Source organism: Cetorhinus maximus, chromosome 5, assembly GCF_964194155.1.
Source record: "Cetorhinus maximus chromosome 5, sCetMax3.hap1.1, whole genome shotgun sequence".
Classification (NCBI taxonomy): Eukaryota; Metazoa; Chordata; class Chondrichthyes; order Lamniformes; family Cetorhinidae; genus Cetorhinus; species Cetorhinus maximus.
In genome coordinates, this window is record NC_135883.1 from 105,755,192 (window position 1) to 105,899,370 (window position 144,179).

Genomic DNA, 144,179 nt, shown 5'->3' on the forward strand with positions numbered 1-144,179 from the left:
CTGCATTGCTCACCCCATTATATTAAATAGGAATTCACTGATGCCTAAGGTGGTGCGTGATAAAAGGTTACTTGGAAACATATTTACATTACTCAAACATTTTGAGTCACTGAAGGTTGAGGTTTAACTTTCAAAGCTTTAGATTTAAAAAACTCAAATGGCTGGATGCTGATAGATAGGAACATAGTTTCTTATTCAGTAAATGTGCCTTAAAATAAAACACTCTTTGCTTGCCTAAATAAATAGGAACTAGGGTGTTATTTTAGTTGAGCCATATCCAGTTCTTTGAATTAAGTTGCGGTTTTGAATGTTTGCAGTGTTGCTCAACTTGGCTTTAATAAAAGTAAAAGCTCGTCATACTTGATATTCCATTTCAACTTATATAAATATTTATTTCTGGCATGCAATTTTAAAGTTGTGCAAATATCATAGGAAAGCTTTCATTATCCTATAAAAGCTTCATTTTGTTACAACTCTGTTTAAAAGATATTTAATTGAAGTTTGCATGGCTCCACCTCACCAGTAGGACCTCACACACTGTGTGTGGTTGATCAGAAAACCACTGTGTGTGAGGCCCTGCTGGTGGTCTGGCAACTTAGAACATTCCTTCCAGTATCTGCTTTTCCTGCTGACATTAGGGTGAAAATCAAGACAGCCCCTGTGGGGATTGTAGGCATAAGCTGCAGAGACAGTTTGCTGTAGCTAGAAGACGTTTAGATCTTTTGCCAATCAGTCTTTAATATGGAAAGTTGCCCAGTGTTATGGCACAGCCGATGGTAAATGCTGAGTTGTTCAAATCCCAGAGGGAAACTGAAACAACTGCCACAACTTGTTTTGCAATTTGTATAAATTTTGAGATGTGTGCCTTGAATTCAATAGTAATATGACCACCAAGTCTTATAGGTTTCTTACAAAACTAAATTTAAACCTTAATTAATAGAAGAAATGATTTTGAATACATACATAGATCCAAAAATTACTACAATGATAACGCCTAAATCCTTAGTTAATCTAACTCCCAGTTACACTTCCATTAAGGCACAGGCAAAGAAACATGATACCCTGAACAATCCAATTCAAAGTGAGTTTTCTTAACTTCGGTACTTTGTAGACAGCAGCTTGAGGCATAGATGCTGAAGGCTTTTCACACTTGTTAGGTCTGAAACTGCCTACCCTTACACAGCCTTCGCTCCTTTATACATATTTTCCCTTTGAATGCAAATTCCCATTGTTTCACTATATCTTTGGACTTTACCTTTCTAATAATAAAAATCTCTCATAGTATTAATTTTACCAGTAATCTTTGGAAAAAATAAACACATTGTTTCTGAACTTCACCTGGATAGGTGACATATTTCACCCCTGCTTTGAAAACAATCTAGTGTGGTTTATTTAAAAATGCAAATGTCCTTTTACACTTTATATTCTAACCTTCCCCCATGTTTACTATGTTTACATCAAAGCCTTCAAAGCAGCTGCCTTTAATCCAATTAAGTCTTTCCCTCACACACACACACACACACAAACACACACACGCACACGCATATACCGCTATTTTACAATAAATTCCAATAACATTATTATACCTTCCTGACACCAGTATCTTATTTGGTGAGGAAGAATGAGGTTAGTATCTGTGCTCCCAGATGGGAACAAACAGTTCGATCCAGTACTCTTATTTCCCATTTTTACTGATGTTCATTTTAAGGTATCGGAGACCAGTTCGGACCAGTTTTCTTGTTTCCCAGTTTTTACTGTTTTTTTCCTTTGGGCTGGGCTCTCTTTCATTTTCTCCAAGTGTGCTTGCAATTTTAACAGTTTTTCCTGCCTTGGCATTTGACCAAATACTTGCTGGGCTGGTGGCATTACTGTTGGAATTCCCCAGGCCAGATTCATTCAAAGTAGTGTGGCATGCTAAATGAGCCTACATTTTAGTTATGAGCTTCCCCTTTTTGTTCAACAATCTGTCACTCAATCACAAATATTAGAATATTAGGCAGAACATAAAAGATAATGATCTTGAATGGGTGAATGGGATTTTGAGCAAGTAAGGACATGGACAGCAGAGTTTTGGATGAGCTCAAGTTTAGGGAGGGTGCAAGGTGGGAGACTAGCCAGGAGAATATTGGAATAGTCAAGCTTAGAGTAATAAAGGCATGAATGAGGGTTTCTAAAAGAATCAACAACAACTTGTGTCCAAGTCCATATGTGTGTGTGTATTATATATGTGTGTATATTTTATATATATGTATATATATGTGTGTGTGTGTGTGTGTGTGTATGTGCATGTGTGTTAAAGTAACAAAGTATTCCAAGCTGCTTCACAGGAGAGACATTGAGCCACACAATGAGACATTAGGACAAGTAATCAAGAGTGTGGATAAGAACTTAAGTTTTAAAAAGCATCTTAAAAGAGGAGAGAGGCAGAGAGTTTTAGAGTGGGAATTTCAGAATTTAGCACTTATGCAGCTGAAGGAATTGCAGGCAATGATGGAGAAATGAAAATCAGGAATATGCAGAATTGGAGAAGCACAGAGATCTTGGAATGTTATAGGGGTGGACGAGATTATAGAGATAGGGAGAGGTGTGAGCATGGAAGGATATGAAACCATGACAAAAATTTTAATAATCAAGGTATCCAATGTATGCCAGCGAGCAAACAGGTGATGGGTGAATGGGATTTTGAGTAAGTAAGGATATAAGCAGCAGAGATTTGGATGAGCTGAAGTTTAGTGAAAGTGCAAAGCAGGAGACTAGCCAGGAGAACATTGCAATAGTTGAGTCTAGCGGTAACAAAGGCATGAATGAGGGTTTCAGCAATGGCAGGAGGTAGAATTAAGCAGTCAAGGTGATGGAAAGATATGAAGTCAGAAATGTATCTCCTGACCAAACAAGTTGCTGAGTTTGTAAATGGCGTGGTTCAGCCTTGGGCTGCAGTCATGAAGAAGGGTAAAGATTTCTAATCTCCTGCCATAACTTTGGCCAGAATCCACCAGGAACCCTGGAAAAATGTGGCCATTTTTAATAATTTATGCCATCTCTCTAGGGTTCCACCAATCTTCTACCAGAGTAGCCTGCAGCAATCCCTTGTGAGTTTCTTCCATCTGCTTTAATCAGATCACATTCTATTTTCTTCAAAGGCCTTTCAGTATTTTGTGACTAAAGGTAGATCTTTTTGCTGTATATATTTAATGGTATAAATTGCACCCTTGATATATTTGTCTCATAATGTGTGCTTCAGTCTAAATTGCCTGAGAACTAATAATGCATTTAAATACTGGGTTAAATTGAATGATTTTCACCTTTAGGGCTCAGGTCTGTGACTTCAGATTTATGGAATAAGCCCTTCAGTGCTAAGATATCAGACACCTCAAATTAATTCTGTTAAACACTGGTTCAGCCTTAACTGGAATATTGCATCCAGTACTGGATGCCACGCTTTACGAAGGATGTGAAGGCATGAGAGAAAAGATTCATGAGAATGGTTCCAGGGATGAGGAACTTCAGTTACGTAGCAATGTTGGAGAACTTGGGACTGTTTTTTATTTATTTATTCTTTCATGGGATGTGGGCTTCACTGCCCACATTTATTGCCCATACCTGATAGCCCTTGAGAAGGTGGTAGTGCGCTGCTTTCTGAGTGCAACTTCACAGAGTGAGCAGCTGGGAGTTTGGTGAGTGAGTGAGGAAATTTTAAGGGTTAATCTCTTTTTAAAACCTAGTTTTGTTTGCATTTAGCATTTAACTTAAAATTACTGTTTAAGTTAAGTTTAAATTTCTTCCAGTCTTCAGCAGGGATAAACAAGCTCTCTACTAGAGAGCAGCTGTAAAAGTATTTAGTTAGTTAGGTAACTAGTATAATCTGGTTTCTGTAGAGTCCCGTCCAGGAGACAGGAAGAAAAATATACGTATCTACATCAGCCTGGCTACTTTGTAAAATTATTCTTTCTGATTTTCAAAATGGACAATTACTGGGTTGATAAAAATGGCTGGAGCTGACCACGTGCTGTTTTCTGGAAGATTCTAAGATGTTCCAATGGACAAAGGCTATCTCATCATCCTGGAATGTGACTTGTATGGCACAAACATTCTAGCCAAGCCAACACAAAGGATTCATAGACAATAAGTCTGCACCAACCAGCTATGGACAAAGGTAGGGCTATTTGTGACTCCTAATCTCCAATATTGCGCTAATGGCCCCATTACCTGATCCAGTTTCAACCAGGCACCTTGTTTGCTGAATAGTTTGACCCAAAATCCTCCTGTCACATGACTGAGGTTTGAGCTGTTTGAATCCCTTAATTGTACAGCTCTTGAATTTTATCTTCAGTCCCTGTTTGACCTCAGAAAAGAAGCAGGACTCCAGGCAAGCAGCCTGCCTCTGACTACCATTTTGTTATCCAGCAGGTGGTAGCAGAAACAGCTCTGTCCAGGCCCTCATCTACACTGTAAACTATTGGAATCTCAGAACGTCTATATTTGTGTCTTCAAGGCTAATTCATCACTACGTGCCTTCTTCCATCATGGAAGTCCTTGCTTCTGGAAAGTCGGAGCACCCTGCAACAGCTTCGACCTGCTAACCTCATAAAGAATGTATCACTGAACATTTGATTCTGGACTCTGGACTCATTTGAAACCACAACTCTTATTTTTATCATGGCCTTGGCCCTTATCCCTCTTTTATTGTATGAGTAAAAAAAGGGACAGACATTGCGAAACCCCTTTCTTGCATTGTGTGTGTGTATGTAAAATAAACTAACCCTCTTATTTTACCTTATCTCAAGTTTGTTGTGGGGCTATTAATAGAGGATTGGATAACTCCAAAATTGAAGGGTTGGTGAAAATACACCACCACTTATAAAAGGGGCAATCAAAAATCAAAAACACCTTCTGTTTACGGATGGGTAGTGAATGAAGAAATCAGGGTTGCTTAAGTTAATTCCTCTCCGGTTCTTAACAGTAGCAAAGCAGAGGTGACTCATCTGAGTCTCAACTAGCATAATTACAGGAGTCCCCATTGCGGCTTCCACTGAGTATGACTTCAGAGTGAGCAACTGGGAGTTTAGTGAGTGGGGGAGTTCAGTGAAGAGGGGAAGGAGGCACTCCTTTATTTTCTACCTTTTTCAGTCTCTAGTATTTGATTCTTACATTGGTGCAGCAGGTGAAACTGATTAATGAGTAACTGGTAAGTTATTCTACTTATTAGAGTCATAGAGTTATACAGCACAGAAACAGACCCTTCGGCCCATCATGTTTGCACCATCCATCAAGCACCTATCTATTCTAATCCCATTTTCCAGCACTTGGCCCGTAGCCCTGTATGCTATGGCATTTCAAGTGCTCATCTAAATACTTCCTAAATGTTGTGAGGGTTCTTGCCTCTATGACCCCCTCAGGCTGTATGTTCCACATTCATCACACTCTGGATGAAAAAATCTTTCCTCAAATCCCCTCTAAATCTCCTGCCCCTTACCTTAAATCTATTCCCCATGGTTTTGGCACCTTCACTAGGGGGAAAAGTTTTTTTCTATCTACCCTATCTATGCCCCTATAATTTTGTATACCTCTATCAGGTCCCTCCTCAGCCTTCTCTGCCCTAAGGAAAACAATCTTAGCCTATCCAGTCTCTCTTCATAGCTGAAATGCTCCAGCCCTGAAATAAATAGTTTGTAAATGTTAACGTAAATGGCAGGGCAGCTTGACCAAGTGGAATATGCATTTTGTATCATGTGGCAAGTCATGGGAACACCATGTGTCCTAGACAAACACATCTGCAGGAAGTGTCACCGGCTGCAGAAGCTTGAGCTCCAAGTTTCGGAACTAAAGAGGCAGCTGGAGTCACTGTGGTGCATCTGCAAGGCAGAGAACTACATGGATAGCCCATGTGAGATGGTCACACCGCAGGTTAGGGGCAAACTGGAAGAGAGGAAATGGGCGTCCCCAGGCACTCTTAGAGAACCAGGCAGGTAGTGCAGGAGCCCACTGAGTCTCCCTCACTCACTAACCAGTTTTTCACTTTGGAAACTGTTAAGCGTGATGGTTTCTCGGTGGAGTGCAGCAAGAGCTTTGGCATCATGGGTGACTCATCTGCAGAGGAAGGGAGAAAGAAGACTGGAAAGGCAATAGTGATAGGGGATTCATTAGTTAGGGGAACAGACAGGTGTTTCTGCAGATATAGACCTGACTCCAGGATGGCATGTTGCTGCCCTGGTGCCAGGGACAAGAATGCCACAAAGCAGCTGCAGGCCATTCTTCTGGGGATGGGTGAACAGCCAGAAGTCGTGATCCACATTGGCACCAACAACATAAATAGGAAGAGCGATAAGGTTCTGAAAGCAGCTTTTAAGGAGTTAGGAAAGAAATTAAAAAGCAGGACCTGAAGAGCAGTAACATCAGGATCGCTCCTAGTGCCACATGCTGGTGAGCATAGGAATAGGAGGATTGAGCAATCGAACATGTGGCTGGATAATTTGTATAGGAGGGAGGGTATCAGATTTTTAAGACACTGGGACCAATTCTGGGGCAGGTGGGATCTGTACAAGGTGGATGGGTTGCACCTTAGCAGGACTGGGGCTAACATTCTCGCAGAGAGATTTGCTAGAGCTGTTGGGGAGGGTTTAATCTAGATTGATAGGGGGAATGGGAACTTGAGAGGGAGCTTGGATTGGAGGGAAGAAAAACAGGTATCAGGAAGTAGAAAAGTAGTATGCAAAATTAGAAGGCAGACGAAGTGAAGGCAAGAATCAAATAGAATCAGAATGCGGAATAATGTTAAGAAGACAAAGTTAAAGGCACTCTATCTGAATGTATGCAGCATTTGCAACAAGGTAGATGATTTGAAGGCACAAATAGAGGTAAATGGGTATGATTTAATTGACATTACGGACACTGGTTACAGAGTGACCAAAAACGGGAAGTGAATATTTAGGGATATTTGTCATTTCGGAAGGACAGGCAAAATGGAAATGGAAGTGGGGTGGCACTGTTAATAAGATACGAAATCAGTACATTAGTGAGACAAGATAATAGATCATAGGATCAAAATGTAGAATCAGTTTGGGTGGAGCTAAGAAACAGCAAGGGGCAGTAAACATTGGTCGGAGTTGTTAATAGGTCAGCAAATATAGTGGTATCATTGGGCACGGTATAAATCAGAAATTAGAGATGCATGTAACATGGGTAATACAGCAATGGTGGGCGACTTCAATTTGGCATATAGGTTGGGTAAATCTAATTCAAACTAATGCTGTGGAGGATGGACTCCTGGCGTGTATAGAAGATAGCTTTCTGGAGTAGTACACTGAAGAACTAATTACGAATGAGGCTATTTTAGATTTAGCATTATGTAATGAGAAACGGCTAGTTAATAAGCTAGCTGTTAGGGAACATTTAAGAAATAGTGACCATAATATGATAAAGTTTTACACTAAGTTTGCTTATAAGTTTGGTCCAAACTAAGCCTAAGGATTGGAAAAAATTTAGAATCCAGCAAAGGAGAACCAAGAAACTGATATACAAAGGGAAAAGATAATATGAATGCAAGCTAGTGAGAAGCATAAAGGTGGACTGTAAAAGCTTCTTTAGGTAAATGAAAAGGAAAAGATCAGCAAGGACAAATGTGGATCCATTACAGACGGAGACAGGAGAATTTATAACAGAGAATAGGGGAATGGTGGAGAAACTAAACCATTATTTAGTGTCTGTCTTCACGGAGGAAAATACAGAAACTTTTCCAGAAATACTAGGGAACCAAGGGACTAGTGAAAATGAGGAACTGAAAGCAATTAGTATTAAGAGGTAGTAATCTAAAAATGAATTGGATTGAAGGTTGGTAAATCCGCGAGGCCTGACGAGATACATCCCAGAGTGAAGGACGTGACTACAGAGATGATGGATGCATTGATGGATATCTTTCAAAATTCTATAAAGTCAGGAAAGGTTCCTGCAGACTGGAAAGCAGCAAATGTAACCCCATTATTTAAGAAGGGAGGGAGAAAGAAAATGGAGGACAACAGACCTGTTAGTTTCAAATCAATAGTAGAGAAAATGTAAGAATTGAGACACTGGGGGGAAGTGGTGTCATAGTGGTATCATTGCTCAGCTAGTAATCCAGAGACCTGGGGCTAATTCTCTGGAGATCAGGGTTCAAATCCCACAATAACAGATAATGAAATTTGAATTGAGTAAATATCTGGATTTGAAAGTCTAATGATGACCATGAATTAATTGCCATTAGAAAACCAAGCAACAGCCTGACATGGTCATGCTCATGGAGTCATACCTAATGGACAATGCCTCAGACATCACCATTCCTGGGTACTTCCTTGTTATGTCATGGAAGATGATGTGTGCCAGGTGGATCAAATCCACACAGGAGAAATTTGATCACACAGTCACAATTGTTTTGCAATTTGTATTTTATTTTGAGATGCATGCCTTGAATTCAAAAGTATTGAAACTACCGCAGCTTCAGAGGTTTTTAGAAAATTAAATTAAATATTTATTAACAATAGAAAAGATTTCAAGCACATACATACGTCTACAAATTATTATTATAATAATAACTCCTAAAACCCCTAATTAATCTGACTGCCAGTTACACCTCCATTAAGGCAACAATAAAAAACAAATAGATTTAAACAGACCCAGGCAAAGCACACAATACCCTGGACAGTGAGTTTCAGAGTGAGTTTTCTCAGCGTTGGTTCCTGTAGGCAGCAACTTGATTCATAGAGGCTGGAGGCTTTTCACATTTGTTAGACCTTAGAATTCCTTCTCCTCTGATACATAGCCTCGTCTCCTTTATACATGTTTCCCATTTTGTAATGCAAATTCCATTGTTCCCATATCTTTTAGCAACTTTGCTTTTCAAATATTATAAATCTTTCACAGTAATAATTATATCAGTAATCATTGGGAAAAATAAATGCAATGTTTGGCTTAACTTCTTCTGGTTAAGTGTAACATCCTACCATCTCTTTGAAATTCAAACTAACTTAATTTACCTATAAATGCAAATGTTCCTTATGCCTCACATTCTAAAACTTCAGCCATGTTTACATACTCACCATTTCAAACCTAGCTGCTTGTTGTTAACTCAAAGCCTCCAGACCAGCTAACTCCAATTCAATTAAATCCCACACGCATGTACACACAGAGAATCCAAATCCCACTATTAACACACCTTTGCAATAAGTCACAATAATATTATGAAAACTATTATATTTTCATGGCACCCCCCTCTTTACGGGAAAATAAATCACTGTAATTTAAAAAGACTGCTTCATTTTCTTATAACCCATCTTACGTTACTTCCTATACTTATGTATAAACTCACACTATTTCATTACCAGTTGCATGAATTAACATAATATATATACAAATCCTTGGTATCAACTGAAATCATCCAATCCAGTGTCCAGGTTTTTAAGTGTCAAATTTTCCCTTTTGAGCTTCAAATTCTTGAGAATGCACCTGCAATTAAATTTTCTCGTCCAGCCATATGTATAATCTGTAGATTAAATGATTGCAGTAATAAACTCCATCTGAACAGCCTTGCACTTCTGTCTCAAAATTTGTCCAGAAACTTTAAAGGATTGTGGTTTCTTCATTTCAGTTTCATCTTCTTCTAACAGTACGGCCCCAATGTCTATATCATTTGCGTCAAGAGCCAACTTATGCCAACTTATGCTTGGCATAATTGGGTACTGCCAAAACTGGTGTAGTAATCAATACAGTTTTTAAAATGTCAAATGCCGTCTGACACTCCTGTATCCATTGAAACTTCTTGTTCTTTTTTAATAGTTCAGTCAGTGGAGCAACCACACTGCTAAAATTTGTTACAAATTTCAGGTGAAACCCACTCATGCCCATAAATCTCAAAGCTTTTCATTTTATTATAGGCACAGGGAAATCCATGACAGCTTTGACTTTCACATCTATCCGAACCACCTTACCATATCCAATGATATGGCCCAGATAAGTAACTTGCACTTTTGCAAATTCACTGTTAGCCAAGTTCATCACCAAATTAGCTACCTGAAATTGATAAAATGATTCTTCCAGATGTTGTAAATGCTCCTCCCACATTTGACTGAGAACTATCAAGTCATCAATATAAACAGCACAATTGCTCAGTCTTGCAATTACTTTGTTTGTCAGTCTTTGAAATGTTGCAGGTGCATTTTTCATAACAAACAACATGACTTTAAAATGATATAGTCCATCTGACATCACAAAAGCTGATAGCTCCTTTGCTCTCTCTGACAACGGTATTTGCCAATATCCTCTTAGCAAGTCAATCTTTGCAAGGTATATAATTTGATTGTCCCACTTTCTCGATGCAATCTTCCAACTGTGGCATAGGATATGAATCCGCTTTTGTCACTGCCTTCACTTTCGATAGTCCATACACCGCCTTTGGGTAGAATTTTTCTGTCAGCATGCACCCCAGGCCCAACATGCAAAATGACGTGCGGTGACGTTGGGCGTTGACATTAAGGTTAGCTGGCAGGCGAAAAGGCTAAGCAGCCTTCGTGTTTTTTGGGACGCCTCATCCACGAGCGGGATGAGGTTGCCTAAAGCTTTTATTGTAAATTTAAAAATTTTCATAAATATAAAAACATGTCCCATCTCATGTGACACAGTCACATGAGGGAACATGTTTAAATAAATTTTAAAACCTTTTATTTAATTTTTTGAATATCGATTCAATCTCCCTCAGGGAGATTGAAGCGCTCTTTCGCGCGCAAGCCAGTACTCTCTGTCTCTTTCCTTCATTCTCTCTTCCATTGCTAACTTTTCCCTCTGTAGATCAGGTTTTCGCATTTCCATTTCTTTTTGAAATAATCTCTCCTTTTCCCTTTTTTTTCTGCTGCTTCTAGTTCCAATTTTTTTCATTTCCAATTCTTTTTCCTTCTCGAGTTTTCCAATTCAAGTTTTTCCATTTCCTTTGCTTGTTCAAATTCAAGCCTCTTCATTTCTAACTGAAGTCTCACTACCTCGAGCTGTGACTCATTAGTGGCAGGTATCCCTTCCAACTTCAAATGCTGTGCTATCACTTCCACTATGTCTGCTTTCTTTGCCCCTACAGGTAGCTTCAACTGCAACTTGTCCGCCAACTCTGTTAACTTACCCTTAGATACGTTTTGTAACCAATCAGAGTTATACCTTCCAAAAAGGTTTTGGCCACAGGTTTTGCAGTCTTACCATTTAAAAAAAATTATCTCACACCAATTCCTGAATTCAAAGTGAGATTCACCAAATCCAAACCAATCAAGGAATTTCAAAAATATCCTGCAAAGAGCCCCCAATTTGTTATGACATGGCAGATGATGTGTGCCAGGTGGATCAAATCCACAAGGGAAACTTGATCACATGGTCACAACTGTTTTGCAGTTTGTATTTTATTTTGAGATGTGTGCCTTGAATTCAGAAGTAATAAGACTACCACAACTTCAGGGGTTTTTAGTCCCAGCAACAGTGGTGGCAAGGTGCTATACAGTAGGAAGAGAATTGCCCTGGGAATCCTCACCATAGATTCCGGATCCCATGAAGTCTCATGGCATCAGGTCAAACATGGGAAAGGAAACCTCCTGCTGGTTACCACATGCCACCCCACTTCAGCTGATGTATCAGCACTCCTCCATGTTGAAAACCACTTGGAGGAAGCACTGAGGGTGGCAAGGGCACAGAATGTGGGGAACTTCAATGTGCATCCCCAAGAGTGGTTCGGTAGCACCACTACTAACTGAACTGGCCAAGTCCTAAAGGACATAACTGCTAGACTGGGTCTGTGGCAGGTGGTGAGGGAACAAACAAAAGGGAAAAACATACTTGACCTCATCCTCACCAACCTGCCTGCTGCACATGTCCATGATAGTATCAGTAAGAGCAACCACTGTACAGTCATTGTGGAGACAAAGTTCCATCTTCATACTGAGGATACTTTCCATCATGTTGTGTGGCACTACCACCGTGCTAAACGGAATAGATTTCAAATGGATCTAGCACTCAAGACTGGGCATCCATGAAGTTCCGTGAGTCAACAGTAGCAGCAGAATTGTACTCAACCACAATCTGTAACTTCATGGCCCGGCATATCCCCCACTTAACCATTACTAACAAGCCAGGGGATCACTGGGGTTCAATAAAGAGTGCAGGAGGGCATGCTAGGAGCAGCATCAGGCATACCTAAAAATGAGGTGTCAACCTGGCGAAGATACAACACAGGGCTACTTGCATGCCAAACAGCATAAACAGCAAATGATAGACAGAGCTAAGCAATTCCACAATCAATCGATCTGATCTAAGCTCTGCAGTCCTGCCACATTCAGTCATGAATGGTGCCGGAAAATTAAACAACTCACTGGAGGAGGGGGTTCCACAAATATCCCCATCCTCAATGATGGAGGAGCCCAGCACATGAGTGCAAAAGTTAAGGCTGAAGCATTCGCAACGATCTTCAGCCGGAAGTGCCAAGTGGATGATCCATCTGAGCCTCCTTCTGAGGTCTCCAGCATCACAGATGCCAGTCTTTAGCCAATTCAATTCACTCCATGTGATATGAAGAAATGGCTGAAGGCAGTGGATATTGCAAAGGCTATGGGCCCTGACAACATTCCGGCAATAGTACTGAAGACTTTTGCTCCAGAACTTGCTGCGCCCCTAGACAATTTGCTTCAGTACAACTAAAACACTGGCATCTACCCAGAAATTAGGAAAATTGCCAGGTATGTCCTGTCCACAAAAAGCAGGACATATCCAACCTGGCCAATTACCTCCTCGATAGACCACTCTCAATCATTAGCAAATTGATGGAAGATGTCATTGATGTAGTGCAATCAAGCAGTACTTACTCAGCAATAACCTGTTCACTGATGCTCAGTTTGGGTTCCGCCAGGGCCACTCAGCTCCTGACCTCATTACAGCCTTGGTTCAAACATAGACAAAAGAGCTGAATGTTAGAGGTGAGGTGAAAGTGACTGCCCTTGACATCAAGGCAGCATTTGAACAAATGTGGCATCAAGGAGCCCGATCATGCGGGCTGCTTTGTTCTGGATGGTGTCAAGTTTCTTTATTGTTGTTGGAGCTGCACTCATCCAGGCAAATGGAGAGCATTCCATCACACTCCTGACTTGTGCCTTGTAGATGGTGGACAGGCTTTGGGGAGTCAGGGGGTGAGTTACTTGTCACAGAATTCCCAGCTCCTGACCTGGCCTTGTAGCCATAGTATTTATATGGCTAGTCCAGTTCAGCTTTTTGTCAATGGTAGCCCCCAAGATGTTAATAGTGGGGGATTCAACAATGGTAATGCCATTGAATGTCAAGGGGTGATTGTTAGATTCTCTCTTGCTGGAGATGGTCATTGCCTGACACTTGTGTGGTACGAATGTCCAGGCTCAGTCTCACAGATATCATGTGGAGGTTTCCTTCCCCATGTTTGACCTGATACCATGAGACTTCATGGGGTCTGAAGTAAATGTCGAGGACTCCCAGACCAACTCCCTCCCAACTGCATACCCTGTACCACAGCCTCTGCTGTGTCTACCTAGGGATGGTGATGCTGATGTCCATGAATATGACTAAGCCAGGCTGTTGCTTGACTAGTCTGTAACACAGCTCTCCCAATTTTGGCACAAGCCCCCAGATGTTAGTAAGGAGAAATTTGCAGGTTTGACAGGCTTGGTTGTGCCATTGTCATTTCTGGTGCCTGGGCCAATGCCAGGTTTTCTATGTGGAGAAGAGAAGGTTGAGAGGAGATTTGATAGAATTATTCAAAATTATGAGGGGTCTGGACATATAGCTGAGAGTAACTGTTCCCATTGGTGGAAGAATCAAGAACCAGATGCCACAGATTTAAGGTAATTGACAAAAGAAGCAATGGTGAAATGAGGAAAAACTTTTTAATGGAATGAGTGATTAGGGTCTGGAGCGCACTGTCTGAGAGTTGGTGGAGGCAGGGTCAACTAAGGCTTCCAAAAGGCAATTGGATCATTATCAGAAAGGGAAAAATTTGCAGGGCTACAGAGAAAACGCAGGGGAGGGGCACGAGGTGAACTGCTCCTTCTGAGGGCCAGCACAGGCATGACATAGCCTCCTTTTGTGCTGTAGTTATTCTATGATTCGATGCTAAATAACCAATCAGAATTGATTCCATGCTGGGCCATTCTGAGCTAAAATACATTTGCCAGAAATTTTCTTTGAAACCATATTTCTTTTCATGTCATATTAATTTTCCAAGTTCAAGATACTTAATTCTGTTCAGAAGCCTGACTCAGACAACCACCATCACTAAATATTGTATATTTATGTCTCGCTTACATTCCAGACATATCTCTACTCTTTGGCATTCTTTAAAGCCAGCTCATTGGTCTTTTGCCAAATACAGGAAGGTTATTCTTCCTGCTCTGCTCTGCCTTTCGCTGTAGATTTTTTTTTGGTCAACAGGGAATTGTTAATGCCAGAATACAAAGTTTATTTTTCTGAGATTTTCAGTCAGAACGAACCATTGGCTGATACAAACTGTGAATGGAATTAGAAAGCTTTCCTTTGACCTTCTGTAAATGGATACAGATGTAAATGTCACATTTTGTTGGCTCGCCGTTTCTAGTTCTTTCAGATTTACTAGAGAATCTGGTGGAGAGCTAACAAATTCGTGTTATTCATTTTGATTCCTGATCCAAAGGTAGAGCTCGTGAGTACAACACTAACGGTATTTATGATAACTTCACCTTTTCAAGGAACCTTTACCTTGTACTCTTTTTAAAGTTTGACAGTAACTTTTTGTGGGGAATGTTAGAAGTTTCTGAATCTCTCTGAAAAAAGTGGTTGATAGTCATGATGACTATTTTAAACTGCAGTATTCTCTGTTAGGTATTACAGGTCAGGTCCATAATGGTTTCTAACTTTCTACTTACTTCTCTTTGTCACAATGTCTTAACATATGTGTTGTATTAAATATATAAAGTCCGAGATGAAAATTAGATTTTGAGTGCACTCTAAAGAATATTGTACATCAGATCATAAAGAATGATTAAGAAAATATGTACAAATACTGACCACTGTGGTTAATTGCTCAAATCATTAGCTTAGAAACTACAATGTGATCAGTGGTGATTTTTTAATGCTAAAGCAGAAATATGTGGGCTTTACTACACACACAAGAATATTTTTGTAGCTAGAAAAGGAATGTAGCTAAGAAATTGTAGTCTTTGAAGTTACAAATAGACTCAAATGCAATCAAGTCAATAGCTTTACAGACAGCAATGGTGTTCATTGTGGCATCAAAGAGTAAAATACTTTGTGCTGTTGCACAGATCATAGGAAATAAGGTCTTTTGGATTCTAATTTTATCTTGGAAGAATCTATTATGGGATTAACCCGAATTAAATCAGTTGGTACTGTGATTCAAGAAGTATTATCATTGTTTTAACTGAATTCTATGACCAGAATTTTACGTCCCATTGGTGGGCGCGTGCCCAACCCTTCGGCCGCGAAGTAGCGCGAGATAACTTTGGGCCAGCGTCATCGCGTGCTTGTGCGATATCTCACTCAGGTGCGCATGGCAGTCAGGAGCGTGCTCGCTGACAATTCAGCGGGCAATTAAGGAGGCAATTGAAAGTGATTTTTCATGGCCCATCCATTTTTACAGTTGGCAGGCGTGGCAATCGGCCAAGTGGCCTTTACAATTTTATTCAAACCTCGATCCAGGGCGAGATGAAATCTCCGTGGGGAAATAAAATAAAAAGAGATAGCTGGGGACAGGTTTTTTATGAAGTATGCTTCCAGGTGCTTGATTGTGCTGCATGCATATATTGCAGCATTCTTGTTGTTTCGTTTATTCTGTGGAGGTCTGCAGCTCCCTGAGGCAGCTGTCTGGGGAGCTCAGCACCCGCGGTGACCCGGCAGTGCTGAGCCTTTCTCAGGGCGTGTTTCATGCTGGCTGGCCATTAATTGGCCAGCCAGTGTGAAATTGCGGTCGGGGGCTGATCGCTATCAGGGGCCCATTTCCCATCCACTCCTGGGCCCGCCGATTGTGCACACCCGACAAGCGAAAGACTCAGGCCCATATCTCAGAGCTAAACCTGCCAAGATGATTAGTTACAATTATTTACAGAATTACCACTAGCAATAATCAAAGCTTTTCAGATGAGAATTTTCTTCCAGCTGAGAAAGGTCTGTGTTAATAGGAAATTGAAAGTGCAGTTCTGTAGTTACTTAAATTTTAATATAATTATCATTGAAAGATACAACATGGAAGAAAAACATTCAGACCATTGCGCCTATGCCAGCTCTTTGGCAGAGCTGTCCAATTAAGTCCACTCTCCTCTTTCCCTGTAACTCTGTAAATGATTTCCCTTCAAATATTTATCAAATTTTCTTTTGGAAGTTCCTTTTGGATAGGCTTCCACCGTCCTATCAGGCACTGCATTCCAGGTCATAATAACCCTCTGTGTAAAGAATGTTTCCTCATGCCAGCCTTGGTTCATTCACTAATTATCTGAAATCTGTGCCCTCTGGCATTTGTCCCTTCTGCTACTAGAAACTGTTTTGCCTTATTTATCAGAACCATTCATGATTTTGGACACTGCTATGAAAACTCCTTTTAGCCTTTGTGGCCTAAGGACAACAACAGCAGCTCCTTCAGTCTCTCCATGGTACCATTCTAGTATACTAGCCAGGAATACAAAAACAGCCTGTAAGAGCTTTGTCAAGCATATAAAAGTAGAAAAATAGCTAAAGTAAGCAGTCATCCCTTTGAGGCAGAGGCAGGAGAAATTATCATGGGGAGTGAGGAAATAGTAGAGACATTTAATGAATATTTTGTGTTTGCCTTCACAGTAGAAGACACAAGTTACATATCATAAATAGAGGGCAACCTAGGGGCTAAAAGAGTGAGGAAATTAAGGTAATTAATATCAGCAGAGAAAAAGTACTGGAGAAACTCAAGGGACTAAAATCCGACATCCACAGGATCTAATGGCCTGCATTCTAGTCTTTTAAAAGAGATAGCTACAGAGAGAGCGGATGCACTGGTTATGATTTTCCAAAATTCCCTATATTCTAGAATGTAGATTCAAAGTTAGCAAATGTAACATTGCTATTCAAGAAAAGGGGAGGGAAATAGGGAACTACAGGCCAATTAGCCTGACATCAGTTGTTGGGAAAACACTGGAATCTCTTATTAAGCAAATCTTAATAATGCACTGAGAACATCATAGCATTATCAAAATCATCATGGTTTACAGAAGAGATATCATGTTTGACAAATTTAATGGAGTGTTTTGAGAATGCAACTAGCGGAGTAGATAAAGGGGAAATAGTAGATGTAGTGTACTTGGATTTCTAAAAGGATTCATTAAGGTGCCTCACAAAAGGTTAATATGCAAGATAAGGGATAGGGCTCATGGCGTTGAGGGTAATATGAAAGCATGGATAGACAATTGGTTAGCGGACAGGAAGCGAAGAATAGGGATAAATGGGGCATTTTCAAGTTGGCAGACTGTAACTAGTGTAGATGCCGCAAGGGTCCATGCTGGAATCTCAGCTATTTACAGTTAATGTTAATGACTTACGCAAAGAAACAGAGAGTATTGTATCTAAGTTTACTGATGATACAAAGCTAGATGGGAATGCCTGCTGTGAGGAGGACACAAAGAGGCTGCAAAGAGATATAGACAGGTTAAGTGAGCAGGCAACAAGGTGGCAGATGGAGTATAATGTGAAGCAATGTGAAGTTATTTGGTAGTAAGAATAGGAAAGCAGAATATTTTTAAAAGGCATGAAACTTGTAAATGTTGAAGTTTAGAGGGTCTTGGATGTACCTGTACAATGGATACAAAAAGTTAGAGATACAGCAAGCAATTAGGAAAGCAAATAGCATGTTGACCTTTATTGCAAAAGGATTGAGAACAAGAATAAAGAAGTATTGCTACAACTGTGCAGGGCATTGTTGAGACTACACCTAGGGTACAGTGTGCAGTTTTGGTCTCCATATGTAAAGAAGGATTTACTTGCTTTGGAGGCAGTATGGCAAAGGTTAACTAGATTGGTTCCTGGGATGAGAGATTTGTCCTATGATGAGAGGCTGAGTAAATTGGGTCTATATTCTCTGGAGTTCAGAAGAATGAAAAATGACCTCATTGAAACATACAAGATTGTGAAGGCGGTATGTTTATCTCTTTCCCCTTTTTTACACAGGCGTGTAACATGTGCAATCCTCCAGTCTTTTAGCAGTACCCCCAATAGCCAAGCAGAATTGGATAATTGTGGCCACAGCCTCCATGATTTTCTCCTTTACTTCTCTCGGTAATCTAGTTGTATCCCATTCGAACCAGGTGATATTGCTACTTTGAAAATTACCAAACTTTTAAGTATCTCACTTTTATTTTTCTTGAATCTAATTTCTCTACTGTCTCCTCCTCGACTGTTAAATAGGCAGCATCCTCTCCTCTAGTGAAGACAGGTGCAAAATACTCATTTAGTACCTCAGCCTCTGCTTTAATAAGAATATCTCCCTGGTCCCTGATCAGCTCCACCGTTCCTTTGGCTACATTTTGCGTTTATAAAGACTTTTGGGTTCCCCTTTATGTTAACCACTAATCAATTCTCATGTTTCCTCTTTGCTGCTCTTATTCTTTTTTTAGACCTGTATTTTCTACATTTAACTTGGTTTTCTACTTTATTATGAACCTTACAATTGCCTTAAACCTCCTTTTTCTGTTTCTTTTTAACTTCTATATCTTTAGTCATCAAGAGGCTCTAGCTTTGGGTTCCCTTCCTTTCTCCATCGTGGGGATGTATCTATTTATACCTCCTCCCTCTTGAAGGCCTCGATTGTTCAATTACTCTTTTGCCTATCACTTTTTGATTCCAATCTACCTGGGCCAGATCCCGTTTCAATTCACTGAAGTTAGCCCTCCTCCTCTTAAGTATTTTTGAGTTTAACTTTACCTTTTCTATAACACTTCTAAACCTGATGATATTATGTTCACTGTTCCTCAAGTGCTCTCTCACTGAAACATTCTCCACTTGCCTCACTTTGTTCTGCATTGGGCTGGAAACTAGTCTCTGTACCCCAGAAGTACCTCAGGAGATGCGCTAGGTGACCCCCGGAAGTCCCCATGTAAGGACTGCACAGTCATTGCCCAGATGTTCAAACTCCCGATGGGCAATTACCCTGTACTGGGAACCATCCGATTTAAATCGGAGACTTCAGACGGTTGCGATTGTACATATGAATTTAGGAAACAAGGAGCAGGAGTAGGCCATTCAGCTCCTCGAGCCTGTTCCTTCATTTAATAAGATCATGGCTGATCACATAGTAACCTGAAATTTATATCCCACCTACTGCTGATAAACACAAACAAATTTTTTTACCAGAATAGTTACCCAGGAAAGGTTAGAAGAATTAAAACCATTTCTAGTTCCTAGGTAACCATAGCTATACCACTGGACCCCCTGCAACTACCGCCCCACCCCCGACAATCCTCCCAAATACCCGACTACACCCCTCCACACACCCTAACTACCCTCACCCTCCAACTACACGCCGAAACCCCTAACCACCCCCCCAACCCTCTCCCGACTATAACCGAGGAGTGGCAATCTGACTGTTATTGCCACTCTTCGAAAGTTCTGATCCATTGTGATCAAAAAAGTTGTTATGGACAAAGAAATAGACAAGTTGCAAAATAATGTTTTGGATTGGAGGAGAGCGGATTTTAGTAAAATAAGGCAGGATCTGGCCAAGGTAGACTGGGAACAGTTATTTGTGGGGAAATCTACAGAGGAGCAGTGGGGGGCATTCAAAAAGGAAATGGGGAGGGTACAGGCTCAACATGTTCCCTCTAGGGTGATAGGAAGGAGTAACAAGCCCAGAGAACCATGGATGACCAGAGATATTCAGGATACGATGAGAAGGAAAAGAGAGGCTTTTAGCAGGTACAAGGGAAGCAAATCAGCAGAAGCATTAGTGGAGTACAGAAAGTGCAGGGTGGAGCTTAAGGAAGCAATTAGGAGAGCGAAGGGGGGATATGAGAAAGCTCTGGCTGGTAAAAGTAGGGAAAATCCCAAGATATTCTATGAGTATATCAATGGGAAGAGGATAACCAGGGAAAGAGTAGGGCCCATTAGGGACCAAGGGGGCAATCTATGGGTGGAGCCAGAGGACATCGGTAGAGAGTTGAATGAATACTTCACATCCGTCTTCACCCAAGAGAATGAGGATGAAGGTATCGAACTCGGGTAGAGAGACTGCGAGGTTCTTGAGCAAATTGATATAGGGAGCAACAAGGTATTGGAGGTGTTGACAGGCTTAAAAGTGGACAAATCTCCAGGTCCGGATGATTTGTGTCCCAGACTGCTGAGGGAGGCAAGGGGGAAGATCGCAGGGGCCCTGGCCCAAAGTTTTAATTCCTTTCTGGCCACGGGGGAGGTGCCAGAGGACTGGAGAACAGCTAATGTGGTTCCGCTATTTAAGAAGTGTTGTAGAGATAAGAACTACAGGCCAATGAGTCTCACGTCATTGGTAGGGAAACTATTGAAGAAAATTCTGAAGGAGAGAATCAGTCTCCACTTGCAGAGGCAAGGTTTGATCAGGGATAGTCAGCATGGCTTTGTCAGAGGGAGGTCATGCCTCACAAATTTGATTGAATTTTTTGAGGAGGTGACCAGGTGTGTAGATGAGAGTAGTGCAGTTGATGTAGTTTATATGGATTTCAGCAAAGCCTTTGACAAGGTCCCACATGGGAGATTTATAAAGAAGGCAAATGCACATGGGATACAGGGTAATTTGATAAGGTGGATTCAAAATTGGCTTAGTTGTAGGAGACAGAGGGTGAAGACAGAAGGCTGCTTTAGTGACCTGAAGCCAGTGCCCAGTGGCGTACCACAGGGATCTGTGCTGGGCCCCCTATTTTTGGTCATTTATATAAACAAAATAAATGACTATGTGGGGGGGTTAAGGTTAGTAAGTTTGCGGATGACACAAAGATAGGCCGGGTGGTTAACAGTGAGGTTGAGTGTCTTGGGCTACAGGAAGCTATAGACGGGATGGCCAAATGGGCAGATAATTGGCAGATGGAATTTAACCCTGAAAAGTGTGAGGTGATACACTTTGGAAGGAGTAATTTGATAAGCAAGTATTCAATGAACGGCATGACACTAGGAAGTTCTGAGGGACAAAGGGACCTTGGCGTGTGTGTCCATAGATCTCCGAAGGCAGAGGGGCATGTTAGTGGGGTGATGAAAAAGGCATATGGGACACTTGCCTTTCTCAATCGAGGCATAGATTACAAACGTAGGGAGGTCATGTTGGAGTTTTATAGAATCTTGGTGAGGCCACAGCTGGAGTACTGTGTGCAGTTCTGGTCGCCACATTATAGGAAGGATGTGATTGCACTGGAGGGGGTGCAGAGGAGATTCACCGGGATGTTGCCTGGGATGAAACATTTAAGTAATGAAGAGAGGCTGGATAGACTTGGGTTGCTTTCGTTGGAGCAGAGAAGTCTGAGGGGCGACCTGATTGAGGTGTACAAGTTTATGAGGGGCATGGACAGGGTGGATAGGGAGCAGCTGTTCCCCTTAGTTGCAGGGTCAGTCACGAGGGGACATAAGTTCAAGGTGAGGGGCAGGAGGTTTCGGGGGGATGTGAGGAAAATCATTTTTACCCAGAGGGTGGTGACGGTCTGGAATGCGCTGCCTGGGAGGGTGGTGGAGGTGGGTTGCCTCACATCCTTTAAAAAGTACCTGGATGAGCACTTGGCACATCATAACATTCAAGGCTATGGGCCAAGTGCTGGTAAACGGAATTAGGTAGGTCGGTCAGGTGTTTCTCACGTGTCGGTGCAGACTCGATGGGCCGAAGGGCCTCTTCTGCACTGTGTGATTCTGTGATTCTGAAAAGGTTATCTTGTACACATTTCAGGAATTCTTCCCCATCTTTGCTCTTTACAATGTTACTATTCTAATCCATATTAGAATAATTTAAGGCCCTTATTATCACTTTTCTATAGTTTTTGTATCTTTCTGTAATTTGCCTGTGACTTTGCTCCTGTATCTCCTTCCTACTATTTAGTGGTCTATAATATACACCCAGCAATGTAATAGCTCCTCTATTGTACCCAAATAGACTCTGATCAAGAAATTAGGATTGTTTTCTCCCATTTTCCTTTGCGTTGCAAGTGCCTGTAAAACTCCAAAACAGCATTTGCAGCGCCCACACGCAACTTTGGGGCAAATCAGGCTGGACACTATATTGATGAAAACTTCAGTAAGGGTGCAGTGAATGACTATCAGAAGTATGCAGAACTGGGAGATCCTGATGTCAAACAGTGTGCAATTCCGATTTGACACCATCCTAGCCATTTTGGAGTTTAAGCTCCAGTTATCAAAATCTCTCAACCACACATGCTGGATGTCTTCAGCAGCCAGAAGGACCCTCCACCAGTGTAAATTAAAGTGATCAACTACATACAGACTATTTGTTGATTGATTTCTTCTGGCTCTTGCTTCAAGAGGAAGCACTGAAGGCTTTGAGGGTGCAGAATGTGCTCTGGTTGGGGGACTTCAATGTCCATCACCAAGAGTGGCTTGGTAGCACCACTACTGACTGAGCTGACTGAGTCCTAAAGGACATAGCTGCTAGACTGGGTCTATGGCAGGTGGTGAGGGAACCAACAAGAGGGAAAAACATACTTGACCTCATCCTCACCAACCTGCCTGCCACAGATGCATCTGTCCATGACAGTATCAGTTGGAGTAACCACCGCACAGTTGCTGTGGAGATGAAGACCTGCCTTCACATTGAGGATACCCTCCATCGTGTTGTGTGGCATGACACCATGCTAAATGGGATAGATTTCAAACAGACCTAGCAACTCAAGACTGGGCATCCATGAGGCATCCATCAGCAGCAGCAGAATTGTACTCGAATACAATCTATAACCTCATGGCCCAGCACATTCCCTACACTACCATTGACATCAAGCCAGGGGATCACCGTCATTCAATGAAAAGTGCAGGAGGCCATGCCAGGAGCAGCACCAGGCATAGCTAAAAATGAGGTGTCAACCCGATGAAGCTATAACACAGGGCTTCTTGCATACCAAACAGCATAAGCAGCAAGTGATAGACAGAGCTAAGCGATTCCACAACCAACGGATCCGGTTTAAGCTCTGCAGTCCTGCCACATCCAGTTGTGAATGGTGGTGGACAATTAAACAACTCACTGGTGGAGGAGGCTCCACAAATATCCCCATCCACAGAGATGGGGGAGTCCAGCACATAAGTGCAAAAGGTAAGGCTGAAGCATCCGCAACAATCTTCAGCCAGAAGTACCAAGTGCCAAGATTCATCTCAGCCTCCTGAGGTCCCCAGCATCACGGATGCCAGTCTTTAGCCGATTCAATTCACTCAACATGATATCAAGAAACGGCTGAAGGCACTGGATACTGCAAAGGCTATGGGCCCTGACAATATTCCTGCAAAAGAACTGAAGACTTGTGCGCCAGAATTTGCTGCCAAGCTGTTCCACTACAGCTACAACACTGGCATCTACCCGGCTAAGCGGAAAATTGCCCAGGTATGTCCTGTACACAAAGAGCAGGACAAATCCAACCCAGCCAATTACCGCCCCATCAGTCTACTCTCAATCATCAGTAAAATAATGGAAGGGGCCATCAAGCAACACTTGCTTAGCAATAACTTGCTCACTGATACCCTGTTTGCATTCCACCATCAGCTCCTGACCTCATTACAACCATGGTTCAAACATGGATAAATGAGCTGAGCTCCAGAGGTGAGGTGAAAGTGACTGCCCTTGACATCAAGGCCACATTTAACCGAGTGTGGCTTCAAGGAGCCCAGCAAAACTGGAGTCAATGGGAGTCCGGGGGAAAACTCTCCACTGGCTGGAGTCATACCTAGCACAAAGAAAGATGGTTGTGGTTGTTGGAGGTCAATTATCTCAGCTCCAGGACATCAAGGAGTTCCTCAGGGTAGTATCCTAGGCCCATCCATCTTCAGCTGCTTCATCAATGACCTTCCTTCCATCATAAGGCCAGAAGTGAGGATATTGACTGATGATTGTACAATGTTCAACACTATTCACGACTCCTCAGATACTGAAGCAGTCCATGTCCAAATGCAGCAAGACCTGGACAATATCCAGGCTTGGGCTGACAAGTGGCAAGTAACATTCGCGCCACACAAGTGTCCGGCAATGACCATCTCCAACAAGAGAGAATCTAACCATCGCCCCTTAACGTTCAACGGCATTACCATCACTGAATCCCGCACTATCAACATCCTAGGGGTTACCATCGGCCAGAAACTGAACTGGACTAGCCGTATAAATGCTGTGGCTACAAGAGCAGGTCAGGAGCTAGGAATCCTGCAATGAGTAACTCACCTCCTGACTCCCTAAAGCCTGTCCACCATCTGCAAGGCACAAGTCAGGAGTATGATGGAATACTCCTTACTTGTCTGGATGAGTGCAACTCCAACAACACTCAGCAAGCTTGACACCATCCATGACAAAGCAGCTCACTTGATTGGCACCACTTCAACAAACATTCATTCCCTCGACCACCGACGCACGGTAGCAGCAGTGTGTACTATCTACAAGATGCACTGTAGGAATTCATCAATTCTCCTTCGACAGCACCTTCCAAACCCACTACCACTACCATCTAGAAGGGCAAGGGCAGCAGATAGATGGGAATACCAACACCTGCAAGTTCCCCTTCAAGTCACTCATCATCCTGACTTGGAAATATATTGCCGTTCCTTCACTGTCGCTGGGTCCAAATCCTGGAACTCTCTTCCTAACAGCACTGTGGGTGTACAGCAATTCAAGAAGACAGCTCACCATCACCTTCTCAAGGGCAGCTAGCAATGGGCAATAAATTCTGGCCCAGCCAGTGAAGCGTACATCCCATGAATAAATTTTTTAAAAGTTCTGTAAATGTTTAGTGCTTTCTACAATTAGTTTTAAGTAGCAAAATTCTACAGGGATTGGGGTAGCAGGTGCTAAAGGAGTTTTTACTTCTGCATAAGCCAGTTACTCCCAGGCATGGTTGCAGTAGTAGCATTTTCCTTGGAAGGGAACATGACTTGGAGACATAAAGCAGGACAAGCAACTGGAAGAGGGTGCTGGAGGAGGAGAGCTCTTAGCAGGAGGCCATATCCGCCCAAGGTGGTCAGGGAATAATTGCCCTACTAGCGAGGAGCAATGTATGAGTTAAGAACTTCAGTGAGGAGAATCTCACTGAAACCTGGCACCAGCTGCAGCCATAATTACATTTTCAGAGCAGAGCAAGGATGGCACTGCCAGTGGCTGTGAAGATGGCCATGGTGATGAGCTTTTATAGCATCTGGTTCCTTCTAGGCTCAAGCTGGAGATGTTTACTTGGCATCATGAGTAGACAATCCTTGCCACCAGCTATATAGTGAACAAAGGTAGGAGTCAAACCAGACAGTCCCTTTCTGGTTGGCTGACTGTGAAGAACTCATCCCAGCATGATATCTGTAAATTGGATACCAGCAACTATAACTCCAATTCCTCATTCACCAGAAGTCCTAGGTCTTACCTTCCCTGCGTTACTGACCATTGCAGTGTCTGCTTGGTTGCAATAAAAAATAAAAGTCAACACAAAGTAAACTTTCCAAATTAACTTTATGAATGAAATCATGACAGATTGCATACAACAGTCAATAATCAGCCTTGTACATGTTCTTAGGGCCTGTCTTCGGTGTACCTTTGCCTGACGTCTTCATGCCCATATGTATAGTGTTACACTGGTGGCTGCAGTATGGCTGGTGGAAGGCAATTGACTTTCAGTGGGGTAGCCTGAAGATGGTCTTGCAGGTTGGCCTCCCGCAGCTCTGGATCTGGAAGGCTCAGCTGCAGACTGCACCATCTTGGCCTGGGAAGTAGCAGCGTGAGTCCACTGGCTGATGGACAACATTGAGGGAAGTGGTGGAATGGCATGGGTAGGAAGATGTCTTCCTGAGAAAAGGCTCATATTTCTTAGAGCCATTGTCACTCCTCCAGGACAGCCCCTCAGCTATCCTTGCAATCTGTTGGAGGGCATATTGCTGGGCTGCTGTGACACCCTGCAAGTCCCGTTGCACACTGCAATTCGCAGCCATGATTGCAACAGTCTGAGCTGGCCTGACAGGGAGCTGAGTTTCCAGGCCAGCACTCAGACTTTGGTAGCTGTTGCCTGTGCTACACTGAAAGCTGCAACATCAGCCATGAGATGCAGCATCATGGTTGGGCCCACAAGTATGCAAACAGGGTTGGCCACCAATGCCATGGTGGAAAGAATGAGTTCCAAACTCTGCCCAAAGCCTTGTGCTAATTTGGTGCTGGACTCTTCCATGCTCCTTGACTGCAGTCTTTCTGGTAAGCTTCCCAACACTTCGGGGATTTTTTTCGGTCATCAGCTGTAGGCTGCCCCATCAAGTGCTCAACTTAGTGCTCTGTCGCAGAACACATGCGACCTTGGCCTCTGGTGAGCTGGCACCTGCACTATCCTTGCCTCCTCTCCTGGCTGCACTTCATACCCAATGTCTCACCTTCTGTGCTAGCTTCTAAATTACGCAAGTGGCAGTGTCTGAGCTGGTGGCTGCAAGTGCGAAATTGAGTTCCTGCATTTTCATCACCACTGTCTTTTTGCTGTTCCTCTGCTATCTGGCAGGTTGCAATTCTTGAATATCTGAAAGGAGAAAGGCAGAAGTGTAAAGTTGTGGTACAGGGAGTGGGATGGAGTAGGAAGCAAGAGGCGCATCCACCATTGCTTCCACCATCTGTAGCAAGAAGCAAGTATGGAATGAGGGGAGGTGAGATGTGAGAAACTACTAGTTATGAGGATACAATCATATGCATGTTGACATGCTGCCTGCAATATAGTCAATAGACACAGTTTAGTCATTCATCATGATCCCTGCACCTTTCTTTGGGGGCTATCGGATTTAATCCCTCACGACAGCATTCATCTCCAGTGCTTTACTACATTCTTTTATCGATGATGCTACCCCCATCCTTTTTTATTTTCCATGTCTTTCCTGAATACCTTGTAGCCGGGAATATTATATTCCCACTCCTTCCCTTGTTTGACCCAGGTGTCTGTTATTACCATGTGCCAGCTTGTGCCTGCAGCTTACTACCTTATTTACCATGCCAAATGTGTTTAAGCAAATAAATCAAATGCATCTTAGACTGTGTCACATTTGCGAACTGTCTGATCTCTCCTATTTCTGAAGTATCCTCAACTGTACCTTGTTTCCACTCTCTAATATTCATCCTGGTGCGCATCCCCCTGCCAAATTAATTTAAACCTTTTGCTACGTTATTAGTTAACCTTCCCAGAAAGACAGTGATCCCACTCCATTGAGGTATAACCCATCCACCCATATTTCATTTCATTTTTCAATTCCACTGCCCTTTCTAATTGCGCACTTTGCACTGAATCCAGGTTACTTATGTAAATTAGAAACAGTGGGCAGGATTTTTACTTTGTCAAGCGGGCACGGCGTGTGGGCCCGAGAGTGGCCCCGCGATTGGGCCCTGACCACAATTTCACACTGGCTGGCTGATTAACAGCCAGCCAACACAAAAGGTATACTCAGAGCCTCAGTGCTGCCGGGTGGGGGCAGGACGAGCGCGAGCTCTGAAGTGTGCGCATGCGCACTGGTGCATTCAGTGAAAGCTCCCTGAAGGCACAAAGCTGCCTCAGGGAGCTGAAGATTTTTAACATTAAAAAGGAAGATTTCAAAAATAAGGGAAACACATCCCCTCGTATAACTCTGTCACATGAGCAGGGACCTGTTAAAGATGAGTTTGAAAAATTTTTATTGTTTATTTTATTTACTGTCTAAAACCTCATCCCGCCCGTGGATGAGGCTTCGTTAAAAATGCAAAGGCCGTCTGGCCTATTCATCCACCCGCCAATCGAATGGTTGGACAGGCAGCGAAAAATTCAATTTAATTAATTGATAGGCCTCTTAAATGTCAGCGGGTATTCTGTCGCCTCTTGTGCATGCCCACCAAGCGAAATTTCGCAAGAGTGCACGATGGCGACGGGATGTTCGCCTGACATTATCGCGCACTGTTTTACTCTCATTCGGCTCAGGAGCGCGCCTGCCTGTCAAGGGGAAAAATTCTGCCCTGTAATAGTACCAAGACTGAGCCCTGAAGCACCATACTTAGTATTTTCCTTGCTTCCACATGCCTCCTCGAACAAGTACTCACTGTTTGCTATTCAACCAACAGAAAATAGAGCAAAAAAAAAGGAACAAATAATTAAATAGTGAAGTATTATTCATGTAATTTGTATTAAATTTAAATGACCGAGTAACATATGGAAGAGCAATTACTCTGAGAAATTTACAATAAAAATCAAATAAAATTAAATAGGTTTTAAAGTTTGTGGAAGGAATTTACTTTAAAGTTAACATGATTGTTCTCCAATAAAATCAGAAAATGTTGGAAATGCTCAGCAGGTGTTCTGATGAAAGGACATCAATCTAAAATGTTCTTTTATCCATAGATGCTGCCTGAATTATCGGGCAGAATTTTTTGCCTACTGGGCGGGCGGGCCCGTCCCAATCTCCGACGGGCGGGGAGTTGATCCCCGCCAGAGAAGCGGGCCCCACTGCCATTTTAAGTGGGCGGGCCAATTAAGGCCCACCCAGCATGACACCCAGCTATGCGCTTCCTGTGCGGGAGGGGGGTGATTCCCCAAATGTGAGAGTGAGCTCTTTCACGCATGCACACGAAAGAGCGCACATCTCCCTGAGGCTAAGTGCTGCCTCAGGGAGATCGTTAACAGTTGTATAAACAATAAAAATAGAAAGAAAAAAAAATCCTTAACATGTCCCCCTCATGTGACAATGTCACATGAAATGGAACATGTTAATAAATTTCACTAAAACTTTATTCAACTTTTTAAATCCCTACATGAAACCTCATCCCGCCGGTGGATGAAGTTTCATGTTTTTTCTATTCCCCGCCGGGGCTCCTGGCCTGCCCACCAACCTTAAGGTTGGACAGGCAGGTCCTTTCATTGTTTTAATGATTTTATTGGCCATTGACAGGTCGGCGGGCACGCAGCTGATTTTGCTGCGCCCCTGCCTTCCTGAAAATTTAAATGATGCAGAGCATGCCAGAAGCGTGCCCCTTCCAAAAGCAGCTGAACCCACGAGGTTTTCTGGGGAAAGGTGTTTTGTATATTGTGGGTGCGCATTAGGCACATGTACAGAGCCTGTGATTGGCACAAGGTGGTGAAATGCCTGCAGCAGTTTAAAGGACATTGCAGATGGCTGCCATTGGGATCAGCTCTTGTTGTTTTTATTCTTGCTGGTTGAATTTTGAATTTTTTTCCCTTTACTTCTGTGCTGCCTGCATTATGTAAGTATTTTTTTTTCCTGAGGAGGTATATTTGGCAGCACTGGTGGAAGAAGCATGGAATCATACAGCATAAAAGGAGGCCATTCAGCCCATCATGCCATGCTGGCTTTTTGAAAGAACTATCCAAAGAAGTCCATTTCCCTGCTCCTTCCCCATGGCCTGGCCAATGTTCCTATTTTCAAGTACATACCCAATTCCTTTCGAAAGTTACTATTGAACCTGTTTCTACCATTTGTTCAGACAGTGAATTTCAGGTCATAACAACTTGCCTGACAAATGCTTTTCTTAATTTCTCCCCATGGAGGAAAGGGCCACCTATTTAAGAAGGATGTTATAGAGATCTTTCTGCACAGAAAGGAAATGAAGTTTTAATCCTTAACAAGGTCATAAAGACTCAAAGCATGGATTGGAAATAAGGGCAGGGGTGGTAATGGAATTAATGTCAGCAGCAAAGTTCAGAGGAGATGGATAAAGTGTAGGGGGAAAAAAAATCAGCAACCACGTCAGGGGCCAAGTAAGTAGGTTTCAAATCATAATTATGCTGTGTGCCAACTGGCATTGACTCTTTGCCCCTAGCCTTATATTTCTGTACTTTCCCTCCCATCTGCCTTGCCCAGCACCACCTCATTCTGAACAAGGGTGTCAGGAAAATACTCTGACTTTCACTTACATAGCAGATATTTCGGTCTTCATAAGACCTATGGGTTACTTCTTCATCTCTGAAGGTTGCAGCCATCGTCACATATGGAAATTAAGCCTTCTGCTTTTTCAGAGAAGAGAAGCGAACACACAATGGGATGCAAAACTCCCACCACCAGGAAGGAACCAGCAGTTCTACATGATCAAATTCCATTTGAACAGTAGGCCCTACAAACAGAGGTCAGGGTTTGTGACTTTTTAATATTAATTTATGGGATGTGGGCTTCACTGGCTAAGCCAGCATTTATTGCCCATCCTTTACTGCCCTTGAGAAGGTGGTGGTGAGTTGCCTTCTTGAACCGCTGCAGTCCATGTGGTGTAGGTACACCCACAGTGCTGTTAGGAAGGGAGTTCCAGGATTTTGATCCAATGACAGTGAAGGAGCAGCGATATATTTCCAAATCAGGATGGTGTGTGGCTTGGAGGGGATCCAGGTGATGGTGTTCTGCATCTGCTGCCCTTGTCCTTCTAGGTTGTAGAGGTCACAGGTTTAGAAGCTCCTGTTGAAGGAGCCTTGGTGAGTTGCTACAGTGCACCCTGTGTAAAGTTCACACTGCTGCCACTGTGCATCGGTGGTGGAGGGAGTGAATGTTTAAGGTGATAGATGGGGCGTTATCAAGTGGGCTGCTTTGTCCTGGAATGTGACAAGGTTCTTGAGCATTGTTGGAGCTGCACTCATCCGAAAGTGGAGGGTATTCCATCAAACCCCTGTATTATGCCTTGCAAATGGTGGACAGGCTTTGGGGAGTCAGGAGATGAGTTACTGCCCACAGAATCTCTAGTCCCTGACCACCTCTTGGGGTCACAGTATTTATATGGCTAGTCCAGTTCACTTTCTGGTCAATGGTAACCCCTAGCTTGTTGATAGTGGGGGATTCAGCAATGGTAAAGCCATTGAATGTCAAGGGGGGATGGTTATATTCTCTCTCGTTGGAGATCATCATTGCCTAGCACTTGTGTGCCACAAATGTTACTTGCCAAAAAATCAGCCACAGCCTGAGGGTTGTCCAGATCTTGTTGCATACGAACGCAGACTACTTCAGTATCTAAAGGGTCACAAATGGTACTCAACATTGTGCAATCATCAACAAACATCTCCACTTCTACCCTTGTTATGGAGGGAAGGTCATTGATGAAGCAGCTGAAGATGGCTGGGCTAAGGGCACTACTCTGAGGAACTCCTGCAGTGATGTCCTGGAGCTGAGATGACTGATCTCCAACTACCACAACCATTTTCCTTTGTGCTAGATATGGCTCCAACCAGTGATGTTTTCCCCCTGATTCCCATTGACTCCAATTTTGCTAGGGCTCCTTGATGCCGCACTCAGTCAAATGCTGTCCTGACATCAAAGGCTGTCACTCTCACCTCGTCTCTTGAGTTCAGCTCTTTTGTCCATGTTTGGACCAAGGCTGTAATGGTTTTATGAATTAAGGAATCTTTCCTCAATGATCAAGTTTCTCATATCCCCTCCTTCACTCTCAATGCTTCTCTTTCACCCTTGAACCCTTTCTCTACTGTAGCTTTCTGATAGCATTCTCGCTGTTTAGTCGATTACACTTGGAAAACTTCATTCTTTTGCCTATGTCTGATGCAACGTTTACTGGCTCGTCCCTATTTATTAACTGGCAATATTTCCCCTTTTAAAATACCCCTTGTCATCTGGAGTACAATCCTAACAATCAACCCGCATTTTGGGAATGTGTTGCTCTGTGAACACCCACTTCTGGCATCACACAGGTTGTGAGGGAGGGTTGTAAAACACAATTTTAAGTATCAGCAAATTAAAGGCTTAGTGAGCAAGTACTTTGCAGAAGCTAATAAATGAACAAAAATTAAATGTGTCCATAAATGCTCCATCTTGACTTTAAAGTGAGACCTTTCCAAATTTGGTTATTTAGAATCATAGTTTCATGAGCAGCACATTCATTGTTGTGGATGTGGCATGCTCAGTGCATTCTTGCTACATCTGTGTGACCTAGTTCTCTTGGCACACTGCAGGGTGGCTTTGAGCAGGCTGTTCTTATTGCTCGCTGGAGCTACATCCACGTTATAGGCCTTTATTTGGTCTTCATGAGCTTTGAAAATCCTGTTAACAAATGAGGCTCCACGAAAATATTTCAATTTCAGCTGGAAAACAAACTGAATTGGGACATGTGACTCTAAAACACTAATGTCTTTCAGATGAGACATTAAACCAAGGGCAGTCTGCCCTCTCAGCTGGGTGTAAAAGGTCCAATGTGCTATTTCAAAGAAGAGTGTGGCAGTTATTCCTGGTGTGCTGACCAGTCTTTATCTCTCAGTGAACACCACAAAAACAAGTTAATGAGACATGATCACATTGCTGTTTGTGAGACCTCGCTCTGCGCAAATTGGCTGCTGTATTTCCTACATTACAACAATGACTACACTTCATTTTCTGTAAAGCACTTTAGGATGTTCTGGGGTTGTAAAAGGTGGTGCATAAATGCAAATATTTCTTCCTTCTGAAAAAAAAGGAATTGAACTTCAACCATCTAGAACAATGTCCTTGGTCATCACCACTTATTATGGGCTGATTTTTAGTTATGCTTTATTTTCAATTGGTGAATTTATTGGTGGGGGGGGCTGGGGAGTGGGCAGTGCTTTAGTAAACACATTCCTCTGTTTTTTTCCCCCAGTATCTTATGTTGGTATATGCGAATTAGATAAATGTGGCCCACCTAAAACATTGCACATTCATTGATTTTTACATACAATTAGCTGAGGATGCACAAGCCAAAAATGTCCACTCCCAACATGGCTGGAGCAGATTGTGCTGGATGTTTCTGGGATGGAGACCTGGCATTGAGTTTCAAGCCCCTGATTTCCCTCTGTTGCTGTACTGGGTATGCCCAAAACATTGCACTAGAAGGTGAGCATTCTTCTTGTCCTAATATACTCTCAGTTCCTACTGTTCAAATAAATAAACTAGTACAGATGGGTGCTCTGCAAAATTCCCATAACTTGAATCATTTATCTCTATAATGATGGCAGTATTTTTCTACTTAGTTTCTTTTTGTTTTAGTGAACTTTTGTAGAACACGATGAATGAGATAAACAATCACATTCTGAATGGAACAGTAATAACAATTCTCAAGTACCCTGTGTACCACTCACAATAATTGTTCCAAATTAAGGAAAATACAGTTCAGACCAGTATGCTAAATTCCCAGTTTTTACTGGTTTTTCCTTCTTTGTTCAACCTCAGACCTGCTCTTTAACAATGAGAAGGGATAATATGCTAGAAGGATCATCAACTGAAGCCATATGGTTGAACTAAAGAGTGAAAAATGGAAATTTCACTGCTGAGAGACCCTCAAATAGTCAGAAGAAGATAGCAGAGTAAATATGTAAGCAAATTGCTAACAAGTACAGAAACAATAGAGCAGTAATGGTAAGGGATTTTGACTGCCCTAATTTTAATTGGGCTAAATCAATGTAAAAAGATATAAAGAGCACAGAATTATTGAACTGCATTTAGAAGTAGATAGCAAGCCCAACAGTACAAGGCTCAGTTCTGGATTTACTTTTAGGAAAGGTTGAAGGAATATCAATGGGGAAAGAATTTTCATGGTAGTTATCATAATTCAGTTGGATTCAGCATAATTTTGGAAAAGGCCAAAGATAGGCTGAGAGTGGGAGATTTAAGTCAGGGGAAGACCAATTTTAGCATAGCTATGGCAAAAGACAAAGATAGACTGAGACTAGAGTTTTAAGTGGGCAAATGCATTTTTACTTGAAGGTAATCAGTGTCAGAGCTGTGGGAGACATTCAAAGAGGAGATACAGAGAGTTCAGAACTAAGATGTTCCCACAAAGAAAACATGTGGCACTCCCAAATCTAAAGTCCGCTGAATGTCAAAGAGCATACTAAGTAGGATAGGCCAATTATGTCAGATACCAAAATTTCAATATTGCAGAAAGCCTAGAGGAGTTTAGAAAATGTGGGGTGATATTAAAAAGGAAATTAGGAAAGCAAAGAAAGAGCATAAAAACATATTGACAGGTAAAATGAAAGAAAACCAAAAGATATTTTAAAAATGCACAAAGAGCAAGAGAAGAAAGAAGAAGAAAGCATTGAAGAAAGTGCAGACTGATTAGAGACCTAATGGTTATTAATGATAATTAAGGAAAGCGCAGGCTGTTTAGAGACCATAAAGGCAACTTGTGTGTGTAAGCAGAAGATGCGGGCATGGTTCTTAATTAATGCTTCCCCAAAGAGGTGAAGTCAATGATGCTGACATTGTAGTGAAGGGGGAATAGTATGAAATATTGGATGGCATAAACATAGTGAGAGGGGAAATATTGAGATTTTTAGCACCTGGAATGCACTGCCTGAGGACAGAATTTTCCCCCCGTTTGGGGGGGAAGTTTAGGAGCGGGCGCGTGAAGGCACACCTCCGATTGGTGCCCCCGATCAGGGGTGCGCTGCCATTTTACCAATTAAGGCCCGCCCAACATGACATCCACCAGGAAGCGCTATGTGCTCCCTGTGCGGGCGGGGGGGATTCCCAGCTGTGCTGCCTCAGGGAGATCGGCTCCACAATAAAAAATCTGAAAAATAGAAAAGAAAATCCCGGACATGTCCCCTCATGTGACACTATCACGTGAGTTGGGACATGTCCATTACTTTCAAATACGCTTTTATTACATTTTTAAAACCTACATGAAACCTCACCCTGCCCATGGATGAGGTTTCATGCTTTTTCTAATGCCCGCCAGGGCTCCCGGCCTGCCCGCCAACCTTAAGGTTGAACGGGCAGGTCCACTAAAGACTTTAATGAGTTTGTCAATGGCCTCAATTGGCCATTGACAGGTCAGTGGGCGCACACTTGATTCTGCTGAGCCCCCGCCTACCTGAAAATTGAAATGGGGCGCGGTAACGTCGGGAGTTCCGCCCAACATCACCCCACATCCTTTTACGCATTGGCAAGCAGGCCTCCCCACCCAGCTCGCCGACTGGGAAATCCTGGCCTGAGAATGTGGTAGAGGCAGGTTCAATTGAAGCATTCAAAAGGGAATTAGATTGTTACCTGAAAAGAAAGAATGTTCAAGGTCATGGGAAGAAGGCAGGAGAGCAGAACTAGGTGCTTTGCTCATTCGGAGAGCCAGTACAGAAACGATGGGCCAAATGACCTCCTTCTGGGCCATAACAATTCTGTGATTCTTTGACCTTTGAAAGTGGATAAACGACGAGGGCAGAATGAGATGTATCCCAAGCTGCAAGAGAAGCAGGGAGGAAATAAAGGAAGCTGTGACCATTTTTCAATTCCCTTTGGCTGCAGGCATGGTGCTGGAGGATTGGAAGACTGCTAACATTGTACCATTGTTTTAAAAGGAAGGACAAGATAGCCCAAGTTATCTAGGCCAGTCAACTTAACATTGGCGGTGTGCAAATTACTGGAAAAAATTTTGAGGGACAATATAAATCATCATTTTGAGAGGATCATCATTAAGGATAGTCAGCATAGATTTGTTAAGGGAAGGACATGTCTGACTAACTTGATTGTATTTTGTAAAAAGGTATTGAGGAGTGTCGATGAGGGTAGTTCTTTTGATGTAGTCTACATGGATTTTAACAAGGCTTTTGACAAGGTCCTGTGTGGCAGACTGGTCAGAAAAGTAAAAACCCCTGGGATTCAAGGGCACATTTCAAGTTGGATCCAAAATTGGCTCAGTGGTAGGAAGCAAATGGTAATGGCTGACAAGTGCTTTTGTGACTGGAAAACTGTTTCCAGTGGGGTTCTGCAGGGCTCAGGACTAGCTCTCTTGCTTTTCATGATATTTATCAATGATTTAGAGTCAAATATAAGGGCATGGTTAAGAAATTTGCAGATGATTCAAAAATTGACCATATGGTTGATAGTGAGGAAGAAAACTGTAGATTGTAGGAACATATCAATGGACTAATCAAGTGGCCAGAAAAGAGGGAAATGGAATTCATTCTGAAGAAGTGTGAGTTAATGTATTTGGGATGGACAAACAAGGGAAGGGATTACACAATAAATGGTGGGATACTGGCATGTGTAGAGGAACAGAGGGACCTTTGAGTGCATGTCCACAGATCCCTGAAGGTAGCAGGACAGATTACACATCAAGAATGCAGACAGGAAACTTTGCTTTATTAGCTGAGGCACAGAATATATGAGCATGGAGGGCTATGCTAGAATTGTATAAAACACTAGTTAGACTGTATTATCTCATGAAGAGGTCTAGAGGCTTGAATGGTGGAACAATAACTATTTATTAATAACACATAATGCCCAAATTTGCACCTGGTCTGGCACTTCCATCTGCCTTAATTGGTCTGGCAGTGTTGATTTTTTTTTATTATTCATTCCTGGGATGTGGGCTTCACCAGCTAGGCCAGCATTTATTGCCCATCCCTAATTGCCCTTGTTCATTTAAGAGTCAACCACATTGCTGTGGGTCTGAAGTTTATATGTAGGCCAGCAGATTTCCTTCCCTAAAGGACATTAGTGAACCAGATGGGTTTTTAACAACAATTGACAATGGTTTCCCTGTAAAGGGTAGGATTTGAACCCAGGTCCCCAGGACATTACCTTGTATCTCTGGAACATTAGTCCACTAATAATACCATTATGCCATTGCCTCCCCTGAACACCCATGGCTGTTTTCAGCACAGGGAGTACAGCTTTAACTTTTTTTCTTTCTTCCCGCAATTGTTGGGATTTGGCGGGTTCTTGTTCTGCTTATGGAGCCATTTCGAACTTCAGCAATTCCACAGAAAATCTTTTGAACAAATCATTTTGGCCAGCTTATTGCTTTCCTGAGCTTGGAGAATCGAATTGAAGCTGATATTTTACTGAATTCTCTTTAAAGAATATTTTTCTCTCATGTGTGGTCACCACGTGTTATGGCACCGGCTCTTGATCTGGGCTGCAGCATTCCTCAAGCCACACTTATTAAACAATCGGTCTGTCAGTGCTGCCTGATTATTGCACTGAATTTAATAGCTTATTTTGGCCTTTTTTGGAGTTTTCTCATCCATTTGCTATCTGGCTAGGTCCTTTGATGCTGCTTTCGATCAGGTCTCACAACAGACCTCCATGTGCTCTGGTGGAGTCCTCTTATGCTGCACAGTGGATCTCTCTTCTGTCCTTTAGCCTCCAAACCTGTAATGGAGCTTCTTGGATGTATTCTTGAGCTTCTTGAGCTGTGTATTCGAGATCTTCAAGTTAGGTGCATTTCTCTTAGGTCAGACTGCACTTCCTTTATTTCTTCATTCTTAGGGATTTTGGGGTCCTTCGCCTGTTGCCACCATGCTGTATCGTTGTATGTTGTCTCATGTAACAGTCAAGAGGGTTGTATGGTTCAACAATAACCTTATTAATGACACATTTATACAGGACACAGTCCTGACTCGGTGCTATCTTCATGCCAACTTCTACCAGGCTCACTACCACACTCTACAACTCCCATGTGACTGTCTACATCATAATGTGGGTGGTACTGTTTCCCCAGTTGCATATTAACCCTTACAGTCCCAAACACCCTAATACCACAGATTGCAGCTGGATTACTGTGTGCTGTTCTCGCCACCACATCGGGCTAGAAAGTGTACAGAGGAGATCTATGAGAATGTTGTTAGAAATTGAGAATTTTAGCTATGAGGAAAAATTAGATAAGCATTTTTTTCAGAACAGGAGGCTGAGGGGAGATTTAATTGAGATATATAAAATTATGAGGGACTAATGAGGATAGGAAGAACAATTTTTTCATTAGCAGGGAAGTCAATAGGCAGGGGCCATAGATTTAAAGTAATTAACCGAAGTATTAGAGGCAAGTTGAGGAGAAATCTTTTCATTCAGAGGGTGATGGGGATCTGGAATGCACCGCATTAAAGGCTGGTAGAGGTAGAAACCCTCGTCGCATTTAAACAATGCTTCATATGCACTGTCCGGGTGGCAGTGGCCCTGACGACAGGCCAGAATACCAGACACAATCCAGTTGTTTAGGGGTGCCCTGACTGGGTTTCATGCCAATCTAGCAGTGAGCGAGCTGCTGCCAGATCTCCTGTCCCTTTAAGTTATGAGAGGCTGCCTGCAAGAGTTTCAGCTCTAGCAGCACCACCGGCTGCAGTAGCCACTGCTGGGACTGCACCCATTGATGGTCACCAGCCTCGCAGCAAGGCGAGTGAGGCCAGGGGTCACCCAGGGTGAGTTAGACAGGCTCCAGTGAGAGAGTGGTGATTGGTGAGGCCGTGGACGGATGACTTGGGGGAGGCCATTGCCACAGCGCGGGGGGGGACCGGGGGGGTGACATTTCAGTCCCCCCACACCACATCCCCATCCACCCAAACTACTTTCCTGCTCCTGCAGGCCCAATAAAATTAAGCCCAAAGTGTGGGAACCTACAGGGCTGGAAAGTGGGATTCGGTTGAACAGCTTTTCTTCAGCTGGCATGGGCACGAGGGACAGCGTGGCCTCCTTTTGTGCCATAAATTTTCTATGTTTCTATATAACGGAGAAACCCAAGAACAGACTTCAGACTTTGACTAATGGATGGTAACGTTCTTCAAACCTTTCATAGTTTGTAAAATTTGTGCTACTTTATTTTTTTTTACAGCTTTTCTTTAAAATAAAATAAGCACGGCCAGTCAAGAGTTAAAAAGTGCTTTGGGTTGACGTGTCATTAATGCAAACATCAGTATCTCTTCAAAGGAGGTCAACCACCTGATCATAATTAACTTCTAACTGAAAGTGGTGAATTGTCCTAGTCAGAATGCAATCTTTTACACTGTAACATATGACAAACCTGTGCGTCTGGAATTTTGTTCATGAGGCTTTGGAATGATTTTGATGTCAGGCAGGAATATATTAGATTACAGTAGCGTTTGAGATTTTCGGTTTCTAAATCTGTTTAAAACTGCATTAATCCAGATATGAAATGGCTGTGACAAACAGCTTTGATTGCTTTACAATCCTGCAAGTCGTTTTTTAACTCTAAATTTGATTGTGCATTTTAATTTGTGAGCAGGTCGACGGATGTGACAATTCTGTGGCTGCGGATTCTGAAGTGTTAACCCTCCCAAAATTTCATACAGTTTTGAGATGATTTTTGTGTTCGTTAGTAAGTATCAATCATGTACATAATGCATCAGAAAAAGGGACAAACACCCTTGACACACTGCTTCTGCAAATCATATGCATTTCTGGTAGGAAAGGAGGTGCAGGGAATTCTTGCCTGTTTTTTGGTGTTGGTTGAGGGATAACTATTGGCTGGGAGAATTTCCCTTCTTTGAATACTGCTGTAGGGTCGTTTATGTCTGCCTCAGAGGGCAGAAAGGGCCTCAGTTCACCATCTCAATTGAAAGTGTGGCATACCCTTTGTAATGTATTGGAGTGCCATTCTACATTTTGTGCTCAAGTCCCACTGTAAGGACTTGAACCCACAACCTTCAGATTCAGAGTTGAAAATGCTGCCACAGCTTCCACCTCCATTGTATATGGTCATACACCTGTAAAATTCCTGTCACAGACTGCAGCACTTTTTTACCTGTGAGTACACCTGGACTTGTCCTTGTTCTGTCATGTGCAAGTACGGTGTTGACTGAATAGTGCAAAATTGTTGTCATTGGAAGAGAGTATTATGATCCATTGCTCTTTCAAGTCTTCCCTTGCTCCTACACCTGTGCTTACTGATGGGAAATTATAGAGACCTTAGGCTCTAATATTCAGCAATCTATCTTAGATTCGCCACCATTCACGGACTAGCTCAGTCTTATGTGGCACGGAAGAGAGGGGACTATTCATCATGAGGGTTGGAGAATACTTAAGGACAGTGCAGCACTAGTATCAAATACTCAGTTCTGTGAACAAATGCTTTGGATGACCTTTCATGACTGCTCAGTTCCACTTCCCAACTGTGCCAAACAAGGAGGGACTACATGTCTCGAAGAAGAGAAAGAGTAAAATCAAAAAGAGAGTGAATTCCTTGTTAATTCCTGACACCCACCCAACAGCTGACTAATTGGCAGAGCCTGGGATCCATGCATTGATGTACCTGGCCACTCATTTCAGACAGGCAAAAGTTACCTACATAACCAGAAACAACATTTTCTGATAAAGTAGTACCTTATCACTGTCAGTATTGAGCCATACACATAGATTGCTTAGCATTATGGGGACAATTTTGCAGCCATGCTCCCCTCAGGAACACTGTATCACTGAATTTAATCCTGCTTTCCTCTATATCATTTTGCTTTTGATGAAAGTGCGTATTAGCTTCACTGAACTGAAATCACAGCCACAATAGCTGCATACATTATACTAAAACTGAAATACATTTGGGCGCTTCTTCTGGCAAGAATAGATCAATGGACTCCTGACACTTTGACAAATTATTTCATTTATTTTGCAAGTATTTGTGGGTTAGAGTGTTTTTTTTGGCCCAGTAGCACTACTCCAGTTGTTAAAAGTAGAATACATGTACGCATTGGGCAAATTCTGAACCAGAGCAGAGTGTTGCAGCTGTTGCTGCTTTATGTCAAAGAGGCTTTTAAATGTCCCAGAAGGTTTATAGGTTTTCTTTGCCAGGGCATATCACTTATCATTAAATCCCTCAAATCCAGAGTACGTGCAGGATGATGGATTAAGAAATAGCAGCAACATAAAGGCTGATGAAATTCAGGAATCTTATCACACAGGCAGGGGTGCAGTTTAGTTCCAATTTTATTTGACATGACACTGTATAGGATAATAGCATTTAGCAGTTTTTTTTGTAGCTATTTCTACAAGACAGCTAAATCTTTACTGATGCACTGCTCAACATATGACATTTTTGATAAACACGTAATCTTCATTAATGATCAACTCCAATGTATTCTACATATTGTTATCTATTGCATGGCGTTCACATTTATTACATAAAATTTTCCGAAGTTCTGTTCTTATAAGTCTTTTCCATTTCATTCTCCATTTCTACCTAATATATTTGGTAGTAAATTACATATGCATGCGACCATTGCAAAAACAGTGACAGCCAAAGTGGGAATATGCAATAAACATGACACCTAAAATAACAGTCAATAACACAAATAATCATCAAATTTACCCCTGGCTACTGCCTTCTTCCCCTTTTCCATTCCCCAATCACCAGTAGTATCCCTACAGAATATTTTCTTTCAACATTTGTTCTCAGGATGTGGATGATGAGGATGCATTGCTTGCCATCCTTATTTGCCCTGTGACAGCGGTGATATAGACCTACTCCTTGAACTGCTGTTCTTCTTGTGGTGATGGTACTGCTACCACAAGAAGCCCATGGCACCAGCATCTGGTCAACAGCACATTTCCCAAATCCACTTCCTCTGGTAGGTGTCCCAAATACACCCATTGTAGCACTGGTGACAGAAAGAGGTAATTTTACCCCTCTTCCCTGACACCAACCTTGGATACGGTGATGGTGTCAGAAGCAGAGTTGATTGAAACCCATCTATTGACAGCAAATTGACAGTCAAGTGGTGTTTGTCAACCAACACCAATGACCTGTGAAAGGCAATAACATAAATAATCATCAAATTTTCTTTTATTCATTAAATCTGGGAGAATTGGCTATTTTATTAAGTGATTTATGATCCACTGATGGAATTGCAGAAAGGTGTGGGGTTGAAAAGTGCAGTTCCTAGGAATATTTGTTTATTATCAGCAATGAAAAATAGGTGTCATCTATTATGCTCTAGTAATAACGGTCCTTTGATTCTTCACAAGAAACTAATAAGCTTCATAATTAGTATGAATGTCAAAAGTTTATTAACCAATCAGTGACGTGAACATTTTAAGAGGAAAATGGTCCCACAACATTTAAGAGGAATATGATTACCAGGAAATAAATTAATTTCTAAATGTCAAATCACCCTGCTATAATATAATTATGGTAATAATGTTCAGTAGTTATTTTATCTATATTTTCAAAAATGATTTTACTTACAAGGTAAAAAATTAATTTCCTTGTGCCGAACTAATCTATCTTGATCCACTGTATTTTTTCGTTTTAAAGCAAAACTCAGATGCAGTAAAAAGGCAAAGAGTGAAACAGATGGTTAACCATCTCAGGAACTGAGCATCTTTGTAGTAGTAATCTTTGCACCTCACAGCTAGGATTTTATTACCGGTCCCATAACATCCAATTTGCTTTCATTGAAGAACAAAAAGAAATGGGCGAAACAAAAATAAAAATACCTGGAAAAACTCAGCAGGTCTGGCAGCATCTGCAGAGAGGAACTCAGTTAACGTTTCGAGTCCATATGACTCTTTAACAGAACTAAGGAAAAATAGAAAAGAGGTGAAATATAAGCTGGTTTAGGGGTGGGGGGGCGGTGTTTTATTGTTTTATCTCTCCCTTTTAGCCTATTTCGATCCCTTCCCTTCACCCCACCCCACCCCCACTAGGGCTATCTGTACCTTGCTTGTCCTGCTTTCTACCCTTAATTAGCACATTCCTTAGATAATATCACCACCTTCAACACCTCTTTGTCCTTTTGTCTATGCCATCTTTTGGCTATCTCCGCCTATCACTGACCCTCTATCCAGCTCTACCTGTCCCACCCCTCACCCCCTCCCCCCCCAAACCAGCTTATATTTCACCTCTTTTCTATTTTTACTTAGTTCTGTTGAAGAGTCATACAGACTCGAAACGTTAACTGTGTTCCTCACCGCAGATGCTGCCAGACCTGCTGAGTTTTTCCAGGTATTTTTATTTTTGTTTTGGATTTCCAGCATCCGCAGTTTTTTGCTTTTAAAAAGAAATGGGCCTTCTGCATCCCTTACAATTTGCTTGCTAACTGAGCAGCCGTCCACCACTGCTAATTCATCAACTAGGGAAGCACTCAGAAATAGGACACTGGCACCGAGCACATACAAGTACATGGTTCAAAATGAAGCAAAACAGCAGAATACATTGGGCACATACACCCCATTTAAACAGCATGAGGCTAATAAAGTGGGCTGTGCCATCACCACAGATCAGTGCAAGGAAAGCCATCCTATTTAATGGTTTCCCCTTTTTGCCACAAATCCACTGCTCTTCTTGGTGCTGGAATTCATTTAGGGACCAGAGGAACTCTTTCCATTGCATAGCTTGGAACTTTTTGTACGCATGTTTTATACTGCACATATAATGCACTTGCTAGTCATAGAGGAAGGGCTAACTCCTTTCTCAGTGTGATCCCGACTGACCGATTTTGACCCAGCAACAGTGAAGGAACAATATATTTTCAAGTCAGGATGGTGAGTGGCTTGGAGGGGAACTTCTGGGTGATGGTGTTCCCATCTCTCCACTGCCCTTGTTCTTCTAGATGGTGGTGGTCGTAGGTTTGGAAGGTGCTGCCTAAGGAGACTTGGTGAGTTTCTGTAGTGCATTTTGTAGATAGCACACACTGCGGCCACTGTTTGTCGATGTTAGAGGGAGTGAATGTTTATGGAATGGATGCCAATCAAGCAGGCTGCTTTGTCCTGGATGGTGTCAAGCTTCTTGAGTGTTGTGGGAGCTGCCCTCATCCAGGCAAGTGGAGAGTATTTCATCACACTCCTGACTTGTGCCTTGTGGATGGTGGACAGATTTTGGAGGGTCAGGACGTGAGTTACTCATTGCAGGATTCCTAGCCTCTGACCTGCTCTTATAGTCACAGTATTTATATGGCTAGTCCAGTTCAGTTTCTGGTCAATGGTAACGCCCAGGATGTTGATAGTGGGGGATTCAGCAATGGTAGTGCCATTGAAAGTCAAGGGCCAACAGTTAGATTCTCTCTTGTTGGAGATGGTCATTGCCTGGCACTTGTGTGACACAAATATTACTTGCTCCTTGTCAGCCCAAGCCTGGGTATTGTACTAGCCCAGTACATCATCACTACTCTATCGTCTCCCCACAGCATGGTGGTCCCATATATCTGATGCACTTGTCCTTCTAGGTGGTAGAGGGTGTGGGTTTAGAAGGTGCTGTCGAAGGAGTCTTGGTGAGTTGCTGCAGTGTATCTTGTAGATGGTACATGCTGCTGCCTGTGCATCCGTGGTGGAGGGATTGAATGTTGAATACCATAATACATCAGGGGGTAGCCAAAACAGGCACTCTGAAGCATCCATTATGATGCCACCAACATATCATGAATAGAAAACAAAAACAAAAATACCTGGAAAAACTCAGCAGGTCTGGCAGCATCTGCGGAGAGGAGCATAGTTAACGTTTCGAGTCCGAATGACCCTTCAACAGAACTAAGTAAAAATAGAAAAGAGGTGAAATATAAGCTGGTTTAAGGGGAGGGTGAGACAAGTAGAGCTGGTTGGAGGGCCAGTGATAGGTGGAGATAGCCAAAAGATGACACAGACAAAAGAACAAAGAGGTGTTGAAGGTGGTGATATTATCTAAAGAATGTGCTAATTAAGGGTATAAAGCAGGACAAGCAAGGTACAGATAGCCTTATTGGGGGTGGGGTGGGGTGAAGGAAGCGAAAAAGGCTAAAAGGTAGAGATAAACCAATGGATGGAAATATATTTAAAAATAATGGAAATAGGTAGGAAAAGAAAAGTCTATATAAATTATTGGGAAAAAAAGGGGGGGATCGGAAAGGGGGTGGGGATGGAGAAGAGAGTTCATGATCTAAAATTGTTGAACTCAATATTCAGTCCAGAAGGCTGTAAAGTACCTAGTCGGAAGATGAGGTGCTGTTCCTCCAGTTTGCGTTGAGCTTCACTGGAACAATGCAGCAGGCCAAGGACGGACATGTGGGCATGAGAGCAGGGTGGAGTGTTGAAATGGCCAGCGACAGGGAGGTCTGGGTAATGCTTGCGGACAGACTGAAGGTGTTCTGCAAAGCGGTCACCCAGTCTGCGTTTGGTCTCTCCAATGAAGAGGAAATGGCACTGGGAGCAACGAACGCAGTAGACTAAATTGAGGGAAGTGCAAATGAAATGCTGCTTCACTTGAAAGGAGTGTTTGGGCCCTTGGACGGTGAGGAGAGGGGAAGTAAAGGGGCAGGTGTTGCACCTTCTGTGCTCCTCTCTGCAAATGCTGCCAGACCTGCTGAGTTTTTCCAGGTATTTTTGTTTTTGTTTTGGATTTCCAGAATCCGCAGTTTTTTGTTTTTATATCATGAATAGACATTGAACCAAATAGGCAATAGTGCACAACCATGTCTTTACTTCTTGACTGAGTAAGATAGGTCTTGTGAATTTGACATCTCCCCTTACAGGGGTCTTGCAGCTAGAGCATATCCCAGATAAAACATGGTTCCAGCTTCTTCAGGACAGCTGTACTACTCAGTGAGCAATGTTAGGAACCTGAGACCCAGATGGATTCCGGGTTCTGACCCCGCTCCTGAACTGTATCACTCTCACAACGTTATTTTGAAATGTAAATGGGCTGATTGGGCAGGGGGCAAGCTCAGTGCTGAATTAGAAATGCCATGCACTTCCACGACATAGGAGTGTCCTGTCTGAAGCCTGCAACAAAGGCAGGTGCCAGCCATGTTGGGGGCTGCTGCTGCCTTTGCTGAGATGAGCAGGCAGCTCATGAAAGGACCAGGAGATAAAGATGGCAGAGAGTGGCCATGGACACCAAGTCAAGGTATAGCACTAGACCTGGCTACAGTTAATCCCTCAAATTCCACAAAAAGAACATAATTGGAAACAAACTTTCATTTACCCCACAGTGACCCCAACAGCTGCACTAATGTGTACTGGATTATTTGGCTGGATCTAGAAAGAAAGATTGAAATTTCCATTCTGTTCCTGACAGACCCTTTAACAAGCTTAAAGGGCCGTTAATTGGTGGTGAGCAAGTTTCCTGTTCCCTTCCCCCTGCTAGGCCTTTGAAAAGGGCAAATGGTCTCAGAGGCAGAGGGATCCTGTACCGTCCCCCAGGAATGCCATTTTCAAATCATGCCCTTACACATTCCTGCCCCCATTGGCAATTGAAAATCCAGGTCAATAGGTCAATAGCCTTCTGAAAATAACTTGAAACAATGCACTTGGAAATCTCTTGTCCTTTATAGCACTCCACAATGTCACATTCTGATTTATTCTCGGGATACATATAGCACTGGCAAAGTTTAATTAATTGTTCGTTTATTATAACTCTCGGGTTGTTTTCAATTGAATAGTTTGCTAGGAAATTTCAAAAAGTCATAAAGCGTCATTCTCTGGGTAAATCAAACCTGAAATCAAACCTAGACCAGTTTAGATTGGGGTTTTTACAACCGCCTTGCAGCTTTTCACTGGCGGGATTTGTTGAGAGGATATTGTTTACAGAATGATGTCTCTCTTAAAGAAATCTTCATCCTCTTCAGTAGTTTAACTGTAAGTCTTTATTAACAAGTAAAACTATTTACACATGTACAGTGAAGGGTACAGGCTAGGAGCTATCTCCATGTTTAAGCCTTTACCCGTCTCATGCTGACCACTGGACCTGGGTCATGTACCTTCTTACATCACTGTGTGGGCAGTACTGTACTCAGTTCCACATTAACCTTGTATATGCCAGACCCTGAGATAACAGGGTTTGAACTCATAACCTCTAATCCAGCACCATAACCACTAACTTACTGTACCCCATATACTTCCATATTCCTCATAAAAATTAAAGTAGCCTATTCCTCTCTGAATACTCCGCAGGCCCCCAAAATATATGATATGACAATCCAAGGAACCACCTTAATCGCTGATGTCAATAAGGATTAATGGGCAGAATCTTATGTCCCCGCCTCCCCTCCCCCACCCCACCCCAGAGGCGAGTTCAGAGGTGGTGAGGGTGTTGATTGATTGGACGAGAGGGTGTGGGATGTGACTCCGTCGCCTTCCCAAGTCCTCCACTATCCAACTCCAGCCGGGAATGCCAATTGAGGCCTTTAAGAAGCTACTTAAAAGCCTCAACTCACCACCACCGGAATTCTACCAGCAGCCAGCGGGGAACTCGCCATGCCAGACAACCACACAGTAAACCCTATGGAGTATGCTTGTGGGCTATTGGAGGGAGGGGTGTTCCTTGTAAGGCATTCTGAGCCCTGTCGAGGGACCCGGCATTAGGAAGAGGGGCGCACAATGGAAAGAACCTGCCCTTGTTATTGACGCCCCCAACCTCCTTGGTACCCCAACCGCCCACTTACCTTTCTTCAGGGATCCATAGTTGATCCCTGCTAAAGGCCCCAGTGTAGTATCGACAGTAGCTAGCTGTCTGGTAATGTTACCACCACTGGAGAGCTGCCAACTTCTGACTGGCCAGCAACTCTTGGGCTGGGAGTTCCACCCTGCTCAGGGCTTAATTCAATGCATCGGTAAGTGCCTATAATTCTAACAAAATTGCTTTGGACCTCCCAAAAATGTTCGATGCAGGGTTCTCACTGGTTTCCGGCCAGTGGATGTGAACCCCACCTCTAGCATCAAAGCCCCACCATCGGGTGTTTTGTGAGTCACTAAGATCTCTCTTTTTTGGAGCAAGCACATAACTGAACTCTGGAACATTCAGAGTAGATGTGTCTCAAATGGGATCCTATTGACTGCCCTTAGAGAGACAGTTCCAAGATGAATAGGTGGTTCCTGACAGTACACTCCAAAACCATTGCAGATCCTTGCTAGCCTAAAGCAGCCGTATGGAATTTGGATAAGTGCCTTGGACGCCTGCCCTCTTACCAAAAGCCACTGTGGGATCTTCCTCTTCCAATCAAACTGGCTGATTCATGCTTTCTGTCAATGCAACACACTCGACTGGATTTTCCAACTCAATTGAAATTACTGTAGCCTGTTTGGTCAGATGCCAACTCAGTAAATTGCCATATCCAGAATCTGAGAATGAACTTCCAGGTTATCCAATGGAATAAAAGCTTTCAATGAGGCCAATAAATAAAATTAAGCATAGTGAAGGTATGGCTCTGTACAGGATTCAGCCATTCGGCCTGTAGAATCCTTGCCAGCTCTCAGCAAGATTAATTCAGCTAATCCCATTCCTCCGCCCTTTTCCCATAACCCTGAAAACATTTTTCCTTCAAGTGCTTATCCAATTCTTTTTTGAAACCCACAATTGAATCACCCTCAGGTGGTGCATTCCAGCTCCTAACCATTTGCTGGAAAGAAAAGGTTTTCTCATGCCACCTGCTGTGACTTATGAGTCACACTTGCACACTTATTGCGGGGTAACCAAGTTGATGCTTTAGATAGAGTAGTTCTGCAGATCCTTATGAGGTGGAACACATTCTGTTTATTTACATGGTACTCAGCAGCTACACATGTGTGTTTCTACACCAAACTCTATCTACATACTTCTGGTGCTCACTTGCAGACCACTGACTTCGAACTAAATACTAACTACAGAGTTAGCCCACGCTACTCCACTATTGGTTACACAAAGTCATGTGATCTTCCTTTAAAACATTCTTCTTAAAGGCATACAACACATTAGGTAAAACCATAGTTACCACATCCCTCCCCCTTTATTCGGAAACATATTTTTACATTTACAATTACAATCTTTTCAAAATAGTAAATTATTTACACTGATGTATTTCACCAGGTAACCACTTTGGTCCTTCTCCAAAGTTCTTCACATATACCGTCTCTCCCACGGTAAATTTCCTCTCATGACTATGACACATGTGTCCAGTTTTCTGACTTCCTTGACTCTTTTCTACTTTGCCCCCTAAATTTGGCACTATTAAGCTCAATCTCGTCCTGAGACGGTGTTTCATTAATAATTCCATAGGTGTGACACCTGCTGTTGTGGGAGGGGTATTCTTATAATGGAGGAGAAAGAGTGCTAGCTTAGTTGCTAAGGAATCTCCAGTTAACTTTTTCATGCCAGACGTGAACATTTGAACTGCTCTTTCAGCCAGTCCATTTGAAGAAGGATGGTATGGTAAAGTTTTCACATGAGTTGTACTGTTGAGGCTGATAACTCGTTGAAACTCAGCACTCGTAAATGCTGTGCCGTTATCAGATACAACCACTTCTGGTGGTCCATTGATGGGAAAACTTTGATGCAGCTTCTCAATTGTAGCAGATGATGTTGGTGACTTCACCTCATATATGCCCATCCATTGTTAGTGCACATCTACAATGAGCAGAAACATTGTTCCCATGAAAGGTCCCACATAGTCAACGTGTAACCGCACCCATGGTCTTCCTGACAACTCCTAAGGGTGTAACGGAGCTGTTGATGTAACTTTTGCAATTGCTGACATTGTGCACAATTCTTCATTAAGCCCTCTTTTTCTCCATCCATCCCACACCACCATAGATAGCTGTGTGCTATTGGCCGGGATTTTCCTGCCCCATCGTGGGTGGGACCTGCCACGGGTGAGGCGGTGCCCCAGCCAGAAGCCCATTGACTTGCGGCGGGACCAGAAGATCGCGGCAATGGGTAGGAGCGGAAAATCCCGCCCACGGTCTTCATTCGGGACATTCCTGGATGTGCACTATGTAGTTCAATTAACAGCTTCTCTTCCCTTTGGAGGATATATCACTCGTGCTCCCCACAATAAGATACCACCCTGGCTGGTTATTTCATGTCTTTTGTTAAAGTACAGTTTCATTTCATCAGATAAAGGCTCTTGTGACCAATCATGAAGCACTTTTTCTCATACTTGAGATAGGACTGGGTCCCTACTTGTCCAGTCTCTGATCTGTCTAGCACATACCAGTGATGAATCTAAGAAATTTAACAATAATACGAGTTCTTGTGGAACTCGGACATCTTCACCATTTTCTTGTGAAGTGCATCAGCATTTGCAATTTGATTTCCAGGCCTATGTACAAAAGTATACTTGTACGCTGCCAGGATCATGGCCCAATGTTGTATTCTCACCGAGGCTATGGGTGGTATAGCCTTGGCCTCGCCTAACAACCCTAGCAATAGCTTGTGGTCAGAAACGATAACAAAATGACAGCTGTGTACGTACTGGTGAAATTTCTTGACACCAAAGATGATTGCCAGGCCTTCTTTTTCTGTCTGTGAGTATCCCTTTTCTGCTTTGGTGAGCTTTTGAATCCCTTACTGCGCTTTCCAGGCCAGTGCTATCTCTAGTGCCTTCTTAAAATCCAAATTTGTTTCAGATAGTAATCTCTTTTGAATCGTGTCCTCATTCACACCGCACACTAAACAATCTTTGAGCATATCGTTTAGAGATGTATCAAACTCACAGTGTTCTGTTAACTGTTTCAAACTTGCCACATAACAAGCACCCCGGGGCTCTATTCCTCGAATTAAACTTGAAACGTTGCATCGTTACCGAGGGTTTTGGCTGGTGATGACCCTTCACGAGGTCCATCAATTCATCAAAAGTTTTGGAATCTGGGGCACTGGATGCCATCAAACTTTAAATTAAGCTGTAGGATTTATTCCCACATGCAGATAAGAGGATCACCCGTCTCTTCTCTTCCCGCGTCATGTCGTTCACTTGGAAATAGAATGCGAGGTATTCAATATAATGAGACCAAGCATTCATGGTTGGATCAAAAGGATCAATTCTTCCAAATTGCGGCATTTTGTGAGGAGATTACTTTGGCAATTTGGAAATTCTACTTACAATTACTGTGCAAGGTACAGCCCAATTTTGATTCTTTTGATTTCCTCCGAGATTTTACTCTCTACGCTAGTTTATTGTATCTTTCTTCTATGTTGCTTTTTCCTTCTTTCTCCTTGTCGCTGGTTTGATGTGTCCTCGTCACAAGTTTGTTAGGTCTCCGCCTTACCCTCGCTTTATCCTCGTCACCAGTTTGTTATGACTTGTGAATCAAACTTGCACACTTGTTGCAGGGTGATCGAGTTGGTACTTTGGATAGAATGGTTCTGCAGACACTTCTTAAGTGGAACATTCTGTTTATTTACAAGGTACTCAGCAGTTACACATATGTGTTTCTACACCAAACTCTATCCACGTACCTCTGCTGCTCACTTGCAGACTACTGACTTCCAACTAACTACAGAGTTAGCTTGTTCCATAGAGTTCCATATAAAGCAAAGAGTTCAATCGTCTCCTTCAAGACTCCCACAGCTGGCATTCCTTGAATTAGCAGGTGTCTTGATTCTAGATTTAAGTGTAAACTTTAACAGCCCTCAGCCTTTGACCCTCTCTGTACTTGGGCCATGTAAAACAGATATTTTCCTGTTGATGGTGTTTCAACAACTCCAGAGCTTGGGCAGCCATCTTCATCTTCACTATTGGTTACACAAGATCATGTGATCTTCCTTTATAACATTCTTTTTAAAGGTATACTACATATTAGATAAAACCATATTTATCACACCACCTTTGGTTCTTTTAGCAATCACCTTGAATCTATGTCTTCTGGTTCTCAATCCATCTGACAATGGAAACAGTTTCTCCCTATCTACTCTGTCCCTCATGATTTTGAACACCTCTAGCAAACCTTCTCTCAACCTTCGCTTGTTCGAGAAGAGCAACCCCAACTTTACAAATCTGTCCATGTAACTGAAGTTCCTCATCCATTAAATCATTCTCATCCAACTTTTCTGCACCCTGTCTAAAGCCATCACGTCCTTCCTAAATTGTGGTGCACAGAATTGGACATAATATTCCAGTTGAGGCCAAACCAGTGTTTTAAAAAGATTTATCAAACTTCTTTGCCTTTGTACTGGATCCCCTAACTTATAAAGCCCAGGATCCCATATGCCTTATTCGCCAATTTCTCAACTTGCCCTACCATCTTCAATGATTTGTGCACATTTACCCAAGTTCCTTCTGTTCCTGTACTACCTTTGGAGTTGTATCCTTTATTTTATATTCCTCATTTTTCCTAGCAAAATGTAATTTTTCACGTTTCTCTGCATTACGTTTCAGCTGTCATTCCACCAGTCCATCTATGCTCCCTTGAAGTCTATCATTATCCTCCTCACAACTTACAATACTTCCAAATTTTTTGTCATCACAAGTTTTGAATTGTGCCCTACACGCCCAAGTCTAGGCCTTTAATATATATCAAGAAAAGCAATGGTCCTTGTACTGAGCCCTGGGGAACACCACTGTATACTTTCCTCCAGCGTAAAGAACAACCGTTTACCATTCCTCTTATGTTTCCTGTTGCTCAGCCAACTTCGTATCCCTGCCTCTACTGAACCTTTTATTCCATGAGCCTCAACGTTGCTGACAAACCTATTGCTCGGCACTTTTATCAAGCATCTTTTAGAATCCCATAACAACTGCATTACCCTTAACAACTTGTTACCTCATCAAAAAACTCAATCATGCTGGTTAAACATAATTTGCCTTAATAAATCCTTAATTAATCCATCCTTGTCCAAGTGATTGCTAATTTTGTCTTGGATTATCATTTCCAAAAGCTTTCCCAGCACCAAGTTAGACTGACTGGCCTATTATTGCTGGGTTTATTCTTACACCACCTTACATCAAGAAGCTGGACACCATCCAGGACAAAGCAGCCTGCTTTATTGGCACCACATCCACAGACATTCACTCCCTCCATCACCAACACACAGTAACAGCAGTGCGCACCACCTACAAGATGCATTGCAGGAACTCACCAAGGCTCCTTAGACAGCACCTTCCAAACCCACGACCACTACTATCCAGGAGGGCAAGGGTAGCAGATAGAGAGGAACACCAGCACCTGGAAGTTCCCCTCCAAGTCACTCACCATCCTGACTTGGAAATATATCGCCGTTCCTTCACTGTCGCTGAGTCAAAATCCTGGAACTCCCTTCGTAACAGCACTGTGGGTGTACCTACACCACATAGACTGCAGCGGTTCAAGAAGGAGGCTCACCACCACCTTCTTAAAGGCAATTAGGATGGGCAATAAATGCTGGCCCAGCCAGTGACGCCCACATCCTGTAGATGATTTTTTTTTTAAATCCAGTAGTAATTCTTAATAACATACTGGACTAGTAATCCAGAGGCCTAGACTAATGTTCCGGGTTGTGGGTTCAAACCCCACCACAGCAGCTGGTGGAATTTAAATTGAATTACTAAAACTAGTCTCCCTGCAGCATGACATTCCCATGATTCTTACTGGGGGGTTTCTTACTGGGTGTACCTATACCACATGGACTGCAGCTGTTCAAGAAGGCAGCTCATCACCACCTTCTCAAGGGCAATTAAGGACAGGCAATAAATGCTCGCCTAGCCGGTGATGCCCACATCCCGTGAATGAATAAAAAGAACCCTTTTTGAGCAAGGGTTTAACATATGCAAATCTCCAGTCCTCTCATGCCATCCCCTGTATCTAAGGAAAATTGGAAGATTGTGGCCAGTGCCTCTGCAATTTCTGCCCTTACTTCCCTCAGCATCCTCGGATGCACCCATCCGGCCTGGTGACATATCAACTTTAAGTATAGCCAGCCAATCAAAGAATGTAGTATGAAGACCAGCTCAACAGAGTACAGAGAGACAGAATATTTAATGCGGGATTTGGTGAGTGAGGGAATTCTAATGTTTTAAGGGTTGACCTCTTTTTAAAAATCTAGTCAAGTCTTGCATTTAGCATTTAATTTGACTTTAACATTACCTTGTAGTTTTTTCCAGTCTTACACTGTGGTAAACAAGCTGCCTGCTGGTGGCAGTGGCACAGTTACTCAATTAGGTGGCTAATCAGAACTGGTTCTCTAGTCAGAAGAACCTGAGAGTGGAATCTCCCATGCCCAATGGCGTTGGGCTTGTTCGGTAGCGTGGGCGGACAATATGGTGAGAAGGCCAAAAAGCGGTTTTACAACGTCACAAAACTAGTTTGCGTTTGTCCACTCAGCCTGACAATTGTGCTATCGGATGTCAGGAACCTCGTTGCAATACGTTGCATATCGTTATAAGGCCAACCTGCTGGAATCATCCCCTCACGCTGGATCATTCGAGCAGGTCAGTGTGATTGCATGTCGACATGTTTCACAAAAGCATATATAAGGCGTGCACTTGGCGGACTGCACCGAGGGGAACTCGGAGGTGAGTGCAGAGTAACGTTGCACAGCGCTCGCCTGGATCGCCTGTTGGACTTCAAAGTTGAGGTGGGTTCAGGTGGGGTGCAAGGGCTGTCTGTTGTTGAGGCAACTTGTGTGGGAGGGGCACGCAAGGGCTGCCCAGCGGTTGAAGGTAGTGCACAAGCACATGCGGGGTCAGGGGGAGGGAAGCAGCCACGCATTAGGAAAACCTTGTATAAAGTGATCATTCCTCTGCAGCTGAGACAGTTCAGACGCAGCCACGTGGACATGCATGGAGTTGGGCCTCTAGCTTATCTGCCCGCTCAAGCAACACAGAGGCATATAGTGTCCTCCACCGTGAAGGCCGGTGCAAAATATTGGTTTAAGTTATCTGCCATTTCCGTGTTCCCAATTATCAATTGTCCAGTCGCATCCTCCAAGGGTCCCATGCTCACTTTAGCTACTCTTTTTCTTTTTATATACCCGTAGAAGTTCTTGCTGTTTGCTTTTAAATTTTTTGCCAATTTAATTGCACAATCAATTTTCTCCCTCTTTATTAGCTTTTTAGTCACCTGCTGTTGGTTCCTAAAAAAAATCCCAATCCTCTGGCCTACCACTAGTTTTCACTGCTTTGTGTGCCTTAGTTTTTGATTGGGTTTTTAAATGATCACCATTGCTAACCACGGGTGGTTCATCCTTCTCACCGAGTCCTTCTTTTTGATTGGGATAAATTTTTGCTGAACATTATGAAATATCTGCTTAAATGTCTGCCACTGCTCATCCACTGACCTTCCCCTTGGTCTATTTTCCTAGCCCGCTTTAGACAACTCTTTCTTCATACCTCTGTAATTGCCCTTATTTAAGTTGAGGACACTGGTTTGAGACCCGAGTTGCTCACCCTCAAACTGAATTTGAAATTCTACAATGTTGTGATTGACATCCCCTAGAAGATCCTTAACTATGATATCTCTTATTAATCCCACCTCATTACACATTACTAGATCTAAAATAGCCTGTTCCCGGGTAGGTTCTGAAACCTATTACTTTAAGAAACAATCCCTAGTGCACTCTACAAATTTGTCTTCCATGTTACCCCTGCCAATCTGATTTGTCCAGTCAATATGTAGATTAAAATCACCCATGACAATTGTAGCGCCCTCTTACATGCTTCCATTATTCCCCAATTTATACTTTGTCCTATAGTGAGGCAACTCTTTGGGGCCTGTAGATAACTCCCACCTGTGATTTCTTCCCCTTGCTATTCCTTATTTCCACCCAAACTGATTCCACATCACAATCTATTGCACCCATATCACTACTCACCACCACACTGATAACTTCTTTTGTTAACAAAACTACCCCACCTCCTTTTCCTTATTGCTTATTTTTCCAGAACGTCGAATATCCTTGAATATTGAGTTCCCAGTCTTGGTCACCCTGCAACCACATCTCTAGCTATCAAGTCATATTCATTTATTTCTATTTGTGCCATCAACTCATCTATCTTGTTACAAATGCTGCATGCATTCAGATAAAGAGCCTTAAGCTTTGACTTTTTACCATTATTGCTCATTCTGGTTCTGATTTCTACTGCACTCTTCTGCTTATATTTTCTGCCCCTTCCTGTCACACTTTGATTATCATTCGCCTTTTCACTGCCCTGCACCTCTGCTCTCTCATTTTTTTATTTTATTTTTTTAAACTTCCCTTCAATTGAACCCTCCCCCCCTCCTCCACTAATTAGTATCAAGCCCTGTCTATAACCCTGGTCATATGATTTGCCAGAACACTGGTCCCAGTATGATTCAGATGAAGCCCATCTCAATGGAATAGCTCTCTCCTTCCCCAGTACTGGTGCCAGTGCGCCATGAATTGGAACCCATTTCTCCCACACCAATCTTTGAGCCATGCATTTATCTCTCTAATCTTATTGACCCTGCACCAATTTGCACATGGCTCAGGTAGTAATCCTTTTTAATTTAGCCTAGAGCTGCTTGTAGTCCCTCAGCAGAACCTCTTTCCTAGTCCTACCTATGCCATTGGTACCTACGTGGACCATGACAACTGAATCCTTCCCTTCCCACTCCAAGTTCCTCTCCAGCCCAGAAGAGATGTCCTTAACTTTGGCACCAGGTAGGCAACACAGCCTTCGGGACTCTGTCTTTGCGGCAGGAAGCAGTATCTATTCCCCTAACTATGCTATCCCCTATTACTACTACATTTCTATTTTCTCCCCCCACTTGAATGGCGCTCTGTACCACAGTGCTGTGGTCAGTTCAGTCATTCTCCCTGCAGCCTGTGCTCTCGTCTACACCGGGAGCAAGAACCTCATACCTATTGGACAAGGGCACTGGCTGAGGCTTCTCCGAAGCTAAATTCTGGATCCCCATATCTTCCTCACTTGCAGTCACACCCTCCTGTCCCTGACCATGGACCAAATTTGCTGTAATTAATCTAAGGGGTGTGACTACCTCCTGAAACACAGTGTCCAGGTAACTCTTCCCCTCCCTGATGTGTCGCAGTGTCCACAGCTCAGACTCTAGCTCATCAGCTCTGAGCCAAAGTTCCTCAAGCAGCCAATACTTGCTGCAGATGTGGTCACTGTGGATTGCATGGCATCCACCAGTTCTCACATGCTACAGCTGCAACACATTGCCTGCCCAGCCATCTTTATTCTATTTAATTAAGTAATTTTGATGGTAAATATTTTTAAAGTGAATTTCTTAATTGTAGTCTTCAGCTGTAATAATGTCTCCTGATTTAAATTACTTGGCCAATCGAAAGAGACATGGAAGACATACCCACCAATCACCTACCTGTTTTCCTTTGATGTCACACTTCGGCTTTGACATGTAGAAACAGGTCCTCCTGTCGCACTCTCTTCTAGGTGTTGCTGACTGGCTGTCATGGGGTCCTTCTCTCGTACTCTTCTCTAGGTGCTGCTGACTGCCTGTCCCAGGGTCCTCCTCTCGCACTCTCCAGAAGGTAACACTGAAGGAATCTCAGCCTGTGTACATGTCCAACAGACTCAAGGTTCTTGCAGCCTGGATGGACAAGAGTAGGGACTGCAGGGAGGATGAGCATAGTGACCACAACACCATGGTACAGAGGGCGATTCAAGTGGGTGTGTAAAAAGAAATGTAGCTGTAGTCAAGGACAGCATCGTTGAGGGATAGATACTGTTCTCTGCAACCAAAAGTGTGAGTCCAAAAGTCTGTGTTGCCTGCTCGGTTCCAGGGTAAAGAGCATCTTCTCAGGACTGGAGAGGAACTTGGATTGGGAAGGGATGGATCGGGTTGTCATGGTCCAGGTAGGTACCAACAACATAGGTAGAGGTAAGAAAGAGGTTCAGTGAAGAGATTATGAGCAACTAAGGCCAAAATTAAATGGGTTTTGATTCATGGGGCACTGGCACCAGTACTAGGGAAAGAGTGAGCTGTACCGTTGGGATGCCTTTCCTTGAACCGCACTAGGACAGGGGTCCTAGAGAATCATATAACTCGGGTTACTCGGGTAGAGAGGGCTTTAAACTAAATAGAGGAGGGGAGGGTTCAGATGAGGGGGAATTTAGAAAGTTAACAAGAAAGGATAAGACAATAGAACAGGGTAGTGATATGGGTAATGATAACCAGAGAATGACATGAAGGGACAGAATGAACAAAGGTAAGAGTGAACCAAAAAATAGGGTCAGAGCAGGGAAAAATCGTAAAAAGACAAAATTAAAGGCTCTTTACCTGAATACACACAGCATCCATAACAAGATGATGAATTGATAGCACAAATTGAAATAAATTAGCCATCAGAGAGACATAGTTGCAAAGTGACCAAGGCTGGGAACTAGATATTCAGCGGTATTTGATATTTTGGAAGCATAGGAAGAAAGGATAAGGAGGTGGGATAGTTCTTTTAACAAAGCATGAGATCAGTACAGTAGTGAGAAATGGTCTTGGCTCAGGAGATCAAGGTGTAGAAACAGTTTGGGTGGAAATAAGAAACAGCAAGGGAAAGGAGCCATCGTTGGGCATAGTTCATGGGCCCGCCATATAGCTGTTGAACAGAGTATACATCAATAAATAATGGCGGATTATAAGAAATGAATTGCAATAATCATGGGCAATTTTAACCTTCATATAAATTGGATGAATCAAATTGGCAAATGTAACTTTGAGAAAGACACTTTCTTAGAACAATACATTCTGGAATCAATGAGAGAACAAGCTATTATAGGCCTGATAATTTGTTATGAGACAGGATTAATTAATTATCTCATAGTGAAGGATCCTTTAGGCAAGAGGGATCATATCATGATAGAATTCCACATTCAGTTTGAGGGTGTGTAACCTGGGTCTGAAACCAGTGTCTTAAACTTAAATAAAGGTAATTACAAAGGTATGAAGACAAAGTTGGCTACAGTGACCTGGGAAAGTATGTTAAAAGGTAAGACAGTAGCTAAGGAGTGGTAGACCTTTAAGGAGATATTTCAAAACTCCCAACAAAGGTGTATTCCATTGAGAAAGAAAGACTCTCTAAGAAGAATACACTCTCCATGGCTAACTAAGGAAGTTAAGGAAGGTATCAAATTGAAAGTGAAGGCATGTAATGCTATGAAGAACAGTGGTAAGCCAGAAGATAGGGAACATTTTAAAAACCAGTGAAGGGTGACTAAAAAATAAATAAAGAGAGAGATATTAGAATATGAGAGTAAGCTAGCAAGAAATATAAAAACAGACAGTAAGAGCTTCTACAAGTATATATAAAGAAAGACAGTAACTAAAATAAACATTGGTCCCTTAGAGGATAAGAATGGGAATTAATAATTGGAAACAAGGAAATGCTAGAGATTTTGAACAAGTATTTTGTATCTGCCTTCATGTTAGAAGACACAAAAAAGATTGCAAGAATAGTAGAAAATCAAGTGGAAAAAGATCAGCAAATGGTAACTAATGGGGTGCCACAGGGATCAGTGCTGAGGCCTCAAGTATTTACAACCTATATTAATGACTAGAATGAAGGGACTGAGTGTATTGTGGCCAAATTTGCTGACGATACAAAGATAGGTAGGAATGCAAGTTGTAAAGAGGATACAAAGAGTCTGCAAAGAGATATACATATAATGAGTGGGCAGATATAGTATAATGGGCGGGTATTAGAGGACAATATAGCAGGAAAGCCAAGAAACGGTTTCACACCATCATGAAACCAATTTGCAATTGTCTGCTCCACCCGTCAATGGTGGTGCCTGCATTTCCTGAGGCAGAGGTAGCTTTTCAATGGCTGCAGGACTAGGTCTGGCTTGGGTAAGAGGGAGAAGTGGCCTCAGGCAAGGGAAGAGGCTGCAGGTGAGGTTGGTACTGGGTAAAGGTGTTTCCCAGGATGTGTGTGGGGTCACATGTTGATCTATGCAGTGGACTCAAGAGGGTGAGGACTGAGGAGGCAGTCTCCAGAGGAGATAAGGCCAGATGGAGATGCGAGGATGTGTGAGAGAGAGAGAGAGTGGTGATGTCCCTTGAGCTGACAGTCAATGAGATGCCAGTGAATGTGTGATAGGCTTGTGAGTGTGTGAGTTTAGAGTGATGAGATGGTTGCTTTATCCTGGCAACACAGATGAGATCATTCATCCATTTTCTGTGCTGGATGGCTTCTGTGCAGCATTGGCACTGACCACCACTACCACCACCTCCCAAGCTGGAGTGGTGACACTACTGGGCCTCCTGCGGCTAGAGCGGGGGGGTAGAGGGCATCATGGTGGGCTCCAACGGTTTCCAGAAGGTGTCCCAGGGATACATCACTGATTCAGGGAGGTTGCACTCTTCTTGCCTTTCGGGGCCATGTCTTCTGTGCAACAGTCCTGGGCTGTAAGCACTGAGAGGTATGTGAGTGACTGCACTTTACATATGGCGTCCAGCGTGAGAACGCGGCGAGGTGGTAAAGTGGTGGGTGAACCGGAGAGCGCCTGCCAGTGAAATGGCATATTTCCTAGGAATGCATGATTAATGAGGCGGGATTGGCATGGTACAGTGTGAAAAGCTGCCATTGTGGCCGACGGGTAAAACATTCATTTTCTCGCCTGCTACCGCACTTAGTGCAAATCTGGGACGATTCAGCCCAATGTGGGAGGATGTGACATTGTCCACTTTGGCAGGAAGAATAGAAAAGCAGGATATTATTTAAATAGAGAAAGATTGCAGAATGCTGCGGTACAGAGGGATTTGGGTGTCCTTAATCAGGATTTTCCTGTTGGCGATTTGGGGGCGGGGCCCACTCACCGACGGGAAAATGATGCGGGAGGAACCCCCGATGTCATCCCTTTAAATTTTCAGGAAGGCAGGCGGACAGCGAAATCGGCTGTCCACCCGCCGAGCTGTCAATGGCCAATTCAGGCCATTGACAGGCTAATTAAGATTGTTAAAGACCTGCCCATCCAACCTTAAGGCTGGCGGGCAGGCCAGGAGCCCCAACGGGCTCCTGTTTATTCTTGAAACTTCATCCAAGTTTCATAAAGTTTATGTGTTTCTTATTAACATGTCCTATCTCATGTGACATTGTCACATGAGGGGGACTTGTTAATAATTTTAATATTTTTCTATTTTTGGAGTTTTTTTTACCTGTCAGTAATCTCCCTGAGACAGCACTTAGTCTCAGGGAGCAGTGCGCTCTTTCACATGCATGCGCGAAAGAGCGCATTTTGACAGATGGGGAATCCCTCCACCCCTCGCACAGGAAGGGCATAGCGCTTCCTGTTGGGCAGGCCGCTGGGTGGGCCTTAATTGGCCCGCTCACTCAAAACGGCGACGGGCCCCATTTTAGCAGCGGAGTTCGGCTGCCTGCCTGCCGCTGAGCTGGTGGGGCCCGCCCGCCCACCAAGGGCAAAATTCTGCCCCTTGTACATGAATCACAAAAAGTTAGCATATAGGTTCAGCAAGTAATGAGGAAGGCAAATGAAATGATACCCTTTATTGCAAAGGGGATGCTGGATATATGTAAGGAAGTCTTGCAACAACTGTACAGGGCATTGTTGAGACTACACCTAGAGTACTATGTACAGTTTTGGTCTGCTTACTTAAGGAGGGATATATTTGAATTGGAGGCAGCTCAGAGAAGGTTCACAAGGTTGATTCCTGGGATGAAGGGGTTGTCTTAAGAAGAATAGTTGAGCAGATTGGACCTTCACCCATTTGGGGATAGAAGAATGTGAGGTAATCTTATTGAAACAGAAAAGATTCTGAGGAGGTTTGACAGGGTAGATGCTGAGAGGATGTTTTCTCTTATTGGGAATCTAGAACAGGAGGCACAATTTCAAAATAAGCGGTCTCCCATTTAAGATGTAGATAAGGAGGAATTTCTTCTCTCAGAGGGTTGTTAATCTATGGAATTCAATATCTAGACAGCAGTGGAAGATATGTCATTGAATATATTCAAGTCTGAGTTGGACAGATTTTTGATCTACAAGGGAATCAAAGGTTATGGGGTGGCAAGTTGGGGAGTGAGAGCAGGCAGGAAATTGAAGTTAAAGTTATAATCAGATAAGCCATGATCTTATTGAATGATGGAGTAGGCTCGAGGGGCCAAAGGGCCTCCTCCTGCTCCTATTTCTTATGTTCCTTATCAATTTTTAACCCATCCAGTATCTCAATTACCTCTACCTTCACTATGACTTGTGCAACATCCCCCTTGGTAAAGACATCCACATTTAGTATCATAGCCATGCCCTCTGCCTCCAATTGTAGATCCCCTTTTCGGTCCCTATTCAGCCCTACACTCCTCTAACTGCCCTAATACTATTTATATGCCTATAGAAAACTTTGTTAGTTGTCAGTCTTGTCTCACACTCTCTCTGCCTCTCATTTGCTTTCCCACTGCCCCTCTGAACTTTCTATATTTAGCCTGGTTCTCACTTGTATTATCAACCTGACATCTGTCATATGCCCCATTTTTCTACTTCATCTTACTCTCTATCTCTCTTGTCATCTAGGGAGCTTTATCTTGAGTTGCCCTATCTTTCCCCCTTGAGGGAATATACCTCATTTTTAAAAATTTATTCATGGGACATGGACGTTTCTGGCAAGGTCAGCATTTATTGCCTATTGCTAATTGCCCCTTAGCAGGTGGTGGTGTACAGCCTTCTAGAATCATTGCTGTCCATCTGGTATAGGTAAAGTGCTGTTAGGGAGGGAGTTCCAGGAATTTAATACAGCAACAGTGAAGGAACGGCGATATAGTTCCACTTCAAGATGTTGAGTGACTTGCAGGTGGTGGTGGTGTTCCCCTGCATCTGCTGCCCTTATCCTACTATGTGGTAAAGGTCACAGGTCACAGGTTTGGAATGTGCTGCCGAAGGAACCTAAATGGGTTGCTGCAATTCATCTTGTAGATGGTACACATAGCTACCATTGAGCGCCAGTGGTGAAGAGTGATGTTGCAGGTTGTGGATGGATTGCCAATCAAGCAGTCTGTTTTGTCCTGGATGGTGAAGCTTCTTGAGTGTTGCTGGAGTAGCACACATCCAGGCAAATGCAATGTGTTGCATCACACGCCTGACTTGTGCTTTGTAAATGTTATTCAGGCTTTGGAGAGTCAGGAGGTGAGTTAGTTGGCAGGACTCCCATCCTCTGACCTCTTGTAGCCATGGTATTCATATGACTGGTCCAGTTAAGTTTCTGGCAAATAGTAATCCCCAGGATGTTATTCTTGCCAGAATCTGTAGCCGAACCATTTCTTCTTAAAGGCAGCTGGTTGTTTGTTAAAATATTGCCGGCCAATATTTCATTCTAATTTGCTATTTTCGACCCATTGAAATTAGCCCTCTTCCAATTACAAATTTTTACTCTAGATTGCTCTATGCTAAACTAAAGCTTATGGTAGTATGATCACTGTGATTAAAGAAAATGCAACTTGGTGTAGGTTAGCATGAATATGGTCTGGTAAGTCATAAAAATTGGTAATACATGCAAAGGGGAAATGAACATTTGTGTCTACTTGATGATTAGGAAATGAGCTGGTTTGCTGCCACATAGGTGCTTCATATTTATTTAAAGTTGCTTTCAGGAAAATAAATTATTTATTGGTCATCAAGTTCCTATTTTCCATTTATTTTGAGTAAATAAATATGGTTCAATTACAAATAATTGCGAATAGTTTCATTAGATCAAATTCTTTTTTGTTATGTTTATGTTTTAATGTGTTAAGATCATGCTCATACCAATGTCTGATGAATGCATGGCATCCAATCTAATTCATCAGAGAAGCAGTGTATGATTCAATAATCCTATTAAATCAGAAATTAACATTAATTTAATTTGAGAAACTACAGGGCTTTGATATTTGCGGAAAACATTTGTTTGTAAGCACTCAGTGCCATCTTCCAGATCCGGTTTCAGGGCACTCCAACCGACAACTGTATTTATATTCTCATTGTCATCAACTGCAGCATGCTCCTGTCTCCTTAGATACAGGAATAATTCTGTGGAAAAGATTTCCTCTTGGTCTCCGTGTCCAGCAAAATTGTATGTTGTAAAACAGGGCTGGGATTTTCCGGCCCTGCAGCGGCCCAGCCAAAAGTCTACTGACTTTCGGCAGGACCAGTCAATCCAGCCAAAAACCTCAGATTCAGCTTTCAGTCCGCCATCCATGTTCCTTCTCCTCAGGACTTCTTGTAGTCCCAGTAGCAGCCATGAGTTCTGGTGTTGCTGGGACTACTCAGCTGCCGGACAATCAGATTGGCCAGTAGCTCTCAAGAGCGGGACTTCCTTTCCCTGATGGGTGGGGTCAAATTGATCCAATTAATCCAGTTTCAAGATAATGCAGGAGGACTTGTACAATTCTGCATCTGTAACAGTGAACAGCATTGAAGATGAATGACTTGGAAAAAAGATAACATATTGTTTTCATTGACGGATCGGTTGACAGCGCATTTGCGATTGGAGCCTTGCTCACTGTGAGTGCAAAGACAGAAAATGATAATGTAGAGTTTAAAACAAATGGATCTGTCCTTGGCAACAGTTTTTTGTGGAGTACAGCTAAACTAACAAACACAAATTATGCATTTCAAGTGAAAAACTGATCGAGCAATATGGGAAAAAAACTAATATTTCAAGCTACTTTATGAAAACCTGTCAAACAACTGACTTAACTGTACATTCTAGAAATATTTTAAATTCGATGTGTACTGAGAATGGACTTGCATTTATATAGTGCCTGATCACAACCTCACATATGATATGGATTTCATAGCTGGTGAATTACAATTGAATTGCAGATATTATTATGATGTAGGAAACAAATCAGCTAATTTTCAGAAATTAAGGCCCCACACTCAGATTAATTTTTCTGAAGTGAAGAGAGTAACCCAGGCATTGAGAAACAATCTTGCTCTTCTTCCAGTACCACAACAACCTATATTTATATGGTACCTTTAATGAGATAAAACATCCTAAGTTGCTTCACAGGAGCATTATAAAACAGAGTGTAACATGGAGCCACATAGGAGGTATTAGGCCAGGTGACCAAAAGCTTGCTGAAAGGGGTAAGTTTTAAGGGTCTTAAAGGAGCAAAGCCAGGAAGAGAGGCGGAGTCATTCATAATAATCTCTTTAGGCAAACAAAGCATCTGTTTGATATATCACCCAAAAAACAGCACCTCAAACAGTGCAGCCGCTGGATTGTAGGCTACAAAATTAGCTAAGGCCCAAAAACAGGAATCACAATGGCCAGAATTTTCCCACTGGCGTGCGGGGCCGGGCCCCGCATGCCTGTGCGTAAAATGACGCGCAGTGACGTCAGGCAAGTGTCCCAACATAACCACGTGCCATCGCGTTATTTCATTGGGCGGGCGTGCGTTGATCTCTGCTGCTCGCCCGCCATTAATTAACGGGCCACTTAAGATCCTTGAGGCGCCAATCAACAGCGATTTTTCGGCACCCGTGCAATCTTCAGGGAGGCAGGTGGGACACATTTATATAAACCTCACCACAGGCAGGATAAGAGGGCTCAGTGGGGTCGTGAGTGTGCTCTGTCAAATATTGATTTTTCAAAGTTACTGATACTTGCCTGTGTGATCTGCAATACTTCAAAGCACATTCCAGCTGCTTGGACTGGACTCACAACCTTCAGGTCAGCACTCTGCAGTGAGGAATCTTTTTTGGGCCTGCAGGTTTCAGGAAACCTTCCCTTAGCCTGGGAGTGGGAGCTGAACTCTTCACTGAAGGTGCCTCCTCTGAGGAGGAAGGGAGGGCTAGAAGGCGGAGGAGGCCAGGAGTGCACATTCAGCCTCCAAGGGAGCCATCTTTGGGAGGAGAGGTGCAGACACAAGGGGTGCAGAGCCAACAGGAAGACCAAGGCGAAGGGGCTGCAGAAGACGCCACTATCCTGCTGCCAGGGTATACAGGCGGCGAAGCAGCTACCTCAGTATGACAGAGATGCAGTGCCAAAGGAGGCTAAGATCTCCGCTAACTGTGTGGGTGGACACCCCACACCAGCGGCTCTAAAGGTCACAGCTGCCCTTAACTTCTATGCCCCTGGCTCCTTCCAGGGGTTGGTGCGTGATCTTTGCGGTGTCTTCCAATCAGCTGTCCACACTTGTGTCAAGCAGCTTACAGGTGCTCTGTTCAGACGGGCATTGATCTTCATCCACTTCCGCTGCGACCAGGCAAACCAGACACAGTGAGCCAGAGGCTTCGCAGCCATTGCTGGCTTCCCCCGTGTCCAGGGTGCAATAGACTGTACACATGTGGCCATCAAGGCGCCAGCGGGTGAGCCTAGTGCCTTCGTCAACAGGAAGAGCTTCCACTCCATGAACGTGCAGATAGTGTGTGATCACAGGATGCAGATTCTGCAAGTCTGTGCAAGGTACCCAGGCAGCTCCCATGATGCCTACATCCTCAGACACTCCCAGGTGCCTAGGCTCTTCAGTGCTCCAGCCGGCTGGATGGATGGCTGCTGGGTGACAAGGGCTATCCCCTCAGAAGGTGGCTCATGACGCCTCTCCGCCACCCAAGAATGGAAGCTGAGGAGCGCTACAATAGGAGCCCCAGCACCACATGGGCTGTGGTGGAGAGAACCATCGGTCTTCTCAAGATGCGCTTCTGATGCCTGGGCCGCTCAGGGGGCGCACTCCAGTACCCCGCCCCCCGGCCAGATCGTGTGTGGCTGATAGTTGTTGCATGTTGCACTCTGCACAATCTTGCGCTGGAAAGGGGGGATGCAGTGGACAATGAAGACGTCGACGCAGTGGCTGTGGCTGCACACGATGAGTCCAGCAGTGAGTCCGAGGATGAGCACGCACAGGGAAATTCTGAGGGGGTAGACACTGACCTGGGCATACTCGAGGGAGACAGGGACACCCGGGAGGCTTCAATCCAATGAACCTTCAGCTAGCACAGCACAGATGGATCACCAGGATAGGCCTGGGCTGCAGGCTCCATACTCGATACCTAAGTGCAAAATCTGCCTGGATAGGAACATTAACCAAGGGCCTTGTTAATAAAGTTGAATGTCCCACAAATCACTCATAACATTATTGGAAACCATCCACCTACAGAAGAAAAGAGGCACCCTCAGCCATGGTGACATGTCTGAATTTAATATTACAACCAAAGGAACTCATAAAGACCTTATTTTGGGCCAACACAAAAGCATCAGTGATAAACCCGTGGTGTGCCTAAGATGCCTTATGTTTACGATTTCAGGTGCTACGTCTTGGTGCTGCCCCCTCACTGGGACTGGCATCTGAGCCAGCCTGTTAACTCTGCTGTCCTGTTGGCCTTGGTGACCTCGGCGGTCATCCTCTGGCCCGTGGAGCCTGTACTGGCCCCGCCTGGGAGGGAGCTGCCAGTTCCACAGCTGGCATCTCCCCAGTCATCACCGGATGCAACGGTCACAGGCAGAGGCTGCCGCCCTCATCCGGAGCGCCCTGAGAGGAGCCCACAGAGATGACAGGCAGCTGCTGCGCCAACGTGAGGTTGCTTCGGACCTCCCTGCTCACCGTGGATAGATGGGCCCGCCCTCGCATGCCGAAGGCAATATTCTGGCCCAAGCTCCCCTATCCCTTCCACCTCCTGATTTGCAGCTATTACTGGAATGTCTTTTGTATCCTCCATAGTGAAAACAGAAGCAAATTATTTGTTCATTTCACCCACCATTTCCTTATTATCTACTACTAATTCCCCATTGTCCTTCTTCAGAGGACCAACACTCACTTTAATTACTCTTTTCCTTTTTAAATACCTGTAATAACTCCTGTTATCCATTTTTACATTTCTAGCTAGCTTCCTCTCATACTCTAATCTCTTTCTCCTGTTTAACCTTTTAGTCATTCTCTGCCGTTCTTTATATTCTGACCAATCATCTGACCTGCCACTCATCATTGCGCAATTTTATACTTTTTCCTTAAGTTTGATGCTTTCCTTAACTTTGTTAGTTAACCACAGATGCTGTGTCCCCCCCTTAGAATTTTTCTCTATAGTAGGAGAGGCAATGGCGTAGTGGTATTGTTGCTGGACTAGTAATCCAGAGACCCAGGGTAATGCTCTGGGGACCTGGGTTTGAATCCTGCCATGGCAGATGATAGAATTTGAATTCAATTAAAAAAACCTGGAATTTAAAGTCTAATGATGACCATGAAGCCATTGTTGATTGTTGTAAAAACCCATCTGGTTCTCTAATGTCCTTTAGGGAAGGAAATCTGCCGTCCCTACCTGGTGTGGCCTACATAAGCCTCCAGACCCATAGCAATGTGGCTGACACATCCCATAAATGAATGAAAAAAATCACTATTATGGTCTCCTGCCTTGAATCTACCCCTTGATTTGCCACATCCACCCAACTTGACCCCACCTGTTTAGTTCAAAGCCCTCTCTACCTCCCTAGTTATGCAATTTACAAGAATACACGTCCCAGCACGTTTCAAGTGTAAATCATCCCAATGATACAGTCCCCACTTTCCCCAGTATGGTGCCAGTGCCCCACAAACCAGAACCTACTTCTCCCACACCAGTCTTTGAGCCACATATTAATCTCTCTAATCTTATTTGCCCTATGCCAATTTGGACATGGCTCCAAATATTATTACCTTTGAGGTTCTGCTTCTTAATTTGGTACCTAACTTCTCATACTAACTGTGCAAAACCTCCTTCCTTGTCCTGCCTTTGTCATTGGTGCCTACATGGACAACGACAACTGGATCCTCCTACTCCCACTGCAATTTCCTCTCCAGCCCTGAGCAGATGTCCTGAACCCTGGCACTGGACAGGCAACACAGCCTTCAGGACTCTCGCTGTTTGCTGCAGAGAAGTGTCAATCCCTCTCACTGTACTGTCCCCTCCTACCACTACATTCCTGTTTACTCCCCCCATTTGAACAGGTTCCTGTAGCATGGTGCCATGGTCAGCCTGCTCATCCACTTTGAAGACCTTGCTTTCGTCCACACAGGTTGTGAGCACATCAAACCTGTTTGACAATTGCAAAGTCTGAGGGTCCTCCACTACTGTCTGCTCAGTCCCATTGCCTGCCTCACTCACGGTCACATCCTCTGTCCCTCACTGCTGACCAAAACCTTATTCTAAGAGGCGTTGCCTGTCTTCTGGAACAAAGTATCCAAGTATTTCTCCCCTCTCTTATGTTGCGCAGCGTCTGCAGTTCAGCTTCCAAATCAATAATCCTGATCTGGAATTCCTCTAGCTACTTACACTTTCTGCAGACGTGTTTGTCATGGATCGCCTTGATGCCCAAAAGTTCCCACATGCCACAGCTGCAACATAACACTTGTCCTGCCATTGTTACTTATGTTATTTAGTTAACTTAATTTACTTACTCATTTAATTAACTTAGAACAATTACTATGCATACCACACCTGTTTCCCCATGTATCAAATTCCCACATGAACCTAATTTGCTCCTCACTCAATCTCCATCTCACTCCGGATTAGTCGCCTTTCTCCTCACGTGCCACAAACTGATCGTGCGGCTTGAAAAGCCTGTCTCTTTTATAGACCCTCTGATGAGTCACTAACTAGTTTAGCTTCCTGCTACAGTAATTAACACCACTTGAACCAATCTGTTTTCAGGTGATTGTCAGTAAACTGCCACCCCAAGTAGTTCTCTGTTTAACAGCTAACCTAACTTACTTGAAGGTTAGTACAATGTCAGATCTTGATTCTTAATCTATGGTTAAAACCTGAAGAGGACCTATCAGAACTTACCGCGTGAACCTAATTCACTATTCGCTCAGCCTCCATCTCACTCTGGTGTAGTCGCCTGCCTCCTCGCGCGCCCCTTAATCATCCACCGTATTTTGCTTTTATCTTATTTTTGGTGCTTTGGCAGGTCATAATAACTTGCTGCATTAAAATCATTCTCTTCATCTTACTTCTGGCTCTTTTATCTTTAATCTGTGTCCTCTAGTTGCCAATGCTTCTGCCATGGAATCAGTTTCTCTTTATTTGCCCTTTGAAGACACTTCATAATTTTGAATCACTGTATTAAATCACCCCTTAAATCTGCTCTAATGGAAACAATCCCAGCTTCTCCAGTCTCTTCACATAATTGAAGTCCCTCATGGGCTGAATTACCTCCTTCTGTGGTGAGTTATTCTATGATTCGATGATCCCTGGTAACATCCTGGTAAGTCTACAGTGCATTCTTTTCTAGACTTGATAACTTTCCTAAAATGTGGTGTCCAGAATTGAACAGCCTAAGGAGTGATTTAAAGTACAAGGGTTTAATAGCACTTCCTTGCTTTTGTCCTCTATGTCTCTATTTATAAAGTCAAAGATCCCATGTGTTATTTTTTTTAAATAGTTTTGTCTAATTATTCTGCCATCTTCTGCACATAAGCCCCTAGGTCTGTCTGATCCTGCAGAGCACCCACCAGCACCCCCGCTTTAAAATTATACCATCTGGTTTATATTGCCTTTCCTCATTCACACCTAACTGCATTAAATTTCATCGTATGCATCTGCCCATTTCACTGATCTATGTCCCCCTGAATTCTGCTGCTATTAGTCTGTTCTGTAGTCTGTCAAGTCACGCTTTCAAAATTCCAATCCTGATAATATATTCAGTAAACTTACATGCAGCTGTTGTAGTACTTTACTTTCAATTCTTCAAATATTGTATGGCATTGCTCTCTGCCTTTAATATGTTTTCAAGGACGTGTTTGAATCATCAAGTTGAGAAATATAGTATTAATGATGTTGGCTACAGAATCTAGGCTTCTATGACAGCTGAGTCCATCGAGACAGTATTCCAGGATACAAAGACCAATTAAATGACTTTTTTGTGTGCACTGCTAAAATGTAATATGAATGGTGCTCAAGGCAAGAACCTTGATCCACAATGATTGGATACTGATATAAAACCAGAAAATGCCGGAAATACCCAAGAGGTCAGGCAACATCTGCGGCAAAAGAAACAACGTTAACATTTCAGGTCGATGGCCTCTCATCAGAACTGAATTTAACAGGTTTTAAGCAAATACAGAAGCTGGGGGAGTGGAGGGGAAAGTAAAAAGAGATTAAGTTTTTTTTTTTAATTCATCCACAGGCTAGGCCAGCATTTATTGCCCTTCCCTAATTGTTCTTGAGAAGGTGGCTGTGAGCGGCCTTCTTCAACCACTGCAGTCCATGTGGTGTAGGTACACCCACAGTGCTGTTAGGGAGGGAGTTCCAGGATTTTGACCCAGCAACAGCAAAGGAACTGTGATATATTTCCAAGTCAGGGTGGTGAGTGACTCGGAGGGGAAATTCCGGGTGGTGGTGTTTCCCTCTATCTGCTGCTCTTGTCCTTCTGGATGGTAGAGGTCATAGGTTTGGAAGGTGCTGTCTAAGGAGCCTTGGTGAGTTCCTACAGTGTATTGTGTAGATTTTCAGACAGGAAACCCAGAAGTCTGTGTTTAGCTGCATACTGTGGAGTGGTAACTTGATAATCACCTGAAAACAGAATATTAAGGGGCAGGGAAAAGTGCAGCTAAGGGGATAAGTTAGAAGGTGCATTTGCTCTTTTGAAATTGTTCAACTTTCTGCTGCAACTCTGAGGACCAGAAAAATGAATCTGAATATTTGCTGTGTGAAGGTCAATGTTCTATTTTGTTTAACTTCTTTGAACACCACATGAGGGCTTCCAACAGCTCTGCACAATGATCCCTGCCTTCTGCTGACTCTCCACGATGAGTTGGAAGGCCGAATCCAGAGGCTCATCATCTGATTCAGACCTCACAGATGCCTGTTCCCCAGCAGTCCTCCAAGTGCCAGGGAGCTCAGCTGAACCTGCCACCTCCTGCTGTGGACACGTGTCCGTGCCATGACCATCAGATTGTGAACCCGAGCCAGCTCTGGGTCTAGGTCCTACCAATGTGTGTCTCTGCACTGGTGGATGGTGTGGGTAAGCGCTGTGATCGGTCTTTCAGGCTTCTTATTTCCAGCTCTTCAATTCAGGAGGTTTCCTCTTGGGTGGAGGTGAGGACCTCAATGGAACTGAAGGACTGGCTTGCCGAGGGTGTCAGTCACTTGGCAGAGCTCCCCGTGAACCAAAGTAGAGATGATTAGTGCATGGCAGCAGAGTCAAAAGCAGAATAATAGAGCACTCACAGTTGCGTTGAGAGAGGGATGATGTGGTGAAGGATCCTTACATGGGTGTTCACCATCAACTCATGCTATTCATGCTTTATGCAAATCATAACTGGATCTTAATATTCCTCTAAATTCATTCTATTCCAAATGTAAATTCGTACATCAGCAAAGTTTAGCAAAGTGATCCAAACTTCAGCTCTCTTTAAAAAAAGGCTGACTGACATCCATGGTCAATATATAATTATTGATGATCTAGGGTGGTTCTGTCAATATGTGAGCATCTTTTTTCCCCTTAGGCTTTGGCTTAGGATTTGCCCATTCAAGCTTTAAGGATGCTCCAGAACCTATTCAGCAATCATCATAATGTGGGTGCATGCCTTTATTTGAATACTTCATAATTTCATTCAGTGAGTTATGTAGGCCCATTTAAATGTTTAAATGTTAAAGTTCACATCAATTTCACCAATAAATATGTTTTTCACAAGATAAAAGAATTGCTTCTGGAACATTTCATTTTAGTAATCCATTAAAAGCTAATTAAATAAATGGCTAAAACTGCAAGTGCATGGTTTAACTAGCAAGTTATCGCATAATTAAGACTATTTATAGTAAAAGAAGACATAAATAACTATAGTTAGCTGAGATATACCAATGGTTCAATTATACTCTCTTTCCATGGAATTTTCTGTGGCTGCAGTTTCCTAACCAGGTTAACTTTGCTTTGATCTTTATATCTTTCGGTTATACAATGTTGAAAACACAATTGTTCCCTGTACGTCAGCAGTGATCATATATTGCTTGGCTACAAACATCAAGCTTATATTCTGCTCCCAGATGAGGTGGCTGCAGGAAAATAACTGAAAGTGCTCCCTCTAAGGCACAGTCCTCTGAGTCCAATAACTAGGATTGCAAGGTTATAGCTGCATACCCTGAAACCATCCATCAATTGAGGTGGTAAGTACACTGCAGATGGCCATCAAAGTTGAAAATTATTATCCTATTTGTTATATTTTTTGTTTATTTAACATAAAGAGATATCCTTGTTATATTGCTTATTCTTACGCACTGAGGCTGTGAAGACGTTGATTCTGCAATGACAAGGAGAAAAAATATTTCTGGAAACATTAAACTTATAAAGCAAAATGTTTACCAACAGTTCTCCTTTGGCTAGTACCTGAGTAGGGAATTGCATAGATCTAGATCTTGATTTAGACACATGAAGCCGAACTTTGTAAACTAAATGAGCTGAAAAATACTTACTTTGATCCTTTAGAACATTATCAATAAAAAATACTGTTACAGTAAAAACTGAGTATGGTAAATGAGTCACAGAAATACTTGGGGAATGATCCCTACATACTAATGAGGCATCTGTGTTGCTTCTCTATCATGAAGTATCAGCATTAAATATTTAAAGCAAAGGAAGAAGCCTTGATGTAAACAATGTACTTACCAACATTGGTGTCAGAAAATATTGTGCCAGGCTCATCGAGGGGAAAATCTAGGTGGAGAATTCAATGTTTCATTCAATAGTTTTCCCTGTATACAGGTAACTTCCAAATGGAACTAAATTCTGGTTGTTACGAGGCAAAGATGTTTGACTCTGTTAACAAAAACTAAAGTCAACAGTGGAAGCCCTATACATAGGCCTTTCCTTATTCACATCACACTTTATTTTTCCTATGATTTTGCCCTGGGGCAGGATATTTAGGTCGGCGTGCAGGTACCATCGGTGGGCCTGGGAGCAGCTGGGGAACAGACTGCTGCTTGCGATTAGACCCCGACCATGACTTCACGCTGGCTGGCCAATTAATGGCCAGCCAGTGTGAAATGTGCGCTGGAATGCTCAGCGGTGCCGGGGTGGGGGCAGGAGGAGGCCGGGCGCTGACGTAAGCCCAGGCGTGGGAGAGCGCGCAATGAAAGCTCCCTGAAGGCAGAGAGATGCCTCAGGGAGCTGAAGAACTTAAAAGCAATAAATAACGATTTTAAAATCCAGAAAAAAATGTCCACGCATCATAATCAGTCACCTGAACATACAGATGATGACAATTCTGTCCATACATTTAAATTTTTAAAAAGTTAATAAAGGAAACCTCATTCTGCCCTTGGACTGTCTGGGACAATTGGAACCTTAAAGGGCTTAATCGGCCTCTTAATTGTCAGCAAGCGCGCTTCCGGCTTTTGCATGCGTCCGCTGCCCGAAATATTGCGTGAGCGCGGGGTGGCATCAGGACGCTTGCCCAACGCCATCATGCACTATTTTACGCTCGAGCGGGTCAGGCGCGCACCCGCACGCTGAGCATAAAAGTTCTGCTTCTGGGATTAAAAGAAAACTATTTCCTTCTTCATTGCAAAATGCAGGAGTGGGCCTGCTCTGAAAATGATTTATAACTTTAGAAAAGCTTAAGTAAAACTAGTTCATTAGTGAAAGAATTACCAAGCTGAACTATTGGGAAAATTTGTGCAGCAGTAAAAATACTGCATGAGGCAACTTTAATGCACCAATGTCCATTTATCATATGGCATATAAAGTACCAGATGAGGAATCACTGCTATTATTCTTACTGTTCTGACCTATTTAAACTTAATAACAAAAACTCAAATCAGTTAAGTAGCTGAAATATCACAATTATTTTTTAGTGTCAACTGTGCCTTAGTGTCTTTTCTGTATTTAGTGTCAACTGTGGCTCAGTTGAGAGCAATCTTCCCTCTAAATCACAAGTTTCTGTGTTCAAGTCTCACTCCAAGGGCAGCAGTTTCCCCCACCCCCGTCAGGGGGGTTGTGCGGGAGCGGGCGGGCCCCCCACTGGGGCCGCGCCCCCATTTTACATGGGTAGGCCAATTAAGGCCCGCCCAGCGTGACGTCTGCCCTGTGCAGGCGGAGGCGGGGATTCCCTGAGCAGGTCTGTGCGCTCCTTCATGCATGTGTGCAGAAATGCAGAACTGAGGCAAAGTGCTAAAGTTTTTAAAATTTATTAAAGGTAAAAAAAAAATTTTCCTAACATGTCTCCTCATGCTGCCCCAAGAATTGTCCCAGATTTGCACTAAGTGTGGTAGCGGGTGGGTAAAACATTGTTCTACCCGCCGGCCACAATGGCAGCTTTTCATACCATATCATCCTAAACCTGCCGCTTTCATTATACATGTCTGGGACACACTCTGTTTCCATGGCGGGCGGGCTCTCATTCGCGCCCCACGCCATCACCTCACCGCTTCATCACACCGGGCATCATACTTAAAGTCCAGCCCCACGCACACATCTCAGCACATCCAGCCCAGGACTACTGCAGGGAAGGTGTCCCCAAAAGGCACTAAGACTGCAGCCCTCAGGTTTAGTGACGCGTCACTGGAATGCCTTTTGGATGCCGTGGAGCCCCGCCGCAATGTCCTCTGCCCCCACTTTGGCTGCAGGATGGGCAGCAGCGTGACCAACTAGGCTTGGGAAGTGGTGGCAGCGGTGGTCACTGCTAACGCCTTTCAAAAGAGGATAGCCACCCAGTGCGGCAAGAGGATGAATGATCTCTTCCATTCCGCCAGGGTAAGTCACTCTTCTCATTACTCTCAACTCACACACTCACAAACACATCACACATCCACAGGGCCCTCACTCACTGCCAGTTCAAGGGACATCACCATTCACTCTCTCACACACACCTCCATTGTCCTCATCCCGTCCATGGGACCACTCACCACCTGCACAGGCCAGGCATACTTATTATCTTGGCAGGCATCCTGCTTACACTCTCTCCATCTCTACTCATGCAGGACAAGCTGGCACACAACAAGAAGGAGAGGTCACAAGACTGGTGGAGGAATGCCTGAAATCAAGGTCCTCACAGACTTTGAAAACAGAGCCATCCAGCTGGCCGGCGATGACCGGAACCGGTTCTGTGCTGACGGTGAGGTCGGCGCTGGTCTACCAAGTGAGGGTCCAGCAGTGTACCATCAGATAACCATGCTGTGAGTGATGTCCTCCTTCACAGGCCACTGCCATGCACTAATTATCTCTCCTTGCTTCTGTAGGCACATCTGGGAAACAGCCAACAGAGTTCACGATCCAGAGCCTCCAATCAAGCCCTGAAGAAATCCCTGAAGAGGAAACTGGAGGCACCCTTATTGAAGTCCCATCAAGACGCTCATCCACCACTCTCCACCAGCGCAGAGACGCACACCTCGGTGGGACCTAACTTTAAAGTAGCCTCGGCGTCACAATCTGGTGAGCACATCACACTTTTGGATCCACAACAGGTGGCGGCAGGGACTTCCCACTCAGGGGAATGCTGGAAGCCAGAACATTGCTGAGTCCAAAGCAGATGATGAGTCTCTGGACTTGGCCATGTCTCAGTTGCTGGAGCTGCAAAGACAAGCTTGGGAACATCAGGAAGGAATGTCCGCTGCACTCCCAGATTGAAAGGCACGATGGGGGAGTCTGCTGCCTTCACTCTGAGGTGACAGCGCTGGCATGCCAACGCACCGAGGTCAACAGTGGTAGGGTGGCGGCCGCCATGGAGGCCTTGGTCCAAGATGTCCTTCCTGCACCGCTGAACAGGCCAAACTCCATCGCTGATGCGATAGTTTGCCTCCAACAGTGTGTACGAGAGAGGGGTGCAGGGCAACTCAATCTCATTCCAGCTACCCCTTCTCCTCAAGGAGTCAGCCAGGGTCCCTTGAGTACCCATAGGGATGAAGATTAGCAGGTATAAGCCCCGGGTCCATCCATCCAGGTGACTCCGGGAGTCTTCAGCTCATCTGAATCCCCTCTTACTGTGACCTCAGCAGCTCCAGCTCTACAGGCTGAGGAGGGAGCCACTGCCACACAGCAGGACCCCGAAAGCAGGCCGGGGCCCTCCAGGTATTGGCCCTCCGGAGAACGCCCACCAAGGTCATCACAGACAGGATGTAGCAGTCAGCAGGCTGTCTCCACCTCCGCTGTGGATGACAGGGTAACACCAAGGCGCTTCAGCAAGATTTGGAAGGATAAGAAGATGTAGTTGCACAGCCTGGACACGAGTGTTAATCACTTGTACATCCTGTTCATTATTGTAAATAAACTCCCAAGAACGTCTCCCTGCCTACGACTCCTTGTTCTGATGAGCAGTGTTCTTGACACTCAGGTGTGAAGCACAAGATAAAGGCAGGTGTTTCAGCCCAGGGGCTCTTCCCTTTGCCTTGTGTGGCCTTTAGACCAAAGTGATGCCTCAGCCTCACAGTCCCTGGACACATTACTGATGCTGCACCTCGATGGTGCTTGTGTTTGCTGCCAGGATGTTGTGGGCAGGCGTCACAGAGTTCTGTCTTTCTCTCTGTGTGCTCTTAAGGAGGGGCTGGCCCCCATCTCTTCAGCATCAGTGACCACTGATATTGTGCTCCTGAAGGGATCAGGTGCTGAAGGCAGACAGAGTATAAGATGATTTTAAAGTTTCATGGCTGCGGCTCCGTGATATGACCCTGATCACAGAGCGCAAGCGAGCTGCCCTCGGCCAGACAGGAGTCAGACATTCTCAGAGGCTATATGAAGATCTGTGGAGTGTACTCACTGAATGTCATCATCATCCTCCTGCAATCAAGCGACTATTAGGGTCTCCATGACAGGAGCATTATGACAGAGGATATGTGAGTTGCCATAAGCCAGACTGGAGTCAAATGTTCATAGATACAATGTGAGGATCTATGGTGTCTCCTCGCTGCATGTTATCATCATCCTCCACAAATCTAGCAGTGATGACGGCCTCCTGAGAGCGTCTGCCTCATCTGGCCAGTGTGAGGGCCTCATCCCTGTCATCGTTGCCTCCGAGGACCTCCTCACCCTCATTCCCATCTCCGTCCTCCTCATCGGAGGAGATGTCCAGCTCCCCCATCTCCTCCTCAGCCAGCTCTTCACTCCAATGCAGTGCCAAGCTGTAAAGGGCACAGCAGGCGATGACAATACACGACACACTCTGCGGACTGTATTGTAGGGCTCCACCAGACTGGTCCAAGCACCAGAGCCTCATTTTCAGCATCCCGAAGGTCTGCTCCACCAAGTTGCGAGCTGCAGCATGAGCCTCATTATAGCGTCGCTCTGCTGCAGTCTGAGGCCGCCGCACGGGTGTCATCAGCCATGTCCTCTGCAGGTAGCCCTTGTCCCCAAGGGGCCAACCCTGCAGCCTCTGTGGAACCAGGAAGACTTTAAGGATCTGTGACTGACTGAGAATGTAGGAGTTGAGCACACTCCCTGGAAACTGTGCACAGACCTGCAGGAGGCGTTTCTGGTGGTCGCACACCAGCTGCTCATTCAGTGACTGGTATCCCTTGTGGTTGACATAGTTGACCACGTGTTGCAACAGAGATCTGAGCACCATATGAGTGCAGTCAGTTGCACCCTGCACCTGTGGGAACCTCGAGATCTGGGCAAACCCACTCGCTCGTGCATCCTGGCTCTCCTGGTCCTGGGCAAAATGCACAAAGCTGTGTGCCCTCGCGAAGGTGGCATCCGTGACCTCATGGATGCATTTGTGGGTGGCGGATTGTGAAACCCCACAGGGGTCACCTGTGGAGCCATGAAAGGAGCCACTGGCACAAATTGAGCGCCACTGTCACTTTCACAGCCACTAGCAGTGGATGCCCTCCATGTCCACATGCCGCCAAATCCTGCAGCAGGTGGCAATGTGACTGGCCAGTTCCCTAGACATGTGCAGTCTTCAGTGACACTGGTTCTCGGTCATCTGCAGGAGTGAAAGGCGGCGTCTATACACCCTGGGTCTATCTAGGCGCTGACCAGTGACAGTTCGCTGTGGCTCCTCGATGGTATGTGCAGGAATCCCAGCCGCCCCCTTCTTCCAGACGGTGCTGCTCCTCCCTCTGCGCAGCCAGGTGCCTCAGTCACTCTCTTCTCCGTCATCTTCGCTCTCTGCAAGCCACGAGGCATACGACTAGTTCACTAGGCTCCATGATCCTGATGTACTCCTCCTGCAGGATGAAAGAGATGCATGGGTTAGCATGGGTGTACTCAGCACCTCTCTTGGTTAAGCCTGAAGGCCCCTTAACGCATCCCGGAGGGTGCTGGCTGCCTCGTGGATGGCCAGAGTTTAGTGAGCTGCATGGCTGCCTGAAGCCCCCCAACTCTGCCCCATTCCACCCGACCGATTGGTGGCAGCTTTGCCCATTGGCTGTGCTCTCAGCACAGGTGCAGGCATTCTCCTAACCCGCTCTGCAAATCTGCCCTGTTAGCTTGAACCATGAGTTCAAACCGGGATCCTGACATTGCAAGGGGCTGTGAGCACCTCCAGCAGTGACTGCTCCATGGCCAGCTTTAGCAAGGAGATTGTACAACGTGCCCAGTCATCCAGCTATTCTGCAGTCCACTAAAGCTCTCATTAGTTTGCAGTCTGTGCCCGAGAGGTGAAAAGCTCTGGAGCACTTGGTGGCACTTTCATGCCTCTGCATTGCTTGAGTGGACAGAAAAGCTAGAGTCCCGACTCAAATCATATCAATGTGGCTGAGCCTGAACTGTCTCAGCTGCAGAGGAATGGTTACTTTATTCAAGGTATCCCTAATGCATGGGCACTTCATTTTCCCACACCCTCTCCACCCAACAAGTGCTTGTGCACTACCTTCAACCATAGGGCAGCTCTCTCCCTACCCCCCAAGTCGCCTCAGCCAAAGGGCAGCCCTTGCCTCCCCACCCCCTAAGTCACCTCAACCGCAGGGAAGCCCTTGCTCCCCCACTACCCAACATGCCTCAACCTTGAAGTCCAACCGGTGACCCAGGTGAGCGCTCCACAACGGTACTGTGTACTCACCTGCGAGTTCCCCTCAAAGTGCTGCCCGCCAAGTGCACGCCTTTTATATGCTGTTGTGAAACATGTCGGTGTGACGGACGATCCAGCGGAGGGGTGGACAATTCTGGCAGGCCAGCCTTGTGATGATATGCTGCTGTATTGCAATGAGGTTCCCGACATCCGATTGGGGGAAACGCGGCCTGACATCGGCAGGTGGAGAGGACGATCGCAAACTGGTTTCGCAACGTTGTGAAATCGATTCTTGGCCTTCTCACCATATTGTCTGCTCACGCCGCCAAGCACGCCCGACACCAGCAGGCACGGACTTGAACACAAAAATCTAGGCTAACACTTCAGTGCTGCACTGTTGGAGGAGCTGTCTTTTTGATGAGATGTTAAACTGAGTCCCCATCTGCCTGCCAATTACATGCATGTAAAAGATCCCATGGCACTATTTTAAAGAGTGGAGGGAGGTACCCCTGGTGTCCTGCCAATATTTATCCCTCAATCAACATCACAAAAACAGATTATCTGGTCATTATGACATTGCTCTTTGTGGGACCTTGCTGTGTGCAAATTGTCTACCGCGTTTCTTCATTACAACACTGACTACACTTCAAAACTGCTTCATTGGTTGCAAAGTGCTTTGAGATGTCCAGTGGTCATCAAATACGCTACATAGATGCAAGTCTTTTTTCTCTTTTCTAAGGAAAATTGCAGTTTTCTCTCACTGGTTAGAAAGTAAAATTGTGCAATAAAATTGGACTACATTTTGCTGATGGTTGCGTGGGGTGGGGTGGTGAAATGAAAAAGAATAGCTTGGAGCGATCTCCATAATCAACCTAGATTCAATCTATGCTTTTGAATTTCAGCCACTGTCTCATATTACAAAGTAATGTCATGAAGTTTGTAACACGGGAGTGAGATGTGACATACCATTCGGAATCATGTCTTAGTGCTTTAACTGCAATGAAGCTGGAAGAATTGTAACGATCTTCTCAATGACACATCAAAACAAATAGGCTGATGTGGAAAATTGCTTCATTGGTAGTGATGACCTTTCATTTTTGACTAAAGCTATTTGTTACTAAGCTCTGTATACCATTGCAGCTCAGAAGGTTGAGCGCAACAAAAGGAAAAAGACAAATACAATTTGCATGCCATAATTTGCCCTGGAGCAAACTGAAAAAAAACCAATTGCAAAGAACAAATTTACATCCTTAAATATCATTTCTGGATTTCTATGCAATTTGAATAATATTTTGCTTTTTGTTAGGTAATAGAGATAGGGCAACATCTTACCCCTGTCAGGGAGGTGGGCGGCCTTCCGATTGGCGCCCCCAGTCGGGGGGGTGGTCCCGCCATTTTACATGGGTGGGCCAATTAAGGCCCATCCAGCGTGACATCCGCCAGGAAGCACTATGCACTGCCTGTGCAGGCGGCGGGGGGGTGGAGGAGAGTTCTCTCAGCCAGGAGTGCGCTGTTTCACGCATGCGTGCAAAAGAGCGCACAGATCTCCCTGAGGCTAAGTGCTGCCTCAGAGAGATCAGCTCCAAATTTAAATAAACAGCTTTAAAATTTTTCCCTGTTCATAAGTTTTATTGAAACCTTTCTTAAAAATTTAAATACACTCATGAAACCTCATCCCGCCCGTGGATGAGGTTTCATTCTTTTTCCAAGGCCCGCCTGGGCTCCCGGCCTGCCCGCCAAACTTAAGGTTGGACGGGCAAGTCCATTAATCAGGTTAATTAGTTTTTTAATGGCCTTAACTAGGCCATTGACAGTCCGGCGAGCCTGCAGCCGAATCGGCTGTGCGCCCGCCGAACTGAAAATCTAAATGTGACGTCGGGACGCACGCCCGACGTACCCGCGCATCATCTTACGAGTCAGTGAGCGGGTCCCGCCCCTGCTCGCCGACCGGAAAAACCTGCCGATAGTTTAAGTAAGTTATATGTGCATTTTGGTGTGTTAAGAATAACGTATACCTTTAAATTTAAGTTAATTTATATTTTTTTTTCTATTTGTGGGTTAAAAGGTGAAACCTGGGATCTAGTTTCATTTTTGAATGGAGAGAGCAGGTCTAAAGCTCAGTTTGTATACCTGCATATCTAATGAGTTTTATGACCCTTGAAGTGGAGAGCTGTGTTTTCAAGCGGGGGGATGGTATTTTAGGAAACAAGCAAGATTAGAAAAAGCTGTGCTGTTGCCTAGCAACAGAGAGAGAAGAGCAGTTTGACTTCAGTTGGAAGCAGTTGCCAGCAGAAGCAGCCTAGCAGAGGGACAAATAGCAAGTCCCAAACTAAAGTGGAAGCCAGCTGCAAGGAGAAGGTGGACACAGGAGAGGAAACTGCAGAAGCAGGTTCCAGAAATTAAAGTAGAAAGTCCCCAAATCCAGGGGAGTGGAACAGGAAAGGTTCCAAGAGGACAGTCTAGTCAAAGGAAGAACAGGGAGTCCGGAAAAGATCCAGTTCCGTGGAAGTGAATGTAAGGAGCAGAGAGGAAGGCTCCAAGCTTCAGGTTTAAAGAGAAGTAAGCTGCAGGAAGCTGATTTAAAGCGAGAAGCCAGAAGACCCAAAGAGACAGCTGAGGACCTTTAACTCTTTACTATGGGCATGTGAAGCAGTGGTGTCCTGTTCACACAGCTGAGTTGGTGACAGAGAGTGCATGGGAGAAAGCTTGAACTCACGTGGTGACTCAGGGGAGAGGAGCATCGGAAGATGCATTCAAAATCCTGGAAGACCCCCGTGGAAGGTGTCTGAGAGACGGCTGAGAGAAGATTCCAAAGCAAGTTTTTGGAGAATGGAGATTGGAAACCCTCGTGAAGGATGGAATTCAGTGAGACTGGTTGGCTCACAGTGTGACAAGTATCTGGGGAGAGTTGAGGAGAATTGAGTTGATTTGAGGAGAGATCCATAGCATCTGTTTGGAGTGACATCTGTCACTTGGTTTCAGAGTGTGGTGTGTCTAACCACAGGTCACCTATTGGTTTACATGAACTGTGTACTTACTGTGAACATTAGAGTGAATGAAAAAAAAGATAGCTTTTGTGTAACTTGTGTTATCCTTACAAATATGTATATATCTGTAAAGATATAGTTGTTGGTGAAGGAGTAATATAATATGGTTCAACTTTTCTTGTTTAATAAATGTTTTATTCTTTTGTTAAAATTTCACCAGCTGACCCCTGTGACTCTATTCAGTAGCCAGTCTCCACGTATCTAAAGAAAAAATAAAAGTTAGGGTCTATCAAGCCAGGTTCTACCCTGGGATTTGGCTTGTCCAGTAGTAACATCAGCTGGGATCATAACACTTTATTGGAAATTAGGTCACTTATCAGAATTTTCAACTGTAACCGATATTATCTGAAAATGTGCACAGAGTCTTGTCGCAACAGGCTCTGCAAGATAAACAGGGAGGCTTTGTAGTGCAATGGCAAACATGATTTATCTTCTGCTTTTTATGTCTGAGTAATACATATGAGAAGTGCTTGTCTTAGGAAATAAGCGATAGGAATGGCACTAACCATGAATGATTAAGGTTTAAGTTTAGTATAAACATAGGTGACAGATCCATTAACTAGAGCACAGAAAGATAGCTGTTAATTAGTCTACTCTTCAAAAGATTCCAGAAAACATAGGTCAGAAAGAAATGTTTGAGAAAAGTATCCTTGAAGTAAAGAGCGACTGTTTATGCAAGTAAACAATTTTCGAAGATTTCAGGAAAAGATACATCATGAGGTCATATCTGTGACATGTACCTTTGGTGTTGCATATTTATGAGGCCTGCTTATGCCATGCATCTGAGCTTCCCTGACCCCAAGTATTAAAATGGTAGCAGGAAGTGACATAGAATGAACATGGTGTTAAGTGCTTTGTACCTTTCTTAACTCAATGCCCTCACATGCCATACCTTTCTTAGGCAACTGCCTGAGTTAAGTGAGTTGTTTAAAATTGAAGTGCTGTGTTTCTATTTGGTACAAATTGTATTTTGCACCAGGTCACATTCCATATAGGAATTTTTTTTCAAAGCACTTCTTCTATTACAGCTCCTTCACCATTTTGTCAATCTAAAACATAACCATTCAGCTTCTGGCAAAATTCCTGGCCCTGATATTTACTGAGTGGTGAGGCAGGAGTGGGGTTGACGATTAGTAACTGAGAAAGCAGGAATTACGAGAAAGGCAGAGATTCTGCTCAGTTTAATAGTGGGATCTCATTAACATTTTATAATTGCCAAAGGGCCTCTATGGGAGATGGTGATGTAAAGGTAATGCCACTGGACTACTCCAGAGGGTCTAGGGACATGGGTTCAAATCCCACCATGGCAGCTGGTGGAATTTAAATAAATTAAATTTGACTCTTAACTGCCTTTGGAAATGGCCCATTTATTTCAAGTGCAATTAGGGATGCTAGCCTTATCCACATCCCAAGAAAGAACAAAACAAGTGGATTACTCCCCTGACCCCCATGCTACCTGTTAAACTACAAGTCTGTCCTGCCCATCTTGGAGTGTTGAAATTCACATTCTATACCCATTCCCGCCCATCCCACCAGCCCTTTTAATTCCTTCTCTAAATGATAATGGCTGTTAGCATGTAACAGGATTAGCATCTTCTCCAATAGTTTTCTAAGTTTACGTGCTGAGTAGATAGGTTGTAGAGGCCAGATGGGGCTCAGAGGTAAGACAGATTTAATCACCAGTCTCTGCAGTTAGTTGACCTTAGTTGGGACAGTGTTACTAGCTTGTCACTGCTGTTGCATTAGCGAAAGGATCAAATCAGCCATGGCCTTCCTGATCGCTGTCCATCTGCAACAAGTGTGTGCCCATTGAGAATGACAAGCTTAGACTCCTCCGATTGATAACATTAAAAGCAAAATACTGCAGATGCTGGAAATCTGAAACAAAAACAGAAAATGCTGGAAAAGCTCAGCAGGCCTGGCAGCATCTGTGGAGAGAGAAAAACAAGAGTTAACATTTTGAAATGTTAACTCTGTTTCTCCATCCACAGATGCTGCCAGACCGACTGAACTTTTCCAGCATTTTCTGTTTTGAAAAAGAGCGCGGAGAGTGAGGGGAGGTCATTTGAAAAAGAGCGCGGAGCTTGAAGGGAGGTCAGTTGAAAAACAGCGCGGAGCTTGAAGGGAGGTCATTTTAAAAAGAGCGCGGAGAGTGAGGGGAGGTCATTTGAAAAAGAGCGCGGAGCTTGAAAATAAAAGGAGGGGAAGCTGAAGAGGAGCAGCCAGTGTGTGAGTGGCCCAGTGAAGAAGTGGAGCTTTGAGGCTTTGGCTCGAGAGGCTTAGGCGAGCAGAGGCTGAGAACGAGCTTGCTCCCAGTGGGGCAGGGCCGGGTAGTTCCTTAAATTAAATTAGGAGTAGGTAATGGAGGCAGCAGTTGGGGCAGTCGAGTGCTCCGAATGCAGCATGTGGGAAGTCTGGGACAGCACGATTGTCCCTGATGACCACACCTGCAAAAGGTGCATCCAGCTGCAGCTCCTGAGAAGCCGAGTTAGGGAACTGGAGCTGGAGCTGGATGAACTTCGGATCATACGGGAGGCAGAGGCAGTAATAGACAGGAGTTACAGGGAGACAGTCACCCCTAAAAGTCAGGAGCAGGCAGCTGGGTGAATGTCAGGAGAGGGAAGGGGAATAGACAGAAAGAGCAGAGCACCCCTGTGGCCGTTCCCATCAACAATAGGTATACCGTTTTGGATACTGTTGGTGGGAATGACCTACCAGGAACAAGTTGTACTGGTCTCGTCTCTGGCACCGAGGCTGGACCCTCAGCTCAGAAAAGAGGGAGGGAAAAGAGGACAGCGGTAGTGATAGGGGATTCGATAGTTAGGGGGACAGATAGGAGGTTCTGTGGGACAGATCGAGAATCCCGGATGGTCTGTTGCCTCCCTGGTGCCAGGGTCCGTGATATCTCGGATCGAGTTCTCAGTATTCTCAGGAGGGACGGTGAGCAGCCAGATGTCGTGGTCCATGTAGGGACCAATGACGTGGATAGGAAGGAGGAGGAGGTCCTGCAAAGAGAGTTTAGGGAGCTAGGTGCAAAGTTGAAGGACAGGACCTCCAGGGTTGTGATCTCAGGAGTGCTACCCGTGCCACGTGCTAGTGAGGCTAGAAATAGAAGGATAATGCAGCTAAATACGTGGCTAAGGAGATGGTGCAGGAGGAGGGCTTCATGTTTCTGGACAATTGGGCTCTGTTCCAGGGAAGGTGGGACCTGTTCCGACGGGATGGTTTGCACCTGAACTGGAGGGGGACTAACATCCTTGCGGGTAGGTTTGCTAGTGCTGCTTCGGGGCGTTTAAACTAGATTTGCAGGAGGAGGGGAACCAGAGTGTTAGAGCAGATAGTGAGGTGGAGGAGGATAAAGGTCAAGCGGGGAATGCATGTATAGACAGAAATCAAAGGTTTGTACATGATAGAAATTTTCTCAGGTGCATCTATATCAATGCAAGGAGTATTGTCGGAAAGGCAGATGAGTTTAGGGCATGGATTGGCACGTGGGATTACGACATTATTGCTATTAGCGAGACTTGGTTGCAGGAGGGGCAGGACTGGCAGCTCAATGTTCTGGGGTTCCGTTGTTTCAGACGTGATAGAGGGATAGGGATGAAAGGGGGAGGAGTGGCATTACTAGTCAGGGAAAATATCACAGCTGTGCATAAGCAGGACAGCCTGGAGGGCTCATCTACAGAGGCCATATGGGGGGAGCTGAGGAATGGGAAAGGTGTGACCACACTAATAGGGTTGTATTATAGACCGCCCAATAGTCAGAGAGAATTGGAGGAGCAAATCTGTAGAGAGATAGCAGACCGATGTAAGAAACAGAAAGTTGTGATAGTAGGAGATTTTAACTTTCCACATATTGACTGGGACTCCCATACTGTAAAAGGGCTGGATGGCTTGAAGTTTGTCGAATGTGTTCTGGGAAGTTTTCTAAATCAATATATAGAGGTACCAACGAGAGAGGATGCAATACTTGATCTCCTATTAGGGAACCGGACAGGTCAGGTGACAGAAGTATGTGTAGGCGAACATTTTGGGTCCAGTGACCACAATGTCATTAGTTTTAAGTTAATTATGGATAAGGATAGGTCTGGTCCTCGAGTTGAGATTCTAAATTGGAGAAAGGCCAATTTTGTGGAAATGAGAAAGGATCTAGGAAGAGTGGATTGGGATAAGTTGTTTTCTGGCAAGGATGTGTTCAGTAAGTGGAAGGCATTCAAAGGCGAAATTTTGAGAGTGCAGAGTTTGCATGTTCCTGTCAAGATTAAAGGCAAAGTTAACAGGCATAGGGAACCTTGGTTTTCAAGGGATATTGGCGATCTGGTTAAGAAGATGAGAGAGGTGTATAGCAGGTATAGGTAATAAGGAGCAAATGAGGTACTTGTAGAGTATAGTAAATGCAAGAAAATACTAAAAAAGGAAATCAGAAAGGCAAAAAGAAGACATGAGGTTGCTTTGGCAGATAATGTGAAGGTAAACCCGAAGGGTTTCTACAAGTATATTAAGAGTAAAAGGATAGTAAGGGACACAATTGGTCCCCTTGAAGATCAGAGTGGTCGTCTATGTGTGGAGCCTCAGGAGATGGGGGAGATCTTAAACAGTTATTTTGCATCAGTATTTACTCAGGAAACTGGCATAATGTATAAGGAAAGAAGGGAAACAAACAGTAGTGTCATGGAACATATAGAGATTAAAGAGGAGGAGGTGCTTGCTGCCTTACAGCGAATAAAGGTAGATAAATCCCCCGGGCCTGACATGATATTCCCTCGGACCTTGAGGGAGACTAGTGTAGAAATTGCAGGGGCCCTGGCAGAAATATTTAAAATGTCCTTAGCCACGGGTGAGGTGCCGGAGGATTGGAGGGTAGCTCATGTTGTTCCATTGTTTAAAAAAGGCTCCAAAAGTAAACCAGGTAATTACAGGCCAGTGAGCCTGTCATCAGTAGTAGGTAAATTATTGGAAGGTGTTCTGAGAGATCAGATATACAATTATTTGGACAGCCAAGAGCTGATTAAGGATAGTCAACATGGCTTTGTGCGTGGTAGGTCGTGTTTAACGGACCTTGTAGAGTTTTTTGAGGAGGTTACCAAGAAAGTAGATGAAGGAAAGGCTGTGGATGTTGTCTACATGGACTTTAGTAAGGCCTTTGACAAGGTCCCACATGGGAGGTTAGTTCAGAAGGTTCAGACACTTGGTATCCATGGAGAGGTTGTAAACTGGATTCGAAATTGGCTGTGTGGGAGAAGACAGAGAGTGGTAGTGGATGATTGCTTCTCAGACTGGAGGTCAGTCACTAGTGGTGTGCCTCAGGGATCTGTGCTGGGACCATTGTTGTTTGTTGTCTATATCAATGATTTGGATGATAATGTGGTAAATTGGATCAGCAAGTTTGCTGATGACACTAAGATTGGAGGCGTTGTGGACAGCGAGGAAGGCTTTCAAAGCTTGCAGAGGGATCTGGACCAACTGGAAAAATGGGCCAGAAAATGGCAGATGGAATTTAATGCGGAGAAGTGTGAGGTGTTGCATTTTGGAAGGACAAACCAAGGTAGGGTATACACAGTAAATGGTAGGGCACTGAGGAGTGCGGAGGAACAAAGGGATCTGGGAGTTCAGATACATAATTCCCTGAAAGTGGCGTCACAGTGAGACAGGGTTGTAAAGAAAGCTTTTGGCATACTGGCCTTCATAAATCAAAGTATTGAGTATAGGAGTTGGGATGTTATGGTGAGGTTGTATAAGACATTGATGAGGCCAACTTTGGAGTATTGTGTGCAGTTCTGGTCACCTAACTACAGGAAGGATATCAGTAAGATTGAGAGAGTGCAGAGAAGATTTACTAGGATGTTGCCGGGTCTTAAGGAGTTGAGTTACAGGGAAAGATTAAACAGGTTAGGACTTTATTCCTTGGAGCATAGAAGAATGAGGGGAGATTTGATAGAAGTTTACAAAATTATGAGGGGTATAGACAGAGTAAATGCGAGTAGGCTCTTTCCACTTAGATTAGAAGAGATAAACATGAGAGGACATGGCTTTAGGGTGAAAGGGGAAAGGTTTAGGGGGAACATTAGGGGGAACTTCTTCACTCAGAGAGTGGTGAGAGTGTGGAACGAGCTGCCATCTGACGTGGTAAATGCGGGCTCACTCTTAAGTTTTAAGAATAAATTGGATAGATACATGGATGGGAGAGGTCTGGAGGGTTATGGACTAGGTGCAGGTCAATGGGACTAGCGGAATAATATTTCGGCACAGACTAGAAGGGCCGAATGGCCTGTTTTCTGTGCTGTGTAGTGTTCTATGGTTCGATGGTTTTTGAAACTGATAACATTCACTATACATGCGTTATGTATACTTAGCTGAAGTATGAAAAGAGTGAGAGGATCTTGGGGAATTACATTCCATAAAAGAATCAATGGCTTTACAGGGGGAGGGAAGGGGAGAAAACTGACAGATATAATTGATTAGAAAAGAGAATAAAAGTAAAGCATCTGCAGCAAAAGTTGAGCCATTGTGAATAGCGAAGGAATGCCTTACTCAGAGTTCTAACTTTAGATATAGTTAATATTATTGATTTCCAGCTGTCCAATGATTATTTGCTCCTGTCTGCCCCTCTTTCTGAGTTAGGAAATAGTCTTTAGTCATGTTGATGTTTATTTGTTACTTCCCTCTGTGACTAAGGTTTGTAAATTAACTGTACATAATTAAGACCAAGGGAAAGAAATGCTTTTATTTGCATTTGCCTTCTACACATTAAACTGGAGTGGAAATGAGTCAGAATTGATGCAAAGACACCCACTGGGTATTGCACTGATCCTGTTAATTTCCAAATCTTTTACTCTACTGCAATGTTAAAACTGAGCACGGTGAAAAAATAAACACAAACTAATTTGCAACTCAGGCACAAACTTGTAGCATATGATGGAAAGGAGAAAACTTGATTTTGTATGGTCCCTTCTGTACTGTTTAAATACTTCAAAAATGATTTTGAATTTATTATTGCCAGTTAATTAAACTCCGTGTATGCCATTGAACTGAATGTCGATGTGGAGAGATACATGCTCATCTGTGGCTAATGCAGACCGTGCAGGGAAAACGCTACCTTAAAAGGTATGAATCATTGCAGGAGACATGTTTCTTATCCCTTGAGATGCAGGGGAATAGTATATATAGTATTTATAGTCTGTCTTTTGGATATCTATTGAAGGTACTGGACACATTTCCAACTTGTCCTTGTATGAAGACAGCAGTTTTCACATTGTAACATCTCATGTCGAACACTGCATAAACTTGACTCATATCAGGTAATGCTCTTTTGCATGACATTTTCTTCATATCACTTAAGCGCATACGGAAAAGTAATGATATTAATTATTCAATACAATAAATTGGGGCTCAGTTAGCTAGATGGCTAAAGTGTGATGTAAAATGACACTAACAGTGTGAGTTCAATCCTTGCATTGGGTGTTGAAAGTTGATGGATGCCTACCTTGCCCCATGCCTGCAGAGCAGTGTCCCTCAAGCTATCTATAACCAATTGTCTGTTTCCAATGATGAGAGATTCCTATGGTCCTCTGTGGACTATGGCTAGTTACCTATTATTGCACAATAAATTAATTGGGAAAAGCTTGCACAACCTGAGGAATAGGCTCTGAAGCAGTAGACTTTAAAACATACCTTCAATTTAAATTTAATTTAAAAAATAATTACACAATTAACAAGATTTTGGTTTCTTTAAGTCTTACTTTAATTACTTTAAATCATTACTGTAGAGACAGTTTAGCTAACTGCAAAAGCGTGTTATTGAATTTCTTTTTTCATTTTTCTGTCTTGTTTAACTTGATCAGAACTCCAAAACCTGTTCTGTAAGCATTGTATCCTAAGTAACAGTCAGCTTACTGATCAAGGTGAGTGCATAGAACAAATTTCACATTTTTTAAAAATCGATGACAATACTGCATTAGACAGTGCATAACAGCTTTTCAAATAGCGCAACAGTTCTCCATGGTGAGCTTTGAAGTACATCAAGGTTTGAAAGTTTGCATTTGATTTAGCTGATCACAGAAAAGTTGGTTTCAGTGTTCCCAGAGTATAGTGAGGGAAAAAAATCAGCCTAGCTTCTTAATCATGATTGCTTTTGAGTGACCCCTGCTGGAAAATGTGTCTGCATGTGATTTTCTTAATGCCAGGATCTATTTCACACCTGTTGAAGGGTCATGAGGACTCGAAACGTCGACTCTTTTCTTCCCCGCCGACGCTGCCAGACCTGCTGAGTTTTTCCAGGTAATTCTGTTTTTGTTTTCTATTTCACACCACTGTTTACTTTTCCTTTTTGTTGGCTTCAAAAAGAAAGTAAAGTGTACTATATAATGAGCAGCCCTCCTATACCATCAGTTTTACACCCCAATCAAAGTCGAAACTTCCATCCTTATTTTTTTGGAGGGGTAGGGGTTTGGGGAAGACTCATGGGGTGGAATTTTCCATGTCCGCTGGCGTCGGGCGTCATGGCGGCATGAACAGACAATATGGCAGGAAGGCCAAAAATCAGTTTCACGCCGTCGTGAAACCAGTTTACAATCGTCCACTCCACCGCTCAATGGCAGGCCATGTTTCCCATCACCGCATGTCAGGGACTTTATTATAATACATCTGCATATTATTACAAGCCCAGCTTGCTGGAATCATCCTATCACACTGGGCCATCCGGGCACGTTGATGTGATTGTACTCTGACATGTTTCACAACTGAACATAAGCGACGTGCACCTGCAATTCACTCAGAGCTTTGAGGTTTGTTTGCCTACCTTGCTTCGGGCAGCACCCGCAGTCATCAGCGCCAGGCTTTGCAGGCAGCACTATGTCACTTTTAGGGGGGCTCACGGGCAGGTCTGTACCTACCAGACCAACTGTAAGGCAGGGGAGGCTTTTCAATGGCTGCAGGGCTATGGCTTGCTTGGGGAAGGGGGAGAAGTGGCCTCAGCAAGGGAAGAGGCTGCAGCGCTAGGACATTACAGGGGAAGGAGGGTATCCCAGGGTGTGCGTGGGAACACATGTTGATCTTTGCCAGTGGCCTTAAGAGGGTGAGGGCTGAAGAGGCAGTCTCCAGAGGAGATGAGGCCAAATGGGGATGCATGGGTGTATGCGAGAGAGTGAGTGATGATGTCCCTTGAGCTGGCAGTGAGTGAGATGCCAGTGAATGTGTGATGGGCTTGTGAGTGTGTGAGCTTAGAGTGATAAGATGGTTGCCTTATCCTGGCGGCATGGATGAGATCATCCATCCTCTTTCTGCACTGGATGGTCAACCTCTTCTGTGCAGTGTTGGCACTGACCACCACTGCCACCGCCTCCCAAGTCGGAGTGGTGACGCTGAAGGGCCTCTTGCGGCCAGAGCGAGGGTAGAGGACATCACGGCAGGCTCCAGTGGTGTCCAGAAGGCATCCCAGGAATGCGTCACTGAATTGGGGGGCTGCAGTCCTTTTGCCTTTTGGGGCCTTGTCTTCTGTGCAGCAGTCCTGGGCTGGAAGCACTGAGAGGTGTGCACATGGCTGCACTTTAAATATGACGCCTGTCATGAGGAAGCGGCGAGGTGATGATGTGGCGGGCAAATGAGAGCCTGCCCGCCATCAAAACGGCATGTTTCCAAGAATGCATGATTAATGAGGCGGGATTGGGACGATACAGCGTGAAAAACCACCATTGCAGCCAGCGGATAAAACATTCTTTTTCCCACCCACTACTGCACCTAGTGCAAATCTGGGACGATTCTGCCCATGAAGTACCTTCATTTTTTTTCCCTGCAGTTTTTTGTCCTTATTAGACTAAAGCAGGAGTGTCAAAATCAGGGAAAATATCTCAAGGGGGCAAAGAGGATTTGAAGTTTAATTAGGGTGTCTTGCATTAGAAGACTCTTTTGATGTCTGTTGTAATATGTATATATTTGTAAAATCCAGGAGTGTTTATTGCTACCATGTGTAATCACTCATAGTGACCAAGTTGATACTAATAATTTGCTTTGTCATTACATCCTGCAAAAAATCCCATGATTCTCCATCCTACCATGGAAATGATGTCTTTTTTCCAGAAAATACAGTACTTCAGAGCAAAATCAGAACAGCGAGTGTGTTTCTGGCACATGAGTTGGGGCATGCAAAATGAGAGCAAGAATTTTAAACAGGCACACAGGGCACCTTATAGTTGGCAGCGGCCAATCAGTACATTTTTGTTTAAAAGATGCTTGCAGACTCTTTTATGTGAGATAGCTGCTTCACCTTGACTTACATGAGAACCGTCTCATAACACTGACAATCTCATCAGCAGAAAATAAATTGGGGGCAGTCAACCAGAGGTTATGGTCTGCGATCATCAGTTCTCCTTGTGCAACTTCTTGGATGAGTGGGTTCATTCCCAGCAGCTTTGTGACTTTAAGATTGCACACAGTCTTCAGCAGTAGCTGACCAGCACCACTTCCAAAAAAAGTCTGTAATACCCTATCACCTGAAAATAGATCCACATAACTCTGTTTGATGGAAGCACTGGCAAAAAGCCGGATTGGCAGTGCTGAACATTTGATACAATCTCTGGAATTTATTCTCTTGGTATATGATAAGATCACAGCTAGCTTGTTGAAAACATTGCAGTATCAAGAATCCTCTGTGGCTGTGCCAGCTACCTACTAGAATTACATTTTATCTTTAGCATAACATACATGGTATTCACTATTAGCTAACAGATGCTCCTATGATCTGCATGGATCTATCCAAAGGTGTTGACAAGATACGTCAACATCATGAAAACAATGCATTAGTGAGTTGTAGAATAAACTTTGCACCAACCGCTATCAGGATAATATCACTTACTCAATATTGTTTGCAGTTTTTGATGTCTTACACCTTTAAAATGGCAGAAACAGAACAGAGAAGATCACAAATAAAATTGATGGACTGAGTGCATTAAACTATGATGTCAAATTGAGAAAATGTGGCTTACCTTTAGAGAAAAGAAAATTGAGGATATGGTCTTGATCTTTGTAGTGATTGTGTTGAAATTAGAGATACAGAGGGCTAGAAATTTGATAGGGTGACAGACAAAATGTATAGTTTCATAGTGGCTGCCCATTATAAGGCCAGCCTGATAACAGGCCTGTTGACTGCAATAGATCCAGGTTTGGAATGTCGTGTATACCAGGGAGCCAATTCAATACCTTCCATTTTGGATTGTCATCCAAAATAAATTTCTAACCCATGGGGCAGAATTTTCCCATTGGCGTGCGGGGACAGGACCCGCACACCGACACATAAATGATGCGCAGTGACATTGGGCGAGCATCTTGACGTCACCGCGCGCCATCGCGAAATTTTGTTGGGCAGGCGTGCAATGATATCCGATGCATACCTGCTATTAATTAACGGGCCACTTAAGGCCCTTGAGGCGCCAATCGATGACGACTTTTCGGTGCCTGTGCGATCTTCGGGTCGGCGCACGGGCGCAACAGGCAGGCGGGTAGAACACATTTGTATCAACCTCATCCACGGGCTGGATAAGAGGGCTCAGTGGGTTGTGAGTGTGCTCTGTTAAAAATTAATTTTTCAAAGTTACTGATATTTGCTTGTGTGATCTGCAATACTTCAAAGCGCATACCAGCTGCTTGGTCTGGACTCACAACCTTCAGGTCAGCATTCTGCAGTGAGGAATCTTTTTTGGGCCTGCAGGTTTCAGGAAGCTTTCCATTAGCCTGGGAATGGGAGTTGAACTCTCCACTGGAGGCCCCTCCTCTGAGTAGCAAGGGAGGGCTAGAAGGGGGAGGAGGCCAGGAGTCCACATTCAGCCTCCAGGAGAGCCATCTTTGGGAGGAGAGGCGCAGACACAAGGGCATAGAGCCAAGAGGTAGTCAAAGGCGGAAGAGGCCACAGAAAACACCACTATCCTGCAGCCAGGGTATACAGGCGGTGAAGCAGCGACCTCAATATGTCTGAGCAGTGCCGAAGGAGGCTCGGTCTCTCAAGGGAGACAGTCAACTCTATCTGTCAGATGGTTGGGCCTGAGATCTCCGCAAACTGTGTGGGTGGACACCCAATGCCAGTGGCTCTGAAGGTCACAGCTGCCCTTAACTTTTATGCCTCTGGCTCCTTCCAGGGCTCGGTGAGTGATCTTTGCAGTGTCTCCCAATCAGCTTTCCACACTTGTGTCAAGCAGGTTAGAGATGCTCTGTTTAGGCATGCATTGACCTTCATCCTCTACCGTTGGAACCAGGCAAGCCAGGCACAGAGGCTTCGCAGCGATTGCTGGCTTCCCCCGCATCCAGGGTGCAATAGATTGTACACATGTGGCCATCGAGGCGCCAGCAGGTGAGCCCGGTGCCTTCGTCAACAGGAAGGGCTTCCACTCCATGAACGTGCAGATAGTGTGTGATCACAGGATGCAGATTCTACAAGTCTGTGCAAGGAACCCAGGCAGCTCCCACGACACCTACATCCTCAGACACTCCCAGGTGCTGGGGCTCTTCAGTGCTCCAGAGCAGCTGGATGGATGGCTGCTGGGTAACAAGGGCTATCCCCTCAGAAGGTGGCTCATGATGCCTCTCCGCCATCCAAGAACAGAAGCTGAGGAGCACTACAATAGGTGCCACGTCTCCACAAGGGCTGTGGTGGAGAGAACCATCGGACTTCTCAAGATGCGCTTCCGATGCCTGGACCACTCAGGGAGCGCACTCCAGTACCCCCCAGATCAAGTGTCGCTGATAGTGGTTGCATGCTGCGCTCTCCACAATCTTGCGCTGGAAAGGGGAGAACACTGTGGACAATGAAGATGTAGACACAGTGGCTGCGGCTGCACATGATGAATCCAGCAGTGAGTCCAAGGATGAGCACACACAGGGAAATGCTGAGGGGGTAAACACTGACCCGGGCATACTCCAGGGAGGCAGGGACATCCGGGAGGTTTTAATCTAATGAACCTTCAGCTAGCACAACACATATGGACCTCCAGGACAAGACTGGGCTGCAGGCTCCATATTCGATGCCTAAGTGCAAAATCTGCCTAGATAGGAACATTAACCAAGGGCCTTGTTAATAAAGTTGAATGTCCCACAAATCACTCATAACATTATTGGAAACCATCCACCTGCAGAAGAAAAAAGGCACCCTCAGCCATGGTGACATGTCTGCATTTAATATTACAACCAAAGGAACTTAAGAAAACAAAATGACAAAGGTGTTAAACATCACACAAACTCATAAAGACCTTATTTTGGGTCAACACAAAAGCACCAATGATAAACCCGTGGTGTGCCTAAGATGCCTTATGTTTATGTTTTCGGGTGCTACGTCTTGGTGCTGCCTCATCGCTGGGAGTGGCATCTGAGCCAGCCTGCTCACTCTGCTGTCCTGTTGGCCTCGATGACCTTGGCGGCTGTCCTCTGGCCCGTGGAGCCTGTGCTGGCCCCACCTGGGTGGGAGCTGCCAGCTCCACAGCTGGCATCTCCCCAGTCATCACAGCCTCACCAGATGCAACGGTCACTGGCAGAGGGGCAGAGGAGCTGCTGCTCTCATCCGGAGCGCCCTGAGAGGAGCCCACAGAGACGACAGGCAGCCACTGCGCCAACGTGAGGTCGCTTCAGACCTCCCTGCTCACCATGGATGGATGGGCACCGAGCTGGGAAATTTGGTGCCCAGACCATCTCCCACACTGGCATTGACCAGCTGAGGTCGAAGTGGCTGAGAATCGCCACCTGGGCTGGGCCTCCACCGGTCCTCACCCACTCGGTGGCATTATATGCATTCTTTTCCTGAAAAGGAGAGAAGAGCATTGATTAGTGCCACTTGTACCTGGACTCTCTTCGCGGACGGGCCACCCCAACCATAGTGGGACATTGCAGGGCTCCAGTGCCTCCTCACCCGCTGCTGTCGAACACTCACACAAAGGTGCTAGGGCCCGCTACCCCCTTGGCCACATGCTGCCTTCATCAAATTAGGCACCACACGGTCTAACCTTCCATAGTAAGGAGGTGCAAGTATTTGGAGCGCAGAGGACAGCAGGTTAATCGGTGCCACGCCACCTTGTAGATTCCCTCCCTGCATGTCATCACGCTGACTTTGACATGTCCTGAAGTTTCAACTCTGCGCCTAGGTGCAGCTCCTCCAGGTTGCTCCCCAAAACAGTAATGTGGGTCACAGTATACCACATGCTGCAGGTGCAGAACCCATCTCTTCACCACCCTCTCAGGGTGACTTCAGCATGGGCAATATCTGCTGGCCCACCCAGTGAAGGACACATGCCGTCAATGATTCAATGCAGTCACTACACTCAGAGTTGGGGGGGAAGGGGTTGGCACCAGGGGGGAAAGCCTACCTGCTGGGTTAAGTGACCAATGCTAACATGGTACTCACCCTTGCTGAGCGCAACAGGTCGTTGAAGCGCTTGCGACACTGGATCCAGATGCGTCGCACCACATCGCGGGAGCTCACCACCTCCGCCACCTCCTCCCAGGCACGTTTGGTCATGTGGGGGGGCCTCCTCCTCCCGTCCTGGGGTACGAGGACCTCCCACCGTGCTGCCGCCTCCTCGAGGAGGGCAGCAAGGCAATCATCGGAAAAACGAGGGGCCCGTACCCCTTTGCCCTACCCTCCTGCCTGGCCTGCTCACCAGCAGCGCTCTGAGGAGCCCTTCCACTGATCATGATTCACAACCTTTGAAAGGCTGCAGCAAACAGGCCACTGGGTTGCCATTAGACCCGGCGGTCATTGTAGTCCAGACATTGCCCACCCACCCCCGCTGTCCCCGGAAGCCACGATTCACACTGGGCGGGCTTTAATTGGCTCGCCCGCGTAAAATGGTGGCGCGGACCCGATCATGGGCGGCGATCGGGTCCATGTCTGCCCATGCCCGCTCCCACACTGCCCGCCTGGCAGGCAAAAAATTCTGCCCATGGTCTTTAATCAATGGTGACAGAATTATAAAATAAATAAACAAAACATGATCTACCACATATTCAGTAATATAGAAATTGGAAATAAAATAATTTGATATGAAGGCAAATGGAATAAATTGCAAACTGAAGGTATAATTGCTATGAATCTTTTTAATCAGGAGCTGAATGGGTATGCAATTATGATAAGATTTGAATGAAATGGAACAGTTAAATAGGACTGACTAACAGGCAGTGAAACTGACTTAGAGGCAGTAGTCCTAAGCAACGCCTTGGCAATGTGGAGCAAGGGACAACCCAGGAGTTAGTGAGGGGAAAGTAAATTACAAGGATAACAGAACAGTCACATAGACAGACTTTTTGTAATCACAAGACACTGACAGATGAGAAAAGCCATTTGGTCATCTTAGATTAATCCATTCAGAACAACCTTATACTCCTCTATTATTTTTTTCTTACATTAATTATTGGTTTCTGCCTTCTTGCTCTCTTACTGACAATTTTAAGCTAATGGGACCTCATCAATAACTCCCCAAACAGAGAAAACAGCCTTTCCATAGTCAGATCAAAATTCTTCCAAATTACAAAAACTATGAAATCTTCTCTCATCCTTTTCTCCTTGAGTATAAATTGCCCCAGTATCTAAAGTCAATCCTTATAAATATAGTTTCTCATTCCTTTCATTTGTTTAGCATTTACTTCATACTCTGTACATTTCCACCTCCTGTTTTATAATATATAAATGTTATAAAGTCAATGTCAATACTCATTTACATGTTGCTTTATTATTCATTTTCAAGTATTATGCGAGGGAGGAGGAGGACTTATTCATAACAATCTCATTTGGAGATGGTTTGACTAATTTAGACTCTGGAATATTGATCTCAGAAGTTTCTCTGGAAGGATTTTGGCAAGTGATCAATACTTCCCATGAAAGCACCACTGACCCTAGCCCAGCCATATTTTGGCTGAGAATCCTAGCCATTTTTGGCACACACGGAACATCCGCCTTGAGGGAGGAAGGTGGGAGAATTGGTGCAGTGTAAGTGGAGTCACAGCCCTAGTTGAAGATCAATAACAATTTTATATATCCTTGGTTACAAAAGCTTGGATTTGCCTTCATATTAATACTATTTTGAATCTTGAACCAGGGATCTCTCTTGGATAAAATAGGCAACAAACCTGAAACATAGATGTTACAAAGGTAACAAAAGGACAAAACTGAAGGCTCCCTATCTGAATGCACGTAGCGTTTATAACAAAATAAATTAATTGATGGCCCACACTGAAGTAAATAAATATGATCTGATAGCAATTACAGAGACGTGGCTGCAGGGCGACAATGATTGGGTCCTTAGTATTGAAGGGTACATGACATTCAAGAATAATAGGAAGCTAGGTAAAGATGGAGGGGTAACACTGTTAATCAAAGAGGGCATTGGTGCAATAGTTAGAGATGACCTTGGTGGGGGGATCAGGATGTAGAATCGCTTTGGGTAGAGGTGAGGAATAGTAGGGGAAAAAAGTAATTAGTGGGAGTGGTCTATAGCCCCCTAACAGTAGCCACAGTGTAGGACAAAGTATTCAAGAGAAAATATTCTGTGCTTGTGATAAAGGGACAGCAATAATCATGGGTGATTTTAATCTACACATAAACTGGAAAAATCAGATTGGCAGTAGTAGCCTGGATGAGGAGTTCTTAGAATGCTTTCGAGATAGTTTCTTAGAGCAGCATGTTCTGGAACCAACCAGAGAGCAGGTTATATTAGATTTCCTATTGTGTAACATGACAGGATTAATTAATGACCTCAGAGTAAAGGCACCCCTAGGTAGCAGTGACCACAATATGATTGAATTTTACATCCAGTTTGAAAGGGAGAAGCAAAATACTGTGGATTCTGGAAATCTGAAACAAAAACAGAAAATGCTGGAAAAACTCAGCAGGCTTTGTGGAGAGAGAAACAGAGTTAACTTTTCGAGTCCATATGACCCTTCAGCTCTGAAGAAGGGTCATATAGACTTGAAACGTTAACTCTGTTTCTCCCTCCACAGATGCTGCTAGACCTGCTGAGTTCTTCCAACATTTTCTGTTTTTGTTGTTGAAAGGGAGAAGAGTGGGTCTAAGACTAATATCTTAAACTTAAATAAGGGCAACAATGTGGGGATAAAAGCTGAGCTAGCTAAAGTGAACTGAGAAACTAGGCTAGAGGATAGATCAATAGAGAAGCGGTGGCAGACATTTAAGGGAATATTTCAGAATATTGAGAATAAATACATTCCTACTATAAAGAAAAATTGTAAGGGGAGGACCCACCATCCATGGTTAACTAGAGATGTTAAGGAAAGCATCAAACTTAAGGAAAAAGTGTACAACTCCGCAAAGGTGAGTGGCAGGACAAATGGTTGGACAGAATATAAAGAACCGCAGAGAACGACTAAAAGGTTAATCAGGAGAAAGAAATTAGAGTGTGAGAGGAAGCTAGCTAGAAATGTAAAAACGGATAGCAAGAGTTTCTACAGGTACTTAAAAAGGAAAAGGGTAAGTAAAGTGAGTGTTGGTCCTCTAGAGAGTGACAGTGGGGAGTTAATAGTAGATAGTAAGGAAATGGCAGAAGAAATGAACAAATATTTTGCTTCTGTGTTCACTATAGAGGATACAAAAATAGAATTCCAGTAATAGCTGCAAATCAGGAGGTGAACGGGAGAAAGGAACTTGGTGAAATCGAAATCACTAGGCAAACAGTACTGAGCAAATTGATGGAGCTGCAGGCTGGCAAGTCTCCAGCTCCCGATGGACTACATCCTAGGGTCTTAAAATGAGGTAGTCGATGCGCTGCTGTTAATTTTCCAAAATTTGCTAGATTCTGGAAAGGTTCTATCAGATTGGAAAGTAGCAAATATAACTCCTATATTCAAGAAGGGAGGGAGACAGAAAACAGGAAACTATAGGCCAGTTAGCTTGACATCTGTCATTGGGAAATTATTGGAATCAATCATTAAGGAGGTTATAGCTGGGCACTTAGAAGAGTTCAAGGCAATTGGGAAGAGTCAGCATGGTTTTTTGAAAGGAAAATCATTTTTAACCGATGTATTGGAGTTTTTTGAAGGAGTAACATGTTAGGTGGATAAAGGGGAGCCTGCAGATGTACTATACTTGCATTTCCAGAAGGATTTGATAAGGTGCCACATCAAAGATTATTACGGAAAATAAAAGTGATGGTGTAGTGGGTAACTTATTAGCATGGATAGAAGATTGGCTGACTGGCAGAAAGCAGAGAGTGTGCATAAACGGGTCTTTTTCTGATTGGCAGGATGTGATGAGTGGCGTCCCACAGGGGTCTGTACTGGGGCCTCAAATTTTATGATTTACATCAATGACTTAGCTGAGGGGAGTGAAGACATGGTAGCTAAATTTGCAGATGACACAAAGATAGGCAGGAAAGCATGTTGTGAAGAGGACATGAGGAGGTGGCAGATGGATATAGGCAGGTTGAGTGAGTAGGCAAAGATCTGGCAAATGGAGTTTAATGTTGGAAAATGTGAAGTTGTTCACTTTGGCAGGAAGAACAAAAAAGCAGAGTACTACTTAAATGGAGAACAGCTGCATAATTCTGAGGTGCAGAGGGATCTAACTGTTCTAGTACATGAGTTACAAGAAGTTAGTACGCAGCTACAGCAAGTAATTAAGAATGCTAATGGAATGCTATCCTTTATTACGAGAGGGATTGAACATAAAAGTAAGGATGTTATGCTTTAGTTATATAGGGCATTGGTGAGACTGCGCTTTGAATACTGTGTGTAGTTTTGGTCTCCTTATTTAAGGAAGCATGTAAATGCATTGGAGACAGTTCAAAGGAGGTTTACTGGATTGATACCTAGAATGAGTGGGTTGTCTTACGAGGATAGGTTAGACAGACTGGGTTTGTTTCCACTAGAGTTTAGAAGAGTGGGGGGTGACTTGATTGAAGTATATAACATCCTGAACGGCCTTGACAAGTTGGACGTCGAAAGAATGTTTCCTCTTGTGGGTGAGTCCAGAACTAGGGGGCACTGTTTTAAAATTAGGGGTCGCCCTTTTAGGACAGAGATGAGGAGAAATTTTTTCTCTCAAAGGGCTGTGCAACTTTGGGATTCCCTGCTTCAGAAGGTGGCGGAGGCGGGGTCATTGAATATTTTTAAGGCAGAGGTAGATCGATTCTTGTTAGGCAAGGGAATCAAAGGTTATCGGGGTTAGATGGGAATGTGGAAATTGAAACACAAGAAAATCAGCCATGATCTTATTGAATGGCAGAGCAGGCTCGAGGGGCCGAATGGTCTACTCCTGTTCCTATTTCTTATGTTCTTGTAACCCCTCTGGATTTGAACTTGCTTCTTTCCCAATTGCCCTGCAATCAATTATGGCAGGGAGGCTAGCCTTTGTAAGATCATGAAAACTTCCTGTTTGGTTTGGGTAAGATGTTAATTGTAAAATGAATATGCATTATGGTTTTCAGATGTAATTGGACCTAACAAGTTTCATTTGTGGCAGGGGTCATTGGTTTTTTTTGTGACAATTTAATTTAGATAATGATATTATGACACAGCTGGTGGTAAATGCTGAGCTGTTCAAATCGCAGAGGGAAACTTGAAATAACTGTCATAACCAATTTTGCAATTTTGAGATGCAGGCTTTGAATTCAGCAATAATAAGACCACCGAGTCTCAAGAGGTTTTTATAAAACTAAATTAAACATTTATTAATACAAGAAAGACTGTGAACACATATATAAGTCTACAAAATTACTGCTGTAACAACTGCAAAAATCCCCTAATTAATCTGATTCCTAGTTACACCCCCATTGAGGCAACAATAAAACACATAGGATAAAATTTTTAGCTCGGCAGGTGGACGCGCGCCAACCTGACCAAGCATAAAATGACACGCGATGGCATTGGGCAAGCACTCGCATTATTTTTCGGTTGGCGGCACGCGCCAGAGTCGGCAGTGCGCCCACCAACAATTAAAAGGCCTATTAAGGCCATTAAAAAGTTAATTAAAATAAATCTTTCACTACCCGTCCAACTCTACAGTTGGCGGGCAGGCAAAAAGGCCAAGCAGCCATTGCACTTTTATTGGAAACCTCATCCACTAGCAGGATGAAGTTTCCAATGGCAAATAAAAATAAAAACAAAACTTAAACTTTTCATTAATAACATGTCCCTGCTCATGTGACAGAGTCATAGGAGGAGACATGTCTTATTAGATTTATAAAATTTTAATTATTTTTTTGGAAATCTGTTCATCTCCCTGAAGCAGCTTTGTGCCTCAGGGAAATTTGCAGTCATGCGCATGAGCGAAGATTGCACTTGCCCCACTCACTTTGCCCCTGCCACTCACACAGACAGTGCTAAGCGCTGAAGCTTGCGGTTCATGCTGGGCGGAACCCGCCAGCACGACAATCGCCTTCCAGCCCCGATCACAGGCTGCGGTCAGCTTGCCGCCCGCCCCCGCAGAGCCCACCCGACATGGGTGAAACTCTGCCCATAGATTTAAACAGACACCTGGCAAAGCACACCCTGGACAGTCGCATTCAAAATTAGTTTCTTTCAGCTCTGGGTCCTTGCAGACAGTAGCTTGAGGCTTACAGGCTGGAGGCTTTAGATCTTAGAATCCCTCTAGTTTTTACCAACCTTCACTTCCTTTATACATGTTTTCCTCTTTGATTGCAAATGTTCATTGTATCACTATGTCTTTTGAACTTTACCTCTTCTAATAATAAGACCCTTTCAATGTGCCCACTTTATTAGTAATCCTTGGGAAAAATAAACAAACACACTGGGTGAAATTTTCCCAGATTTCCGCCTAAGTGCGGTAGTGGGTGGGTAAAACACCCGCCAGCCGCAATGGTGGGTTTTCATGCCGTCTCATCCCAAACCCGCCTCATTCTTTAGGCACTCTCGGGAAACACACTGTTTCCATGGCAGGTGGGCTCTCGTTTGCCCGCCAGCCATCACACCGCTGCTGCATCACGCCGGGCACCATGATTAAACTGCAGCCACAAGCACAATGCTCATTGCTTCTAGCTCACCACTGTCAGAGCAGCAATTGCCCCCCGGACAAACCCCAACCCCTCAACAACAGTCGCCTCGATGGCAGAGCTGCACTTCACCCGGCCCCCCAGCACCCCTGAGACCTGCAAAGCAACAGGAGGCCCAGGCGAGCTCTGCAGAATGATGTTGTTTACTCATGTCCAGTTCCCCTAAAGTGAAGGCCACCAAGTGTGTGCCTGTGTGCTGTTGTGAAACACGTCGATGTGCTTTCCCGCCGACACAGATGGACAATCCGGCAGTTGTCCAAGATCCTGGTGGGATGGCCTTTTAAAGATATGCTGATCCATTACAATGAGCTCCCCGACGACTGTTGGCGGGAAACGTGGCCCGCCATCGGTGTATGATTGCAACCTGCCTTCCCGCTGTTGTGAAACCAATGGCGCCATATTGTTTGTGCATGTCACCTATCACGCCCGCTGCCTGCGGGCGTGGAAAATTCCACCCACTGTTTTTGATCTTCACCTGGTTTGGTGTAATATTTCACTCCCTCTCTTTGAATCCAAGCTACACTAGTTTGTTTAAAGAAAAAATGCAAATTTCCCCCATGTTTACCTAATTAACATTGCAAACTTACTTCTCTTCTATACATCAAAGCCTCTAGACTAGCTGGCTTTAATCCAATTAAGGCACACACACATAAACAAAGACATCTCTAAACTCTATTTCAAAATAATTTCCAATAACATTACAGACATTATTATATCTTCTTGACAAAGGTTCTTCAACTTTATAGAAAAAACGTATACCATTCTATTTAGTTCCAAGAATGCATAATTTTACCTCATTGGACAAAGTTTCACTATCTGTTTGGCTGAATGCTGGTCAGATTCTTACCTTTCATTATGTGTCACCTACCGAATTGCTGCTTTTTTTCACCTAGGAAGTGAACATCAAAGATAATGGGGGAACGCTTCGATTGTCATTATTGCAAGGAGACCCTCCTTGGCAAGAAGTATATCTTGCGAGACAACATCCAGTATTGTGTCAAATGCTATGAGAATCTGTATTCTAATATGTGTGAAGATTGCAAGGCACTCATCGCCAGTGACTCCAAGGTAAAAGTGCTCTTGGGTTAATTAAACATATGCATTTTAAATATGTTCTAAATTATTAAAGGTAACAAATTAATGTCATAACAATTAATGTTGGCTAAATTCCAGATAGGCAGGAAGCCACTAAAAGATATAAATATAAACATAATTCAAGAATATATTATAATTACATTTGAAGTTAACGATATACAGGTTAATCCCTTATTTCTAATTAAAAGTAGATTTATGTAACTTTAGCTGTGTGCAGTTGTTGTAATCCGCCATGCTGAATATCAGAAACATAATTGTAGGTATTGTAATTGTTGTATTTTTTTCTGTATATCATGCATTTCTTTCACTTCATTTTCTCCTAGGATTTGTCCTATAAGGATCTGCATTGGCACGAAAAATGTTTCAATTGTGCTAAATGTAGCCGTTCTCTGGCTGAAAAACCTTTTGCAGTCAAGGATGAAAATCTGTTGTGTACTGAGTGCTATTCTAACGAGTACTCCTCAAAATGCTTCACCTGCAAAAAAACCATCATGCCTGGTAAGAGTTCGATTTTCAACTAGCTTATGATTTGCATTGTAGTCAGCCTACCATTATAATAATTGCTCATTTTCATTTCCTTTGAAATTATCCTCTGAAGTGTTCCCAAATAAGTTTGATGTTGCCTCTGTCTAGTTATCATAACAACATACAGACTAAATCAGAAGACCATTCTCCATCATTCACCTTTATGAGGCTAAACTTGCTCTCACAGTGAGCAATGTTTCCTTTAACTCTTCTCACTTCTACCAAATAAAAGGTGTTGCTATGGAAACCTGATATGCCTGTCCTTTAGTAGGATATGTTGAATACTTTTCAGGTATCTTCCCTGATGCCTTCTTCCATTACTGTAATGTCTGTGTCAGTGCTATTTCATGCCCTCGCCAACCTTCCCTCTGACTTCTATTTGCTGTGCGTGGCAGGCTTGTTGCATGACGTAGTCCCTTTATGATTGACACTTAGCCACACCTGCACTGACCTCAAAGTGAACATCGCTTGTGTGCAGCGTGTTTATTCCCACATGCAACATATTTCTGATTGTTGCGCAACTGCGCATCCATGCAGCTTAGAGGTATTGGCCCTCACCCTCATTTAGAGATCTTCATTCATTATATTTCAAATTCCCACCACTCCCTTCCCTTAATGTAACCCATTTCTACTTCTCCTTCTCTTCTCTCTGCAGATAATCACAATACTGACATTATTTATTAACCTACTGTCTCCCACAAATGTTTGAATTATGCTCCTCCCCACCCATTAACAACTAAACATGCACTCGTTAGACAACAGTCACCTGTCTTCCATTTGACAAAGTTTGCTTTCGGACAAGTCAGATAAGGCTACATTTATTGTCTATACCTAATTTCCTTGAGATGGTGGTGATAGGTCTTCTCCTTGATGTTCCAAACCTGACTCTGCCAAATGCCACAGAATGAAAATAGAGGGAAAAAATCTAATTCCACAGTTTAAGGATAACTAACAATAGTAATGGAGACTTGACAGTAATTTCTAGATGATAATCAAATTGTTACAATAAGCCCCCATGCTTCATTGTCATTGTTTTTGAATTTATCTCAACCCTTTATTAAAATGGCTGCACTCCCAAATATGTCATTACAATGTATATTCTCATTTTCCTACATTTTGGTTGCCTGACATCATGGGCCATATTTTCATGATGGGAAGACACGAGTCAGATCCTTTTTCAACTTCCAAAATGCGAGCCTGCCTCTGAACCCAATTTCGACCATATTTTTGTCTCTGAGAGAGATGGGCAGTGAGGGAAGAGGTTTAGCAAGTTACGTTACGATGTGATACGATGGGTGCAGTGATTGGAGTCTATTGAAACTGAAAAACCAGGTGGCTTTTGTGTGCTAAACAACACTAGATGGCCTGTCAATCAAATAGTCCAGGAGCAGGCTTTATTTCCTAAGTGAAATCATCTAAAGTTTCTTTTCAATGTAAAAGGGCTTTGTGCTTTATGTCACTTCAATTTATAACACCAGAAATCTCAAGCAGTGTTTTCTTTAGTTTTGAATACATAAGAGCACTTGCCCAGTGGATAATGTACTCTAATACATCTCATCACTTATACAATCCTGGTCAATGTAATGGTCAACTTACCTTTTCAAGATAGAGTCCTGTAATGAATCACTGCAGTGGAAACACAGCTAAATTACAATATTGCATATAAAAGTAACATTTATAGTTGTCAAAATATTTAATACTTACCTGTCAGAATGTTCTCGACTCCTCAGGAGGCTTCCCCCAGTGATCGCGAACTCTTCAATGAGATGGGATTTTTTAGGGCTTCCAAAACCCCACCAGCACAGAAAGATAGTGGAGGCGGGAGGGTGCAGCAGAAAATTCAAATTTTCTCTGGGGGTCCACAATTGCAGGATCGCAACCCAAGGCCTTCCTGACCTGCAGAAAGACCAAATGAAAATAGTACGGGTCAGGAAGAGAGAAGAAGTGCATTTTTGTAGTGAAAGACTTCAAGATTTCAGATTTCCCAAGCCCATTCCTGCCTCCATTGAACATCTGGCTGCAAAAGTATGTTAAGCTGTTGCTTCTATGGTACTACTCATCAGTTGATCTTCAAAATTGATAACTATCCATTTGCATTGTCACTTTACTTCATCAACATGGTTACATGAGAATTAGTAACTTGTGTAATAAGATGCACAGCTAATGTTAAGAGGTGAATTGCAGAGATCCCCCTTATTATTTTGGAGTTAATATGAATATGTCCCTGCGCCATGCATTCGCACACTGGACCATGTACAATCCTGTACTCTGTATGGAATAAAATTTGTCTGAATTAAATAATCAAAGCACAATTTGTTCTGTGATAAAAATAGTTTTTTTTATGACAGGATCTCGTAAGATGGAATATAGGGGAAACAGTTGGCATGAAACTTGTTTCACTTGCAAACGCTGCCGGCAGCCAATGGGAACCAAGGCTTTTATCCCCAAGGAAAATGATAGTTACTGTGTCCCATGCTACGAGAAGCAGTTCGCTCAGCACTGCTCATCCTGCAAGAAGGTACAGTTTGGTTTTAATATGACCATGTAATATTTTTAGCTCCAAGAGCATCCACTTTTTAATATACAAATAACACTGAGCTGAGCATTGAAGTAATGTTGACTACTGGGAAAATCAAGCAACAAATTTCAGAAACTTTACAAGGAAAATTTGATTTCCTGGGTAGAATTTAATGCCTTGTGAGTTTGGTGGTGGGAGGAACATTTAATCGAGCAGGAGGGTGGCAATTGGGGATCCTGCTGCCTTCCCCCTTTGACCCAACTAAGTCCATGGTGGGAAGCCTCGTGGACGGCTTTCACACCCCTCCGCCAATTAATGCCTACGTAAGGGCCTCATCCTGCCACCATTGGTATTTACCCAGCTGCAGGTGGGGCACTTGCCACTTGGGAAGCCTGAAAATCAAGTCCTGTTGGGGTTGCTCCGGGGGGAGGGGAGTGGGGGTGTCCCTCATCCATCAAGGGACCCAGCATCAGGAAGGGAGGGCCTGCTGAGAGCCACTCCCATCCCTTTGCAGCAGATACCCTCCTCCACCCTGCGACACCACCTGCCATCATTCACTTGTGGCCTGGGTCCCTCGGCGATCCTAGGCCTTGGGTGGATGCATTACCAGCAGCCTCCCTGTTGGCATGCCCGAGCAATGAGAGTTGCTGGCCTCTGATTGGCCGGCACCTCCCAGCAGGTGGGGTTTCTGCTCCTGGGATCCTTGATCCTGGGGAAGACACATTGCTGTGCAGGTAAGTGCCTGATTGGCAATTAATATAGTGGGTTTTACCAAAATGAGATGACACAAGGCTCTCACCATCTCTCCAGCTGGCAGGCAAGACCCCCGTCATCTCCATTAAGCACCGCCCACTGTTCATCTTCCATGTGCTATTATATCTTTGGAACATTTTTTGAAATGGGGACTAACGGAAACTGTAACTACAGATCACTGGAAGTGAATTAGAAATGCTTCCTACCCGACACAAGTTAAACCCATTTTTCCTCATTTAAGGTACTTGCCATGTCAAGCTTCCTGACTGGAAAAGGTTCACAGGATGATGTACTCCACCTGAACCTGAGTACTACTGAACAGGCATTTGCCACCTTCTTAGTCCTTGATACTAATTTCAGATCTTCAACTCAACTCGAAATTCAAGAAAATAAAACTAAAAGCATTTGGATGAAAAGTCTTCTTATAAATCTCATTAGTGCTTGAGGCTAAATGTACATCTCCAATGAGTGTGACCTGGACTTGAATTAGATATGTTGTCTGGATGGATAGTTTCAGTTGTGCCATAGTACAAATGCAAATCCAATATTAGCCCCCACTGAAAATGCCATCTATTTATGTCAATGCAAGTAGCATTCAGCCAGGTGGAGGATGGAGTTCGCAGATACTGAATAGCAAGAAATTGTGAAAAACAAAGTTCCATGTGTATAGCAATATATCACATTTGAGAGTGTGTTACATTCAATTAATTACAACGGGATCCATCGAAATTTTCCAGGGGGGGTCTGTGCAATACTGTGAAATTAGAGCTAGGAGCAGAGTGCGGCCGCGATACATGCAGCACAGAGTGGACTGGCTGTCTCACCGGGGAAAGAAGTGCATGAGGGCAGACAGGCTCTGAAAGAGTCTGAGAAGCAGTCACACTCACCTCACGGGTGGGCCAATTATCTGTACGTAAATAATTATTTTCTTAAAGCTATTATTAAAACATTCCTTTCATGCAGCACTTAAGTATTATGAGTATTATATAATATTATAATTAAATGGGTAGCCTGCAACAGTAAAATCTGAGACCAAAAGAAATCTGCTGACCTAGTTGGAATTTCTCGGGCACGAAATAAGAAATTACGATTTCGAAAGTCTGATGCCTGATGGGAAAGGTTAATGGTAAAAGAGGTCGAGGCAGGCAAAGAACAATGGGAAGAATTTTTCCTATGGCAGGCAGGCTGGGCGGGAGCAGGCGGGGGTGGGCGCAGAGCAGATTGCCGCCCGCAATCAGCTGCGCGCCGCCATTTTACACGGGTGGGCCAATTAAGTTTCACCCAGAGTAACGCATGGCCAGTAGCGCTCAGCACTACCTGTGCAGGCGGGGAGAGGAGGGAGAGTCGGGGCCTGCACTATTTTGCGCATGCACACGAAAGAGCGAAGCAATCTCCCTGAGGCATGGAGCTGCCTCAGGGAGATTGAATAGATTATAAAACATTTAAATAAATGAAGTAAAAATGTATTTAAACTTGCCCCTCATGTGAGCTGGGGTATGCTTGTAAAGCTGGGAAAATTTATTTATTTATTTTATGAAAGATTCAGGCCGCCCTTGGATGAGGTTTCCTGAAAAACGCGAAGGCCACTTGGGCTTTTCGCCTGCCCACCAACCTTAAGGTTGGACGGGCAGCGTTCTTAACTAGTTCATTTAGTTTCTGATCAGCCTTAATAGGCCATTTACATTTCGGTGGGTGCGCAGCCGACTCCGGCGCGCACCCGTTGAACGAAATATTGGGATGACACACGATGACGTTGGGGCGCACGCTCGACGTCATCGCGCGTCATTTTATGCGTCGGTGTGTTGGGCCCGCCCCTGCACGCTGACCAGAAGATTCAGTCCAATCTTTCTAAAGACCCTCATAAATTGGATGAATGTACAACCAATGAAAATGATCCATACCTCTAGAGCAACAGAGATCTAGTTGCCAACACCCTCTTGGGGCATGGTACCCGAAGAAAGAGAGAGAGTCTATGATTACTAATCTATTTGAAAAGAGATCCATTAACCAAAGAAGTCTGAGGACCACTGGTCTAAGCAAATGCAGTAATCATTTTATACACAGCAAGTTCCAAAAGACATGAATGATTAGTTCATCTATTTTTTGACGGTGTTGGTTGAGGGAATAATCTACCATTCGATCTTTAACATCTATGTGATCAGTTGGACGGGGTCATGGCTTAAAAATAGATTCAAAAGACAGCTTCTCTAACAATGCAACTCTCCCTCAGAATCAGATTGGCATGTCATCACATATTATGAGCTCAAGTCCTGGACAGGGCTTGAATAGAAAACTTTCAGGCAAGATACTCCCAATGAGCTAAGGTGACACTTACACTGCAACACAGTGTAGAGTTAACATATCTTCATGGGGATGGATCACCCTTCAAAAGTTTGCATCAAAAACACCTAGAGCTAGAATTTTTAAAACTACTTTCCTCTATTTGCATTCTACATTGTTTTTCAGGCAATCACTACCGGAGGGGTGACTTACCATGATCAACCATGGCACAAGGAATGCTTTCTGTGTACTGGATGCAAAGTGCAACTGGCTGGTCAGCGTTTCACCTCCAGGGATGATTTCCCATATTGCCTGGATTGTTTCAGCAATCTCTATGCTAAAAAGTGTACAGCCTGTGGCAAAGCAATCGCTGGTGAGTCAAAGTGTAACTACAGGTGCACTTTTTGCATGGAAATAGATTCTGATTAGACCATGTGGATAATACAAGTGAATAATAAGATTTTCACATCAAGAATATAACCAAAGGTCAGCACTTCTGACAATCTAGGGCCCCCTCAGAATAACACTGAAGTGTCACCTGCCATTATGGGCTGAATTTTATGAGGGAGGCTGAAGTTCCGCCACTGGGGCCAAAAGCAGGAGGCCACTCTGCTTCAGCCAGCGGTGGAGACTGAGCCGCATTTTGTCAACAGCAGACAATTCAGTGGCTGTCATTGGGGCAGCTGTCCTATTAAGGACAGTGACTCACCCCCAGGAACTGCCGACCCAATCAGAGGCAGTTCAGCAGCCCCAGCAGTACCGCTGCTAGTGGTGGCCATTGCTGGGGCTGCACCTGGAGCACGTGGGTGCTTAGATGGTCGGGCACCTCGAAGACAAGTAAGTAGACAAGTAAGGGTCTGGGCTTACCAGGGTCGGGCAGGCAAGCCCCAGCTATCGGGGTTGGGGGTAGATCAGGGGAAGTTGCTGAGTGAAGATAGTGTCATTACTCGGGGGGCACCCATTGCCGCAAAAGGGCCTCTCTGTGGACCATGTAGTGCTCAATAAGGAGCAAACCAGGTGGCTGGTAGGTCGGCTGGTTTCGCTAGATAGACTCCCGACATAGCAGCTTGCCCTCCCAATGTTGGAAAATGCCAGGGGAGGTGTACAGTTTCGGGGTTCGGGACCACAGATACCTAAATAGCCAGTCGACTAATAAGTAATTTTAAGATAAAAACAGATTTCCAGCATCCTCAGCATTTTGCTTTTATCTTAGTAATTTTAAGATGGTTTATTAAGTTGATTGAGAAAAAACAGTTTAGATATGATACATTAACTAATTAGACAGAAAAAAATGTATACAACCCGTAACAGCTTGTGGTAACAGAATTCCGCTCTCTCATCAAAGCGTTAGGAAGCTCTTCCCTCGATCTCTTGATCTTCCTCCTCCTCCTCTGGACAATCTTCCATCTGAAGAAGGCAGCTGCCCAATGAGCACTGCCACCTCAGCAGCACCTCATCATTACATCAGCCTCCCTCAGCAGCACCTCAGCAGCACCTCACCAGTACACCAGCCTCCCTCAGCAGCACCTCAGCCCCTTACCATCAATCTGACACCAATCTATATACCCTTTCTTGGGGAGCTGGTAGCTTACCCAGTGTCAATCCCCTGTCTCAACCCTTCAGACCAATAGGTACTGGGGCAGGTACCCGGACTGACAGGTTGGTTGCTGCCCTTCCCCTGTTTGTCATCCTATTTAAGATCAGCTTTAGTTTACATCATGCTGATGGTCATGTCTTGATCTTTTCTAAACACTGGGGAGATAAAGGGGTGCACAGGGTGACATCTAACAACGCAGGAATGGCAACATCACAGCTTAAAATAAGACTGTTTAGAGGTCAAAGTGTTTAGGAATCCTTTTTCCAGTAAGAAAATCAATGTTGCTGAGCTAATCCCATAAAATGCTCTTTTTAAAGACCCCAATTTCTTACAGCAGCGGGAAGTGGCTCTTAATTCATCATTTAAATGGCTCAGTTTGGCTCCCGGCTGGCCCGTCTGCCAGCTTTCCCTCTGTTGGCGAGATGGTATGGAGGCAGGAAGACATGGGGCATACTCCATGATGCCTTCCCACCATTTTGCCAGCCTTCTTATTTCCTAGCCTGTTGCCAATGAACCTGGTAAAATTCCATACTTATGCTAAATGTAAACTAAGTTACCACCTATGGTGCATTACAACTTAGAGTTATCAAGTTTGTTTCAATGTAGTTTGAACACATTCTCCTGGTTCCCATGTGAAAATATTACCCAAGAACTAAGTCACCAAGATCAATTATTCACTTCTGCCAAATGTGTTTTTCAAAAAGTTTGAACTTTTCTGTGAGTTTTCAGTAAAATTATTTTGAACCACCAAGGCACTAAATGCATTTCCAATTTAAAGATAATTTTAAAAAGGTCTTATTTGAGACAGACTGTTGATTGAAATATTGAGGAAAGGACTTGCATTCATGTAGCATCTCTTACATTCTCAGTACTTCATAGCCAATAAATAACAAAATAATTGCAGTCATTGTGGTAATGTAGATGGATACAGCAGTTAATTTATTCACAGTAAAGTCTGACAATCATCAATGAGCCAAGCGACCAATCAGTTTTAGTGATGTTGGTTGAGGAATAAATGTTGGTCAGGGCACTGGGAGAGCTCTCCCTCAAATGATGCCATGGGATTATTTTACAGCCACCCAAGAAGGCAGATGGGGCCTTGGTTTGATCTGAGAGATGGCAGCTCCAACAATGCTCCCTCCATACTGTGTGAAAGTCACTGAAGTGGGGCTTGAACCCATGGCATTCCCAGTCAAGGGCATGAGCGCACCACTGAACCAAGATTATCACCAAAAAGTAGATTTACAGCGGTTGGGATAAAAGAGGTTCATTTTGTTTGACAGAGTGCCTAGTTTTAAACCCAAATTTAATAACCTATCCATACAGCACTGTACTCCCCAACGAATGGTTTCAATTTTCATGCCAGGACTTGACAGCTATTCAAGTTCTCAGTACGTGACAAGTGCAGTATTTTACCTCAAAATGCAAGAAGGGCAGAAAAAGGAGCTTGACTCTTACAGCAGCTTGTTGATTCCCTTCATTGCAAACCAGCAGTTCCAAACAAATCCAGAGCTAAAATGATAGTATCTTCCCAGGTGTGCCACGCCTATAAGAGCAAAGAACACATGAAAAACAACAAATTGATGAATAAAGGTAAAAGCAACTTTGCAACTCCATAAAAATATCAGTATGAAAATTCTTCTCATATATTTTTATCTTATTCAGGTCTTGGCGGCTCAAAGTATATCTCCTTCGAAGATCGCCAGTGGCACAATGACTGCTTCAACTGCAAAAAATGTGCCATCTCATTGGTTGGTCGGGGATTCCTCACAAAACGAGATGATGTCCTCTGCCCTGAATGCGGTCGAGATATTTAAACTGGGAAATCAAATCAAACCTGGATTTAGGAATAAATGGTCCCACATTTATGTAAACTGTAAACATATATTTAGCATTAAGCAAAGAATAAGCATAGTCAACTTCATCAGGCATTCATACACAATGGCCCAGATTTTGCAGTCAGCAGCAAAGCAATGACGGTCACTACTGACCTCGAAGAAAGCTACCCACAAAGATCTAGTGATTTCTGTGGCGCAGGTTCCCCCTTTCCCTTTTCTTAATAGCATGACAGCAAGTCAAGGCCGTATCTTGGCATGCAGCAGCAATGATGCCAACAAGCAGGTAAGCAACCAATCACATCGAAGTATTCACACACTTCAAACTAGGGAATTAAAAGTACTTAATATCCTTCACTATTGATTTAGCCTTTCGGATGACAAAAACAAATGATTATAATTAGATGGAGATAAAAGCTAAAATAAAGATAAATTTTAAAAAGAAGTATTTTTCAAAACTATGTGGATTATTTTATAATTATTGAGAAATTTGACATTCCACAAATATATAATTAGCTTCTCAGGGCCATTGAGGGTGTTTGTCAGTGATCATAAAGTTAGGACGTCATTAAAAACTCAGTTACACCCCATTCAATAACACGTAATGCTGCTCCTAGCGTTACATTGCTATGGGACAGCCATTGAGATCACCACTGACTTTAGCACTTTGTAAAATCCAGCCCACAGAATCATTGACTTCTGGCTTTCCACGTTTTGCTGCACATGTGTGGGCTCCAGAAATTGTTGTCAGTTTCAATGGAGTAATGATGATGAAAGCTGAAAGTTTCAGCATCATTACCACTGCAAAATCTGGCCACTGCAGTTCCTGATTTCTGATAAATTCTTTTTGTTTGTAGCTCTCAAATGAACCATAACAAATCATCCCTAAAGAATATGCTTTATTTCCTATTGCTTTCAATTGCAGCTTTCTCATAAAAGCATTTTTACGTTGTTAAAGCAATTTGATAAAATGTAGCAAGTGTAACAGAGTAGGCAAGACAATATATCTTCCATTGACTAAGCAAAGTGGGAAAACTGGTATCATCAGAAGAACAAATTAAGTATTTTGGAAACCTAATAAGCATGAAAAAAATGCATATTAACCAGTAATGTGTACAACAAGACTGATTGTAACATTTTTGGCAATGAAAGACAGCAGTTACACAATTACAGTTTCTACTGCAAATGGGTAGATTTGAGGAATAATAATATCACAAGACATTGCCAGCAATTTCTTTAAATCAAGATTATATGTATGGAGATCCATTTCAGTGTACTTCGTATTTAAATTACAATGTCATGTGATTCTGTTACATATAAAATGGGCTTTTCATGTGAGATGTACTCAGTTGTATCTCAATTGGATATTAATGTTAGGTTCTCTATTTCTGAAGCTGTCTGCCCATTTTCACACGTAAACTTCACCAAATAGCACATCATCCTTCAGGTGCCAGATCATTTTCAATGATGACATTGTCACAAATGCACTATGCAGTGATGCTAAAATATGCATTAAACGCAAAGTGCAGCGGCACATCTTATCTGCATGAGTTACTAACTTTTACTTCTGTACGGTTTTATCTCTACTATTCTTAACTCTTTCTTGTCCGTTGACCTGCCAATAAGGCTTTAGTAGTTCTCAGAACACAAAGCAAGCAATTCCACACCAAGAAAACAAAACTCTCATAATATCTGATTGTGGAAACTAAATCAAAAGCTGTGTGTTTTAAATTGAAATTGATCTATAAATCAGTTTTGAAAATCATATGTCTGGATATTTAGGAATGCTGCCTTACAGACTGTGTCTCCCCTTTATTCATATGGGACTCGCAGCTTCTGCCTCCAGATATTCTTTTGGCATCAATGAGGATTTAACAGCAGTAGTACAAAGCCTATGTCAGTGACTCCTGGAGGAGAATTTTTAGCTTGTTGGGCGGGCAGGCGAAAAGGCCAAGCGGCCTTTGCATTTTTTAGGAAACCTCATCCAAGGGCAGGAAGAGGTTTCCAACGGCAAATAAAGATAAAATAAAAGTTTTAAAATTTAATTAATAACATATTCCTGCTCATGTGACTCTGTCACACAAGGGGACATATTTTATAGCATTTTAGAAATCTTTATTTTTAACGTTTTAAACTGTTCATCTCCCTGAGGCAGCTCTGTGCCTCAGGGATGTTTTCAAGTGCACACCTGCGCGCATGCACAAAGTTCACGCTCGCCCTCCTCCGCCCTCACACAGGCAGCGCTGAGCACTGCCGCTCGCGTATCATGCTGGGTGGGCCTTAATTGGCCTGCGGGCGTGAAATCACGGTCCAGCCTTGATTGCAGGCGGCAGTCGGATTCCCAATCGCCCCCGCCTGCCCCCACCGAGCCCGGTCGACGAGAGAAAAGTCCTCCTCCTGATAACAAATTGGGCTGGAATATGAAACATTAATTTGTGGAACGAGTCGTCACTAGTTTAGACGTTTAATGGAATATAAGAAGTAAGCTAGAATTTTTGAAATGCAGATTTCTTTATTTAGTCTAGATACACATGCAGGTAATACTACTTACGTGAATAAATCACTTTTATTTGTAGATGAAGCAATTCAAGTATTTTTTTTTTCTATTTGCTCACAACTGGAAATAACTTAGCTCTATCTACTCAAAAATTGCAGTGGGTTGAGGGGCTTTGATATGTCATCACAGACTACCCTCTGACATGCTCATTTAACCATGGTGTCGATATTCTTGTCAAGTTAAGCTCCTGGTGGCCCCAGTGATCATGATGGGGAGCCTGTCAGGTATTGGTGGTAGCACTGAAGGTCAGAAGAGGTGCTTGAGCACTTTCTGCCATTATGTGCACAGTTGTTACCTGTCACCTGCTCAAATTCCTCATGGAGCTTAACAGTGGCTATTTCATTATCTAAGGAATTGTGATTGGCGCTGAACTCTGTGAAATTGTCAGCTAACATCCTCGCTCCACTTATTGATGAAGCAACTAAAGACGATTATGATGAGAACACTGCTGCGTGGAACTCTGGCGAAGGGGTAGTGTCTCTGACAATCATAGCTATTTCCTGTAATTAGGTTGACTCCAACCCCTTCCCCCACCCCCATTAACCACTGGTCTGCTAGATGACCTTGATGTCGTACTCAGTCAATGCTACCTTAACTTCAAGAAAAGCTACCCTCCACTCTACTCTGCCATGTCTGCATCAAAGCTGTATTAAGCTCTGAAACCAAATGGTTCTGGCAGAAACCAAAATGAATATCAGTAGGTAAATTATTACTAAGTAGGAGCCACTTGATGGAACTATTGATGACTCCTTCCATCACTTTGCAAATATGAGGTGGAGGTGGGGAGCAAGGTTGAGAGGGTTGGTATCTTATTCTAAGCTGTGCCTAATGCTGTTCCTTACACTCGTTTTTGTATTGAATTATACATTATATTCCTATTGAATTAGGGATCTCCCAGTTGGAGGGCAATTGAGGGTGTGCCATGAGGTCACAAACTGTGATAAATTCTGCTGCTCATGATGACCCACAATGCCTCTTGGGTGCCCTGCCTTTGAATTGCTAGATCCATCCTTGATTTGTGCTACATAGTACTGCTGCCTGTGATGGTGACCTTTCCCAAATCCAACAATTGTGCCGTTAAAATAAAGGCAGGGATGAGTGCATTGGGAATGCCACAGGAATGTTGTAATTGCCAGTCTAACCACCCAACTCCCTCATTCCTGTCAGAGTCAAGCTTAGCTAACAGTTTTGCTGTGCCCACATTTTTAAAGACATTCTTTTACATACATATGAATTAGGAGTATGTATGGAAAAGGACCAGATATGCAAAGAAATTATTTTTCAAATATTCCCATTGACTATAAAATAAAGCAGCGACTTACAACATATGTTGTAATTGACTGCCTGAGAAACAGCTGACACACATTTTGAGATTTAATATGCCCTATTGTGCTAGAAATTGGTATAAATGTATGGGCAGGATTTTCAGGTCAACATGCGGGCGCGATCGGCGGGCTCAGGAGCGCTCGGGGAATGGACTGCCACCCATGATCAGCCCCCGAATGCAATTTCACACTGGCTGGCCAATTAACGGCCAGCCAGCGTGAAGCGCGCACTGGGATGCTCAGCGCGCACTGGGATGCTCAGCGCTGCCGGTGCGAGTGCTGAAGTCAGCACGGGCATGGGCAAGCGCTCACAGGAAGCTGCCTGAAGGCAGAGAGCTGCCTCAGGAAGCTGGAGGCTTCAAAAGTTTTAAAATCAGAATAAAAATGTCCAAGTATCACAAACAGTTACCTGAACATAGACATTATAAAAATTCTGTCCATAGATTTTTTTCTTCTCATCCCGCCCTTGGATGAGGTTTCCTGAAAAATGTGAAAGGCCTCCTGGCCGATTCGCTCATCCGCCAACCGTAACTTTGGATGGGCAACAAAAAATCTCCGTTAATTGCATTTGGCACGTCATAACATTCAAGGCTATGGGCCAAGTGCTGGTAAATGGGATTAGGTAGGTAAGTCAGATGTTTCTCACGTGTCGGTGCAGACTCGATAGGCCGAAGGGCCTCTTCTGCACTCTGTGATTCTGTGATACTGTGAATTGCGCCGTTAATGGGCTTAATTGCCTTCTTAATTGTCAGCAGGCGCGCTCCTGAGTTTAGCGCGCGCTCGCCAACCAAAATATCGCGATGACCTCGGGACGCGCGCCCAACATCATCACGTGCTATTTTACGCTCGAGCAGGTCGGGTGTGCGTTCGCATGCCGAGCTCAAAAAATTCTGCCCTATGATTTGATTTTGCCTTATTCATTTTGGCAAGTGTTAGCAACTTAGATCCTAAATACCAAGCCTTGAATGATTTTTGATTCAAGCAATGGACACACATTTAAAAGTACAGACTGTTCCCCCTGTGAAAGCTCTTTGTAATGCAGCACTTACTGCTTTTGAAGCTTTCAGACATGTGAAGAAACAGTGAGACATAATTTGTGTGATACCATACACACATTTAGCTGTTGCTGCTTGATGCTGTTGGGAATATGTGGAAGTGCTTGTTACTTTATTTTAGTTTTGTCTAATTAAGTTCTGTGGAATGGAATATATCTCATTTAAAATAAGACCTGCTTTATTTAACATCTGACTACCCCAAAGCTTTCTTTAAGGTTGACAGATCCGCTTAATAAGTTAATATTTGCATGTTAGTGATGGATATTATGCATTAAAGAAATGTACTAAACTGTAGAATGTTTCGCAGTCTTAATTCACAGTATCCTTGGAAGCAACTAAATTAATGCAGTCTGAATAACTGTAATGGGCATAAAGTAGTCAAGAATCATGCTTCACTGTCACAAACTGTAGTGCTCATATGCTCAAATGTACTCTTTGAAGTGCAGCATAAACGTCATCAGTTGCATGTAAATTAGGAACATTTTGTGAGGTGCAAAATTGAATTAAGAGTGAAAGTTGTCTCACAGATTAAATATTCTGCATTTGAGATTGTTGGCAAATTAGAGACAAATTATAAACTAATAAAAGGAAAAATAAATGTTAAATACTGAAAGATGTGATGTATTACGTTTCTAGGGACAGAATTTTACGCCTCGTGGGCGGACACGTGCCCGACTCGATCGGGCATAATATAGCACAAGAAGATGTCGGGCAAGCGTCCCGATGTCATCCTGTACGCGCGCAATCTTCAGGTTGGAGGGCGCATGCAGGTGTCAATATGTCCGAGATACAATGCCGAAGGAGGCTCCACTTCTCGAGGGAGACAATGACCTCCATTTATCAGATGATTGGGCCTGAGATCACCTCCAACTGTGTGCGTAGAGGCCCATAGCTCTTCTGAAGATGCGCTTCCAGTGCCTGGACCATTCAGGGGGAACACTACAATACCCCCCAAGAGTGGATGTCACTGATAGTGGTTGCATGCCACGCTTTCCACAATCTGACACTGGCAAGGAGGACTCACTAGAGTAAGAGGACCTTGACGCAGCTCCACAGGCCACAGAGGGCGAATCCTGTAGTGAGTCAGAAGAGGAGTATGGTGAGGAGAACGCTGAGGGCATGAAGGCAGATCTCTATATCCTTCAGGGAGGCAGGGATACCAGGAGCGCTTGATTCAATGCTCCTTCAGCTCGGCTGTCAAAGGTCTGCTTCCACCTCATGCTAGGGCTGCCGCCTCCATCCCGGATGTCTGAATGACCCTTTCATTTGCACCCAAAGTTCACTCAATGCCTGTGCAATAGAGTTTACAGCCACTCACATCCAGCATTACATACTGGCATACTCTGCACCGAAAAAAAGGTAAAGAATAATCAGGACATTACAACAAAAACAAAATTTATGTAATTTTCACACTCAAAACAAATTAACATAACCTTCTCTGGTCTTCATTCCCAGACAAGTAAACATAAACAAAACATTGCAGAAGATCACCTGTGAACAGTCCCTCTTGTGCTCATGGTGCCTTAAACTTACATTTGCAAGTGCTAGGTCTTGGTGCCCACCCCCCGCACCCCCAGGCCCTCGCTGGCAGTGGCATTGGAGACAGCCTGCTGACTCTGCTGTCTTGTTGGCCTTGATGACCTTGGCAGTTGTCCTCTGGCCAGTGGAGCCTGTGCTGGCCCCGCCTGGGAGGGAGTGGCCAGTGCCACGGCTGGCATCTCCACAGTCATTGTAGTCTCATCAGATGCCACAGTCACTGGTAGAGGGATGAAGGAGCTGCTGTCGTCATCCAGAGCACCCTGAGTGGAGCCCACAGAAACGACAGCCAGCTCATGCACCAAAGTGAGGTCGCTCTGGACCTCCCTGCTCACCATTGATGGATGGGCACCGAGCTGGGATACTGGCTGCCTCATCCATCTCCCACACTGGCAAGGACCACCTGAGGTCATTGCCTGTGTGAGGACTTGCAGGTCTGAGCACAACCCCAGGAACCCCTGATTCTGTCCCTGGAGCTGCTTCTCCATGAGAGTCGCCACACTCTCAATGAAGGAGGCAGTGCGTTCGGCCATGAGGGTCAACGCAGTGCTTATGCTCCACATGGACACCTGCACAACAGACGCCATGGCACACATACCCTTATGGATCTCTGCCAGACCCTCCCGCACATCCCGCTGGACATCCAGCACCCGTTGCCTAATGGACAACTCCAGAGGCTCATCATCTGCCTTTGAATCAGTATCGTCCTGGTCTCCAGCAGTCCTCCGACTGCTGATGCCTTGGGCACTCTCTGCCTCTGCCTGCTCCTCAAGCGAGTGTGAAGTGCCCTCACTGCTATGCTCCGACATTCTAGCCGAAGACCTAATGCCCACTGAGGTGCTGGTATCTGCGCTGGTACCTGGTTCAGAGAGCGGGTGTGACACAGGTGCAGCTGAAGCCCAGCATTCCTCTGGTGTCAGGGGTGGCTCTTTGGGGTCCTGAGAATGAGTGTGTGCTGTCGATTCTAAGGGAGAACAATGACATGTCATTAGTTTAAGTCATCACACTGTCACTGTGCATGCCAGGTACCCTGGTGAGACAATGCAGATCTGCATCATAGTGTTATCGTCTTTCAATAATCAATGGAGACTCCAGTTTTTAGGCTCCCATCAATGATGAGAATACACAAGAATGTTTGCACCATCCAAAGCTCTCACCTCTGTGCACTGCACTCTTACCTTCTTCTGACACCCCAGCCTCTCCGTGACTGGTTGACCGAGGCGTGTGGCGCCTCTCCAGCTCCAAGGCATCCTGCTCAAATTTGGATAGGATTAGGAGGTTTGTGGGCCCTCTGCCTGTCCTTGGCCTCTCGATGGTGTTATGGCTCGTATTCTCTCTGAAAGGACAGAGTAGTATTGATTAGTCCACTCTCTACCTGGAGAGCCATTGCAGTCTGGCCAACCCCAGCTGAGGAGCACCTTGCAGGGCTCATCCGAGGCATGGTCCTCGAGCCAGAAGATAATCAGTCCAAGCAGCCAGGGCTCACTCCCTTGGCCAGCGCCAGCGTCATTAACAGTTGACACTCAGGCTCTAACACCCCTGAGCTCCACAGGGGGATGGCCAGACCTTAACACTTCACCACACTGATCCATGCCAACACAGTACTCGCCCATGCCGAGCATAGCAGGTCGTTAAACCTTTTGCAGCACTGCACCCATGTGCACCACACAACATCGTGGCTGCTGACCTGGGCTGCCACCCCCTCCCAAGCTCTTCTTGTTAGGCGTGGGCTTCCATCTCTGGGGACGAGGGTGTCCCTCCTAGCAGCCACTCCCTCCATGAGGGCTGCGAGGCGCCCATCCGAAAACCAGGGGGCCGAGTGCCCACCCGACCTGCCCTCCTGCCCCAGCCACATTTGAGGCCATGACTTCAGTCTTCAGCATGAAGATATGTTCTTCCCTGGCAGCCTTGAAGGAGCTGCCTGTGCCATTTTTAAACCGTTCCGTGGGTCGCCATTGGGTCCAGCAGTCGACAATCTCCCACCCCACCGAGCCCTTCCCGACCCTTGGGAAGACGTTTTTCCCACTGTGCAGACCTTTACTGGCCAGCCAGCGTGAATTTGCAGTTGGGGGCCAATCGCGGGCGGTGGCCCATTTCCCAATTTCAGGCCTAAATTCTTTATAAATGATAATTATTCTTTTACGAGTGAATATATATTGTTACATCCAGGTGAGGAGATTTGAATGGCTCCCCTCTTTGCCCTCTCCTCGTTTGACCACAACAGATTTGTTTTTGTTTGAAAAGGATATACTTGTCAATTCAGTGAGTACTTAACTGTTTGTGTGCTGTGATCATGAAATAACCAATAGGACAGGTTTTCTTGAATTTAACAAAGAAAGAGGTTAGCCTTATTATATTTAAACTGATCTAAGTAAAATAATAAAATACAATTCAATTTTTGCACCCGCATACACACATACACACACACACAAAAATAGATCACAGGGTGGGGAAGGAGAAGTTGGACAAATTTGAGCCAGTAAAAGTTAAAAAGAATTCAGTCTGTAGATTGGTGACTAGGCTGGCTTCAGGCTGAATCCAGTGATCTGGCTGCTTTCAGTCGGTGGTCTGCTTTCTGCGTCGGGGCAGTTTAAAACTGCACATGGATGATCTTTCTGTTCTTCTGGAGATACAGCTGTGGAGTTTGGTTCTTTCTTTAAAATCTCGACCTGCTGCACATGCAGAGTCCAACTATAGCAGGCAGGGCCCAAAAGCTTGCAAGTTGGATGGAGAGAGAGGGAACAAGGATCTCTTTCAGCTTCTTACTGCCTCAGTGTATGGGGCAACTGGCCTCAGTTCTGCTGAGAAAACATGTGTTTAAAACATGCAAAGGATTGGCTTGTCATGTGACCGCCCCATCCAATTGACCAGTAGTTCAAACATGATCGTGTATTCCAATTGTAACTTAATTAGGTTGAGGTCTGGGAATTCCCTCTCTTAGCCAGGGTCCCATTGTTAAAGTGATTAAGTTTTTTGCAGACATGCTGTTGCCATCTCGATGAGGTTGGAATGTACAATAAGGCAAATTAGGTAGCCATTTAACCTAATATTATACATTTATTAGGCATTCATCACTTCTACAATAATAATTATTGTTTGCCCTGCCTCATAATTTTGTATCACTTTTTTTTCATCTGTACTATTTCCCAGTATTTTGGTTGCATTAATTGTGCAAACTAGAACTTGCTTGATCAAACAGTATTCTCTATTGTAATGGTACATTTTATACACACATGCACACATAACAGAGGCTCAATATCCATGGCCTTTGATCCTGGTATTAATGTCAGGATTGGGCCCACTGAAAATATTTGCTGCTCACCATAATATTCAGGGTGTGAGGCAATTCCCTGAATTAAGTAACGCTATTGGGCACTCAAATCACTAGGGGCATGTCTCAGGTGCTCAGTTGGTGTGGATGCGCACATGAAGGAAATGTGCCATGTGTGGTGTGGCCCATCCACCCTCTTTATAAGGGCACCAATAAATCATGTCCAGCTTCAAAATTTTTCTGGGGTCCAAGGCAAGTCCCACGTCTCAACCCCAGTTGTGCTCACTTGTTCCCTTGCAGAGGCTCATGTGCTTCTTTTCACTGGGTTTACGTCCTGTTAGCCTGGGAATTCTGTCCCTGTGGCACAGGTGAAATTGCTTGCAATGGAGTTCTGCCCCATACAAGGCCCTATAGGAATTGGAAGCATGTTTACAAACATATCTGAGAATTTTAGTGTCAAGCAAAGCACAACAGCCATATTTTGAGAAGAAGTATAGAATGTCTCCTCACCTACAAATATGAATAGCGTTTGCCTTCTCAAAAATCTAAATAATGTGATGTTAGATTCTGCCCCAGCTTGGAACATTGCTTTATAGAATTGTATAGGAGAACTGGGCATGAAAGTGCCTGTTTATGGGATAATAGGAATTAGAGTAAGCCATTTAGGCCCTTAAGATTGTTCCAATCCAGGGCAAACAATAAGGAGCAATGAATCCAGATTCAGAACTTTTTGAAACTAATTGAGCAATACCAAGCAAATATGTTTGCATGTTGATTAATGTAAAATAGTGTGACAGCAAAGAGACAATATTTAATGACAATGTAGCTCAACATGCTCATCCTGATCTAAGAATAATTGAATAAATCTATGAAGCTGCCAGTGCACTGCATTTAGAGAAAGGGGAAATGAGGGACAGGATTAGTAGAAACTTGAAGTACAAATCTAAGGTATTGCTGTTGTAAAAGATTGGACAGACCACATTCTTTGAGATCATGATCGATCTGTGACATGTTTCCATTTATCTGCCTTTGTACAATGTCGCTTAATACCTTTGTTTAACAAAAAAAAATCATCAATCCCAAAGTTAAAATTAACAACTGACCTTTTATCAATTGTTTGTGAAAGAGCTCCAAACTTCGACCATGCTTTGTTGATATCCTACCAAACATTGCAAGGGACTCGAAACGTTAACTGTATTCCTCCCCGCAGATGCTGTCAGACCTGCTGAGTTTTTCCAGCTAGTTTTGCTTTTATTGCAATGTGGTATATCACTGGAGACTTTAAGTTGACCCCAATATCCAGCTGCCTGTGCTGTCACACATTCCTAGCCCACCCAGTTGCCATGATGCTGCAACCTTCCGGGAAGTCCAATGAATCAATGAAAACAAACATCTCTCCTTCCACCGAGACTCAACAATGCCCTATTTCAAGCCACACATGTCCCTTTGGACCAACAAGCTTAACCTTCGACAACACAACTTCAACCTTGATGAAGTTTGCAAAATCAAATGGAGTTCATAAGAAAGCATAAACAAACACCTCGTGAAACAGCCAATGCCGAAGTTCTCTAGTTTTGATCTTCCATGAAGTTCATGGGCAATGCTAAACTGCATCTGCACAAAGCATGGCTGATATACATACTTAATGTACAATTGGAAGAATTAAAAATTCTCCAGCATGCCTCTGTGGTCACCCAGAACATATAACAACATACTGATCAATATACAAATACAAAGGAAACATCACAGCAGTTATCTAGCTTAACCACCTGATTGTAAAATTATAGCTGTTGCTCTACATCAGCTAAAAGAGAGAACAGCAGCCTTTGTGTGTACAAGTATTTCCTAGTATCACTGCTGAAAGGCATCGTTCTAATTTTTTGCCTATGCGCCTAGTCTTAGAATAGCCAACCTTCGGGAATAGTCTATTTCTATCTCTCCTAACAGTTCCTTTGATAACTTGAAATCTCTGATCAAAACACCCTACAATCTTCTAAATTCCAGGAAATACAACTCTAGTTTGTGTAATCTTGCTTCATAATTTAGCCCTTGAAGTCCAGGTATAATTCTGGTCAATCAGCACTGCACTCCCTATTAGACCAATATATCATTTCTAGCGTGTGGAGCCAGAATTGCTCACAGTACTCTAGGTGTCCTCTAAGCAGGGGTTTGGTTTAGCTGTACCATAAATTCTACTTGCTTGTATTCTATTCCTCTGGATATAAAGGCTGGTATCCCATTAGCAATATTGATTATTTTCTCTACCTGTCTATGACATTTAAGTGATTTATGTACATGCCGTACATGCGCCTGAAAGTCTCTTTGAAACTCCACTGTTTCTAGGTTTTAAGTACTTTTCTCTTTCCGTTTTAGGTCCAAAATTGATGATTTCATATTTGTCTACATTGAAATCCATTTGCCCTAGCTTTGCCCTTTCAGTTAATCTATTAAGGACTCTTTATAGGGCTGAATTTCCTGGCTGGCGGAGAGGCAGAGCAAGAGCGGGTGTGGGCAGGCACGGACCCGATTGCTGCCCACGATCAGGTCCGCGCTGCCATTTTCCGCGGGTGGGCCAATTAAGGCCTGTCCAGCATACTTCACGACTCCCAATCATAGCGGGAGTGGGTTGGCAGCAGCGGGCACGCTCAGCCCACCGGGTCCAATGGCAACCAATTGCTGTATAAAGGAAGGCCTGGCAGCCTTGGAAAGGCTGCTCGCAATGGCTGGGTGAAGGGCTCTGCAGAGGGGCAATGGAGGTGACGGAAGTCCGGAGGGTAGGGCGGCAGGACAGGCCGGAGGGTAGGTCATCGGGGCAGGCCAGGCCGGAGGGTAGGGCGGGGAGCCAGCGCGCCCCTCGTTTTTCTGATCACTGCCTTGCTGCTCTCCTCGAGGAGGTGGCAGCACGGCGGGAGGTGCTGGTTCCCCAGGATGGGAGGAGGAGGCCCCCCCCCACATGACGAAATGTGCCTGGGAGGAAGTGGCGGAGGTGGTGAGCTCCCGCGATGTGGTGCGACGCATCTGGATCCAGTGTCGCAAGCGCTTCAACGACTTGTTGCGCTCAGGAAGGGTGAGGACAATGTTGGCATTGGTCACTTAACCCAGGAGGTCGGTTTTCCCCCCTGGTGCCCCTAGCCCCCAAGTCTGAGTGTAGTGACTGCATTGAATCATTGACGGCATGTGTCCTTTGCTGGGTGGGCCGGCAGATATTACCCATGCCAAGGTTACCCTGAGAGGGTGGTGAAGAGGTGGGTTCTGCACCTGCAGCATGTGGCACACTGAGACTCACATTACTGTTTGGGGGGCAACCTGGAGGAGCTGCACCTAGGCGCAGTGCTGGAACTCCAGGACATGTCAAAGAGGGGTGATGACATGCTGGGAGGGGAGCTTCAAGGTGGCGTGGCCATGAACCATCTGCTGCCCTCTGCGCTCCATGCGCTGGCACCTCCTTGCAATGGAAGGATATACCGTGTGATGCCTAATGTGATGTAGGCAGCATGTGGCCAAGACAGGGTGGGAGAATGGGGAACAGGCCTGGCATCTTTGTGTGAGTGTTCGGCAGCAGTGGGGTGAGGCGGCTCTGGAGCCCTGATATGTCCCACTCTGGTTGGGGTGGGCCGTATGCAAAGAGACTCCATGTACAATTTTCACAAATCAATGCTCTTCTCTCATTTTCAGGAGAAGAATGTTCATAACGCGGCAGAGTATGCGAGGACTGGTGGTGGTCAGGTGCAGTTAGCCAATCTCAGCCGTTTTGAGCAGGAGGCCCTGGATTTGGAGAGGCGCCATGCGCCCAGGTCCACCGGTGTCAATGAGGCTGAGGTCAGCATTGTTCTCCCAACAGCCATAGCAGTGCTGAATGTTAAATGATTTAATTTTGCAACATGGCTTGACCATTGCTTATGGAAAGATGAGCGCATAATGATCTGGCGGACAGTGATGCACATTGACATTGTCTCCACGCTAACTGATCCAATGTGCTTGTTCTTCATTTCAGCATCAGTGGAACAGGGCCGGGAGGAGGAGCAGCAGAGGCCCCCTCTCACACCTGAGGGCCCTGAAGTCTCACCAGCGTCACACCATCGCTGTCAGGCAGGCACCAGCGCAGATACTAGCACCTCAGTGAGAGTTAGAACATCGGCTAGTGTCCCGGGGCACAGTGGTGAGGGCACTTCACCGTCGCTGGAGGAGCTGGCAAAGACAGAGAGTGCCCATGTGCCAGCAGTCGGAGGGCTGCAGGGGACCAGGCACATGCTCTGTCGGTGCCTGATGATGTGCCTCTGGAGTCGTCCATGACACAGCAGGGGCAGCAAATGCGGCCGGGTGTGCGGGAGCATCTGGCGGAGATACATGAGGCTATGCTTGGCTTGGTGTCGTGGTGGAGGAGTCTATGCAGACGCTCACCGAAGCAATGAGCCTCATGGCCGAGCACCATCTGTGCTCCATGGAGAGAGTGGCGATTCTCGTGGAGAGACTCCTCCAGGAGACCCGTCAGGGCTTCCTGGGGATGCGCTCGGACCAGCAAGCCCTCACATCGGCGTTAACCTCAGCTGTTCAGTGCCAGTGTGGGAGATGGTCTGGGCACCAAGTTTCCCAGCTAGGTGCCCATCCATCCACGGTGAGCAGGGAGGTCTAAAGCAACCTCACGTTGGCGCAGCAGCTGCCTGTCGTCTCTGCGGGCTCCTCTCAAGGCACTCCGGATGAGGCTGGCAGCTCCTCCACCCCTCTCCCAGTGACCGTAGCATCCGGTGAGGCTGCGGTGACTGGGGAGATGCCAGCTGTGGAACTGGCAGATCAACTCCCAGGCGGGGCCAGCACAGGGTCCATGGGCCAGAGGACGACCGCCAAGGTCATTGAGGCCAACAGGACAGCAGAGTCAGCAGGCTGTCTCAGGTGCCACTCCAAGCGATGGGGCAGCACCAAGACGTAGCACCCGGAAACGAAAACATAAGGCACCTTAGGCACACTACGAGTTTATCACTGGTGCTTTTGTGTTGGCCTGAGATGAGGTCTTTATGATTTGCTTTGAACTGGAACACCATTGTCATTTTTTTGGCTTTAGTTTCTTTGCTTGTGATATTAAATTCAGACATGTGACCATTGCTGAGGGTGCCTCTTTTCTTCTGCATGTATATGGTTTCCAAAAATGTTATGAGTGCTTTATGGGAAATTCAGATTTATTAACAAGGTCCTTAGTTACTGTTCCTAATCTGGCAGATTTGGCACTTACGTATCGAGTATGGAGCCTGCAGCCCAGGCTTGTCCTAGAGGTCCATATGTGATGTGCTAGCTGAAGGTTAGTTGGATTAAAGCCTCCCTGGAGTATGCCTGGGTCAGCGTCTACCCCCTCAGCATTTCCCTGTGTGTGCTCATCCTCGGACTCACTGCTGGACTCATCGTGTACAACTGCAGCCACTGTGTCGACGTCTTCATTGTCCACAGCATCCCCCCTTTCCAGCGCAAGATTGTGGAGAGCGCAGCATACAACCATTATCAACAACACATGATCTGGGGGTTACTGGAGTGCGCCATCTGAGCACCTGATTCCAGGCATCAGAAGTGCATCCTGAGAAGACCAATGGTTCTCTCCACCACAGCCCTCATGGAGGCGTGGCTCCTATTATACCACTGCTCACCTTCTGTTCTTGGATGGCGGAGAGGTGTCATGAGCCACCTTCTGAGGGAATAGCCCTTGTCACCCAGCAGCCTTCCATCTAGCTGGTCTGGAGCACTGAAGAGCCCCAGCACCTAGGAGTGTCTGAGGGTGTAAGCACTGTGGGAGCCGCCTGGGTACCTTGCACAGACTTGTAGAATCAGCATCCTGTGATCACACACTATCAGCACGTTCATAGAGTGGAAGCCCTTCCTGTTGACGAAGGCACCGGGCTCACCTGCTGGCGCCTTGATGGCCACATGTGTACAGTCTATTGCACCCTGGACACGGGGGAAGCCAGCAATGGCCGCGAAGCCTCTGGCTCACTGTATCAGGTTTGCCAGATCCCAATGGAAGTGGATGAAGGTCAATGCAAATCTGAGCAGAATGTCTGTAACCTGCTTGACACAAGTGTGGACAGCTGATTGGGAGACACCACAAAGATCACCCACCGACCCCTGGAAGGAGCCAAAGGCATAGAAGTTGAGGGCATCTGTGACCTTTAGAGCCGCTGGCATGGGGTGTCCTCCCACACAGGGTAGATCTCAGGCCCAATCATCTGACAGATATAGTTGACTGACTCCCTTGAGAGACAGAGCCTCCTTTGGCATTGAACCTCAGACATATTGAGGTAGCTGCTTTGCTGCCTGTATACCCTGGCAGCAGGATAGTGACGTCTTCTGCAGCTCCTTCTGCCTTGGATAACTTCTTGGCCCTGTGCCCCTTGTGCCTGCGCCTCTCCTCCTAAAGGTGGCTCCTCTGGAGGCTGAATGTGGACTCCTGGCCTCCTCCCCCTTCTAGCCCTCCCTTCTTCCTCAGAGGAGCTTCCTCCAGTGGACAGTTCAGCTCCCATTCCCAGGCTAAGGGAAGGCTTCCTGAAACCTGCAGGCCCAAAAAAGATTCCTCACTGCAGAGTGCTGACCTGAAGGATGTGAGTCCAGACCAAGCAGCTGGTATGTGTTTTGAAGTATTGCAGATCACACAGGCAAGTTTCAATAACTTTGAAAAATCAATGCTTGAGAGAGTGCATTCGCGACCCCACTGAGCCCTCTTATCCCGCCCATGGATGAGGTTTATACAAATATGTCCTACCTGCCTGCCCATTGCGCCCGTGCCCAAAGATTGCGTGGGCACTGAAAAGTCGGCATCAATTGTTGAGTCAAGGGCCATAAGTGGCCCATTAATTAATGGCGGGTGTGCAGCGGATATCATCGCGCACCCGCCCAACGAAAAGCCGAGATGGTGCACAGTGGCGTTGGGCGAGCGTCTCGACGTCACCGCACGTCATTTTATGCTCAGACATGTGGGGTCCGCCCCCGCACGCCAACGGGGAAATTCTGCCCATAATTTCATTCTTGCCTCTATACTACTGTGTTACCAGAAAACTTGGATATGTGACTTTTATACCAGCATCTAAGTTGTTAACAGCTATGATTGAATGAATGGAGCCCCAACACAAATTCTTGCAGGACATCATTAATAACATCCTGCCAAATTAGAGTGAAAGCCCATTATCCCTACTCTATGGGTAGGAGTTTTCGGATGACAGGGTCTCCCACTCCTCCACCCGAAGAGTCGATGGGGAATGCATCCCTGACGATCACGGCAGCCCCGCAGACATTTAACACTCTGAGGAGCATTAATTGACTGGAGGCAAGATTTCTGCCCCTCACTATAGAGCAGGTGCCATCTCCTACAGTCACAGCAGTGCTATCTTGAGTGGTGTCCACAGCTGGGACTGGTTTCAGGTTTCCTGAAAAATGCCAAGTCCACCTGGCTGATTTGCTCATCTGTCAACCATAAGGTTGGATGGACCATGAGAAATTGGAGGCAATTGCAACTTTAATTATGCAAATTGGCCTCTTAATTGTCGGCGGGCGCGCACTTCCGATTTTTGTGCGTGCCTGTTGACCGAAATAATGCACAAGTGCGGGATGATGTCTGGACTCTCGGCCCACGTCATCTCGCGCAATTTTGAATCCAATCGGGTCAGGCAGGTGCCCACACACGGAGCTAAAAATCCTGCCCAAGGGCCTTAAAGACAGGTGGGTTGCCCAACACCTCACCCGTTCCCTCCACCCACAACCCCCCACACCCCCACCCCCACTCCCAAAACCTTAAAACTGTGGACAGATTAGGGACCAGAGTGGGAAGGCCACCTGGGGAAATTTCCCCATCGTGCAAACCCGCTGGTGGGGGACCGTGAAATTCTGCCCTATGTTTCCTGCCATTCAGCCAATTTCCTAACCAGGTCAATAATTTGTCTTCAATTCCATGAGCTTCAACTTTCATGAACAATTTATGAGACATTTTATCAAATGCCATCTGAAGGCCAAAGAAATAACATTCATAGACTTTCCTCTGTCCATTACTCTAGTCACCTCTTCAAAGTTTCAATCAGGTTCACCAGGAATAACCTATCCTTTTTAAATCCACCTGGCTGTCTTTGATCAGCTGAAAATTTTCAAACTGTTCAGTCACTCTATCCTGAATTGTAAACTTTAGTAATTTCCTGACACCAGATATTAGGTTAATAGGCCAATAATTCCTTCTCTCACCTTCATTAATTGGCAGTGCAACATGCACAGCTTTTCAACCCAAAGGAATGGTTCCCAACTTGAGAGAGTTTGGAAAATTATAGTCAGGGCATCTGCAATGTTCTTATCTACATGTTTTAGAACTCTGGGATGGAAAAGATCTTGCTCTGGGGATTTATTACTCTTTTGTGCCATTACTTTATTCCTTGCTGTTTCACATCTCTAATTTCATGGCAACTGAAGTGAAGTGCTGAAAAGTTATGTGTGTCTTGAATCTGGCGCATTGAATTCCATGGCTATTTCTCTGATTCAGGCTCTCATCAAACAAGTCTTTGACCTGGAAGCAGGACTACAAAAGGTTTATCCTGTAGAATTCATTTACATTCAATATACCCAACCAATGCAGAACAGAAATACATAAAACCAATAAATTGTTGACCTAAAAAGCTAAAACTTAGAATGCATGTCAAAGGAAATTATAATCAAACTGTGCACTGCTCTGGTCATGCCTCACCTTGAGTACATCACCCAGTTATGGTTGTAAAGGGACAGGGGAAACATTATGTACTGGAAGCAGTGCACAGAAAAGTTAAAAGGCTGCATCCCTAGGGAATGTGTCTGAGTTAGGAGAAAGACGAGAGATTGACCTTGTTAGGCTGGAAAGGGGGCATCTGAGAAGTGATCTTATAGCAGCATATAACATAACAAATGGCAACTGAAGCACAAGAAGCAGGCTGAACAGATAGCCAGACATCTGTTTTGCAATATGGTCCTGTTATGAATGCTTGGCTGATTTCCAAAAAATGATTAATACATTGAGTTCTGTGGGGGTCTGTTTACACAGTTTCAAAGGAGACTGCTAGCTTTGTTTGACTGACAGATTTATTACCTTGTAATAACTTAATCTTTCTTTGAAGAGGTTTTTCAATGCCTGTATCTATTTGGACAGGATGAAAGGTTACTTCAATGGGACTTTCACAGCCTGTGCTTTATTGATAGTTTTATGAAAAGGTAAATGAGGGATATTTTTCCAAAGGGTATGTTGGATAGCTGATTTCATTTTTAAAAATTTCATTAGCATTTCAAAGACTTGCCAGTGTTATTATATGGCTCATAAGTTTTGTGCCTAGTGAGTGGGCATGTAGGACACATGGGGGGAATGGAGGTGGCACAGAAGATGTGAGGGGGCATTGGAGATATAAGGGGTTTGGGAGGAGGCATGGCAGATATAGGAGGCATAGGGAGGGCATGTGGTATATGGAGGGGACATGGAGGTGGGTGGGGGCTTGAAGGGGTGAGGGAGGTGAGGGGTGAGGTCCAGAGGGTCTAATAACCATGAGTACAAATGGGCTGATATCCAGAGGCAGACCTTCTAACCTACTGGCCTCACCACCTGTCCACCTCCATTCCCACCTCGGGCCTGCTTTGAGAGGTTTTGGGCCTATCCCCAGCCCATGTTTACCTCCCTGACACAAAAAATAGGGAGGCCAGGCTCCTCCAGGAAAGAAGTGGAATCACGGGGTCAGGAAAATTCCCAACTCCCAATACCCATCCCTTTGACAAAAATCTGACCCTTTGAGTCACTTTCTTGCCCTTAACCAGAGGTGCTGAAGCTTGTTCCAATGCATACCTGGGACCAGAAATTTGCTGTGTCCATATTTGGACATAAGCAGCCGGGTGTACCCACCCAGAGCTGCCATGGAGAGATCTTTTTATTTCCGTGTTACTAGCCAGTGCACTTTAAGCACATCCAGGATATCTACCCAACCCCACTGGTTAGGAAATCAATTGTAGGTCTGACATGTCTGGTATTGTTCATGCACTAAATTATTCCACCTTTGAAAAAAGTCAGGCCCCACAACCGCCTTTCCTCAGGCCCCTAAACCTAGTTTATCAAGGCATGCCTCATACCCCATAAGAACTAAACTGCATAAGGTCAAAAATTCCATGAGGTGCCCAATCTCCTTCCACAACTTTAAGATCAATGGAACAATCAAAGAAATACATAAATGGATATTTACACCATTTCTCCAGAGTTTCCACAATCTTTCACCAAAGTTACAGTTTAAGATTAGAACAGCTCCTGCAGAAATTATTGGTCCATATTTTCAGAGCTCATGCTTTCCCTTAATATATTCTGGTATATATTCTGGTATACTCGCTGCATAAATTAGAATAAATTCCTGTTGACTGATACTCACAGTGCAACTAACTGGTTTCAAGTTTGGGTTTTGTTCACAGAAAAAAAAATGGAAAATTATAAAATGTAATCAGAAAAGTTAGGATAATAGTCTTGGAATCCATGTAATTAAAAACTAACTTCAGGCATAATTCGACTTTGTCAGCACTTTCAAAGCTTTTAGTTAGCTTTTGAATTATCAGGTTGGCAAGTCCAGAAGCTTTTATATTAAATGGAGCAGTTCTGCCTACTTTTTTCCTACAGCCAAGTCTCCAGAAGCAGGATAGCTTAAAAGAATGAGCAGTTGCAGGATATCTCTCTCCCTTGACCCTTGAGCATCCTTAGTATATTATCCCGCATTATCAGCCCCACTGAAAGATGAAAGAGTTCTTTGATTTTTCTATAATACTGTCATTAAGAAATAATGATACATTCTGGAGTTTGTTGTTTTGTCTGAAAGCACAACACCAGTAGAGGGCCCCAATGTTCTCAACATAAAATACATCTTGTTTGCTTTAATAAGCCTACTGCTGGAAGGCATTTTATATATCAAAAAGGTAGGTGTGCGAATTTAAAAATGCAATAAAGTAGGGCACTAAATAGACTTACCATCTACTTAAAGGTATATTGATGCACTTCAAAATTATATTTTATTCACTCCTCACAACCACTTCCATGTTAGCCACTGTTGTCGTACAGGCCAGGTAAATTGGGTAAAATAGAGAAAAATAGAAGTTTATCCTTAAATTTAAAAAGAAAACAAATCAAGGAATTTGTTTGGAGTGATTTATAAATAAGAGACAATGAGTTTAAGGAAAGAAGGATGAAAGCAAGATAGATGAAGGCTTTTTGGACACTTGTAACCCAACCCACTAATAATTTTAGCGTCCAATCTTGCTTAAGAAGCATTTAAAATTTTAGCCTCCACTATCTGGCCAGGCAGATTGTCTCAATAATTTATCACAATCTTTGTGATGAAATTCTTCTTAAGACAGCTCCTCTTCCTTCCCTGGCTAAATTTAATGTAATATATTGGATTTGTCCCATGTATAATCACTTTAATACTTTGGGCAATATTTCCTGAGACCTTGTGCCACTGGCAGGGCCTTGAACAAAGCAGGTTGCGTACTAGAAAATTGGGGTTGTATTGAACACAATTTTTCACCTATCAAAGCAAATGGGTAGAAAATCATGCAGTGCATGTCTGAGATTTCTCAACCAGCGTTCCATGTCCTTCAGACAAGTGAAGGAGATGGCAGAAAGCTAAAGCTTTTCCCAGAGCAACAATATTTCATTCTTGTTGTGTATTGCTGAACTGTGGGCTGCCATTATTTATCTAACTTTTATTAAACCTTCCCAATAGAGAGGGCAGAGAGAGGACAGTATAACAAAATGCAATTGCAATTGACTACACTCCCTACTCAGTTAAAAAAAATGCATAAATTAAAATGTAAAATGGTACATGTATATAAGTTCCCAGAATACAATATGACTAGACCAACATCAACAATACCTGAAAATTTATTAGGTTGAATTGCATACTTGTTTTTTACTGTGATCACAACAAATACATACATGACCGATACAGCCAGAGTAATTTACTGGGGAAAAAATTTCTCCTTAACACAATTATGTGTTTCACAAAAATATTATCATTTGACAGGAAATGAAAATAACAACTTTACTCTTCTTCCTCCCTACGTACTTTCAATTAACCTACCTGGCTTCCTTCCCTCTCTGTCTGGGTGTCTCCTTCCATTCCATCCTGCTGTCTCAACATCTCTGACTGTATCAAATCTGAAATTTGACCACCAACTCCACTTAATGGTTGGGATTATGACATTGATTGATTTGTCTTAATCAAAGAGTCTGGGCAGAATCTTTGGGTCGGCGAGCTGGGGCGGGGCCCACTTGCCAACAGGTAAAATGACACACGGTGATGTCGGGCACGCGTCCCAACGTCACCACGCGTCATTCAGACCTTGAGTTCGGCGGGCGTGCACCGGAGTCGGCTGCGCACCTGCCGTACTGTCAAAGGCCTATTAAGGCCATTTAAGTATCAATTAAACTCATAAACTGAGCTGCCCGTCCAACCTTAAGGTTGGCGGGCAGGCGAAGAGCCCAGGCGGCCTTCGCATTTATCATGAAACCTCATCCATGGGCAGGATGAGATTTCATGAAGGCTTTTAAAGTTTAATAAAAATTTTGAATAAAATTAAGTGACATGTCCCAGCTCATGTGACACGTCTTAATTTTTTTTTCTTTATTAAACTTTTCAAAAATCAAACTAATCTCCCTGAGGCAGCTCTGTGCCTCAGGGAGATTTCTGTGCTCTTTCGCCCACATCCTGCAGGCCCTGACTCTCCCTCCTCCTCCCGCCTGCACAGGGAGCGCTCAGCACTTCCAGGTGCGCGTCACACTGGGCAGGTCTAAGTGGCCTGCCTATGTAAAATGGTGGCGCGCAGCTGATCGCGGGCGGCAATCGGTTACGCACCCGCCCGCTCCCGTCCAACGCCCTCCCAATGGGGAGAAAATTCTCCCCCCTGACTCACTTTGTTCTACTAGTGGATTCTGTGATACTGGCAAATGTTCAGGGTTTCTTTGTGACTTTCACTTTGGACTCTAGGAGGAATTTGGATTATTGGAGGTTTCTCCTGCCTTCCCTTTGTCAGATTTCTTCTTGCAAGCAAATGATGACATTGACGGAGTCTCTCTTCAATTTTCACTAGATATGTGAGTGCACTGAGTCTCTTTACAGCAGCTCGAATCAGATACTTCTCCTTATCACCTTGGTGATTTTTCACATGATTTTCTGACCAGCACTGAATTCTATGGGCAGAATTTAATGCCCTTCTCCATGGTGAGTTTGTTAGTGGAGTGAATTAATCGGGGGTGGGGAGAGTAGTGGGGACCCCACTACTTTTCAGTCTCCACCCCAGTTAAACCCATGACAAGAAGGTCCATGGATGGCCTTCCTGCTCTGATGACAATTGAGGCATCTAAGTGGGCAATTAATGCAGCTGGCAGGGACTCGCCATGCGGAAAGCACAGCAAGAAAACCTGTGCGGGGTTGCCTGCAAGTTCCCAGCAGGGTCCCTGGTTCAAAGGCACTGAATGCCTAACTGACGGACCTGGCATTGGAGAGGGGCCCACTGAGAGCCACCTCGCTGACTTTGCTGCTGTCCCCCTCCCCATCCCTCCCTTGCGTTCCTCCCCCCTCCAATGAGTCCCCCCTCCTACCATCACTCACTTGTGGCTTGGGATAGGCTTCAGGTGAGTGTCATACCAGCAGCAGTCACCACCTACCCGGGGCTGCTGCCATCCAATAGAGAGCTTCCATTTTCTGATTCACTGGCAGCTCTCAGCAGGTGGGACCTCTGCCCCCAGGTTCTTGATCCTATGGAAGGCATTCTGCGGTCCATTTGTGCCTGAGCGGCACTTAATTCAGCAGGCCTTCCCTAAAAGAGGTGACGTGGGTTTACTGCTGGCTTTCCAGCCAGTGGGCAAGACCCTGAGTCTTCCATTGGGTCCAGCCCTTTAAGTTTCATGTCTGATTTCATGATTCTTCACTTTGCCTTGCTTTTCTCTTACTTTGCTTTTGACATCAGGCGTAAGCAAACTAAATGTTGTCCTGGAAGTGTGTTTAAATGCTAACCTGTAAGGTGAGCAACCTGTTGCAGACGGTGGGGTTATTTCGTAAGGAACAGAAATTTTTCTAAGATAAAAGCAAAATACTGCAGATGCTGGAAATCTGAAACATAAACAGAAAATGCTGGAAAAACTCAGCAGGCCTAACAGCATCTGTGCAGAGAAAAAAAAACAGATTTAACGTTTCGAGTCCGTATGACTCTTCTTCAGAGCTAAAGAGCAGTAAAATGTAATGATATTTATACTGTTTAAGGGGGTGGAACGGGTGAAGCTGGATAGAAGGCCAGTGACAGATGGAGACAAAGGAGAGATTGCCAGAGATGTCATGGACAAAAGGACAAAGGGGTGTTAATGATAGTGGTACTGTCTAGCCTGTGTCAAAGAGAAACATGGAAATTGCTGCTTAGTTTGTCACATGGCAAATACTTCTGTAAAATCCTCTTCACAATCTGTACACTTCCTTCTGCTGCACCATATGATGCTGGGTGATATAGTGGTATTAGAGTGTGTTTGACTCCATTCTTACTCAGGAATATTTCAATATCTTCTGACATAAACTGTGGACCATTATCTGACACCAACTTCCTAAAATCTTAATAGTTTTGGCACTTGTGGCATTGGGCATGCATTCAACATTTATCCATTTGCAATCTTGCACTCAAATAATCAGTTCCTCAGTGATCAAGGATGGTCATTTTCCACCTTTTATTTGCTGCTGGTTAACCACCATTCTCAACTGAATGTGATATGAGCTAGAGAAATTTGCTCTGCTCCATTAGTTATCTGACCACTTAGCTCTGTGTATAGCTTGCTCCTTTTAGCATGCAGGAAGTCTTGTGTAGTAATTTTACAAGGTCAATACCCCATACAACCTGAAGTTGAAGACTATGGTGAACTCTGGAAAATTCTGCTGATGCTAATGTCCCTGCCCCACATGGGTTCTCAATTCTGAGTTTCAATATCTGTCCTTTACCTGTCTCTCTTAACACAATATGACGGAAGATGTCCTCAATGCAGTAATGAGAATTTGCTTCATACGGCCTGTGCAGTGGTTACTCCTACAAACTTTATTCTGGACAGTTGCATCCAGGTCAAGTAAATTATTGCCCAATGTTGGTTACCTTATCATTGGATGCAGGCCCTAAGTGGCAAGTATGCCCTTCTGTACCCATCCAGCTCAATCAGTGTTGGTACTACCAAACCAAATCTGAAGCCAACCCCCACCCCCAGCCCCATATCCAGAGAACTTTCTATCTCTTATTTCTCTCAAAGCTCCCTCCAAGTGATGTACAACATCATTTGTACAGTGTGTATGTTAATGTGTCAGTTAAGGAGGTGGGGTGGGGGGGCGGTGTTTTGATTTGCTACTCCTTAACTTTAAACTAATCAACAAGTTGTGAAAGGCAAAGTGCAATTAAAAATGTACAACTGCATGAGTGCAACATAACTTGTTACTGTGAAATAAAATGTTGACAATCACAGAAAACAAATGTTATACAACAAAGGTGTGCAAGTCCACAGCTTCCTGTTATGCAAAGCAACTTTTTGCAGCTGTAATAAAACAATAATATTCTGAGGTTTTATTCCCCTTTATGGAGGCTTTGCTTATTAGCTAAAACTCTCCTTGCACAATTGCATGAATTAATTATGAAAAACATTTTTAAAAGGTTGGTGTGCCATTTCTTACCCTGGCAAGTTTGAAGATAAGGGAACAGCAAGGGGAGAAAAGGGAACAGCAAATATTTTGAATTGCTCTCATATGATGGCAGCATCTTACCACCTGATTGGATATTAACTCTCAAGGTTTCTGTCCCAGACTTTCTGATACTCCTGACAAAAGAAAGATGAATTGCACAAAATGGCACCATTAAGGAATGACTGGTCCATACAGTAGAAAAAAAAATTGAAGAGAAAGAGCTAAATTTAGACACATTAAAAGAAAATCAGTGGTAAACTGGAATGCAAGTAACTAGTTAAACCCTGTAAGCAAATGATCCACACTGCCTCATTCATTTTGGCTCATGTGTTAGCATATGCAGCCCTGTGTCAGAAAATTGAGACTTTAAGTCTGACACCAATATGTAATCTATATTATCACTGGTGTGCAGTAGTCGGAGGTACTGTCCATCGGATGATATATTAAACTGAGGTTCTGTCTGCTTGCTGAGGTGGCTGTTGGGGATCCCATGGTGTTATTTCAAGAAAGAGTGGTTCAAAAATCTTAGTCAATATTCCTTCATCAACCAACTGCCACCAATAACAGATTAACTCGGATAAGTATTTCTTGTTTAATGTTACTTCTGTGTTTTTTCACATAACTATGGTTCTAATATTTCAAAAGTACTTCCAGATCTGTTCACAAAATTATAATAAATGACATGGAGGAAAACACTTTCTTCATCTTTCACAGATTAAGTACTGAAATACAAAAAGGTAGAATTATCTCATGCCATTAACTAAGGCTCCTTATGGTTGCTATTCTTTCACTTTTCATCCTGCTACTCAATGTTGTTTACAGAAACCATGAATCCACATTAATATTCTTCCTCATAATCTCTCTCACCTATCCACCCACTGGAGTCCTGCTGTCATCAGTTGCTTCGGCATCTGCTGGCTCTAATTTGACAACTAATTAGTACTTACTTTCTCTGTATTTGTTTAATCTGCTGTTCACATAACCAGACTTTAACATGTACTGTTTTATTGAAGGTCACTATTTTTGACACACTAGAATGCATACACGTTACAACAGATGGTTTTATTGTTGCAAGCTTTCCTGATGGGGCATTGTGTGGCAGCGCCTAAGGCTACACAGATCTACATCAAACGGAGATATGCAAACTTTGCTCCCTCTATATGTTAAATATTGCGCGGGGAAATCCAGAAAGCTGTAAAACAACAAGGACAGCTATGAAGAGAGAGAAAGATAGAACTACAAGTCATTGCAATCTTTTCATGTTTCAATCATAAAGCAAACCACAGAGAAACAATTGAAACGGTGTGCAGAGCTATTGGTGCAGAACAACTCATAAATAATCTGAATTGATGCTGCAACGTAAATGCAGGGCCAAGTAAAAATAAATTATTGCAAATCTATTGTTTCAAATTTTCAAATTATAGCTTGAAATAGGCATTCTCTGCATTTGCTTGTCATTGTACTATAACTGCTACTGCAACCCCTTTGCTGCTTATGCCACTTAACATATGGATGAATAAAACAAAAATCACATCATCATTACCTCTCCTTTACATCTTTTAATACACTAAAATTCACTGCCAAGACAATGACAACAACTTTCATTTATATATTATCTTTACCATAGTAAAACACCCCAGAGCGCTTCGCAGGAAGCAATTCAAGAAGACGACTCACCACCACCATTTCAAGGGCAATTAGGGATGGGCAACAAACGTTGATCTAATCAGTGGTGCCTACATCCCGTGTAAAAATAAAAAAAGGAATATTATGAACAAAATTTGACAACAAGACAAATAAACAGATATTAGGGCAAATGAACAAAAGCTTAGTCAAAGAGATAGCTTTTAACGAATGCCTTAAAGGAGAAAAGGTAAAGAGGTAGAAAGGTTAAGGGAGGAAATCGCAGAGCTCAGCACAGATATCTCAGAGTGTTGTGGGACTGGAAGAAGCCACAGAGATGGAGAGAGAGTCAAGGACATGGAGGGATTTTAAAGCAAGGATGAGAGTTTTAAAGTTGGCCATTGCTTAACCAGGAGCCAATGTCGGTTAGCGAGCACAGGGTTGATGGAAGAATCGGACTTGTTGCGAGTTAGGATATGAGCAGCAGAATTTTGGATGAGTTGAAGTTTACGGAGGTTGTATGGTTGGAGGCCGGCTGGGGCTGCATTGAAATAATCAAGTCTAGAGGCAACAAAGGCTTGGATGAGGATTTCAGTAGATGAGCTGAGGCACGGATGGAATCCAGCAATGTTTCAGAGGTGGAAATAGTGTTACTGTTACTGATGGCATGAATATGTGCCAACAATATTAATGGTCTAATCACTTTGTGTGAGACGCGTGTTGTTTTGCGAAATATGACATTGTTTAAATTGAACTTCTAAACGAATGATTGACTGAACTATGGCACAAACATTTGTAATGCAACAATTTTTAGGCACCAGTTGTAAAAATCCTGAGATATTATCATTCATCTTGCTTGAATAAAGGCAGACTTTGCATTGTTGGCACAACATTAGGACTCTAAGAGGTGTGCCAGAGCATTTTGTTTCATGGGGATGGTACCAACCAGGATTTTTCAAGGCAGCCTCATTTACTACATGACAGCACACTCCTGGCATTAATTAGACCAGGTGCTGGTATCATGGAGGATGAGGTGCATGGAATTTGTGATAAAAGGTGCAACAATAAGTATCTTTAAAGGCAACAGCACTTCTTGTAAGGAAGAATTAAATGAGATTGTGGAATAAAGTGCAATGGGTCAGGAAGAGGCAGCTCACTCCCACTTTCTTAAAGGTAATTTAGGGATGGCCAATAAATGTTGGCTTTGCTAGCAATGCGCTTACCTCCAGAATTGATATTTAATGAAAAACTCCAAGCACATAGGGAGGCACTTTCCGCAAAAGGTGTGTATTAGGGCTGTATTATATGTAGGGCAATGTGGTGCTTTAGGTTAGCAGTTCTTCTTCATGGATGGAGAATAAGCTCAATACTTTGGGCAGAATTTTACCCTTGGCATCCGGGATTGGTGGGGGCGGTCGACAGTGCACCGCAATTTCACGCTGGCGGGCCAATTAAGGCCCCCCCAGCGTGATACTCCACCGGCAGCACTGATCGCTGCCTGCGGGGGTAGGGGGAGGAGGACGAACAGGTCTAGCGCAAACTTCGCACCTGCGTGAGAAAGAGCGCTGAATAATCTCCCTGAGGCACAGAGCTGCCTCAGGGAGATGAAGAATATACTAAAAAAATTGTTAAACAACAGAAAAATTTAATAAAACATGCCCCCTCATGTGCTTCTGTCACATGAGCAGGGACATGTTTTGAATTAAAAATTAAAGCTTTTATTTCATTTCTATTTGCTTTTGGAAACCTCATCCTGCCCGTGGATGAGATTTCCAATAAAATGCAAAGGCCGCTTGGCCTTTTCGCCTGCCCGTCAAACGTTAGGTTGAACAGACAGTGAAAAATTAAGGACCATTGATAGGACTTTTAGTTGTCAGTGGGCATGCTGCAGGCATCAGCGTGCGCCTGCTGACCGAACTATCGCGCAACTGCGTGTTGACATTGACACACTCAGCGGATGTCAACGCGCATCATTTCACGCTCGGTCTAGTCAGGCACGCACCCACCCGCCAAGCTAAATATTCTGCCCTTTGAAGAAGATTGTCCAAGTATTGTCCATAGCTGCTGCTATTCTCACTTCATAGTGTTCTAGCATGGTATGGCACAAACACAAAGATTTGCCTCAAATAGCTGCATATTCACAGAAGATACTTTCTTATCTTAGGGACCCCTTTAGTCTCACTACCTCTGTTATGTATCGATCCATATTCTTACTGTAAGAACACTGGAATCAAAAATATGACAAAAACAACAGATGAAAGCTTATCCTTAGCTCCTCACCAAGGAACTGTCTGGGTTTACCACCCAGTCTTGCACATAGAATTTAACAATGCCTAAATTTGGCTTACTGAACTATCCTTCACCAGCCAGATCATTTTAGCTTTGCCACTGCCAACAAACACCACCCTCTCTACATACAGATGGCAGAACAGGGAAAGTAGGCCATGGGCCAGGTAGCAGTGGGTGTTGGGGACCAGAATTCACTAACCCAGGGCCACAGGCATGACCTGACCTAGCCAGCTTATAGTTGACACCAGTTCCACAAAATACAGTCACCTCTTAATGCTCTCGGGGCAGTGAAGGAAGGACAATAAATATTGGGCAGAATTTCTCGCTGAGCAGGCGGGCGCACGCCTGACCCGCTCGAGCATAAAATAGCACATGATGACATTGGACGAGCATCCCGACTTCATCGCGCAAACGTGCGTTATTTCAGTCGGCGGGCGCGCGCGGTTGCCGGAGCCATGCCCACCACTAATTAAGAGGCCAGTTAAGATCATTAAAAAAGCAATTGACGCCGATTTTTCATTACCCGTGCGATTTCGCACTCGTCGCACAGGTAAAACGGGCAGGTGGCCAGCCGACAATTTCAAAACCTCATCCATGGGCAGGATAAAAAGGGTCAACAGCATTGCCAGAGTGAATAGTGAAGAGTTTCATAGATAGTTTGCTGCTGGTGATTTATTGGTATATGGCGGCTTTATCTCTGTTTGAGGATTCATTGTTAGCATTTTCAGGCTTCATTTCAGGACTCATTGGTGTCTCCAAGGACCCCGGAGAATTCAGACCGTGTGGACAGGTATCAGACAGCCTTATGTAACCATGGTAATGGGGATTGTGGTCTCCGCTGGTGGCACCTCCTCT

General features: G+C 44.1%; 1 protein-coding gene across 4 annotated transcripts; it reads left to right on the forward strand.

The window, feature by feature from the left end:
- Positions 1–14,428: 14,428 nt before the first annotated feature.
- LOC144680838 (four and a half LIM domains protein 2-like) lies at positions 14,429–115,296 on the forward strand. Of its 4 annotated transcripts, none has more exons than XM_078542285.1 (6): positions 14,429–14,686; positions 104,249–104,423; positions 104,774–104,948; positions 107,324–107,493; positions 110,713–110,899; positions 113,789–115,296. In XM_078542285.1, the coding sequence occupies exons 2-6, from the start codon at positions 104,268–104,270 to the stop codon at positions 113,938–113,940; spliced, it is 840 nt and encodes a 279-aa protein (XP_078398411.1). In that variant the 5' UTR covers positions 14,429–14,686; positions 104,249–104,267; the 3' UTR covers positions 113,941–115,296. The 4 variants fall into 4 exon arrangements, with proteins under 4 accessions (XP_078398411.1, XP_078398410.1, XP_078398408.1 ...); XM_078542284.1 differs by having other exon boundaries at positions 14,430–14,695; XM_078542282.1 differs by lacking the exon at positions 14,429–14,686 and adding an exon at positions 50,579–50,677.
- The last annotated feature ends 28,883 nt before the right edge of the window (positions 115,297–144,179 follow it).

Bases quoted from the DNA above. Each gene is read 5' to 3' on its own strand.
- LOC144680838 (XM_078542285.1), top strand. From the start codon at position 104,268: ATGGGGGAACGCTTCGATTGTCATTATTGCAAGGAGACCCTCCTTGGC. The intron at 104,949-107,323 runs GTAAGAGTTCGA...TTTTTATGACAG, and splicing joins CAAAAAAACCATCATGCCTG to GATCTCGTAAGATGGAATAT. The intron at 110,900-113,788 runs GTGAGTCAAAGT...TATCTTATTCAG, and splicing joins CTGTGGCAAAGCAATCGCTG to GTCTTGGCGGCTCAAAGTAT.